Source organism: Dicentrarchus labrax, unplaced genomic scaffold (genome assembly GCF_905237075.1).
Source record: "Dicentrarchus labrax unplaced genomic scaffold, dlabrax2021, whole genome shotgun sequence".
Lineage (NCBI taxonomy): Eukaryota > Metazoa > Chordata > Actinopteri > Moronidae > Dicentrarchus > Dicentrarchus labrax.
In genome coordinates, this window is record NW_026136718.1 from 26,689,645 (window position 1) to 26,826,972 (window position 137,328).

Genomic DNA, 137,328 nt, shown 5'->3' on the forward strand with positions numbered 1-137,328 from the left:
TGCAGTCATGGGTATTACACCTTTACCTTTCATTGATTTGTCTGGTAACACAATATATCAATTCACATGGTAAGTGCCTTTTAGGCTGCCTTGCAGAGAGGCTCTGTGTCAGAATACAGTTTTACTGGTTAAACCAGAACTTACGAGTTCTGTTACAGAAGTAAGAAAAAAAATCAAAAAGTAAAACTACACTTTTTTTTAAAAAGTATGTTGTGTGGCTCACAATAAAAAAAATATATCATATAGTTATTTATTCAATATTAATGTTTTTAGCACCCTTTAATCAACACCATTTCCCATAAGCCCCAGAACTTCGAGAGGTGGAGGGAGTTGCGCCTAGCTCAGACAGTAATAACAGCAGAGATGATTACTGATGAAAGATTATTGTTTTTTTCATGGGAGCTGTAGTTTTATAGTCTTAGGTTTTCATTTCTTATAGCAGCTGCTGAGGTGGAGCTGATGTGTCTTGGAATATGGAAAGTAAACTTGAAAAACTAAAACTGATGGGGGCCCACAGCTCGTTTTTGCAACTGGGCCCCCTAGTGGGTTAATCCGGCCCTGGTTGTCACTCAAAGGGCAGACAACAACAGGCTGTATTGGAAGAGTTGGGAACGGCAGTACATACTTTCTGCTGGAGCTACATCAACTGAAAAATAACTCTTTTTGATGTGTTAAACCATGACGAGGAGGAGGAGGAGTTTTGTCTGGATTTTAGATTTGTAAAATGCTTTATTGCTGTTTTGCAAAGAGATAAAAATTCATTTTTTGGCAAGGGCACAAAAGCAAACATCAGACCCCTCACTCACACTGATGTGAGGGAAGAAATCAAAGCAGTGGATAGTAACAGGAAAAAAAACTCTTCTATCTTCTTTGACCTCCTCGTACAGCGGAGCCTTCTCATCACTGGAGTTTCATATCAATCATCCTCAACCAGACCACAATGCATGTGGCACATACAGTGGGGCTCAGGGCTCACATTATATCAATGACAATAACAAGGCTCATAAAGAGGCTGGCCTCATGCACAACGCATAATGTACATCAGTTATGTCAACGCCTGCCAGCATGAAACACACACACACACACACACACACACAACACACCACAGTTGCACACATGTGCCTGAGGGAAGGGCTACTGAAGCAGACGACGCAAGGTCTGAGGTCTGAGGGTACGACATAGGCTTCGTCTCAAGGAAAACCCTCTGCGTTAATATGATGAAACAAGTCTTCTCCTCCACTGATAGATCTCACGTTGCTCATAAAATAACTCCAAAGAATAAGGCTCTGCAGGAATAGGGTCAAGTAATTAGTGACTGTGGGTGTGTTCCAGTCAGTGTTTCAGATTTCAGATTTGGAAAGAGTTCAGTTTGGCAAAGACTTGCTGCTGGAAAGCCTCGGTCTCGTATTGCCTATGCCACCCACAGATCTCTAATGAATTCCTCTGATCCCAACTTTCATAAAGCAGGCATTTGGAGAAGATTTCACAGATCAGCGTGCGTCATCATTGCCTTTCAAGTTATTTCAACCGTAGAACATTTGAATTAGAATCTGCAGTATATTTAAGTGTTTGGGGTGTGGGAGTTTAAGGCTGTAAACTCTTTCTTTATAGTTGCCTAAAGCTTCCATAATGAGCAAGATATGGACCTTATCATGTTCTTCAATTATAGTGGGTGGGGGGGGCTCTTTAAAACTGTGCCAGGAGATGCTCTTATTAAAGAAGCGAGAAAGTTATCTCTCCAAAACATGAATCACAAAAAAGACAAAAAAAATAGTCTGCACTGATGATGGAGGACGTCACAACTGACAACGACAGTGGGATCTCTTGTGCCCATTCTCAGTGAGCTAATTTGCTTTGAGTTTGCGTCTGTGTTTTCATCTTCTTAAATGTTTTCCCTGCATTTCTGGACATGAAGTCATATGACACATTTGGTCACCGCAGTGTGTCGCTTTAGAGGGAAATCCTGTCTTTTCATAAGATAGCAATGCTGATTATGTTGTCAAGAAGGATTTATGTCAGGTGAAAAAAAAAAAAACGACCCAGTTCCCCCTGCTCTGTGTACCCTGCTATATGCTGTATATTGTAATTTAGGAGGCAGCTGTCATATTGAGTTTTCCCATTATCCGGTATGTACGGTGTGCCTCAGACTCAGACTGAACGCACTGGATGTGACTACACCAGCTCTCTCATCCCAAACACACACAAAAACAACCTTGATTTATGAATTCCAATTAATATTCAAATTAATAGTCAAAACAGAGGGCGGTTTAAGGAATTTGTTTTCTCGGGCCTCCAAACAGTGAAACACTGCTGACCTCTTGAGGGGTCTTTCAAAGGCAGGGAGCACTGAGGACAGAACCAGGAGTGGGGGTGGGGGAAAAGATTTGATAAAGGGTTTGAAAGTCTGAAGGCTGTTAGTCAACGGATATTAATTATACGTTGTAGACTAAAACCTTTATTTTATGTCTTTTTAAGCAGATTACATAACATAAAACCTGTAGAAAAAACATTTAGACACTGCACTCTAAAAGGTCAGAACATGCATGCAATACTAAATAGGCCTATAAATGACTAAATAAATGAAATTCATAAATTAGTCTTTAATTAAAGACATGTGATTTAAAGGATCAGTGTGTGGGATTTAGTTGCATCTAGTCGTGAGGTTGCAGGTTATAACCTCCTCGACACACCCTCCTGTTCCAAGTGTGTAGGAGAAACTACGCTGGCTGGGAAATTCGCAAAAGACATGATAGGTCCTATCTACAGCCAGTGTTTGGTTTGTCCGTTCTGGGCTTCTGTAGAAACATGGCGGTTCAACATGGCGGAGTCTGTAGAAGAGAACCCGCTCCTACTGTAGATAAAAAACATCTCATTCTAAGGTCATTGCTAAGCTCACTAGCTGTTAGCATGACTAGTTCATGTAGTGTTGATTTTTTTCTTTTAAGCACGGTCTTATTCGTGTCAAACTTAATTACTTAAATAGTTTTTTAGTTCAGGAAACAGGGAAAAGTGTGTAAATTAGCTTAAGCTAAGCTATCTCACCAGCTAGCCTTGACTAGCAGGAGCGCAGTCGCTGGCTGTTAGCTGTTTTTTAGTTCTCGTAATGTAACGTTTTCAGGCTGTTTTTTGTTTATATATTATGGTATGAAACGTTCTATGATAAACATGTCGAAAAGTAACCTACCTAACTCACTTTGACCAAATATGTAGTTACTGTGTTGTGGTTGTGTTGTGCAGAATGAATGGATAGTATTCAGATCCAGATGCAACATGCTAGTTTTATGACGAGGAGCAGATTAATATTATAATTGCATAATACAGAAGAGACATCGCTGGCAAGAGGCTCAGATGTGACAGCAGTGTTAGTGTATGTGCTCTACAGGGAGTACAATTTAAATCATTGCCTGCATCTCTGCTCGTACAGGTCTTAAGTCAGAAAATCCGTGTTTGCTTTGTCGCGTAGGTCATTCGTATTTATCACAAGGCACAGGAAATCCAACAGAACATGAAAAGAACATGTGAAGCATGTCCAACTAACCTGTAACTTTTCCACCTTCGCTTTTTAACTCTCAGTTGTAAATCTGTCATTAAAGTAGCAACTAGTAGTGTAAAATGACACTTAAAATTTCACACTAATCATAAGCTGGGGCAAAACTATACCAGTGATTGAAAGTATTAAATATTGATATTATGTTTTTTTTGTACCCTAACTAAAAAACACACGTATCAAAAATCGTGTCATTGCAGCTTTAAACCACTCAGACAGTACCGGTCTACAGTGTTTTCTTATAATATTCCAGAGGTTGTGTGATATGGGCAGCTGGTGTTTGTACTGGAGTGTGCATTATTCACCATCACATGGTCAATTTGGGCCCTAATGTGTAATTCCTTTAATAAAAGGTGCTTTGGGGGGGTTCTAGATTTTCAGCGAAGGCTACTGTAAGGTGCCTGAAGCGTATAGGTTACAGCTCTAGCAACAGCAAAGCTTTAACTCTGCTCTGCTTTTTAAGAATGAAATTGTATTGTACTTGAGAGAATACATTTTTATTAAATATCATCAATCCATCACGGATCATTGTAATTTACAACTGACCCGTCTAGTAGAAGAGGTGCAATGAAATTAGGGTAACATCCTCAAGAGGGTGATCACTTCATTGGGAAAAACACTGAACAACATGACATCATATTGGCATGTTGGAGGCCATTTACTGCAAATCTGCTTCACATTTCTGCTGGTCACATAAAGGTATACAGTAGTTTTTCCTATTTTGAAATGGTTTTTCAGGGCAGAAACTAGTTCCAATTCTTTATATGTTGTGAGAATCTCAATAATTTCATTATTGTTCTATTACCACAGCAAGGGAGAGAGACTGCAGAATGATGGATCTGATGGATTCTGATGGATCTCAGTCAAATCTCAAGTCTCTCAAATTCACTTTCGGTGTTTGGTGTGTATTGAAATGAATGGAACCCTTTAGCTAACTGTGAAGCAGGAAAAACAGAAATTGTAAATCAAAGAATTAAACGTTGAAAATGGTAAACTGTAATATGGTTTGTAGCAAAAACTGCATAATCCTTTAACTTTGTGTGATAGTTTGTCAGAAAACTCAGTTCAGCCTTTCTTTAATCTGAGCTTTGCAGGATGTTGCCTGTTGGGTCTTTGTTTATAATTTAAAGCTCATCTGTGGACTCCAGTGTGACCTTGTGCAGCTTTGAGCTGTCTCAGCAGAGCGTCTGACCACGGTGGCTGACACAGCGAGACGTCTGCCTGTTTGGGGACAGAGGGTGTATGTAGGTCAGCCATGGGCCTGCATGCTGTGACAGCAGCACGGTCACTGTGCTGTGCAGCGGGACAGGGATTGGAGTGGACAGAGAGAGCCGGCGTGGAGAGAGGCCCCCCTCACACGTCAGCACCGATACTTCCTCATTTGCCCCCTTAAACACTTTGACATTATCAGGCCACACAGACCAACGTCCACCCTCATTATTCTCACCTTTGGTACTGCAGCAAAATGGGCAAAGAGAAGAAACAGGCAGAAATACTGAACAGACATCAGATCATGGTGCATGTCTCAACTGTTGGATGGTCATTTGATGGGTACTGTCCCGTCCATGTCAGGACACTAACACTAGTGATGTTCAATTACAACAAGGTCAAAGCTCTGACAGTACAGAGCGAGCGGTGTAGACGGTGGATTGTAGACAAAAGCACGTATGGCACAACAGACAAACCACTAACAGTTTACTTACTTACAATTAAATATACATGTTGGAAATTTGCTGAATTATTATTTCCCTCAAGTACACAAACAGAATCTTCATTGTATTAATATTGGAGAGTATATGATTTAAATACAGTTTCCGAAATATTAATTACTCAACCACGCAGTCGTTTAACACATCTTTTATTGAAAAACAGTCACAGTACGGTTCCAAATACACTGTTATGATCCCGTAGATGGTGACATACTGCCATCTAGTGGCCCAAACACTGAGGCCCAGGTGTTGTATCAAAAATGAAATATGTACCCCGATGATTGCAAATATTAAGATTGTGTTGGACATCATTTTATAGAACAATAAGCATGTCAGTGAAACAGTTAAAGAAAGAGTCATAACTTCGTAGAAGTTGGTCCAGTCCATGAAAATAATGGCTTTATACTGTAAGTGGTTATTGTAAATGTTGTCACCGCCTTATGAGAGTCTCTGAAGTGTAACAAATGCTGGATGAAGAATTAAGAAAGATGGAGCTCATCGGTTGTAAGGATGCATTGAACCGGACGCAGATTTGATGTTTGTCTTGATGCTGCTTGGCATTTTTCCTGAGAAAGAAAAAAAAATGGAGAAATAAATAACTAAATACACATACAGACGATCTTTCCAAGCTGTTTAGATAAACAGCAGCACGTACAATGCGTTACTGAAATGTAAAGAAAATGGTTGTATAGTTCAAAATGGTGCTCATCTAACTATATATAATAAAAGCTGTATGTCTACTCAATAAAAGCTGCATGTCTACTCAGAAATCCAGAGCTCAGCACATAAAGGGTCATTTTTTTAACACTCTGCATGCAAATAAGAAAAGTGTAGGTGTCACGATTGGATTTTTGATTAAAACATTTTCAGCACTGACGGCTAAACCACTGTTGAGTCTTGATTTGTAAAGTTAAACAGATCATTTGTTTTACGTTCTGACAACTGTCATTTACATTTTTTAATTCTTCTTTATAAAGATAAGGCGAATGGTATTAACCTTATATATAGGAATGGATTTAGAATGTATCACACTAAAGCCACATGGTCAAATTTACATCATTTATCTAAACCATTTATTTATCCACCAGCATTCTTTTACCAGTAAGCTATGTTATACTGCGTTGTCTTACATGTCTTGTGTGTAAGCAGGCTGGGGGGGAAAGAGATCAAATACACACTTTTGCTTTTGATTATTGATCAGTTTTTGATTTAGAATAAAATTCATGACACTCCTACTTAAAATAGTAGGCTCTTGTAAAATGAATTTCTGCCTCTCCTGGAAGTGGATGAATCAAATATTAAATGTTGGATCGATCTTAATTGTTTATATTCAGTTGCATATATTGATTAACCTTCATACTGTATTTATTTGATTATTTTACAAATAAAGACCCTGTCCATCTCCAATTCATTTACACCCTAAAACAGAGACATTTAAAACATCGATTAATAGTACAAATATAATACAAATGAATTACACCCATGCACAGGAAGATGAAGAGCAGCAAGAACGTAACATCAGTACACAAAATAAAATGCAAAACGAAGAAAAAGTAGTCAGGGGAAATACTAACCCAGCTCTCCAGGTCTCCTACCTGGCTGCCCTTGCTGCTGTGGTGCCACAGGTCCACCCATACCTGCTTGCTGGCCTGAACCGCCACCAATAGTGACCTGCTGTAAAGTTGGACCCCCAGTCATCATGGGCCCTTGTCCTGAATGTCCAGGGGCCACTGGACCTGGAGGCCTACATTTGGAGAGCCCCTTTCCAAACGCAACAGCTCCAACCAGTGCATTAGTGTCGGCAGGGTTGAAAGACGGTTTGTTCTGTCGTATAGCTGAAAAACAAGAACTCATAAAAGTTAACTTCCTTAAATTTAGAAATCAGTTTGAGGTAAATGACCTGGACAGTGAGAGAAACACATACCTGCACTGTCTGCATCTCTGTCCTCACGAGGATTGTTAAGTTTCTCTAGCAGGCTGGAACACAGTTTATTCAACGTCTGGATCTGTTTCTGTTGATAAAAATATAACCAGGGAGGTTTGAACGATGTGCGATACACTACACCTGCACGCAAAGTAAGGTGGTACTAGGGATGAGGCCGATCCGATCCAGTATCGGTATCGGGACCGATACCAGCGTAATTCACGTATAGGAATTTCCCGATCCAACCTGCGCAGATTTCCGATATCTGCGCTTTAACGTTGTCTGCTGAAATGACTCCACAGGTGATTCCTGCCGGCCAGTCTGCTAGCTGGCTGCAAACTGTGGAATGGATTTCCTGAACGGAGGCGCGGCTCAATGAGACACAGAGTTATGAGACACGCCCCCGCTCAGGAAATCCATTCCGCAGTTTGCAGCCAGCTAGCAGGATAGCATTGAGCAGCATTGTGGCTAGCCAACATGTCCGCTGTGTGGAAATACTTTACACTGGAAACACCGCAGAGCAAGACAGCAAAATGCAATGTTTGCAAAGCCGTAATTCAGAGAAGCGGAAGCTCCCTCACGTCGTACAACACTACGAACGCAATCAAACATTTAAAAAAAGCACCACACGAAACAGCACGAGGATTTTTTAGCCGAGCTGTCAGGAATCACTTCTGGAGTCATTCCAAAAACAAAGTAAACTCCAGGTTGACAAAGTGATTTGTTGATGCTACAAGAGCCAGTGTACTTGATCTGTGTGTGTGTAAGATGTTTACACTTATTGCACTTTTCTTATATTTCAAGACTCAAATATTTGACATTTTGGGAATTTAATAAATATTGACATGACAATCAATTTGAAACCCTTACAGTTGCATATTTGTTTTCAGAATGGGATTTTTCCTGTTAACAGGATTTCCTGTTTTTCCGACTTCCTTTTCTGACCTTATACTTGCCTCAAGTTGTCGTTTGGGACACACATGCATACATACGTACATATCATACTTGTCTGTTTATTCATATTATCTCATATAAAATCAACAATAATGATAATAATAATATTAAAGCAAACACAGCTCGGCATAGTATCGGTATCGGCCGATATCCAAATTCAGGTATCGGGATCGGCTCAGAAGTGAAAAAATGTGGATCGGTGCATTCCTACGGTGGTACATTTCTGCACAGCAAAACTGCTTCCATACAACAACCAACTGACCTGTGCCACCTCTGGGCCAATCCGTGCTGCCTCTGCACTCAGCTGTTTCTCCTGCTCCTCCACCTCTGGGTCAGGCTTGGTGCGCAAGTAGTCCGGTACGATCTCATGGCTGAACACCGGCACACGCTGCTCTGTGAGTTTCTGTGGGGGAACAAGCAGAGGGAACTGCTTAAAAACACCTCTGAGAGGCAGACATGTCGGCCAGTGGCTTTGATACTCACCGCTAAATCCTCATCTCGGTCCGGAGACAGAAGCAGTGGGATTATAACCTGGTTGCGAAAGGACGGTGTCTTCTCGTTCTTGAGCAGTTTATTGATAGTGTTCAGCTGACCAGATAGAAGAGCAAAGTTGTCCAACACAGAGGGCCTGAATGACACAAACACATCACAGCATCTGAGAAATCTCCACATTCTGATGACAAAATAACAGAGCATCTGGTGGTTCACTGCTGTGACGTTGTTTCACCCCATTGTTTCCACATATTCAGTGAAGGCTGGTCCACAACATGGCACCAGTGTAAAACACTGGAGTTCTACTGAGCTGTACTGGCAGCAGTAGAACCTTTCTGAATTCATCACTACCAATGTTTGTTCGAGGGGACACATTTAATAAATACCAAGTCATATTATTTTTCTTCACCTGCAGTTTGTTCTAATGGAAATGACACTATCAATGATAACACGAGAGGTTTCTTAACAGAAAAGTCTAAAAGCCTTGTTAAGCCTTAAGTTAGCTGGCAATATTTTATCAGCAGTAAATTCACAGAAGAGTGACTGATCCAATATTATTAATAAATATGAGACTGATATTTACAGAATGTGAGGAATGGCTCTTTGGACACTGTAGCTGGGGTAAGGGGACAATCAGAAGCCCTACGTTCAAATACAACTATAGTTAGAAACATATATGTCCAATAACATGGCCAAAGCCTCCACACTTATTACATATCAACCATCTCATAAAAAGGCAGCATGAAGTCTTGATGTGTAGTTCTACCGCCTGGAAATAGCAGCGGATACAGACTACTGAAGATCAACCGCACAGACTGAAAACCTTCCCCTCTGGTAAAATGCCTAACTCACCACGTTAATCGCTCGTATTCATTCTCCAGTTTATAAATGAAACTGTGGAGAGCGTTTTTGACGTGTGCGACCCGAGAGGCGAGAGACTCCACCGACGCCTCTAACTGCTTCTCCTCTCGTTGCTGAGGGGAAAAATATAAAAACAAAGTTATCTGATAACACACCAAACACTGCTAACCACACCATATATTAGTTCAACTTTACATTAAAGTTCACTTCATTGTTATGTTAAACTAGATAACGCCATCTAGCTAACCTAGCTAAGCAAGCTGTTAGCAATACCTAATGTAGCTAAGCGGCTATTGCTAACCCTATAAATAAGTTCAGCAGAAGCACCTTATACAAGTACAACTTCAGTTAAAATACCAGTGGCTAATATAACAAAGTATCATACTGCAATTTATAATATGTGGGCGTTAAAACATTACCTGCATTGTTGCACTGCAAACTAATAATCCAATACACAAAATCAAGGCAAAAGCACTTCCGGTTCACGTCGTCAAAATAAAAGCATGTGTTCTGCTCTTATGAAGAACCCAGTCCTCCGTTAACACGTTGTTTCTTTTCCCTACACGAAAACATACAAATACTGCATCCAAAACAATAACCTCCGTATATTGAATTACACGTATGTTCATCAGTCTTGCTGCCAGCATTGAGAGCTTGCAGAGATACAAGGCTTGAACAAAAGGGGATGTAATGCTACAGCAAGATAGGACTCTGGCTGCACACTGCTCTTCATCATTTATAGTAAATATATATTGCATCCGATACTGTGGTTCAAGAGGTGTACATATCGTAGCCATCTTATGAATAATGGGCAGTAATGTCAATATATTGCTCAATGTTAGCTGATATTAGGATCAATACTAGTGCTATTGTTCCATGTGGCCATGTGGTGGTATTGACATGACACATATTATATGACATATTTGACATATAGGTATTGTCAAAAATGAATACTATGATTATCAGCTGTTGGATATCAGGAAACGTGAATAATAAACATGCTTAGTACTTGTGTTTGTCACAAACAACCAGGAACAGAGACTTTGTATCTAAAACATTTTATTTTGACAGAAAGGAGTCAGGTGTCCAGTAGTGTTTCAGTACAAAAGTCTGTTTTTTTCTCTAATGCTAATTCACAGTTCACACACAGGAGTTCTAATTAAGGCTCTTGGTTCTACTTCCACACACACACGCGCACACACACACACACACACGCACGCACGCACCCACGCATGTGTTAGTTAGTTTAGCATCAGGGATTGTGCAGTACTGGCACAGCAGTGCAAACACTGTGAGAGGAGTTTAGAAGAGGCTCTCGACGTCGCCCATTTCCACAACCACAGTCTTCAGCTGGGAGTAGTACTCGATTGTCACCTGGCCGTTCTCTCTGCCAAAGCCTGGGAAAGCACAGTAAAGATCATGTAAACAATGTTTCTTTTAGTTATTTCAGAGAGTTCAGTCATTCAATACCATCAATGTTTCCTCTGCATTTGCAATAATAAAAGTGTAATTCTGACAATTTCAACCTTAAACACGTTACCTGAATTCTTGTATCCTCCAAATGGCACTTCCACAGGGCTGATGTTGTAGTTGTTGATGAAGCAGGTCCCTGCCTCCAGGTCTGCAGCCACACGATGGGCTCGAGAAATGTCCCTGCAGGCAGAGGAAAGGAACACATTTTAGATAAGCCCAAGAAAGAGTCAATCCTCCTGCTGCTTCTGCCCTCCAGCCAAAGAGACTGCTATTGCACAATGAATTCCACTTGGTAATGAATAAACCTTTATTGGCTGCTTTGTGGAAACCCTGAACCGCAGCCAGTGGTATGCAATAACCTCATTCTCTTCAAGAGCAAAGCGCCAGCTTTGTGAATCAGTGCTTGCAACAGACTGCTGACTAATGACAAACTCATGCGTGCCCCATGTGTCCTGTGCTGACCTGGTGAAGACTCCAGAGGCCAGTCCGAAGGTGGTGTTGTTGGCCCTGCGGATCACTTCTTCCTCTGTGTCAAAGGGCAGTACAGACATGACTGGGCCAAAAATCTCCTCCTTCACACAGGTCATGTCATCTCTGCAGTTATCTGTGCAGGGAGAAAGGACTGCATGTAACATACACTGCATACTGGCATGCAAAACATGCAAACTGACTCAGATTATGAGTGTTACAAAAAAATAACAACACACTGGAGAGACTTACCAAGCACACAGGGTGACATGAAGTAGCCCCCTTTCAATTTGGGGTCACTGGGGACAAAAGGCTCTCCTCCACACAGCACTCTGGCTCCCTGGAAAAACAGACATATCAGTCCAACAGCTATGAAAGCCAAGATAAGTATAGTCAAACTGCTTGGAGGTGTTATCACAGCTGATAAATTCTCTGATAAATTCCTCTCTAGAGTTGCTCAATCCTCCTGCAGGAACCATTAAAAGGTTCCTCTAATCTAAATAAACATACCTCTTTCTTGGCCTGATTGACAAATCCCAGCACTTTCTCCAGCTGTGGCTTGCTGATCAGCGCTCCCATTCGGGTGCCGTCCAGCATGGGGTCACCCAAAGGGATGACCTTAGTCCTCTTCACCACCTCTTCCAGGAACTGGGGCATGATCTCTCTTTGCACAAACACTCTGGTCCCATTGCAGCAAACCTATACAAGGACATTTTAACCTGTCAGAGCTGAATGCACTGGGTCGGGTCGAGCTTGACATCATACAACACAATGCATAAATGTGCCTCACCTGTCCCTGTGTCAGGAAGTTTGCCATGAGTGCGCCCTTCACTGCGTTCTCCAGCTCGCAGTCTTTGAAGATGAGGAGGGGAGATTTCCCTCCAAGCTCCAGAGTCACCTGCTTCACCCCCTTTGCAGACATTTCCATGACCTGAGTGCAAGGAGGACACACAAGGCATTAGCAACAGGGACAACTGAAGCCTTGTAGAGCAGTCAAAAGAAAGTGTTTTGCATATTTCAAAAGAGTTATGACACTTATTACTGCAATAATTTTTCCAACAGCACTATTTTTTTTTATACTTTAAACAGGTTTTTCCCAAGCATCCACAAGCAATTTTGTTTGTGTAAGCTCATTTTGTTTAGGGATCACTGTGGCTGTAGAGGTGGTCGTCTGGGCTTGTATGACACCCTTTGTTCTCTTCCAGTACAGTTTAATGACTTTATGTTCAAACTCAGAAGACTGTACTGGTCTCTGTACCTTTTTGCCCGTTGGAACGCTGCCAGTGAAGGAGACTTTGGCAACCATCGGGTGATGGCAGAGCAAGGTGCCGGTCTCAGCTCCACCTTGCACCACACAGAAGAGCCCGTCAGGTACCCCTGCCTCTTTGTAAATCTCAGCCAGAATGACAGCAGTTACAGGAGTCATTGGTGAGGGCTTGAACACCATGGCATTACCTAAACACAGACACTGAACGTTATGGTCTACACAGCTTTTTTTTTTTCAATCAAGAGACACGTGACACACATTTACAAACTCACCACATGCCAGAGCAGGAGCAGACTTCCATGACGCGATCTGGAAGGGGTAATTCCAAGCCCCGATTCCCACACACACACCAAGGGGCTCCCTCCTGGTGTAAGCAAATGCTCCGCCAGGAAGCTGGACGTGCTGGCCTTAAACAATGAAACACAATGCATTTTTTTTTAAAACACACAACACTAAGTTTTGAAACTTTTGGGAAATCCTTTTGTGTTCGTGCAACCCACCTGCGAGCGTTCCAGCCATGCCAGCGTAGTACTCAATGCACTGCCAGGCAATATCGATATCCACCAGGGCTTCAGTGATGGTCTTGCCATTGTTGATGACTTCCAGCTTTGCAATCTTCTCCCTTCTTTCCTGTTTTTTTGGGAATAACAGAAAAAGTTGCAAATGAAAAACTTTGACAGAAGTATTTAAAATGATTCACTGTGGTACGTTTAGTGTCTTTACATGTATACAACTTTATTTCATATAGATTATGCAATGACGGTGACAGATTGAGGTTAAAATCTCCCACCCTGTGTGACATCAGAGGCAACACTGACACACAAAAGGCTTATTTTGCACAAATGTAGGCCAGCAGTGAGGGGAGGGAGAGGAGGCAAGCTTGTGCTTTTAATGAGTAACTAGTGTCTCACTGCATAATTGCAACAGTCTGTTGTTGTGCAACACTGAAATCAGACTGGCTAGTTTCCAGTAATGCAGATGGTATTGACCCACACTCACCCTGATAATGCGGGCGGCCTCGAGCATCACCCGTGCCCTCTCCATGCCTGCCATCTTTCTCCATTTTAGATAGGCACCGTGGGCGCTCTTTATGGCCTCGTCCACCTCCTCCGACCCACATGGCACCATCTGACACAAGACACGGCCTGCACAAACAGGAGCAACAGGTTACAGACTGACCGAGCTCCGGGCACTTGTGGCATTAGAGTTCTGGCACAATTGCAACTTTGAATTGCTTCTCACAGGGGTCCCCAAACTTTTGTCAAGGTATGTTAAGGTACACACAGTAGATCTACAGATTAGACTACGGACCCCCAGGTATTTTGATAATAAAGATAATAAGGTCCTAATGCAGTCAATCAACAATCAAACTAGGATCACAATAAATTACAATCAATCAAGCAGCATTTAATAAACACAGATATGCGTCTGCACAAACACAATGACGCAGCAGGCTAAAAGGCACACAGTCAGTCTGTGACATGTGTCTGTCAAAGCTGCCTACGTCCTCACAGCGTCCCTGTTGGCGGGATCTGGTCAGTCATATTGTATAATATTGGACTACTATGCCGCTAACTACTAATAACAGCACATTGCAGCGGGGGTATACAGAAGTTAGTAGCAGGTCTGGCCTCACAGCATCGGGAGCAGGGTTCAGACAGACGTCCTCACGCTGACCCCGCTGCGCTGATGTGCCACTACTAACCTATAAACCATCACACTGGGGTCTACCGGGTTTACCACACATGTCAGAATACAGCATTAAACAGTGAAGCAGACTGTACAGTGCTGGATTTACCAGTCGCAGGTTCGAACACGGGCTCTGTGTTTTTCTCCTGCCTGGGTTGGACCCGCTTCCCACCCCAGAAATTCAGATGATCCGTGACCACCACGGTGCCCGTGGAGGCTCCGGGCATTGTGTCGAGAATAGACTGCGCCATTGTCAGAGGAAGAGGACCTGAAAGGACACAGGGAATGACAGCAATGAGGCTGAAATATGCAGGACAGTATTTAAGACTGTGAATGACACTGCACGCGCTCAATGTTACTGTTCACACCACTCACGTGAAGCGCCTAACAGTTAGCTAAACGAGCACGAGCAAACGCAGCACAGGAGAGGCAGCAGGTGATTTTAAATAACGTTACTACAGTCCGTTATATAAAGAGAAGACATGCTGTTACCTTACCGTTAACGCTTCTGCAGACGGACTGGACGCCAGGTCACAGATGAAGAACATTTCACGCCCCTAAATCCAGACAGGACACACCTTCATGTGGTCTTTGAACGCGTCTCGGTCTCATTCCTCGACCGAGAGAGAGACTACAACGAGAGGCAAAGGCGATGTGTTCGTTTTTACTTTATTCTTAAAAGAGCCGAGTAAATGGCTTCTGTATAACACAAAGACATATAACGTTATGTCCACTCATCCATTCGTTACCTATACTTGTTGTGTATCATGTTAAGGGCTACTAAACTATATTTTATAGCTGTTGTTGGCCAGAGTGCGAACGAGGAAGAAGTAACTTCTTCATATAATTTTTTTGCTATAATGTGTCCTTCTGTGGTCAACAAGATGGATTTATTTGAAAAATGATGACACATTCTGGATTACACAGCAGATTCAGTGCGTGAACGTCTCAGCAGAGCCACCACTAACAGGTTTTAGGAGGAGTTCGGTCTAGACCTGCTCTCAGGGGAATATATATTAGACAGGGTCAATTTTCACAAAATCAGAACCCCGAAGGCATTTTGTGATTATTTATATTATACAACATTTCTAGGGGTATTAAGGGGTGCTGAATCCAAATCTGCTGTATATGAAGCTCAAAAATGTCCCAAAATGCCTCAAAATTGAGAAATTCAAAATGGCCGCCACCGCCAGGCTGAAATCAATTTTTCAGTATATCTTTTTGACTAAACAAGGTACAAACATGAATTAAATGTGCTTTTGTAAGTTTTCCTACATGGGCAATTCAATGCCATATTCAGATTTGAGATGTAATGTGAAGAAACTGCTTAGATATTGCAAAAATAGTTGCTTTTAACTATGAACTATTATTAACTAATTAATATTTAAGTTATTATTATTAATATTATTACTATTATTGTTGATATTATCAGGCTACATTTACTTTTTTTGTATTTTGTTTTGAGGTCAAATGTACAAACAAATACAAAAAGATACAAACTTTAATTAAATGTTCACAGGTTTTCACACATGGGGAATTTAACATCCTGTCCTGATTTAGATCAAGTGTCAATAATCAGCTTGAAAATCACACATGTATAGAGAAAAAGGTGGTCATTAGTGATAAAGAAGTTGTCAATCAAATAAGATCCAAAAGCAGGAAGATCCATGGCTCATGGTGATATTCATTGAACTATATCCCAGTAGAGGTTACAGTGACAGCTTATTCACAGTCCTCTTCAATGTTCTGGCAAGTGTTGTCAAGTTTCCTGCAGTTGCATGCGTCTATACATTCCATGCGACTCTTTCTGAATAGAACAGATTAAATAGAATAGAAAGATTACAACCAGTACAAGTACAGGTACATTGGAATACTCTACCAGTCTATCATATTTGTACATTCTTGTACACAATGATCAACATCAGCTAATTCCCTATACACATACCTGCAGCTGCAGCGTTGGCTGAGGCATCCCTTGGTACACCCACATGAAGTGAACTCCCTGCAGGCTTTAGGCATAGGTGGCAGAGACATTAGCCGTGGCACTAATTGACCTTCCTTGTGTATCCATCCCATTTCATCCACTGGAGGAAGATCAGGATGTGGCAGGTGAGCTTGGTTCCAGATTGTCGCTTGATAGTGTGAACGCATGATATGAAACTTCACTGCATCTGAGGTTGGAGGCAGAGTCTCTTGTGGACAACCTTTGCAAAACAACTTCACTCTTGCTTTGTTGCATGTATCAACCTCAGGCACACCATACATCTTACAGATGAATTTCTCTGTTGAATTCACAATATCTTCTGTGAGAGGGCCCTTCCCATGGCCAGTAAGATCAGTGTGATGTTGCTCGAACACCTGCCAGGCTGTTTTCTTTCCGTGACCGCTGAACTGAGACACACTATCACAGCCAGTGATGGCATGGAAGGCAAGCAGTGTGTCCACTTGATCATCAGAGAGTAACTTGCGAATGTCATGTACTGGAAAATACTCTGGATACTTTGATGTCCCGGCTTTCATGTAGAGATGGGTACATCCAATTCTGTCATGATGTGCTAGAAGTAGAAGAAGCACGTCTGTGTCACGCGCTGACACAACTATTGTGTCCATAGGAGCCTGGATGCAGTGCAAAATCAGTCGTGTATCAGCCTCCTCATGGTCAGCACTCAGAGAGGAGATTTCAAGTTCTGGATCTGATGACTTGACAGTGGTCGCTTCAGCAAACCCACCTGATACTACAACGACTGGCTCATATTCTGGGCTGTGTTCTATCAGATGGTTTGAGAGTAGTCGAGCGAGATCTGCTTTGTTTTCTTCCAGTGCCATGAAGCTCGACCAGTCTGCTGGAAGTGGAACAGAGTCATTCACGATCTCTCTGCGTACTGGTCGGTGGCGCTGTTTACGCTTCTTTCTTGTGCCTGTTTTGATGGATTCGTCATGGTACCTGTCGAAGACTACATCAACCCTCTGGTACTTCTCTGCCATCTTCAACACTGTGTCAGCAAACTTGTTGGCATAGTTGCCGAATGTTGTGATGTCAGGCGGCTTCCCAAGTGCCATTACAAGTGCTTGGCCATCAATAAGAAAGCAGCTGGGTTCCTGAAGGGGCACATCTGCAGGGGTTTGGATATGTTTTGTCAGTATATTTACTAAAACAGATTTGTTGGTGGAATGTAGACTGCCGTTAGTTGCGGCCAGAGATGGCGGGATGGGCATGAGTTCATGCTGGAGAATATTTTCCAGGTCTACCTTGCGACCTGCTCTGTTAGCTGTGATGAGCCTTTGTAGAATCTGCCTGTCCACTTTGATGATGTTTTGCTTGTTCTTGGAAAGTTGCACAACTTCATACAAAGAGGCAAATGTTTTGGCTTTGTTCTTTCGAATGGGTGACTTCAGATCCTAGTGCTGGTCACTATCTGGAGGTTCACACAGACGTTTGTCCACAAACACTTTCATTTGTGCCTGTCCAAGCTGTTCTGCACCAAGCAGAGATTGTTGAATCTGGGGTGTGACCACGTCCTTGTTGATTATGTTCTTGAGTGTGTCCCCACCATCTTGAAACACACCGTGCTCTTTTAATGATAGACATATTCTGCTTTCATCCACATCATCTCTTTCCATTCTACTCTTTGTGCACTCTGTGTGTGTGTACTCATTGTCTTCATCATCTGTTGTCAGTCTCAGCATCGCTGTTGTCTGAGAAGCTATGACTGTTCTCAGATTATACGACAGTGTCAATCTACTGAGGGATGTTGGTATCCTGGTGATACCTACTAGGCCTCCACTCTTATTTCCTGTAGCATTTAGCCACTCTGTACTTTGATCCGCTGAAACCTGATTGAAGCGTCGATCACTGAGTTTTACCACGAAGTTGCCTTTCTGAAACTCAAGGAGGATTTCTGGTGGGAGAGCAGACATCTCAGCCAGGTACACAGTACCCCATCTGGCGTAGTTTATATGATCGTACCTGAAGAAGAAGGGCAGCATACGTTTGAAAGCATACAGGTGGAGATCCCACAATCCATCACGTTGCGCTCTTGTGAAACAGAGTAGGATGCTGACCATAGTCATATAGTTCCACCAGAATGCAGCATTCGGGTCATCAACTGCAAGTGATGCAGAAAACTCTTTCATGGGCTGCTGGAATCGGTCTTTGGTCAGTTTGTCGACCAGTTGTGCGATGTGATCAGCATCTATGGACTGGCAGAGTCCATAGAGTTCAGCTCTCAGTGTAACATCAACCTCATCCAGATATGTGTAAAGCTGTGGGAGTAGTAGTTGCCAAAGAGCCTGCAGGGTAAGCTTGTGGGTCCTCATAGCACGTGCATACCCCTTTCCTGCCATGACATGCTGAGCAGCATTTGCTCCCAGAAGATCACACTTGACCCATAGCTCCCTCAGGCCAGAATCAACCATGTGTTGTCCTATCACACCCAGGAAGTTCATGGCAATGTGAAGGCTTCCAAGGCAAGGTATAAGCACGTCCTTGTATTCTTCTACTGACCACTTCAGTTCTAGCAACTTTGGATAAAGTGCCTCATCCACTGTCAGAATGACATGTTGTTGTTCCATTGATTTGCAGACATGGAGCACTCGCTTGACGACTGTGTTCAGTGTATCGAGTTCAGATGCAGGAGCCTGGATGATAGGTAGGTACCCTACTGTAGTTTTCTCTGGGTTGACTGTGCTTGCCTTTTGATTATACAATGTCCAGGAAGGCTTTGGTTTTTGAGATGTGCTGGACATGAAGAAGGCCATGTCTGTAGCTTGTGCTTTCTGTGCTGCGGGACATTGTTCAGATGACTGTGTGAAACAGTCTGCTGCTAATACACCACTGACTGGCCGCTCTGTGATTCCTCTCTTTGGTGCAGGTATGATATCAGTCATTGCCTTGGGGATGTTGAGGGTGTCTGACCTGGAGTAAAGATCAACTCCTTCAAGGAGATCACCTTCAGGTGGACCACGTTGCCAGGCAGCCACTTGAGTGGCATGGAATGTCCCTTTTCCGTCCAGAGTGTATTCGTTGATGTCAACATTGTCCGCTGAGAAATGAACAAAGCGTCCCGTTACCAGATTTTGTGGAATAACGGCACCATCATCCCCAATGGTCTCCAAGGTCGTCTTAGCCAGTTCAGTGTCAAGTTTGATTACCTCACGGTAACTCATAACATGACCTGCCTGGTGAAACATGTTCACCAACTCCTTTGAACGTGTAGCTTGATGAAGGGTACTGGCCAGTCCTATGTGCTTCGGAGTGAGGAACTTGTCTCCACTAGCTGTGTACATAAGATCCTGTGCAATGCTGAGGACTCTAAGCTGTCGTTTGGCTGTGTTCTTATCATAATCTTCAACGTCATCCTCCAGCAGGCGCTGACCACCTAGTAACAAGTTGAGGAACATGTACAGGCTGTTGGGTATGCTGTCTATTGCTCTGTTTTCACTGATGTCTATCCCCTCTTGTTTTGGATGTGAGATCATATCTCTTCGGATCTGCAATGCCACATGGACCATGTTCAGGAACATATCTTGATCCTTATGTTTGAATGTAGGAATAACTCTATGAATATTGGAGGTGTCGTCTTTCAACATTGTTGATACTGGAATATGCCGGTATTTGGATGGAACCAAGACAGTACGAGGTTTATTTCGAGGCTGATCATGCAGTACAACAAAGTCGTATATGCCCTCAAGACGATCAGCTATTTGTTCCTTGAAGGAGTTCCTTCGGCTTAGAAATCTAGATGGTATATCTAATTGAGCCTCATTAGCTAGTGTAGAGTACCGGTCCCACACATGTACAAGATCCAGAATATCCGCTTGATTTGCTGATTGTTCAAGTTCTTGGCAGATCCACTCTAATGGCATGTCTGTGCTCGGAAGTGACTCCATGCGTTTGATCCTACGTTCAAACCTGGTCTTGCAAGTCATGTGATAACTTCCTTCTGCAGCTATAAGATCATTTACACAAGCTAGTCGCACTCTTAAGAATGAATCACACTTTGCTGCTTGTAGGATTCTGCTGCTGAATTTCATTTCTTGTATGAAATGTAGTTTTTCTTTCTGATCTTGTTGGCAAAAGATACACTGCTTCCAATCTATTGGAGGTATTTTGCTCCGTAGAGTAACATTTTGCGGAGTTGGGGTGGATGCAGATGAACTTGGTTTGGTATCTTTTTTCAATTCTGCCTTCAATTTCCTTTCTATTTCACGTTTATTCATGTATTTTGCTCGGCAGTCCTTATGCCATAAGAATTGCTGAGGCAAGTCTCCTTGAAGTATCTCAGTAAGTTGACTGGTTGCATCTCGGAAGTTGTCATGGTTTAATTTCATCCGGAGCTGTGTTACAGTGTCAGCTGACTGGAAGCCATCCTTACTAACTGTCATGAGATTTTTCTTATTGTCTTCCTGGCATATGATGCATAACTGTGGCTCAGATGACATTAAGCTTTCTTGGGTATAGTCTATTTCTTCAGCCATGGTTTTTGTCGCCAATTGACTAATTCAGACCTACAAGAAAGAGTGAGTTTTCTTAGAATACGAATGCAAAGTCTAAGACAGTGGTTCCCAACCTGTGGGCCGCCGAGGTATTGCAGGTGGGCTGTGGGAGGCCTTTCAATAGACAAAAAAAAAAATCATGAAGGATTACTAAAAAGGGATTGAATGGTTCAAGTAGAACAATACCCGAAGAGATTTACATTCAAATAAATTAAATGAAATACATTTAAACAGTCTTTCCACCAATCAGTCAGTGTAAAAGCAAGTGTGTTAAGTTTACTGACTTTGATGCTATCTAGCCAATCGCGTTAGCATGCTAATCGCGCTAATCGCGCTAGCGTGCTAATTGCACTGACCCACTTTTGCACCAAAAAGTTTGGGTGGGCTGTGGAAGATTTTCAGAATTTAATTTGGGCCTCAGCAGTCAAAAGGTTGGGAACCTCTGCACATCGATATGTATTGCTCATTGAGCCAGTAATGTTAGCTAGCCACTAACATTATCTAATCCTAGCAACTAAAATGAGCTATTTAGGCTTCTTTTAGTGATCAAAAATGCTAAAATATATACTGCATTGAATTGCCCATGTAGGAAAACTTACAAAAGCACATTTAGTTCATGTTTGTACCTTGTTTAGTCAAAAAGATATACTGAAAAATAGATTTCAGCCTGGCGGTGGCGGCCATTTTGAATTTCTCAATTTTGAGGCATTTTGGGACATTTTTGAGCTTCATATACAGCAGATTTGGATTCAGCACCCCTTAATACCCCTAGAAATGTTGTATAATATAAATAATCACAAAAGTGCACTTTAAATAAGCACATTTTCAGAAATTCTGCCTAGACTATATGGGATACCTCAGTGTCATGGAGGTATCAGAAGTCTTAACAACGATAAAGACAGCAGTACAGAGGGAATCCAGCTCGCCAAACTGTGAGGAAAAGGGAGAACACCTGAAATAAATCATTAAAAAATGAAAACTAAAGTTTAATCATAAAACTTTATTAATATGTAAGAAATGAGGATACAGACAATGACATACAATAATACTGACAAATGGATCAGATGTTACTGTGCCAATTAATCATTAAAATCCCAAAACAATGTATGGCCTGTGCTGAATACAAGGTAGACGTTTGCATCCTTTGGTAATCAACTAATTAAGAACAACTTTTCTTCCTCTAATTTCTAAGTGAGACAATCAAAGTTAAATAAACAAAACATGTATGAAAAATCCAACAGAAGGTAGTGTAGCTGCAACAGATAATACGTGTTTGCTCCAGCACTGATGTGATTGTAGGAACAGCACTGTTGAACTCGTCTGATCACTAGGAAAACTTGGCTGCCTGAGGAGGAGGTCCCAGGAAGCCTCCAGCCTGTTTTGTTGCAGCTCTGGATGGTGCGAGGCCGAGCATCTTCTGGATGTTCTGGAGAAAAGACACAGAATGAAACACTCGGGATGCAAAATGAGGCCTGGACAGTCGAAACACACATTCAACCCCAACCTTAGGAAGGGCATTCTTTTGTGTGTCTACAAAGCAATGTTTTCAGTTTAACGAAGTACTCAATTTGATATTCTTTATTTTATTTATTGTACTCAAATCCCAAGAAAAGACTAAACCAACAATCAAATTTATCCTGCTCAAAAATATGTGTTTCCAAATGTGTGCGTTTCTGGATTCCAGCTGTCGGTTTTACTTTACTATGAACTAAGTTAGCATAGCCTGATTAATCCGAACTCCATTCAGAAAACAAGCATTTTAAAACTTGTTTGCTCGTCGTCTTGTGCACAGACCCGACAAAGTATGAATTCAGATTTTTTACAAATCACCATTATGATGTAGTTATTTCGGCCTCATTTTGATCTGTTTAATGACATAAAATCACAGCAAAACATTTTAGGCTCATACCACCGTCGTAAGACAGATTAAAGGGCAAATATTCGCCTCGCGTTACTCGTGTCAGAAACAAGTAAATACAAATGATCCTGCGAGTAAGGCGAGGCGAATATTCACTTCACTTTTGGTGGGAACCCTGAAACACAGCTCCTTCAAGAAATGAATTTGTCTTTTAAACAAAATGGAACTATATATTGGTCACCATTTTTTGAACATTCACACTGTCAGTAGGAATCAGTGGTTCGATTTTGTCTAGCAAAAATGTTGAAATTATTTTTTTTAAATGATAATATATATAACTGTTTATGCTGTTTTATTGTTTATTAGGTCAGATGCTCTTTAAATGAAGCACCCCTAATTATTTTTTATAATGTAAGCATGGAGGGCAGAGTTAAGCTCTGCACAAGAATTAAGGACACTTAAAATTAAACATCTCAACAATATAATACAATAGGTGTTTGCTTTTGGCCCGTGGCCTACCATAAAGTTACAGTTTTGTCCCAAAACAGAGAATGGTTGTATATTAATGGGAGTTTGATAAGGTTAATGGCTAATATGAGTGTCTCAATTTCTGAGATTGCCAAAGTCACTTTCCAATCTGTGTTTTCCAATGGTGGTAAAATTTATATATTTTTATGAATTAATTTCTTAAAAAACAAGCCTTAATTAAATCTATAGCCACACTAATGGCCCGTCAGGCTGTTAATGCCCATTACTCATCAGAAAACAAATTTGCTGGCTATGAGAAAAGATGGCAACTTTGCTATTATAAATGACGTTCTGGGGTAAAAGATGTTTGGCCTCAGGGTGGCACCAGAGGAAGCGGCATGTTGCTACTTAAATTAAATCAAATCAAATCAAATCAAATCAAATCAAATCAATGGCACTTAGACCCCCCTGGGAAACTACATAATCAGGGTTCCCACTCCTTAAAAAAAATCATTTTCCAGGACCTTTCCAGGAGTTTTCCTGACAATACAGAACAGCATTTGCTCACAAAGTCTTATAATGTGCCAGTAGGCCTAGTATTGACACACTTTTATTACTCCTTTTTTTTGATGCAGGGTTGATGATAAAGTGTCTCAGGCTCATAGGAAGTAGCTGGTCAGTGTTTATGAAACACTCTGCGTTCATTTGTTACTTTCCTAGGACAAAATAGATTATTAAAATTTCTATCGCTTGCTGCTCATGAACTGTTTCCCCTCAATACAAGACAACCTGTGAAATGCATACCATTAAAACGCATGAATCCACCCTGTGTCTATTTTTGTTGCCACTATAGAAGTTACCTGTCTGATGGACATGGTGCAGAGGATGTAGAGGAAGATGAAGGAGCAGTCGGTGTAATCTTCGCCCAGCAGGTTGCGATGTGACAGTCCCTGGATGTAGGACAGCGGCACGAATGGCAGTTTGGCCACAACTCTCCCATCGAAGCTGAACAAGAAAAGACAGCGGTGAGAGCTCTCAGTGACCAACAAAGGCTTACAATCATCACTATTGGAACTTTTCTCTGATTTTCTTTTACTTAATTAGACTTTTTAAATCAAAGGAGGAAAATATTACATGAACTTACATGGAGTTGAACATTCCCATCAAAGCTGTAAAGCAGAAGCCTATGGCGAACATGGACTTCATGCGAACCTAGAAACAAACACGTAGGATTAATAATGTGATTTTCAATCAGATTACATTTGACTAGAGTTTGGCAGTACTCACTCATTCAAATATCTCAGTATTGTTTAATGTCGATGATGTGACAGTAAGCCTTACAATATGTGGATGGATTAGCTCTAAACTTAAGCATTCATTGTAAACAAAGTGTCTCTCACCATAGACAGGTCTCTGTTGTTGTTTTTCAGTTTCTCTTCTTGTCTTTCTGTAATACAATCAGAAGCACAGATCACTTATCAAAGGAACACTGGCAGTGTGAGGAGAGTGTGTCCAGGTCCTGTTCAATTCATCAATTTTTGCTTAGACGCAACTTATTACTTTGCCAATTTGTTTACTGGGTTCTTACCGATTTTCTTCTTCTGTTGACGTCCTGCAGATTCTGTGATGGTTTCCTTTTTCTTCTCAACTATTGTCAAACAAGCAACAGAGAATGCATTAAACAGTCAAAAGAAAACAATCAAATGTAATGACAGTAGTACACAGAGTCCACTCACGTTTTTTGCTTTGTTTTTCCACTTCAGCCTTTAGCCTCTTGTACTTTTCAGTCCGGTACACTAAAACCCAGGTAATCCCTGAGGAGTGGATTGGAAGAAGAGGATGGTTTGTAAAAAAAAAAAAGAATACAGCTTTTTTCAGACCACTGCCACTATGTAACATGGGATTGTGCAACATATACTGTGAGACAATATATACATTTGTCAGATATTTTATCAGCCAACAGTAGATTTTTTTTTTTTTTAGATTTCCCAGAAAATGTACTCATTAATACATACTGATATCATGACATACTATTACACTGTTATAGAGAATTTTACACACGTGCAACAATAACAATGACAATAGTGCAACAAAACAAGCACATACAATTAAGGATGTCCATTTGTCTCAGGGACAATAAAAATATTAACTGGGACACAAAGATACAGTGTCTCGGACAATTCTGGGACAGCAGAGACATTTATCATTACAAATAAATTGATTACCTTTATGTATCACACCAGGGAAGAGGTTTTACAGGTTGCATTTGCACAGCAGTTTGCAGTAATGCATTTATTGATCAAAGAGTTCAAAATAAACAGTAAGTCAACCAATGACTAAAAGAATAATGAACACTGATTGTGGCCAAACACCTAGGGTTCTTTCTTTTTTTAAATTCAGATATAACTGCTGAGAACAACGAGCAGAACGTCCATGGCCGACCAGAGAGTGGGTCAATTAAGTCAATGAAGAGTGAGTTACTGAATCAAAGTTAGTAGACTGTATTCACTATGTAGATTTTCTTTTTAAAAGAAACTGAATTTGAAACAAAGGTTATTAAGTCTGGGACAGTTCAGTTGAAAGTAGAATTTGGGGCAGTTGTAGGACACTGAGGTAAACAGCCTATGAAAGTCATATTAAGCTGCACTGAATTCACAATATATGCTCTTTCCAGCTGGCTTTAAAGTGTTGTAGTTTCCCACTGCACCCGAAGAGCCTAAATAATTTACAATGGAGCTATTTTGATTGAGCTACAAAACAACTTTAACACAAATGTATGAATAAAAGGGTGGCAAACCTCACTTTGTAGACTACAAACAACGGTAAGAACAGTATAGATACCCACTCTCTAAGTCATATTAACTTGTTAGAACAATAAAACTTAAATAACTCTTTTAATTTTAAAGACTTTTGTCCTTTTCATTTCTGGTTCTTTTGTGTCAAATGCAGAAGGGAGGAAGGAAATGAAGCGAATAAAACATAATCCCTGCCTACTTTACAACAACAGTTTAAATACACTTCTCCTAAAGTTTAACCGGAAGTTGTATTCCTGGCTCTGTCCGACTCGTTAATGTCAAGCATTAGCATGGCTAGCTAATTTCGCTGGCTAGCTATCACACCGCTGGTCCTCAAGAGCACCTAAATTAGCGGGTTTTCAATACATATAACGTTGCCACTGTTTCCCCGCTATGTGAAGCACAATGGTGTAAAAGTATAACGTTTTAATGCGTGTTTGGGACGATAGTAAAACCGTCCGGCTCCAAGCTGCCGGGCTGTCAGGAGCTCACTCACCTTCGGCTAACAGCGCTGTACAAACAGAGATAAACACGATCAGTATGGTGTCTGCAAACATGGTGCTCATGGTGGATGTGTCCCGTCTATCCGACCGCAGACAGTACGATGAGAGATACTTTTCTTTAGTAGAGATTACACCGTGAGCACATTACACGGATCACTGTCAGCTTCAGAGAGCTGTGTCAGCATCGGTGAGGAAACCAGGCGAGTGAAAAGTACTTCCGGTTCACCGGCCTGACCAGAAACATTCAATATTCATACAAAACTAAAACAATACAACTGTTGTACAATAAAAACGACTTTTTAAAAATGTAATACATTGTGAGGTTTGACCTTGTATTGTATGGCAAGGTTTTTCTCTTTTTTTGTCCTTCTACGTAAAATAAAAGGAGGATATATATTTTTTATAAAAAATAATTTTAAACATTAATTTTGTTAAAGCAACAACAAAAAAAAATACATAATATGTAGTTAATGTCCGACTATCCTATGAAGAATAGTACTACCCTGAGGTGCACCCATAAACACATAAACAAATAAAAAAATAAATCTTTTTTATCTTAAATGTGGTCATGGAAACAAATAAAGTAGCCGCTGATATTTATTAGAGTAAGAAAGCTAATAACTAAATGAATAACTAAGTTGAGTCGTGAGAACAAAATGAGAAGATTTAAGCGCAGAGGTGAATCTCCAGTCTTGATGGTTTTACAGTAAGTGACTCACATGTTTAATGGGACGCAGCTCGTTTCATCATCACCGACACCATCAGCAAATGGGAGGAGCGCACGAGGAGCGCAGACACCGCCAGTGTGTCAGAGGGTCGCGCGCATCGCGCTGCAGATGAAGCATGCCAGGCGACAGCGAGACAAAGCCAGGTGACCAAGCCGAAAATGAGAGCTATAATCGGCAGCCTTTCCTCATTGGCGTGGCTGGAGGCACAGCCAGCGGCAAGGTTGGTTCTTACATCACAGTGCAGGGTTTTTATTTCTTGGTATTTATCAGGTGTTAGTCTGTGTGAACCGACACAGATGGATTCATGTCATTAGTTTTTAGGACATTTAGAGATGACGCGCATTTTTTCCCCTTGTGAAGCATCTTATATCTTATTTCTCTGCTGGATCAGTTAGACTGTCTGTGTTGCTTGATCAGCACTGAGGTAGTGTAGGCCGCCCTATACTGCAAGCCAAAACAGGATGACATGTGCGTTACCAGAACAAGCCTTTTCTTAGATGGTTAATGAAGTAGTGTGCTATATATACATTAGATTGAAAGACTCCCATATGTCGATTATGCTCTCACAGTTCTCAAGGGGATATAAATGATGGCAAGTGAGATTACAGTTCATTTGCATCAGCTGCGCAGGGTCTGCCGGCTATAAACTCCTGAAAATCAGAGACAAATATGAAACACATTTCTAGCTCAGTAAGCTCAATGAACTCTCCAGTTTTGCCTAACCAAGCAGATTTTGGCTCTTTTGTCAAGGTGTGAACCTGCTGCAGGCCGTCCATTAATGAACAGCACATATCCAGTGTAAGATGTGTGCATTTTTTCCTCTTTGTGACACTGCTGTAACCTGCTTGTGTCTCAAGCTCCTTCTTCATTTTCAATTCACAGGCCGCCTCATTGGCATTACTGCGATGTCTCCATCGCCACGAGAGACTAAATATCTGCATTATCATTCTGTGTTCTGCATCCAACATCATGCAGTGTTTCAAAGGTTGTGTTCTCACCTTTGAAGATCAGATACGGGTGTGTTTTAGTTTTAGATTTTGTTGCACAATTGCTCTGCAGAGTAGATCATCATGCAGGATACACACCCAGTGGCACAATCTTCTTAATGTGTGACAAATTTAGTTATTGAAATGTCAGAGAGGCAGTGAAGCAGATGCCTCCGGGCTGCGGTATGGGACATTTTGAACGCAGTGTAAACCAGGTAGACAAATCTATTTCCATATATTTGTCATTTAAGCAGCCTATTCCTTGACATTAGTTGTGCAGGTTGATTTTAGAGGTGATTAACTCAACAGAACTTAGTTTGTGGTTTAGCAGTCAGTTGTTTGTGGGTTTGACTTCCTGGTACTATGCTCTTTCTTTCCCATAGGAGTAACTGCTCACAGAACCACCTGTTCTCTCACACTTGTTATCTGAATGGGGAGTAGACTTTTGTTTTGTGTACGGTTCAGATATGAGGTGGAGAATTTCGAGAAGTTTGTAGCTTTTAAAGAGATACTGATTTCCAACGATAGATTGAGTGACGTTTCCCAGCCACAAAGACCTGAGTTAACTAAACACCACGTTTTTAAATGAAAGTGCTCCAAAAACAGAAGGATGTGGTCAGTCATAACAAATATTTTCTCAAACTGCTTGTTTTCTCTTTCGTGTGTGGCTAGTCGTCGGTATGCAGCAAGATCATGGAGCTGCTGGGGCAGAACGAGATTGACCACCACCAGCGGCAAGTGGCCATCCTCAGCCAGGACTGCTTCTACAGGGTCCTCACCCCAGAGCAGAAGGCCAAGGCACTCAAGGGCCAGTTCAACTTCGACCACCCAGGTACGAAACGCCTGCAGGCCTGACACAGCTGTGGGCCTCCAGCTAGGAAACCTTTGCTTTGTTATTCAGAGGTATTCCAGTGTGTGTGATTCAGGATCTTGGTGTAAGGTTTGCGTGGTGATATTTCATCCTGCTGGAAAAGTGATTTGAGCTGCTTTGTGCTTTTTCCTTCTGTGTAGATGCATTCGACAACGACCTCATAATCGCGACTCTGTGGGACATCAAGGAGGGGAAAACTGTACACATCCCTGTTTATGACTTTGTTTCCCATTCCAGGTGAGTATTATCAAGTCCATACAGAGACAACATTAAAGGAGTGTATTTGTTTGAGCCCATGCACTCTATAAGCCGTCTCCAATGCATCATAATGCAGCAGTAACATTAGCTTTAAAAGCAGATGTAATGTTCGCTGTGTTGGATTAATTACTCTACCTTTTATGCTAATTGATTTTCATAGCCTGGTGAAATGAATGGAAACCAATAGCTGCCTAAAGGAAGGAAGACAGTCATCAGTAATGTAAAGTATAATGTAAATTGTAGTAAATAGACTAAAATAGGGGCAGGCAACCTGCAGCTCCGGCTGTGGGTTATTTTTCAACATTTTAACTTGTTGTCGGACTACAGTGATTATTACATTCTCCAAATGTAATAAATGTAATAATGTGTAGCCATGGAGCACCCTGGATCCTTACCGCAGCGGTCTGGGTTCAGTTCCAACTGAGGCCCATCCCCTCTGTCCTTCCTCACTTATTGCCTCTCTTCAGCTGCTTTTACATTTTCTTTAAAAATGTTTTAACAACTAAAATGTGTGTCATACATTACATCTTGGCCTGGCGCCTTTCCTCTATCCTTATTTATGTCTGCTGTGACAGAATATATTGCTCCTCAGGGACAAATAAAGGTCTTGAACTTTAACTGTTTTTTTGCTGAACCTGAATAACGGCGGCTACTAGTCTTGAGTTTCACTAGCTAGGTTAGCTTTGGACTCCATGTCCCAAAAAAAATGAATAGTGCGTAGACAGATTGTTCACTTCCACCTCAAACACTGCAGGCTTATGCTTGATCTGCGGTAAGAAATTAAAGCTACAGTAGGTGATTTTAAAAAAAGTTATAATTTATAAGGTTGAAACTTTCACTATATCCTGACAGTAGCACATGAGAGAGGTAATCCGTGAACCGGTTCCTCTGGTTCCTCCCAGTGCTCCTAATGACATTGGCAAGAATCCACCGGCCTGAACGAAAACAACCAATATGAGAAAGCTGAGAAAGCTAGAACGACGCTTTGGATTGGAGGCTTAAAGAGAGTTGATTGTTGAGGTCCCAGTGCGTCAAATACAGATGCTGTGGGACCTCAACAGTCAACTATCTTTAAGCCTCCAATCCCATTTGAATTGGATAAATAAATAAATGTTACACACTGGAGCTTTTTAAGGTGGCTCATGTTAGCTAAACCTTCTGCAGAGAAAAGCTGTAAAACTGCAATACTCAGTCACTGCGTATTAACATTTACTATTTCTGTCACTGTGGTGACTATTCAGGAAATCTTTAAATGTCTTTATTTTGAATTTCTTTGTGTGGCAGGAAGGAAGAGACAGTGACAGTGTACCCCGCTGATGTGGTGCTGTTTGAGGGAATCCTGATGTTCTATTCTCAGGAGATCCGAGACCTTTTCCAAATGAAGCTGTTTGTGGACACAGACGCAGATACACGTCTGTCACGAAGAGGTGAGGCACACGAAGCCTTTACATTTTTAAACAGAAGAGGAAAGACACAGACGTAGTTTAACGATTTGAGAAATTCATTATACATAAGAATAAGATGAGAAGATTGATACCACTCATGTCTGTAAATTAAATGTAAAGCTACTGCCAGCAGGTGGCTGGGTTAGGTTAGCTTAGCTTAGCGCAAGGATTGGAAGCAGGTGAAAACAGCTAGACTGGCTATGCAATAAATCCCCCTACCAGAACCTCTTAAACTCCCTAATTAACACGTCCTATCTTGTTTATTTAATCTGTACAAAACACTATGGTTTTATGTGGGGTTATCTATTGGAATATCCCTCGTCTGCGCCCAGTAATTTCCTGGAATGTTTGATTAAACAAACTGGCAGTAGCTTCATATATTCTGTACAGTATCAATCGTCTCATCTACAGTAACTCAGCACACAAGCAAACAAGCCTTTTTCCCAAAATGTGGAACCACATAACTTGTCCCTGGTCTCATTTCCCCCAGTGCTGCGTGATATAAGTGAACGTGGACGGGACTTGGAGAGCGTCCTAGCACAGTACATCACTTTTGTCAAGCCGGCTTTTGAGGAGTTTTGTCTGCCAGTAAGTGCTATTCTACATTTACACAACTCTGTTTGCATGGTTGTGTCCCTCATGGTCTAACCTTTTTCCTTTTTATTGATGCTATTTAGACAAAGAAATATGCAGATGTGATCATACCAAGAGGAGCTGACAACCTTGGTGAGTATTTTTGCAGTTGTAGCTTGGAGATTCTTCAAGAACATTGGAGGTGATATTAAAGAAATTGAAAACACTAGTCTAAACAGTGTTATCATGAAGGACACAGCTGTGTTTATTGTTGACCTCTGAGCTGGGAATTGTGTTCCCAAAACTAAGGAAGCAAAAGCCTCTGCTGCTGGGAGAACAAAACAGCTTTGTCTGTTGATTTGATAAGAGCTTTAAACAATCCAAAACAAGTTGTAAAAGAAAACCATACTGTGGATCAGTGGGTTTCAAACCTTTTGTTGTCCAAGGCACACCAAAGAGTGAGCCGAAATCTCAAGGCACAAAATGCAATCTTTGAACAAGACTGAGGTGAGGCAGTACTCGGCACCATCAACATATGAAAGATAGATGTTACTTCTCCTCTTCCTCATATTGTACAAAGATGAAGCCAAAATATATGTACAGCTGCTGCCAACTTTCACCATTCACAGCGAGTTGCAGTGACCGCGGTTGTCACCGAGGTATCAAGAACCCGCCCATATACCCAGCTGACGAAGTCGCGACCATCTATAGCTTTAAATAACAAATTAAAACCGAACATATCAGAAAAAAACATTTGAACATACATCAGTGTGATAAGAACTACCTGAAATGACAGAAACCATCTGCTTACATGGCGGCAGCAGGCTTTATGACCTATACTGCAGTCAGCCACCAGGGGGCGATCAAGATGTTTTGGCTTTACTATTGGGAAGCTGTCATGTCGTCCATCTTTAAATATGTCCACGTTAGGCACAGTGATGCTTTGAGCTGAATGCTAACTTCAGCATGCTAACATGCTCACAATGTTTATATCAGTGTCTACTTTGCAAACTACCAATCACGCCATTCTGGAAGAAGTTGAACTACAGCTACTGCAATATGTGGTTAAACTACTAGTTCTATTACATGTAGTAACATTTTTCAATTCAGTTTTATTTGTATAGCGCCAATTCATAACAGAAGTTATCTCAGGACACTTTTCAAATAGAGCAGGTCTAGACCGAACTCTTTATAACATTATTTACAGAGACCCAACAGTTCCACCATGAGCAAGATCTTGGTGACAGGGGCAAGGAAAAACTTCCTTTTAAGAGGCAGAAACCTCGAGCAGATCCCGGCTCTAGGTTCCTTCTGCATCGACCGGTTCACTGCTGCTCATCATATTATTTTAGCATGTTAGCATGCTAACATTAGCTAATTAGCACAAAACACTACTGAGGCAGATCTGAATAAATTTTGCAGGTATTTTGTCATAAAACAAAAATATATTAGATATTTTATATTGGAGTCTTTGGAAATCTCTTCAGAATAACCTCCTGGGTTTTTCCAAGATCACTGGGTTCGGTTTTTGTTTGGGAATATCTGAGATGATGCTTTGCTACTGAGCCTAACCCTGACCACGCACTCTCTTTGTCTCTCAATACAGTTGCTATCAATCTCATAGTTCAACACATCCAGGATATTCTCAATGGTGGTCTGACCAAACGGCTGAGCGGGTGGTTTAATGGTTATGGAACAACAAAGAAGCAGCCAAACATGGAGTCCAGCAGTCGGCCTCACTGAGCGCAGCGCTCTCCGAAGAGAGGACGGAGGGTTCACCTCTACGCGCCGAATGTGCTCTACAGTGTGGCTAACAAGGCAAGAGTAATTGCCAGGAAGGCCTCCTTTTGATCTGTTCCTGCTTGGACTGAGGGGATTAATAAAAGGGCAGAGCATTTGTTTGTGGAGCTGGTTTAGAGCAGTTGTATATTCAGTTATGTTTTTCTCTTTAGCTTGTGTACTGTATGAGATTGAAAGGGGAGAAATGCAAAGAGGCTCACTTGTAATTTCATTTCAAACTGCTGCTTGCCTTTACCACAGCACTGAAACGGACAAAGTAACTAAAAAAGCAGTTATGGCGTCTGACAAAAGATTTCCGAACAGCCTTTAACCATACAATAAATGCAGTGTAGCAACACGCTGTTTAATGGCAGGGCCTTACTGTATCCCACCACAGTTACAGGTGCACCGTCTGACCTGACTAATAACCTTTATCAATGCAACTTCACGTCTTTTTTCAAGCTCTCTGTAAAGCCTTTTTTCACTTATACAAATCGATTTTGAAATCATGTACCAATGGATTGAGGTTTGTGATGTTGGTGTCATGTGCCCCCGAGCTGCACTTGCTTCGTCTCGTGTGAATCTAACAAACTGAATTAGTCAAATTCAACAACCGATTCCCACCTCAAATTATCTGATGTATGACATCATCACCAAAGATCATTTCCTGTACTGTCTCTGTGGGCTAATTGTGTAAAAGAAATGTGAAAATTTAAATGTGATGCTGACATTACTGTAACTCATTTAGATGTCGGTAACATAAAGAGCAAATAATTATGTTATGGAATTACCACAAAGTATTATTTTCCTTTTGAGTCCCATAAACTTGAATCCACAGATGCACATGTATGCAAGTTTCATTTCCAAGAAGCAAACCTACACACTAGGAGTTGTATTAATAAATGCATTGAGCTGTAAAATGTCATGCAGACACCCAATGTAAATGTGTTCTGTAAATGTTGAAGAGTTTTCTTCCTGTATACATTTTTCTTACGATAAAGTTCTCAGGTACTCTTTGTTTGCTTGAGTTGACACAAATATATATTTGTGTTTCTGGTTTAGTTGAGATCTAATCATTGTTCTGTACATATTATTAGAGAACAGAAAAATGCCACTTGCTGCTTGGTGCCATATTGCAGATACCCAGAAAAGGTTGAGCATTTGACTTGCTTTACAAACACTGTGGAGTAATGTAGAGGCAATCAGGGCTGTGGCTGCCTTTGAGGTCATATCCTCTGTATTTGTTTCTGGGGATTTGGAGATTTTAATAAAGTTTACATTCAGCAATTCAAAACTTTCAGATGTTGGCTATTTTATAGGCTAATAGGCCTTTTGCATAGAAGACATTTTGGCATGTCCCAGTAGGGAATGTTTAAATGTCGTGGCATTGTGCATGCTGGCTCACTGTCATGGCTGACTGGGACTAGAGCTTTGATTGGGCCCTAAAAAAATCAGACCCAACCAGACTTGAAAACTTCTGTGCAACCCTGAACCCGAACCGTGGAAGCAGTTTAATAAATGCTGCTCTGTGCCTCTGTTATCGTTAGAGCAAAGTAAGTTTGTTACCAAAACTAATGACAAATTTACTCATTAATTAAAGTTGTTAATAAAATATTATTCTTATTATTATTTTATCTCAATTAGTCCGTGGCCGACCTAAGGCAGCAGTTTTGGGCCCGAACCTGGTGGGCCGTATCGGGTCCATTTAGGTTCGAGCAGAAAATCAAAGCTCTAACTGGGACACTTGAACAGAGCAGATTCTTAGTTAACGCTGTATTCAGCAGAACGGGAAGAACAGTGTATAGCTCCTTTCATTTATCCGAATCCATTGTACAGTGTTAATATTGGATTTTATATCAATGTAAGTAGTGGTGGTGCATTTGCAGCCATTCTGTCAACAGTTTGTTGAGGGATTCTGTTCTCTGCTGCTCATAATCACATTTTGAATATGACGTAAACGCAGCATATGACAAATCAAAATGTCCTATCCAGTATTTAAATTTGACTACTTTTTGGCCAGCAAAATAATACGTTTCATTGTTTTCCCTCCAGATTTTTTATTCCTGGCAGTGTGCTCAAACATTTAGACCTTTGTGTTGAGAATGAAAGGAATTTACAGAAAAAAATAGAAGAATAATTAAATATAAAAATCTAAATATTAAGAATAGTTTAGAGTTGTAGGGTATCCCCAGCAAGTATTCTCACTCATCATTTTTTGCAAGTTGGAACAATATGTAATAAATTTATAGCGACCATCGGTTGATTATTGATGAATACCTCATTATCTTCAAACCTAGAAATAACCAAATACTCAAAGGGGATTTCTTAAGACAGAATCATGTCAGCTTGGGGGGGGGTCTTTAATCTACTGTGCATCTGTTATAAAAGACCCACTCTGACGTTATGGGAACTTGGGTTCATGAACTCAGTCCTGGCTATAGACCGTGCAACGCCTGTAATATCATAACTCTACAGTTGTGTCTTTAACCAGTACTACAGTACATGCTTAATGTTAGCAGGTTTTCACTTTGTGACAAATAACCATACATTCAGTACGCATACAAAAAACCCACCCTGACTGGGGGTCTGAAACTGCCAGACCATTTGTATTGATTTAAACTACCCCTCCATATGCAATTAAAATAAAAAATGTATTTCACTTGGTACAAAATAATGTCTCACAACAAAGATTATGTAACATTTTGATATAAAATATAAAAAAACTATTTCTCTGCACTTTCTTGTAGTTTTTGAACATTGCAGAGGACCTCCTGTGAGATAACAGTACCAGCAGTGGCCACAGGCCAATTTGAGTTTATGACCTCTGCCCTTGATTTTTTAAATATGCTGCTAATGCAAACTATTCTCCCACAATGCAATGCACAAAGGAAATGATGGAGCTGCTCTAAAACTTTGTGTCTCTCTGTATAGTTTAATTAGTAGGTCAATTCTTATATAAAGTACTGTCTCATTCCATGTGTGACATTTGTTGATTTTTTTTGTATACTTACTGCTTAACCCAGACACTGTATACAGTTAGTATGTTGTGTGGAATTGGACACACCATTTATGTTAGGACAGTTCACTATTTTAAAAAAGGCCAAGCAATTTGAAGTAGGCACTTTACTTGAATCATATGAGACTCTGTGACAAGATGAACATACAGTGTTTTCTGTACATAAACAACATATACTGAAAATGCTACTCAGTACTTAATAAGAACTGGACGTGCCCTGTAAGTCCATATCCTGTAAAGTCAGAGCACCATGGCTGTCGGCCCTCTGAAGAGCCTCTTCTGACCCGGAGCAGGCCCAGTCTCTGTCCCAGCTTGGCATCACTCCTGGCTAAGTGAAAAAGGGCACTTCTTTGTTTGTAATCAGGCTCGGTGAGTACTACCTCCTTCCTCACTCCCTGGCTGCGGAGTTCTGGCCAAAGAGGCCACGGTACAGTTCGCTGCGTGCCTCGTCGCCCATGGAGCTGTGGTCAATAGGAGCCATAAAGTTCACCAGCTTACTGTGGATGTGGAACCTGACTTTACGGCCCTTGCTGGCTTTGGTGTCCACCTTCTTCTTGATCTTGCTGCGCAACTTCTGGATGGCCAGCCACTGCCTGCCCATCGCCACCTGGTCATTGGGGTCCGCTGCGCTCGTCTTGCGCTCGATCAGCTCCCTCAGTAGCTGGTGGTAGAAATCATCATCGTCAAATATATCCTCGTCCAGGTCCTTCAGATGCGTGTTGGCTTTCAGCTGCTGCTCCGCCTCCTCTCCCTCTGTGAAGGTGGTCTCAGAGGTGAGAGCAGAGGCCTCTTTTTTCCCCAGGATCCTGTACTCTGAGCGTCGGGTCTGGGTGCGCCGCACCAGCCTCTCATTGTCCGTCAGCACCTGCTCCACCTGTGTCAATATGTTTCTGTCGAACGCCCCGAAGCCCTTGCTGCTTTTGCCCATAGTCAGTCTGGTTTTGTCGTGCCACTTCTGCAGAGTGGCGTTTCGGTACGGCTGGAAGGCAGCAAACCGTTTGGCCATGAAGTCCGGGTACTCTGCCATCTCCAGTTTTCGTTTAGGCGCTCCACCCTCCTGCACCGACCCCTCCTCATCCTCATCACTGTTTATCTCCTCGTCTTCACCCTGAGCGATGGCCCTCGTGTCCGCGCTCTGGCACAGCAGCTGGTCGTGCAGCTCCAGCAGGGATCGCTGGAGGGCTTTCAGAGCTTTGTGGGTATTCTTCAGCTCCCCCGCGAGCTCGGCTCCACCCCTCCTCTTGAACTCGGGGAGGGTCTGCGGCTGCGGGAGCTGGTTGGCCGTCACCAGAGCCTTCTGGATTTTGATTCGGCCCTCGAGCAGTTGGTCCCACAGGGCCAGCTGGTTCTTCACAGCCTTCCCCTTCTCCACCTCCTCGTCCACTTTCTGTTTAGAAAATGTGCGAACAGTTCCCTCATCTTCATCATCCTCCTCTTCCATGTCATCATCATCATCATCAGAGCCGTCATCTTCATCGCTGCTGCCATCATCATCATCTTCACTCACTCCCAGGTCGTCCATGCCCTCTGTCAGTTCATGGAAGTCCACCCCCTGAGGAAGACTCATGTCTGCAGTCTTTCTCTTAGATGCCAGTTTAGCATTCAGTTGTGCATCACTGCCAACCAACTCCTCCTCCTCATCCTCATCCTCTTCATCATCCTCTTCATCATCCCCCATGGAATCCTCTTCTTCATTGCTGCCCTCCTCCTCCTCCTCTTCCTCTTCATCATCGTCCTCGTCCTCCTCGGATCCCTCAATGTCCATCAGCAGCTGTTGACGAGAGACGGTCTTCCCCACGTACCGTGTGTCAGTCTCCTGGAGCAGGGATGAGCTGTGCTTCCGCAGAGCGCTGGGGCCGACCCCATCTTCATCAGCGTCCTCGTTGAATCCTTCTATCACTTTGGCTTTGGTGGCCTCGTCTTCGTCATCCTCCGGATCGGCAAATTTAGGCAAAGGATTCAACAAATCCTCGAGCTCCTGGGAGAACGAGCCCGCCATGGGTAAACGTTTACAACAACCGCACGTGCGCTCTCAGGTCACGACGGCTCCTCGGTGCGGATAGTGATGACGTTGGTAATATGCGACGACGCTTAGAGTTGTGGGATAGTCAATCCCTGGGTGAGGTCTTTCAGACAGAACCTGTTCATAGGTTGCGGATAAAACTCAAACCCCCGAATGAAACAATAACCTGAGCAAAACCAGAGTCCGTACATTTACAACTGAGAGATATGAAGTTAAACAGTCCTTTTTTGTAAATCTTGTGAATGTGATGCTTTCCCAAGAGCTCAAACTGTCCATGTGACTGTTATTTATTATACAAACATTACTCTGTAATAGGGAACAAGACATTTAACTCAAAACAAAGCAAAACAAAATAAATAGCGATTCATTGACTGAATATTATTTTGCAAAGAATCGAAAGGGGAATAAGAGGTGTATGGAGTGTGTGTGGCACAGTGTGTGTGTGGCACAGTGTGTGTGTGGCACAGTGATGAACTGCAGGATCAACTTCCTGAAAGACAAACTTCAGGGAACGGATGTCACAAACCAAGTGACCTTTCACGCATGCGTACATGAGCGGCGAGGCTCCAGGCTGCTGTTGCTAAGTTTTGTTCCGCAGACTTCACCAGAAAGAGTACTTTCTGGAGAGCAAATATGTCAACAAGCGACTTCTATTTGAGATATTATGTCGGGCACAAGGGAAAGTTTGGACACGAGTTCCTGGAGTTTGAATTCAGACCTGACGGTAAGTTGAGTTTGGCGGTAATACAGACGTGTTAGCTTTCCTGCGTCTGTGCTAACGTCGCTAGCCACCCGGCACTAGCTAGGCCGCAGCGGACTCAAGTTACTCGAGTTGCGAGCGCCAAAATGTCTGTTTGGTTTCCACTGTATCTTAAACTATACTAGTTCATGTTTATGCTGAGTTAATGTCGCAAATTGTAGTTATTATAAATGAAGGGCTGTTTTAGGTAATATCGTACACGCGTTTAGGCGCCATGTGGCCTGTAGGGACGGTAACAAACTCGTATGCGTTCTGTTAAAAGTGATCCATTGTCTCTCATTCGTGCTGCTGAATATTCTCTTGCAGGTAAACTGAGGTACGCGAACAACAGCAACTACAAGAATGACGTCATGATCAGGAAAGAGGTAACCGGTCGTTAAAATCACGTTATTGTCGTTATCTGTAGTCTTAAACGGAACCATGGGCACTGCATGCTGTTGGGTAATCTCGGTTCAGCTTTAAGTGTGTTCTCACTATTGTTGCATATCTCAGACTAAACCCCAAATTATTAATGATAGGACCATGGCAATGCTTTGACTGTTGACCTGAAGTACTGTCTGTAAACTAGGACTGTGTATTCTGGGGTTCAGGGGTTACGGTTCTGTATGTTGTGATATATTGCACTTAAGAAAAAAGAACCTAAGGACTACTATCATGGTATAAAAAAACAAACCACCATTATGCATAAAAACTGAGCTTACCTTTTGTAATGAAACCAGAACAGTGGGATCCTCCTTTGTGTTCAGCACAGTACCTGTAACATCATTACAACATCATAGCTCTCAGTTTACAACACTGCTATCTAACAGTTGGGGGGGTTTAAGCACCAAAATATACATAGCGATATTTCCTTACACCCCTTATGTACACTAAGGGTGGATGTTGTAGTCAGGCTAGAAAGTGGTGGTCAGACAAGTAGAGGGATTCCTTCTTAATTACAGCACAGTACATAACATCACGTTCATATTATGATCAGGGATGCGTGATAATTATCAGGGCAGATAAATTATCGGCCAATAATGGGTAATTAATATTATAATGAATTATCAGGATAATTAAATCACGTGCGATTGATAGGCTTTATGTCGTTTGTCCGTTTGTGAAGTTTTTTGATGAACGTTGCCATTAAAAAATGAACATTTGAAGAGTCAGAAGTCTTGTTTGTTAACAGTGATGTCAGTTAGATTTGGTTAGATCAGAGCTATGGAATATTAAATCATCCGTCTTTGCTCACTACATGTCAGCCTATCTTACCCTCAGGTTTGTAAACTACAGGCTGTGAACTTAACTTTACAATACAAAAATGTGTAATTATCTGTTATTTTATCGGTATCAGCCATGAGAAGCAGGTAGTTATTGGTTCGGCTGGAAGAAATCCATAAAGTGCAGCCCTACTTAATATCAAAATTAGGGATGCTCGATATGGATTATTTTGACTGATATTAAGATTGCAGTATGATTCCCCATTATTGGCAATGATTGTTTTTGTGTCATCATTTTTATTTTTATTGAAAAATACTACTGAGGATGATGGGACATTTATTGGGGTCTGTACCAAACAAACATGTTTTCTTCCATCTGGAAAACAATATTTGTAGGTCAGTGCACCTCTGCAGCTCTACAGTACTTCATTATAATGCTGTTTGTCACACAGTTTACCTTTATCAAACAATGCAGCTTCTGCAATTTGGATATTTCACTTGGCCTTATTACAAATTGTATTATTTTTCAGTTAATTGTGCAGCCCTAATATTAAGATGAGCAACATCTGAGATCTACAGGTCCTCACATAGTATCGTTATATTTATAGTTATAAATATGTCACAGCTCTAAACATTTACAAAGTTTAACCTGGTCCGTCTGTCTTGTGTGCACCAACCCAGGCATACGTACACAAAAGCGTGATGGAGGAGCTGAAAAGGATCATTGATGACAGTGAGATCACCAAGGAAGATGATGCACTGTGGCCGCCTCCTGACAGAGTTGGCAGACAGGTTTGTGGCTCCAGTTCTGATTGCTTTGGTCGACATCTTTTCCATTGTTGATCACATGGAGTCTGACACGTCACAGATATTGCCATTGTCTCTGGCACTGTGGTAAATCAACTCTGCATCGATGACCGTAAACATTTTTGAATCCCTAAAAATATCTTACTTATTTTTGTCCTCGTTTTCACAGGAACTGGAGATCGTCATTGGAGACGAGCACATTTCATTCACAACTTCCAAAATTGGCTCCTTGATTGATGTCAACCAGTCAAAGTGAGTACTTTTCCCAGGAATTGGGAAGGTAGACGCTGTATATTTGTCACTGACAAAAGGACTTAACTTTTAAAATTGCACTATTTCAGGGACCCTGAAGGTCTTCGCGTGTTCTACTACCTGGTGCAGGATCTGAAATGTCTCGTCTTCAGTCTGATCGGCCTACACTTCAAGATCAAGCCTATCTAAATGTGGATTTTGCTCGTTTTAATTGATTTAGCTAATGTTTCTGTTGTTGTACTACCGCATTTGTACATTTGCTTTTTGGTGGAACTGTTTTTTATTTTAAATAAAGGGTGAGAAACTTTTGTCCGTGCCCGTGTAAAGTTCTTTCCTGGTGTCAACACTAAGTTGATTTATATTAATTTAATTTATAGCCTGTTCTATATTATATTCCAGGGTATAGAAATGGGAAGATGTTCCTGCTACACACAGGAAATTATGGAAAATTAATGCAATTAAATTAAGTTTTATTTCAAAAGGCTTTTGAACACATCAATAAGGCTGTAAATGACAAACTGATCATTATTAGTGAAGTTATAACAGTGACAATCAGCAAATGTTCAGTAAAATTCACATTTTGGTAAGGCACAGAATCTCTGGAGTCTCACAGAGGACTCCATACTCTGTCTTTAATCTGTACTGCATAAATAATATGACCAGCACTCCCAATCATAGCTGTCCCTGTATTATGTAATTCTAAAACCACTGCTTAAACTTCTACAGCAAACTGTACAATGGACATGGCTGTAAAACAGACTGTCTTGCAAAGTCAGTGGACTGAATCAGATAAAGTGGAACACTAAACATATTTCTATATCTGATGTCCGATGTGGTTTTCATTATACAATAAATGTTATGACTTTAGTCTGCAGTCAAACAGACAACAATATCCAAACCCATATTCCTAACCATTTAATTCCGAAAAATAATTATATCTAATCCCTGTGATTCTCCATGTTTCTTTTGAGGGCTATAAAATATATTATTCATCTCACTTTCTGCATGTTTGCCCAGAACAGTTTGGGAGCTGAGAATGATGACCACACCTTCACCGTTATGCAGTCAGTTTTTTCCTCTTTGGTAATCACAGACACTTGTTTCTTAGCTGAGTGGCTTTCCTTCCAGGACAGTAAAAATGTCCTCTAAAGACTTGTGGACACACTGCAGGAATTCGTGGACGTTGCGAGCCGGGTAGCTGGACACGTTGCAGCCGATCCAGTCGTCGTGGACGCCGTAGCCGACACCGAACCCATCGGGCACAACTGGGGCAAAGCCACCCAGGCTCACGGCTGGACTGGTGAGGGTGCTGGTGGAGAGGATGTTGTGGTTGATGGCAGTGTAAGCTGGGTCTGTGTACAGGCTGTGCAGAGCCTGGCCCTTTGAATTGGCCAGGTATCGCAGGGCAAACAGGTGACGGTCAAAACCTTGGCCTGGAGAAAGAAATGAAAGTTGTTAGTACAAAGACCAATGGGTATCATGTGTGTTTGAGCCCAGTTATGTCTGAAATCACACTTCACACTGTGACAGTAGTTTGAATATTTCATGGTATCACTAATTGGAATTATATCAAAGACATGTAGAAATGTCTCATACACACCCATAGCTGCTTCCTTGGTGAGCTGCCCGTGATATTTAGAGCATTCACTGAGCATGGCCTTCAGTTGCTCCACACTGTGTTGGCCGGGCTGGCAGACAAAGGCGTGTGAACATCGTTTTGTGTGTATGGTGGCAGGGCGGATGGTCTCCGTCCGGCCATGCTTGAACGCCGCAGTGCTGCAGGACTCGTACGTGGCCACCGTCTGTCCATACTGCCTCAGGAAGCCCATTTGAAAAGCCAGCTGGGCTATCGCATCTGGACTCAACCTACTCTTCTTCAACTGTTCTTTCCCACCTTTCTTGAATTCCATGGCATCAATGGTGAGTTTCGACACGGCTGAATCAAAGTTCTCCTTGGCCTTTTGGATGCCAGTCTCCAGCTCGCCATCCAGGTTGAACTGCAGCCTGCGCACAGCAGAGGCTGAATCCACAGCAGCAGCAGCGGAGCCCGGGTGTACCAGCGGCTGCTCCGTTGTGTCTTTGAAGATCTCATTCTGGAAGCGAAGCACAGCCACGCCGTCACCCCAGGAGTGCTCAAAATTGATGGCCGCCTGTCCATCTTTGGCCAGAATGACGCTGAAGGACTTGTCGTACCACCGGTTGCAGCCGTCGCCGTGCAGCATGTTGTGGGAGATGTGAATATGGTCCTTCATGCTTTCATCGTCCAGGCAGAGGCAGAAAAGGGCGCTGTCAACAACCCGTAAATCCTCTGCGTTTCCAGCAGCTATCAGCTTGTCCCTCAGCCCGGCCCACACGTCTCTGTTCTCACTGGTCAGGACCCCGAGAGGAAAGGCAGGCGCAGGTGTCGGATCGGACAAAATGTACTTCAGGTGGGACTGGATCTCTGCAGGCTTCACCAAATTCCCATCCCTGTCTACAATGTCAAACACATACATGTTGCCTTTCCTCATAACCAGCAAGTGTCGCCCTTTCTCATCAGTGAAGAGCTCGTCTCGCCCACGCTTGGGAATCCGAGTTGAGTTGAAGAGGCGAAAGTACTGAGACATGTCCAGGGGGTACGCATTCACCATGTAAGCCCCATACCAAGACAGGGAGGACGGGACCCAGCGGATGAACTTCTTGAAGCCGTCTGTGTCGCTCTTTGCCGGGTTGAGGTGGAAGACCTCTGGCTCAAGTATTCCAGCTCGCAGTGTTTTCATGAAGCGCACTGCTGAACACACCACATTGGTCGCCCGCACCAGCTGGTCATTGTACTCGGTCTTTGGGTCAGGATTGAAGGACATGAAGGGGTTGAAGTTCAGCACCACAGAGTCGCGTGCAGACAGATACATGTCAAACCATGGTCCTGGAAGAAAAGCGGTTATTCAGCCGGATTCAGCAGTGACTGTATGCATCTGAGAGGCTCAATTTCAGGTTGGTAATGGTCAGAAGGGCACATTCACCTGAGATGTAGCTTGTGTGCTTGTTGTTTTTGTCCTGAGCCACCAGTTCCTCATGCAGCTGTTTCCCCACACCATTCTGGAAATCCTGCGCGAGTTTCTCTGTTGTTCTAAGGACACACAATAAAGATTTTAGCAGGTAACATTTGAATAGTTGGTATTGATAATTAACTACCACAGTTGATTTTAAAGCATTTAAGAAAATTACATGAAAATATACACAGCAGGCCTGTATCTCAGCATTTGGTTCACTTCTGTGAAGAAGAAGAAATGTAAACTGTCTAATAGAACAAAGGCCAAGCATCAGGGACAAGAAAACACTGAACGTAGCCTATTAAATACTGAAAAAACATAATACAGACAGAATTGTATAAAAAAAAGCTCTGTAAACAGGAAATAATCTGATGAAAATTCATCCATTGTACAGTTTTTAATATGATGTATTATGTCAGTCAGGGGTTGATAGAAAAGGGGAAAAGGTTGGGAGCCACTGAACTAGCTCATAATGAAATAAAAGATTGTTTTCATTGTCAACCCTTACCTGAACTGCTCATCGTCCAACAGAGGCTTCTGGGCAGCTAAATACCTCCTGACAGTATCCTCCAGTTGAGGTACTGGTAGCCTAAAACAAATCAAAAAGCAATAATCAAAGAGACAGTTTAGCCTCTCAACAGTCCAGGAAACGTTAGACGCCAGACACCGTACATGTCACCGCCCCCTAGTGGTCATCGATCTCAAATCAATTGTGCACTTTCACCTACATTCATCAGAGCTTAGTAGGTCACCTTCTCTAACTTAGAACACCTTGCTGCACCCTCCTGCTATTCGCAGGGTACGTTCGATTCATATGAACCCGAAGTTATATTCAATTAAAACCATTATGTTCGTGTAAAGTGAGAAACTGTGCATGACCAATTTCACCTTCATCTCCTTACCTGGGTAAACTCTTCTGGTAATGCATCGACGGTACAACACTGAGGTGCAGATACTCAGCAGAGCCTCTGTTGCTGCTGTAGTTTCTCCTCTCGACGCCCACAGCTGCGGTCCTGAAGAGGATTCGGTTTCCAGCTTTCCTCAGAGAGGAGACGCATTGTGCTGAGAGCAGACTGGCCATGGTGCGAGCAGACCTGCTGGGGTTTCCTCGGGGTGAAGCTCGCCGGTTCTAGCTGATGGAAGAAAAGTAAAACCTAAAGTCACATCCGTGTCACAGCTGTCACCCTCGGTACATACGGTAGCTAGCTAACGTTAGCAACAACTAACAACCAGCTGGTTATGCTTCCACTAACGTTAGCTGACGGGTTTGTTTCCGAGTCAGTTTGACTCTTGTGGTTCGTTTAGCCAGCGAAAATATGTGCCTGGCATGAAGATGCACCCCCGACCTGTTGTAAAAAAAACAGTTAAAGGATAGGTTTCAGCAAAAACAAACAATTAACAACTGAATTGACAACAGGAAGTTTAACCGGCAAAACCTGTCACGTGACTTAAACGACTTCTTCCGTAGTTAGCCGAGCAGCGAGTACAGTCCACAGCAGATAATTATATATATATATATATATATATAATAATATGTCTTTACATCATGACATTACAGTATTATCTAGTTTTATACATCCTCACTTCACAGATCATTGTATAGAATTATTTGTAAGATGAAGAAAAGTAAACGTAAATAAACAAATAAATACAATACAATAAAATAAAATAGAGCCCAATCCATGAATCAGCCAGGCTGATATATTGGCCAATATTACCTTATGACTAATATATTAATATTATAAGAAGTAGTGTGGAGTATGGAAATGCCAAATATATGTTTGAGGTTATTTAGAAGCATTGTCACAATTACATAGATGGTCCACCAGAGAGCACTTATATGTAATTGACTATATATCATATTATTCATTACATATCTTATATTTCAAGAGATCCTTATCCAAAATAGGGGTTTATATTATGTGTTCATATTAAAACATTCAATACATGCATTTTTTTTATTACATAGGCTACTTATTATCAACTGACAAACTGTTATTTGATTTTTGAACATCTCAAATGTTCATGATAATAAAGAAACAACACAATTTTAAGCATTTCAAACTTTAGAGTCTAACCTTAGTGTAAGCATTACCATCATTATATATAGCACGTGTAAAGTCTAACATTAAAAAAGCACATTTACATCCTCAAACCTTACATTTGAGCACATCTGTTGGTGCACTGTGCAGAAAAAGTAAACTCTAGGTCCGCTTTCTGTGAACCATCCATTCCAACATGTTATGTGGTTTCCTGGCCAGCAGAGTGCAGTGTTTTCCTGATTGAATGCTGCTTAGGCCTTCAGTTTATCATTGTGCTCTGAGCTAAAACCCCACGCAGAAAAACAAGACCAGGCAGAATCTTATAACAGCCTGTCTTCCAATGGCCTGGCATTGGAAGCCTATCATTTGTAATGGATGACAGAGTGATCAGGCCAGCTCAGTCAGTTGGGTGCTTGGCCTGGAGCCCTCCCCCACTCACCAACCTCTGGCACTCACCCACCAGCCTCCCTGCTCTACAAAAGCATTGAGGGTGATAGTTCACTGCTTCCATTAGACTGATGAGATTTTCTGATGTTTGCTTCCGCTTATGCTGTGTTTATAAGATGCAGTGTCATCTGCTGACCTGCCCTCTTTGCATAGCCCCCAGTATATATCCAACAGCATTCTGCTGCTTTAAATGGTCTTCTATCTGGCTGTCTGATTGTATGATATCCAGCAGTTACTCCCAACAATGCACATGTCACTATGTAACGTTAAACTAGTACTGAGTGGCTGAATGCACATGTTGACATGTGTGCATATGTCGTTCTCTAACACCAACATATTTCTCAGTGAGTACATATCACTTTTGAATGAAAGGTACAGCAGCCGAGACTTTGGCAAGACATTCAGTCTGTGTGTGTGTTTCAAATAGAATGACACCTCTAAGGCAACCAAATCAATCTTCTTCTCACAGTTGTAGCTGACAATGATGATTCTCCTCCGCTCCCTGGTAAAACAGGCTTTTATTCGGCATCATTCATAATGATTCTACAGAACATAATAGGAACATTGTGGTAATAATTGATGTGATAAGACAGGCCTGCATCAAACCTGCTCAAATGATGGATAAAAACCCTATATTACAGCACTCTCTAAAAGGTAGAAAAAACAGTACCTTTAAATATCTTTGGACAGGGCCTAGCTATACCATATAGCAGTGGGTAAAATAGCATATATACTAGAGTGAATAGGAAGCATTTTATGCTTAATTTCCACAAAAAGAATTCACCTGTTTGGCAGTGAAATGAGAAAAGACATTAAATCAGCAACTCTCCTGCCTCTTTAAGGACAATAACAGTGTGTTTGCAGGTTTAAGCTCCTTCAGTACAATTGTTGAATGTATGCTTTTTAGATGAATTTATTCTACAGATACAGACTAATGGTTTCATTTCATTTCTGCACAGTATGAAAATCAGACTCTTAAAACTTACTTCGAGTACAGTATGTAATGCCTCACAGTCAACATCAGGTCGAAGTTATTATTTATCGGGGTTACATTATAATTGTATGGTAATGCAGTTTAAAGCTGCAGCAGGTAACTTTTATAAAATATTTTTGTCATATTTGTTCAGATTTTCACAATAACCTGACTGTAGTACAGATAATCTGTGAGTTCCTCTGGTTCCTCTGGTTCCTCTGGTTCCTCCTAGTGCTCCTAATCATAAAAATCTACTGGGCCTGAACAAGAACAACCAATCAGAGCTGAAAAAGATAGTTGATTGTTGAGTCTCATTCCCTATTTAACTATTTAAAAACGATTTTACAAAAATTAAAAATAAAAATACAGCACTGTAGTGTTGGTGTTTACCAGGTTTACTCATTGATTTTACAGATACCATACAGAGATAAATGGAAACCTATATATATATATATATATATATATATATATGTATATATATATATTTGTTTTTTGTTTTTTTTGTTTGTTGTTGTTTTAAACATAGAAAACCATAGTAATATTGATTTTTGTGGTAATGATATAGTAACTCTTTACAAATATACATATACAGTTATATATATATATAGTGTTTTTGTGAATTGTGTAATAAATGTGAGTGGTAGTGAATGGGCTATAACAAACAAAACGACCCTTTAAAAGGAGAACTTGGAGTTTCCTTACTAGTGCTAATAGTGAGTATTTTTGTCCACTCTCGGCTATCTGACATCGACACGTCGAGTCTGAAGATCCGGGAAGAAACCAGGAAGTGCAGTTAGCTAACATCAGGCGAAGCTCCAGCTGAATCAGTGCGTCTGTTTGTTCTGTTCACTGAACGGTAACGGGAACGGGAACGGTACTGCACAATGCCTCAAATCCAGACACCGAGGTAAGAATACTAAGCACTGTACGGTAGAGTGGTGACACGTTAGCTAGTGAAGTGACATGTTTCTGAATAAGTCATTGAGGTCACCGTCGGAGCTCCCGGTTAACGTTTCCAGCTCGTTAGCAGCGAGGTGTCACACAAACAGCTACCTTACGGTAACGTACGTTGAAGCCGCTTCACTCGAGCCTCACACGGCTTCAGCCAGCGCTCACCCTCCCTCGGTTAGCTCTCAATGAGCACTCAGCTGGTTATGTATGTTTAACTGTTTCTGTTAAACTGTTGATAGTACAGTCTTGGAAATGAAGTGCTATGCTCACCAGCGGGTTGTATCGGTGTTGTGCCACTGTGTTGTGCTTAAAGATGGAGACGTCCTGGATGTAGCTGGAAGTCATTGTTCTGATGTTCACAAAGAGGCAGTGAAGCTGTTAAATGTGGAGGCCACAGTGGTGATGATCCACAGTGGTGATGATGATCCACAGTGGTGATGATCCACAGTGGTGATGATGATCCACAGTGGTGGTGATGATCCACAGTGGTGATGATCCACAGTGGTGATGATGATCCACAGTGGTGATGATGATCCACAGTGTGTTTGTGAAAGTGGTGATGGAGGTGGAGGCTTTAGTGGCTGGTATTGATGTTCTATTATTGAACTGATGAGAGCGGACACACACTGGTGAGATCTGTGCAAAAGAGCTGTGTACTTTTCTGCGCTCTCAACACTTTCTTTTATCACTGACCTTTCTTGTTCTCATGCCTTCGCCATCTCAAGGATCCAAGCCGTGCACACCAGTGCGAGTGATGGATTGGAGGGGTTCAAGGCACATGCTGTGTTCCAGGAAATCAACAAGAAGCTTCAGGAGGTGATTACATGACTCACAATAGGGGACAGGGTTGCTTATTTCAGACCTGTGACGTTTTACTCTCAGTTTTTACTTTCTTTCTTTCTTCTGCATTCTCTGAGCCTTCTATTCCAGTGGTTCTTTAAAAATCCAGCTCATATACAGTGTTTCTGCGTCTGTGCCATACCGCTATTTGAGCCTCACTTTTGGATCATTTCATAGCCCAGAATTCATTTCAAGCTTATGTTGACTCATTTAGACTAATGGTTTCCCCCAAAACTAAAGTGTTTTTTCAAGCAGTTACCTTTTATGTGACCTCAATCATACCAGATTCCTCTCAAGCTCGCCACCAGTGCTGTCTATGTAATGACTGGGATTTGTCATCAATGAGAAAATGGCAACAGGAGAGACGTGGTTTAGTATAATATCACAGGCGACTGATCAGACAAACAGATTTAAAATTTTGTATGCAGAGCTTATCTTTAGGAAGAGAGTCTGTTGTCCCACTTTTGTATTCCCATATTAGTTCAGTATTGAGAGGGAATTGGGTTTTTCTGTTCAGATGCCAGTTTTTTTTAGGCAGATTTAGGGTCATATTCCTTGCCTTTTGTTATTTGATGTATTTTCAGCTGTAGAGTGATCTCCGTAAACACTTGTCAATGTAGCCTGAGGAAGAGCGTTTTAAAGGTGGGGTGGGTAGTTGGCTCTCACTCTTATAAAGGCTGGAGACCCCTGGTTTACACTGTATGTAAAATCTCTGTGTCCTTTGAACAGGAAGGGGAGCAGTTTGTGAAAAAGATCGGGGGAGTGTTTGCCTTCAAAGTCAAGGATGGCCCAAATGGACAGGAGGCAACATGGTTTGTGGATGTGAAGAATGGCAGTGGCTGTGTTCACAATGACACGGGTAAGACTGCTGTATACAGCCATGTAAATGGTAAATGGTAAATGGACCTGTACTTGTATAGCGCCTTTCTAGGCGCCTTTCTAGTCTTCCGACTCAAAGCGCTTTTACACTACGTGCCACATTCACCCTTTCACACACATTCACTCAGTGATGGCAAAGTCCATCGAACAGAAACTAACATTCATACACATTCACACACCGATGCTCGGCATCGGGAGCAATTCGGGGTTCAGTATCTTGCTCAAGGATACTTCGACATGTGGCACCAGGAGCCGGGGTTTGAACCCACAACCTTTTGATTAAGGAACGACCCGCTCTGCCTCTAAGTCACAGTCGCCCATATACAGTGTATACAGTGCTATATAGACAGTGGAAACCTATAGTGACATGTAATCATGTTAATATTCAACTATGGTTGAAAATGCAGTTTAAAGTTCAAGGACTGCACACACTGCATTTCTGCCTCATCTGTGTGTGACGTAGTTAGGTCATTTTTCTTTGCCTTAGTACCTTCAAATACCTGTAAGTCACTGAATAAATGGAGTTGTTTGTTCCTGTTTCTGAAATAAGCTCAGCTCCTGTATCTCTGCCCTGCAGCTAAGAAAGCAGATTGCACAATTTCCATGTCGGATACAGACTTGTTGGCCTTGATGACGGGGAAGATGAACCCACAGACTGTGAGTATTCGATCTATTGATAGTGACAGTGATTCTGTATCAGAGAATCTTTCCTTTTTTCTCCAGTCAAAAGTCTGTGGGAGTATTTGAGTTAGGCCTGTCTTACCCTCAGTGTCTGCTGCCATTCTAGCTAGAGTGCCAGTGTCCTGTGATTGCACAGCCTGAATGTCTTGCTTGCAGCTCTTTACTTCTCTCTGTTATCTTTACACACCACATCTGTTACTGCCAGAGCAGCTTGTGCATGTACAATATTGATGCATTTTGTGTTTTACTCACTTTGCCTTTAAGGATAGGTTTGCTGCATTGGAACAGTTTCTGGTTGCTGTAATTGTTCCTCCTCTCCTTACTCAGAGCCACCCAAAAGAGGGGAAAAAGGGCCCCTAGTTTACAAAGTGCTTTGACAGACAAGCAAGAATAATAGCTGTGATACACCCAATATAATTAAACATAAAAGTAATAAGTATCAAAATACAACAATAAGAGCAGAATAAAAGCCATGAAAATAGAAAATCAAATTAAAAAATTAAAAAAATTAAAATAGGTATAACAAAGTAAAAAGACGACATAATGTCAAGCCAAGGCAAGTCAGTAAAAAGGAGTTTCAGTAAGTGATTTTAGTCAGTGTGTGTGTGTGTGTGTGTGTGTGTGTGTGTGTGTGTGTGTGTGTGTGTGTGTGTGTGTGTGTGTGTGTGTGTGTGTGTGTGTGTGTTTCGCTGTTCATCCGATCAACTTCACACTTGTTAGTGTATTTCTGGGGACCCAAGGAAGTGTGGTGTTAAATTTATAATCTCTGAATAAGTAAGCAAACTGTGTGCTGTGCCGCAGCGGGGGCAGCACGGAGCGTCCCTCCTCTCCCGCCGGCTGCTGATAGCACTGTCAGCTGAAGAATCAGAACAATTAGGAGACGTAGCCGCTGGTAGCCTCGTTGCGCAGTGTGCCGTTTCCATCAGAATCATTCTCTGTTTTCAACCCTCTCACACGTGTTTAGGTCGTCATCACAGTTATGTATTTAGATCTTTCATTGCTGTTTAAGTGTTGGCTATTATAGGCCTATGATTGTTCTAAATGGACGAAATCCTGCAATATTTACGTCTTATGTCTTTTTTTAGGTACTTTCCTTACATAGGGAGCTACATTATGCAATCACAGTGTTGTTAAAAAGCACTTTTTAACAGAATATTTGACCCTCCTCTTGCTCATCTAGAAGAGGGTTTTAGTACCAACCTACAAAAGCTTCTGGTCCTATTTTAACTTATGTGGTCAAACAGTCATTCACTGCAGTTGAAAGATGCCAAGGCTGCCACCAAAAAGAACTATCATTTAGATTTTTTTCAAACTAAAATTACCTTTTTAGAATGCAGCTAGTATAAACTCTTAACAGTGAAATTATTAAGCACAAACAAATAATATTAGAAGCAGTTCATATTTTACGTACTTACTTTACTTGTACAGAACACTGCCAATATTTAAAGAGCAGGGCTGCTGATGGCCGTTATATAATGCCGATATCAAAACAAAGAAAAGTCCCGCATAATTCTGTTCTGTCCTGTAGGAAACTCACACATATATTTACAACAGGATGTATGAGAGTTACAGTACAGGGCTCAAAACCAAGGGGGGGCTACCATCGCCTGTTAGATGTTACATTGATTGTTTAACGGCCTCGTGAGCACAGACATAGGCTGGTGTTGATTATCTCAAAATGCTAAATAATTGGCCCGATTAATCAGCCGAATACTTATCACCACATGATGCTATACATTTAAACGTGCACTTTTTCAGCTCTAATAATCCCACAGTTGTTTATATGCTATTCAGTTCTGCTAGCTACAGTACTTTAGCTCAACAGGTAGCAATGGCTTCTCTCTCTCTCAGTCAATTAAATATGTTTCCTTTTGTAGTTTTAAATATATAGTCGAATTTAGAATACTTGTTGAGAGCCGTAGTGTTGGGCAGGTAGCCAGAGATTGATTAGACTAAAATATATAAAGATAAAGGTAAAGGTAAACTTGCACTCATACAGATACAGCTCTGTGTGTGGCTCGTATCTGATTATCATTTTTAAACTGAAATATTTGGCATTCAATGTTAAATATAATGTACAGTCATATAATATATTTGAATTGTAAGCTGAAAATGCAAAAAGTATGATTACACAGACTTGTCATAAGGATTGACCCTCATATAGAAAGTGTAAACTGAAAACCAGTGTTTGAATGTGTGAGTTTGAACTCACATTCTCTGACACAAATGGAAAATTAAGTCCGCAGTTTCACTGCCATGATGGATAAAACCCAGCTTCAGAAGGCTCATGAAGATTTTGAGAAGTGCACGGCCAGACTCCAGTCCAGTGTTGTGGATGAGGAAGCTGAACAAGAGCAGCACGAGAAGGTCTGGACTTTGCAAAAGGGCACCATAGAACTCGGTGTGAAACTGCAGCGGGAACAAGTGACTTTGATGAGGAAGGCTATCAAGCCACTGAAGATTGACACTGACAGGCAACATGTTCACCATGACACAACCTAAACCACAGCCTGTTGTTGGTTCTTGGGAGCAGCTTGGAGCTTAACAGCACTTCCAGGTTTTTGGTCAGCAGTGGGTAAAGAGTAAACAAACACAACTCACATTTGGAATGTTTTAACCCACCATCCCATGGTCAGAACAGCACATTCACGAGGTGGCTTGTTAATGACGTCGCCGATCAGAAACAAAACTGTTGATTTGCCTGCTTATAAAACATCCACCAGATAATGCCTCTCTCTCTGTTTCTCTGCAAAATATTAAAATGAGCCCTTGACTGTACCCTGACACTACCGGTGGCACACCCAAGTAAATCTGTTTGTGTCAAAGACTGAATAACTTCATCATGGAATAAAATACATGCTTCAGCTGATCGGTTCTTCTGATCAGCATTTACAGAGATTCAGAGCTGCAGGTCAGACAAGATCAACAGGACATGAAATGGGCAAAACACAGTCAGGGGTGAACAATGAAGCAGCAGCAGCCCAGAAGAAAGCAGAGGAGCAGCTACAGGTCCATCTGAAACTGTGGCAGGACGAGAGGACCACTCACCAGAAAGCCATTGAAAGGCTCCAGAAAATGATGAAGGAGAAGCAGATGGAGTGGTCTGAGAGGGAGAGCAACATGGAGAAAAAGCCAAAAAAGAAGAAACGCTGGCTGGCCAGGCTCTTCACATACTCCAAATGATTCCAAATCAGCTCCTCCTCTTTAGCGGAGGGGGAACTTGCCTTTAAAATCTTTTTACTGACTTTACTGTTGATATTGTAAATTACAAGTTAAATCATATAGCCATTCCTGTATTGTTGATTCATTTCTGTTGAACATGTTCACTATTGTTAAACCATCATTTTTACCCATGACTGCAACATATTGGGCTGCATTTATGACCAAGGTTGTTTAATGAAATTCATTCTGAGTTTATCAAAGCTAGTGTATATCTTCCTAAGTTTTTAGTTCCCTCTGTGTTACTCTGGACAGTTGTTTTCTTGCTGAGCTGCAGTGGAAGGGGCGTAACGTAACAAGGAAGAAATGCACAAAAGAGATTAAGTTTGGAAGATAATGTACACGTAAACTGTTGTAGGAGTTGAGTATAGTGTGCTGGACTGAACCGGAGGAGGGAATAGTATATTTCTTATGATTGTCGGAAAGATAAGAAAAAGCAGGATCTACAAGCGCACGACAGATTGAAATACAGATTTATGATATTTTTACACTGAAAGAAGACTCTGGACACTCTCACCATCTCAATTCTCAGAACAATTATGGAGACCAGAAATAGCTTCAACCTTCATGTGGGCATTTGAGTGTGTTTTAGGACATAGAAAATGTGAACCTATCATTTAAAGGCATCTAGCAGTGTAATTGCAGATCTAGGGCTACTGTAGAAACATGGCAGTTCAACATGGCTGACTCCATGGAGAGGGGTGGGCTGGTGGTGGTGGTGTGGGGGAGTTGCTGGGTTACACTGGTGCATTTAGGCCCTCATTCATCAACATTTCGTACTGATTAATCACTTAAAGATTTCCTGTATGCTTTCATCAAATAATAAAAGGTATATTATTTTTTATTTTTTATATATGGAATGTTGTTGACATTTTGATGATGTCATTAGTGTTTTACATTTTCTGTTTTTTTTTTTCTGTTTTATGTTCCATACCTATTATGTGTGGTCATAGTTGAGGACAAATATCTAACACTGAGGGAAAAAAAAATCTAGTGCACTGTAAATTAATTATTTTGATTACTGTATAAAAATTTCTGTATACTATAGTTTATTGCACGGCATCATTATAGTTAAGTTTTTGACATTGCGATAGGAAGTCAAGTTTCTGTAAATTAAGACAGTAGTACATGAGACAGATAATCATAATCGTAGTGGAATTTGCAAGAATGCACCGGCCTGAACAATCACAACCAATCAGAGCGGAGAAAGCTAGAAAGACACTTTGGATTTGACAGCTGAAGATAGACAGGAAAGGTGGGTAGAGAGAGAGGGGATGACACGCAGTAAAGGGCTCTAACCCATGGCCGCTGCAGCAAGGATCTAGCTCTTCACATGGGGCTCTAGCTCCACCTCTCTGAGAATGTCACTCAACAATCAACTGTCTTTCTCGGCTCTGATTCGTTCTTTTCGCCCATTTGATGCTTGCATATGCCATTAGGAACACTAGAATGAATCAGAGGGACCTGGTTATTTCACAGATTATCTGTCTCATGTACTACTGTCAGGGTATAGTGAAAGGTTCAGTGAATATGACAAAACATATTTTTTATAAAAATTACTTTAAAATTCATATGTATATACAGTGTGACTTTAAAACCATGTATAAGGCCTAGGCCTTTACTAACATACCTGCTATTGTTCTTTCTTGTGTTTTTACACCACCGTTCAAAAGTTTGGGGTCACCCAGACAATTTCATGTTTTCCATGAAAACTCACACTTTTAGTCATCAAATGAGTTGCAAAATGAATAGAAAATATAGTCAAGACATTGACGAGGTTAGAAATAATGATTTTTATTTGAAATAATAATTTGAAGAAATTTCGCCCCACGCTTCCTGAAGCACCTCCCACAAGTTGGGTTGGCTTGATGGGCACTTCTTACGCACCATACGGTCAAGCTGCTCCCACAACAGCTCAATAGGGTTGAGATCTGGTGACTGCGCTGGCCACTCTTCTTCCCTAAATAGTTCTTGCATAGTTTGGAGGTGTGCTTTGGGTCATTGTCCTGTTGTAGGAGGAAATTGGCTCCAATCAAGCGCTGTCCACAGGGTATGGCATAGTGTTGCAAAATGGAGTGATAGCCTTCCTTATTCAAAATCCCTTTTACCTTGTACAAATCTCCCACTGTACCAGCACCAAAGCAGCCCCAGACCATCACATTACCTCCACCATGCTTGACAGATGGCGTCAGGCACTCCTTCAGCATCTGTTCACTTGTTCTGCGTCTCACAAATGTTCTTCTGTGTGATCCAAACACCTCAAACTTAGATTTGTCTGTCCATAACACTTTTTTCCAATCTTCCTCTGTCCAATGTCTGTGTTCTTTTGCCCATCTTAATCTTTTCCTTTTATTGGCCAGTCTCAGATATGGCTTTTTCTTTGCCACTCTGCCTAGAAGGCCAGCATCCCGGAGTCGCCTCTTCACTGTGGACGTTGAGACTGGCATTTTGTGGGTACCATTTAATGAAGCTGCCAGTTGAGGACCTGTGAGGCGTCTATTTCTCAAACTAGAGACTCTAATGTACTTGTCCTCTTGCTTAGTTGTGCACCGGGGCCTCCCACTTCTCTTTCTATTCTGGTTAGAGCCCGTTTGTGCTGTTCTCTGAAGGGAGTAGTACACACCGTTGTAGGAAACCTTCAGTGTCTTGGCAATTTCTCGCATGGAATAGCCTTCATTTCTCAGAACAAGAATAGACTGTCGAGTTTTGAGAGTATACTCGAACCCACAAATGCTGATGCTCCAGATACTCAACAAGCTCAAAGGAAGGCCAGTTTTATAACTTCTCTAATCAGCACAACAGTTTTCAGCTGTGCTAACATAATTGCAGAAGGGTTTTGTAATCATCAATTAGCCTTTTAACACGATTAGCTAACACAATGTACCATTAGAACACAGGAGTGATGGTTGCTGGAAATGGGCCTCTGTACACCTATGTAGATATTCCATTAAAAATCAGCCGTTTCCAGCTAGAATAGTCATTTACCACATTAACAATGTCTAGACTGTATTTCTGATTAATTTAATGTTATCTTCATTGAAAAAAACAATGCTTTTCTTTCAAAAATAAGGACATTTCTAAGTGACCCCAAACTTTTGAACGGTAGTGTATATGGCTTAAGTATAACATTAGCGTACTGAGTTGTGTAGTGGCATGTGTATTTCACCCTGGCTCAGCCTGTGTGCCCTGTCCAAAGCTTCTCCTAAAATGTTTTCCTTGCCAATTGGACGTGGTGCTAACTGGATATTTTTGTTAGCGCCTGGGTGAAACTAAGAGGAAACCCTACACTGCCTCATTATTTGCTGATTGTGCCAATTCACCGCCCTCAGACAAGACGCCATAAAGTCGCTGTGTAGGGTGAAAACATAACGCAGTTTTCCTGTATGCACTGAAACAGGAGAGAGACATAACAATTAAGTGAGGGAGATTTATTTCATGCCTGACTTTGGAACACAAAATGTGATCTGTGTGTAAAAAAGGAATTGTTGTTTTGGACACTAGCCATTTCTTTAGAGATGAGTATCAAATATGTAGGGCGAGGGTCAATATAATTTTAATTGGAGTGATAAACTTATATCAAATATTTATTTTGCAGTAATTGCACAATTCTTCTGTGAGGAACTAAAATAAAATGTTTTTATTTTTAGTCTTCATATATCTGGTCAAATTTGTCAAGCATGAGGAGGCATTGGTGCATATGTTTATTAAGACGTGATGTCACTCTGTCTGTATTGTAATACCTATACTTTCTAATTATACTATACTATACTGACTAATACCCCTCCCGTCATATTTTAATTTTAAAAAAGAAAACTGATACTGAAACTAATAAAACTTACACTAAAACTAAACATTTTTAAACAATAATAACTAAAACAAGCAAACCCACTGTTGAAACCAACTGAACCTAAACTGAATTGAAACCAAAAATAAAAAACATGATATACAAGGAAAATATTTATATATTATATATAAAACTAATGAAAAATACTGAAGTATAATAACCTCAACATAAAAATGAGGTTATGGACAAAAGCAGCAAACGAGACCCACCAAGGTCATTTGTACCGCCACCAGCCCATGGCCATTAACAGTGAGGACACAGATGAGGAATCCCCAGAAAATTGTCACTGTGCTGTGAAGGATAGCTGTGCATGCTCCAAGAACAAAGTCAGGAGTTTTTCCGCTGCTTTATCCCCCATCATTGAAAAATTTGGACCGGTTGACTTTTTGCATGATGTTTTTAATACAAAGGCAAAACTGATCATTTCAGTCCTTCCATTTTTGTCCTAAACCCACACGAGAAAGCTTTTATTCTCCTTCTGAGAACTGAGCGAGTATTCTCAGAATCCCTGCTCACTCAAAGGGGGCAAATTACTACCTCCTTGTCTCATTTTACCTATTAATTTCTGTTTTGTTTGGTTTTTTTTTGCACTCCAGTCAGCAAACATTCATTTCTCCAACTCTACCCCCTCTGTGTCTGTGTGCCATGCAGTTTCCTGACATTTATAAGCTGTTGTTGCCAATGCCCCACTTTCCCTGGGATGAGTTAATCTCTCACGGTAACTCTTAAAACCAGCAGCATGTAGTTCTCTCCGACACATGCCGGACCCGTACTTCAGATTCAGAACTGTCTGGATGACGTTTTTTTTCACCCTTTCTGATTCACAGGCATTTTTCCAGGGCAAGCTGAAGATCACAGGAAACATGGGACTGGCCATGAAGCTCCAAAGCCTGCAGCTGCAGCCGGGCAAAGCCAAGCTGTAGACGAGACGTCGAGCCAGCTGTAACTACACCTCTGAACACTGAATAGAGTTAACCACGATGAATTTAACAGCAAGTCCGGTTTGAGATAAATGTTAAAGGTCTGTGAACCTACTCATCACCGGACTGAACCACCTCCTAATGAACTCACTGACCAAGCAGGAGATTAGTCAGCAGCCCTGCCAATATAATTGGAGAATAAGAATAAATGGACAGATAATTAATTCTCTAATTAAGTCCCTCTCATGATAATGCTGGCAGTACACTGGAGTAGAGACAGGTGCTCCCTACTAATTCAGTTTTCTGTCCAGTTTTCAGTAACTTTCCTGTTGCTAATGAAATTTTTTTTGAGTGTATTACGTCTGGAAATGTTTTTGAGTAGAGCAGATTGATGTCATTTTCCACAATCATGGACACAACAGTTTAAGTGCCTCCTCGTCTCAGACTCGCAAGGTTTTTAGCCAGCAGTACAGAAATGTTTTTCACTGTGGCCACCCAATGTTTTAATGGAGGGGGTTGTCATTTTCTGCAGTGCTATCATTACTGTATTAAGATTTCTACTTAATAAATTTGTCTTTGCTGCACCGTCCATCGGGTGGTCTTGGTCTTTTTTTCTTAAGCACTAATTACATTTTGCACACACCCATGAGTAATTCCACTGACTTAATGTTTCTACAACTGTTTATCTGAGAAATGGCACATAAAACTAGCCATAACATGCTTAAAAAAAATTTAAGATGACTGTTATGATGAAATAGTTTATGGATGTTAAAATGGAAATGTTAGCCAGATGTCCTAACATAAGCTTCAGTTGTTAATTCAGTGTGAAGGGTAGACGTTAAACTCACATGATGACACTCCTGGCTCCACAAGCTATTAACAAATGGCTCCTCCTGCAAAATTCAGGGGCTCTGTTTGAGGTTATATTACTGTGACCTTCCACAATAATGGCCCTCTGTTCAGACGCAACAGTACTTGGATGTCAGTGTCGCTGTCTGGGCTTGCCTATGTTCCCCCTTTAGAGGACTTTGCACTTTTCCAGCACTGCAGCGACCTGGTTCCAGACTGCCACGCTGTAGTTTTTCCTTTGTAAATGGAGGAGCGTGGCTGAAAGACAAATCTGTTAACTAGCTCTGACCCAGATTCCACTGCAGCTTTGGCTCTGCTCTTGTAGTTCTCTGGGTCTTACTATGTTGTCGCAGTGGGGTTATTTCATTGGTCACCAATGACTGGTATTATGTATGTAAGAGATTTCATAGGTTTAACATCTTATGCATTATGCTTAGCATCAGATGTTATTCAAAACATGCTTACTGTGAAATTCATATATAGTGAATTTAAAAACGGCTGAAAGGAATATATTTTTTTCTTAATTATTACTTTTTTTCTCAAAAATTAGTACTTAAAGGGGAGAGCCAACAATTTCCACTTAAAGGATTAGCATATGGGATTTAGTGGCATCTACCTGTGTAGCTGATTGAAATGCCCTCATCTCACCCTCTGGTTCCAAGCGTTTAGGAGAAACTATGGTGACTGTGAAAAAAAGGCGAAAGGCCCTGTCTAGAGCCAGTGTTTGGTTTGTCCCTTCTGGGCTACTGTAAAAAAAATGCCATTTCCACATGGTGGGCTTTATGGAAGTTGACCAGTGACGTCTGTAGATAAAAAGAGCTCATTCTGAGGTAACAAATGCATAATGATTCTTATATTCAGGTGATTATACACTAATGAAAACATAGCTATGAATATTCTAATTATATTTCTGCCAATAGATCCTCCTTAATGTTACACACTAGACATTTAAATGTTCACTGTGTGGTATTTAGTGGCATTTGTAAGCAGTTATTGCTGATAGCAACCCCCTCGCATCATTACAAGCACAAAGGACAAACTACAGTGGCTGCAAAAAACACAGATGGCCCTATCTAGAGCCAGTGTTTGGTTTGTGTCATCAGGGTTATATTGTCTTTCATATTATAACACAGGTGTGGGTGTTAACCAGAAAGGGAGGGTATGGCAAAAGATGCTGTTACAATCAGTTGCATTATGGGAAATGTAGGATCTAGTGTTTTTTGGAGCTTGATGCCTAAACAGGACTAAAAGTCAGGATTTCTTGGTCACCTTTGACCATCCCTTTTCAAATGTTTTATTTGTAAGTCTTGCAATAAGGAATCTGCGGAGTGCCCCTTTAAGATGGAAAGTAGCATTTAATGTGCTGTAGTACTCATGCATAAAGGCCTTAAATTATCTTCCATGATGTCTTTACTTGCTCAGTTGTCAGCATGACCTCGACCCGCATAAAATGTTTGCTACTTTCCACTAGTTATGAAGTGATTCAGCCTGTGTACAGCTCATTACTGTGCTGGGAAATGATGATCTGACGTGTTGTATACTCCCAAAAACTCGAAGAAGAGGTTTGTTTGGAACGAGCAGAAGATGAGCTGGGTAGTTTGGAGCAGCGATCACCACCAAATAAACATCTCTCCATAAATGCAACACAGCAGGGAAAAACAGGCTCTCCCAGCTTATGATATATGAGACAGACCTACAGAGTGCGTGCATGTAATAAAAGTCACACTTTATTGGACACTTTTTACATTACAAGCACACTCTGGGTGGAACATGAAGTCTTGTTTCGTGGTTCACTTAAGACAAGGGAGCTGCCCTTTAAAGAGCAGCGCTCAATGGAAAATAGTTTGTTCAAGTAAAAGATGAAAAGTATTAGTTTATAAAAATGCAGACAGCTGTGTGGAAAGAAGGCAGCCAATATCCCAGCTGTAACTGATAGAAACTGTAAACAATACATTTCCATGCTGGGGCTGTTTGAGTCTGTGGCCATGCTTTAACAGCAGGGGCAGTAGTGCAGGTATGTGCTCGAGAGAGATCAGAGGTCACATGATTCCGTCCTGGTCTGAGCAATGCCCTGGAGAATGACATGGAACATAAGAACCTGTAACCTGTTCAAAGTTGTTGTAAAATGAATGTGCTGGAAGGACCATTGTTTTGAGAAAGCTGTCCGAACATGTTCCACTAAAACAGTGGAAAAACATGTAGCAGTGACCGTAGCTCCTCTGAGGGGAAAACAGCCTGCCAAAAAATATGATGAGTAATAACGAGAGAATGGATATGGAGTGTGTTTTCTCCCCATTTCATGATTCAAGGCTATCAGGCGAGGTGTGTCTCTCTTCCAGCCTGAAAACAGCAGCTTAGCAGCCATATGATTAGTTATTATCAAGGGACCCAGCATCTTCCTCCCCAGTCCAAACATTCATCACTGCCATCATTCTTGTCTGCACTGGTTGCAGTTCCAGCACAAATAGCTTTAAGAGGGAGGTTTATGTTCACAAAAAAATACTAGAGGCCACTTCTAAAAGGTTCACTGAGATTGTTCAGTACTGAGTGCAGATACATTTGATAAACACCTTCAAATAAAAAAAAACTAGACAGATAACCATAGGAATAACTAGTGAAGGGACAAACTGTGTAGATAGTGATCACAGTGAATTACTTCGTATTTGTACACTGTGTGATATTAAGTCTCTAAAAGTGAGCATCCAGAGGCCTCTATTATATAAATATATTGCTTTTTACTTATCTCAGCTGTAGCAAATGAATGGATTCCTGGAAACATGAGAACTATAAACAGTTAAATACCAGCTGCTTTCTAGGAATATATTATTAAAACATACAAGAATGTAGACTCTAGGACCTACATCTAGTTACTTTTTTTCTCAAAAATTAGTACTTAAAGGGGAGAACCACCAATTTCCACTTAAAGGATTAGCATATGGGATTTAGTGGTTTCTACCTGTGTAGCTGATTGAAATGCCCTCGTCTCACCCTCTGGTTCCAAGCGTTTAGGAGAAACTATGGTGACTGTGAATAAAAGGCGAAAGGCCCTGTCTCGAGCCAGTCTGTATGTAGACTCTAGGACCTACATCTAGTTACACTGGCTGTATAAATTGTGTAACAGATTTATAATACCTTCATTTTAAGCCTTTTTAGGCTTATTATTTTACCCATACTAAATGCCTTAAAATAGGCTAGACCCTCTGCTATCTGCCTTCGGAAGATCTTCACAATAAGAGGGGACAATGCAGTATCTACAACAAAAGTGTGTTCTTTCAGCTTTAACTGGTTTGTTTGTTGGGGTTCTCTTGATTAGATTTATTTCATTTTTTCATTTTCATCATTTACAGTTAACGTCTAGGGAAGAATCAATCAGTAAGTAGTTAGCTAAGGCTAACAGTGGCTGGGTGACTAGTTAGCTTTCACTCGAAATAGTTCTCTTGCTTTATTGTTAGCTGTGCAGTTGATTGTGGGAGAGTAAGTGAGTAGAACCTTACAGGCGGTTTTCATGTAAATTAAAGGCTTAGACAAAAAAGGTTTATTCGCAGAGACTGAGCTGAGAAGATTGATATCGCTTTCATGTCTGTCCAGTAACGTCAAGTATTACAGCCAGCGGCTGGTTAGCTTAGCTTAAATTAAAGACTGGAATCAGGGGAAAACAGCATGCTGGTGACACCGTGAGGTTGCCCCCCCCCCCGTAAAACCACAATCTGCTGGGTACAGAATTAAATAAAAACATATAGCGTATTAATACTTAAGATTTAGAGGTTATAGTAGGCCAAATTTGTTAACTTTCAACAGAGCCAGACTATCTGTTCCTGCCTGTTTCCAGGCTTAGTGCTAAGATAAGCTAACCGTCTCCAGACTGGCTTAATTTTTTGTGTATGTTCATAAAAGTGGTATCGATCTCATTATCTAACTTTCTGCCATGGTACAGACATCAAAAAGTCAGATTACGTCAGTTCCCTTTCCTTGTAGTCAATGGGTTCTCTGAATTTGTTTTTGGTTAGATGCCCAATATAAGGTCTGTGGTTAACATAACCATTTATCTTGATGAACAAAAGTATCAAAACCTTTTGCCACAGAGCTTATTTTCTACATATAACCCCAAATTCCCATTGACTTTTTCTCCAAGGAACCAGGGAGATGCTAACTTCCGAATTGGCCTACTAGAATACGTCATCCCTGCAGCACTCCATAGCTAATATATTTGGGTTTTGAAAGGCAGTGTTTTTAGGCCATTTTATTTCAATGCCTTCCACACAAGAAACATTATCAACTGCGCTAGTGGAGATGAGGAAACCATAATGGTTACTCAAACACATTGTTGAAATTGTTCAGAGGCAGAAGGTCAGAAATGAGGTGTCTAAGTAAAACAAACTACAGAAAAAAATAACTTTTTTTCTTATTAAAGCATCAGCCCAGAACTCCATATAAATCTGAAGTTCAGTGAACTGTGCTAATGCATCGTAATGGCAGCAGATGTTCACACACTGTCTAGCGGGAGGTGGACTTGTTGAAAAAGAGGCCTAATCCAGAAACACGTGGGACATTAGATCATATCCTGTCTTCCCTTTTTGGCAGGCTCGTCTTCCACTTTTTAATTTATTACTGGGATATTTAGGACAACTCATCTGTCTCTTCAACAAATGAAAACTATCTCTGAACATATTAACCAATAGAGGCACAGATTGTTTTTTTCAGCTTGATAACATAGTTTATCAATAATCTGCTGCACTTGTGAGGTTTGAGATTGAGTGTATGTTGGAGAATAAGACTATGTTTTATCCAAGATATACCCACCATATCTATCTGAAGTGATCAGGCCTCTTTATCCCAAGTCTATGATGGTAATCTCACTTGAATCATGTGGCATTGGAAATATTTTGTTGAATCCAGAGGAAAATGTACCAAACTCCATCAACTCCATCAACATCAACTTATTACGTTAAAACTGGAAAGACCTGCTACATAGAGGGGGAAAAGTCAAATCTTGGGGAAAAAATATGAGAAAAAAGGAAAGAATTTGTGTTTTTGGCTTGCATTCAAGTCAGAGCTGTCTCTCTTACTCACTCCCTTCCTTTTCACTCTCGCCTGTTCCCCTTCCTTTCTTTCTCTTAACTTTCCCTCTCCCACTCCCACTCTCTCACACATCTGGAGGGTATCTGGTGTGGCTTGTGTGTCTCCTCGCCTGCTATGGGACAGCCTGTGTTGGGACTGGACGCCAGACTTGAGTGCGTTTCAGCAAACGTTGGTCGGAAGAGGTAAAGTAGTGGACGCGAACGTTGCTTTTGCAGACTTTACTGCTGCATGTTTTATGGCTGGCTGTTACGTTATATGGAGCTTAGACTGAGCTTTAAGTGTCAGCGTCATTCATCCATGCATGGCAGTCTTGGTATGTGTGTTTCAGACGATCTGGACTGCTTAACAGCTGATGATAATGACTAAAAGTGCTCAGCACCTCTGCTAATAAAGACTATTCTCGCTTCAAGCCACTTTAAATTACAGGGTAACATGAGAGTGCTGTTGACTTTGTGGCAGCTTTAAACTCCTCTCTGACCCCTAGATGATGTTTTTATTCTAGTCAGGGTCGACATACTTACAATAAGTGCACAGGCTTTTATTTTTCATTTGTTGTAGGTGTATGCATGTATGCTGCTGTGAGGATTTTCAGTGTGTGTGTGTGTGTATGTGTGTGTGTGTGTGTGTGTGTGTGTGTGTGTGTGTGTGTGTGTGTGTGTGTGTGTGTGTGTGTGTGTGTGTATGCCTCTGGTCTCTCTGGTAGTTATTGTAGTGTGACAAACAGAAAAGGCTCTTCTGACTGATGGCTTTCAGAAGTTTGGCTTGAGTGCCCGCATTTTGTAATATTTCTTCCACATTGATGGAGATTATGAGAGGGCTTCTTTTCTTGCTTTACCAAAACACGAGCCTCACATAAGCACTGCTGTCTTTGTGCTTGTCATACTATTGCAAAAGGCTATAGATTCATATTATTTTATTGAATCAATACCTGAAGGCTTGACTTTCTTTAAAATGGTTGATTTGTTTTATGAGTGCTTGTGTGTGAAATTAACTGGGAAAAAAAGAGACACTGTTGTCAAGGGTGATGCATGTGTTCTCTTTTCAAATTAGCCCTTGCAGTTGGTGAGGACTGAAGCTTCAGACACAGCAGAGAGAGGGGACAGAGAGCCGGCTGTTGGCCCGGTGCGTAATCAATCCAAACCCTCCATCAGTTACAGATACAGAAATGGCCCTGCAGTGCTGGTGGGGTGGAAAGATTTGAATTGAAATAATGCAGTACATAATAATACTATACATTAAGTAGTGTATTTGTATTTCTATAAAGGACCAGTGTGTGGGATTTAGTAGCATCTACCTTTACCTATAACCACATGGATTAAATTATGGTGGCTGCAAAATCTGCAAAGACAGCCCTATCTACTGTTGACCTTTTTAAAGGTTTTCATTAGTGTATAATGAATATAAAATAAAGACTCCTTGTGTTTTCGTTACCTTAGAATGAGCCACGTTGAACCACTATGTCAATCCCAAAATGGACAAAACAAACACTGGCTCTAGGCGGCTTCGGGTTTTTTGTTATTTTCACGGCTACCGTAGTTTCTTCTACACGTGTGGGTGGTCAACAGTGTTCAGTTGGTTGCATTCTGCAATTTCACCACTATGGCTGTATCCTTCACACTGGTCCTTTAAAGGGGTACTCCAGTGAATTTAGTATTGCACTTACATAAGGTGGGTTGAGAACTTGAGAGATAAAGAATGCCACTCAAGGGCGTTTATCATTAAATATTCTCTGCTTGGTTTTAAAAACAAACTCCTCGTACACTGTTTGTAACACAGGCTTACAAAGTACTGGACAATACCCCTAATATTTTTGAAAAGTCAGGGATCGACAAAGTCAGTCAGATTTATCCTCTCATAACAATTCATCCAATAGTTCTTGAGACATTTCATTCTGGACTAAAGTTGGGGCCCCCCCCTTACCATCCCTTGAGGAACGCTGCTAGCATGGCTAAAGAGGCTGGGGGCTTACAGTGTAAAGGTATTGTCATTTGTTTTTTATACCCACTGAATGAAAGCATGGCTTCAGTGTCTGAAAAATAGAATACTGTAACACCTGTCTTCTCCTCTATCCTGTGACTAGTCATAGAAAGAAGCAAGAAAAGCACAGGTGTTACTAATACAATTAATGATGGCTCCATTCTATTTAAGTGTCCGTCCTATCAAGCCAGGACAGTGAGCCAGCATGCACAATACCAGGACCCCGAAACTGAAGCAGATCAATGGAATCCAGCCATCATTCATTTGATCATTTCCCTACTGTGACATGTCAGAAGCATAGACTGTATAATAAATAGTGGACGGAACTTCTGGTTCTGTGAAATGAGGCCAATGCCGAAAACCGGCATTCTTTCTAATGGCCACTATTCTATTAAATGTAATGTAATAGAAAATGACACGACTTTGGTCTCAGTCTATAGTTTCAATGCTTCTTCCATACAGCATAATGTTTATTTAGTAAATTATGGTTCCATTTAGGGTAAAATAGATGATAAAGCAGAAAATGCTTAGGGCGTTTAGGGCTACCTTGTGATTGACAGGTCATTCTCAGTGAGTCCATCCAGCTCAACTCGAAGTACGTCAGAGCTGCTGGTTGCAAAAAACCAACATGGCAGCAGGCAGCCATTATGCCAAACTCAAGGCTTCAAAGCGATACTCCACAAACCAATGGGTGACGTCATGACCGGTTCACACCTCAAAATGTATTTCATGAAAAAGGCCTGTTGTGTGACAATCAGCCAGTCAGAACTATAAAACAAAAAGCAGAAAGGGAGTCTGAAGAATTTTGAAGAAATTCAGAATTTCCCTAAACTGTGATCCATGCACACAGATCTCCATGCCAATATTTTTCACCCCCGGTGGTCCCTGTCTCCCTCAGAGCAAGGAAGACATTATTCAGCTGTTTTCACAGACTAAGTAGTACTCCCTGTGTCTTATAAATTGATTTTGAAAATCTTTGCAGCTTTTTGCCTTGAAACAGGATTTGTTTTCTCACCCTCCAGGCTGTCATTTACGATGAGGTACCCTCCCGCCAAAACACTTCAAAACCTCTCGTCACAACAAGCTCTGAGACCATTTGGACACAGGGAATATACAAGACAAGAAGCAATATGTTCAGCTTTTTTGACAAAATACCTTTCTTCTGCTCAAAAGATGACCTTTGTCTCTAGCTTTCTGCTGGTGTTTTGAATCCCAGCTGTGAACTAAGCTGAGTTTTAAAATGTCAAAAGTGAGCTGGGAGGAACAATTGGAATTTTATGTTTATTTAACCTTCTGAACAGAATCAGGGAGTGTGTTTTAAAGCACATCAGTTGCAGAACTTCATAGCTGAGTTGCTGACCTGGGTTTGACCTTGATGAATCTCTTGAGCCTTGACAGAAAGAACTGGCTTTCTTATACAAGTTTGATTTGGTTTTGACTTTTTTGGTTCACTCTCACCGCTCTTGTCAGTGACATTTTTGGCCACAGCAGGTGTTTTCAAGGAAAAAGCTCTAAACTGTCACTGTACACCTGCTCTGTACCAAGCAGCAACAAGGCCATTAAAAAACACCTGCTTCATTGGCCAAAAAGTAGCAGATTATAGCCTTAAGGACGTCCTCTTTCCAGGAACAAAATACTGTGACCTGATGTTTTTTTGCTTTACCGCCCATGTGCTTGTGCAACAGGAGAGCTCAGCAGTGGACATGGCCTTTCCCAAGCATTCCATCCTGCAGGGCCTGAGTGTGCTGCTCTTGGCCTGGGTATTGGTGCATTGCCAGGCCCCTCTTAAAGCAGAGGAAGAGGAGGAGGAAGAGACAAACATCGCAACGGCGGGACCGAAATCCGAGCTAATCGAATGTCCGGCAGAGTGCAGCTGTACGGCAGAGGGGGCAGTGGACTGCGCCGGAGTTGACCTCACAGAGTTCCCCGCTGAGCTGTCTGACAAAACCCGCCAGCTCTCTCTACAGGTCCTTCACACAACTGCACACACACGTACATTAACAATACACTTCCACATTTTGTAATTCTGCTTAGACTAGTGCAAAACCCTTATCTGACATTGTTCTTTCTGTCTGTGTTTGCTCCCCTGATGCCAGAACAACAAAATCGAGGAGATAACAGTGAAGCACATTTCCCATCTGCATCAGCTCGAGACTCTCAACCTGCAGAACAACTGGCTTACCACGGATGGTAAACACTGTAAAACAATCTAAACACCTTGCAGGAACCCAGTGTACAGCAGGGGAGCAGATTACAGACATGTCTATAAGGTTGTTTTGTGGGAAAAAATGTGGTTTGTCTGTGTTGACGTGCCTCATCAGGTCAATTTCGAGCAATTTTAGTTTGTGAAGTAATTATGCCTATTGGATGTTTATTAAAAGAAGAGTTGTTGTTTGGTGTGTGTCAATATTGAGTTAGTTACTTATTTTTATAGAAACAAAATCTTTTCAAATAAAAACAATAGTGGCAGAGCAAAGGCAGTTTGTTTTGCTTACTGTAAACTCTTGCCCAATTCATGCTCTGCTTTTAAAAAAGTGTTGCTCTAGATCCAGTTCAGCAAAGCAATCTGCCCTCCTGTTCCTGCTGGCATTGGTTAAGCCTTTGTTTGTCTTTAAAAAAAATGTCAAGCCCCAGTTGCGCATCTAGTGTTCACAAAAGCATTCAAAATAAATGTTAAATTACAAAGCAGACGTCAGACCTTTTCTAACAACTGTGTTGTTTCTAGAGGTGTGGCTGAATGCCAGTTGGCCATTATCATTCTGGCTAACAGTGCTGCCAAGAGGAACAGATAGCTTGGTGGGTTATTGTTTTCCCGGCCAGCTGTGGTTCACCGCTGACTGATGTTTCTCAAGCTCTAACTGCAGTTTCACAGATCATTGTGAATTGAGCATTTTGTTGTAATGCTACCCCTAACAGACCAACATGAGGCCATAATCCTGCATTGGAAAAGAGTTTGTGTGAGAACTCCATATGGTGAGATTGTGTACCTGGCTACAATGTAGCACAGTACAGGCCCATGGATATGTTTGAAAAGTGCTTCCTGTCATTCACAGATACGACTGTAGAGTGTCAGGGTCTGCACCACGTTTGGCTAGGATTTAATATTACTTTATCTACAGATGCTGCAGGTTGCCTTCCATGGCAATATTGTTACAGTAGACAAACCAAACACTGGCCCTAAATAGGGCTGTATACGATTTTTGTGCGTTTCGCAGCTACCGTAGTTTTTCTTTGCACTTGAAAGGGCAGGGTGAAACAAGAGAGTTGCAATCTGCAACATAACCACTAGATGCCACCAAAACACACTGGACCTTTAACACTGAGTCATCAGGCTGAACCGAGTATACAAGAATCATCAGTGTCACTGACTGGAGTAGAAAGTTAATCAATAATGATGCAATATTTATTTTGCAAATATGTGGTTGCTGAGCTATTAGCCTTATAAACAATGTTTATATAACCCTGGTTTTGAACAAAATAAACCCATGAATTGCCATTATTTGCACTGAACTGAAGACCTTCTGAAGCAGGGAATTTACATCTCTGGTGTGCATTTGGATAGTGAAACCATTTCTCAGCTCAGAGTAAAAACAAGCAATGTGGCATTCCACTGCTCAGTCTAGCTTTAAAGAACTAAAGGAGATGATCAGTCCTGATGAAGAAACAGCCTCTGATGTGTTCAGTCAATTTTACTTAAAATATCTTCTTGTAATTTGAGATTATTTTCATATGTATCCTTGATGACAACCACACAGTATTTAATATGTTATTAAATATTGGCTCATGATGGCATGTTTTTTCTCTTTATAGGCCTTGAAGATGAAGGTTTTGAGATGCTTGAACAGCTGGCTTATTTATACTTGGCAAATAACAAGGTGAGTCATACACCAGACTTTCAAATGTTTGTTCTTAAATGTTGACCTCAAATCTGCTCACGTAATGCAAGAGCAAGTTTATCTTTCTTGTGTCCATCTCACAATCATTTTAGACAATTTTTTTCTATTCCCAATACACTGAGATAGTGCCAGCTGGCAGAAAGGGGTGGCAGTCTCCTCTCATACACTCTGTGTGAGCTTATGCTTGTAATCACTTCCAGTATGGCTGTGCCAGCTGGTCAGAGCTAAAATGTTACTGACCCTTTTGGACAGAACGAGAGAGAAAGGATGGACAGATTTGTTTGTGCCTTCACAGGGATGAATAGGCAAATGGGATACAGGAAGAATGGGGGATTTTTAAGTGCTCACTAAGCCTCAAAGACACCCATGCTGCTTTAATCCATAAACCATGTTATAAAGGAGAGAGCTCTAAATGAACATCTAATCTCACCAGTGCTTCCCAGATTTCTATATTCCCTACTATTTTGTACGATGTAGCACTGGTCCTGGTAGGAGTAACAAAAATGGGGGAAAACCCTGCTTTTATGAAATTGTGCACATCTAGCCACACAGCATTTCTGGTTTGTAACGAACTGAAAATATCTGGTTCTTTGGAGAGTAGTATGTATCGAAGCAAATACTAAAACCACAAAATAGTTTGTAAAATTGTTTGTCTTTCAAAACAATCCAAAATCCAAATTACAAAAAATGCTTAAGGTTTTAGTTAAATGTAGTAATCATGCATGGTTAAAAACAACACTACAAGTCTACCGCCACCCTATCAGCTCTATAAGAGTATACATAGGGCAATGCTTTGAGCTAGATGCTAATAATATGCTAAGAACATTAGTATGCTGGCATGCTCATAATGACAATATAAACTTGTTGTTGTTTAATGGTATAATGTTTACTATGGTCAACATCTTTGTTTTCTATGTTAGCTAGTCACTATTTAGCACTAAACACAAAGTACAGCTGAGGATTGGAATGTCGTTAGTTTTGGAGGAATTTGGTCAAAATATTATTCAAATTGAAGTTTTACCTGATGATGATGTTGCAAGATGAAAAGTCAACAAAATTATGACAATTTACGCTGCAGGAAACATGAATGTCTGCTAAATCTATTGGGGATTCCATTTGATACATTTCACTGTGAAACAATAATGTCAACCTTCTGGTGGCGCTAAGTGAAAAGTCAGGGGATCACTAGTCATACTTACAGTGTCTGCAAGTACACAAAGGGTCTGCAAGGGTCTGAGTCACGTAAATGTCATCTTTAGAGGGTGTGTGTGTAGGCTCTGTGCGAACATCTGTCTGCAAATGTCTGTCTGCATGTCTGCAACTGTCCAAGTACCTGTCCTGATGCTAGCGTGTCTACAAAGACTTGATTAAAAAAAAAAATAATAATAATATAGGGAAAATGGTAGTCATGATTACAAGAGAGAAACACTGGCTTGTGGCAGGAGGCAGGATGTAAACTATGTACATTCATTATTTGCTCATTAGAGCTCATTTTAATGCTATTATTGAAGAGAGTCTCAAGAAAATCCCCTCCTCCTTACGTCAATGTAATCATATATTTGTACAGCAATGTCCTGTCATGCTTCTTTTTTTATGTTTGCAGCTCACCTCAGCACCAAGAGTCTTACCGCCCTCTCTGGTCAGTGCAGATTTTGCTGCTAATCAACTTACAAGGATCTACCCATATACGTTTGGCCATAAACCAAAACTGAAGTAAGAATGTGTGTGTTTGTGTAAATGTACCTCTAGTTCTTGGAATTATGTTCATTTATTAACACATGGCAATGTCCCTTGATCATGGTTTCCAGATCTGTGTATCTCCATAACAACAAGCTGACTGACGCAGGGCTTCCTGATCACATGTTCAATGGTTCTGACAACCTGGATATCATCACCATGTCTAGCAACTTCCTGCGGGTTGTCCCGAAGAATCTGCCCCCCACCCTTTACCGTCTTCATCTTAAGGTCCAGCACCTGTTAAGTTTGCACGTAGATGTTACGTGGATGACCTACATCTTGTTTCTTCTCATTCATGAATACAGTGACAATGATAACATAAGGACTGCTCCTGTTGTTACAGAGTAACAAGCTGGAGAAAATCCCAGCAGGGGCCTTTGACAATTTGCGCAACCTCAGAGAACTGTATCTCCAAAACAACCTCCTCAGCAATGAGGGCATGGACAACGAGACATTCAGGTGGATAAAAATCCTCAAACACAAACTCCCAGGCGTTAGCGACATTTTGATGTCATTGTGTAAAAAAGATTGTAATTGCATTTATATGTTTTCAAGTGTGAACCAGACAAAAGCATATACTCCACAGTGACGATGTGAATTATCCTGTTGCAGCATCAAAGAGAAAGCATAAAGTACAGGATCTAAGAACTGATTTGATGACTTCCTCTCCTTCTCCCCTGGCAGCCAACTAAGCAGCCTGGAGTTTCTGGACTTGTCAAATAACAACCTGAGCGTGGTCCCCAAAGGTTTGCCTCGCAATCTAGTGCTGCTACATCTTGAGAAGAACTCCATCCGCAGCATCCCTGGAGATGCTCTCACTTCTGTCCGAAACCTTGAGTACCTGCTACTCCACAATAACAAGCTCCGCTCACGTTCCATCCACCCGGCTGCCTTCCAGGTACATTTCTTTTTCATTGCCATTCTATTTTTTACAGGATAACTGAGCTTTTCATTTTGTATTTTCAATTGTAAGAAGAGACCAGAAGAGATGATATGCTCAGCTGTTTTGCTGTGAGCATCTGACAAATTAAGACATATGGACATTTTACATTTGCATTTTTATTAGGGCTTGAAGAAGCTGCACACTCTCCACATGTACAACAACTTGCTGGAGCGGGTTCCCAGGGGGCTGCCTCGCCGGGCCAAGACACTGATGATACTCCACAACTTAATTGCTGAAATTGGTCGCAATGACTTGGCCCTGCTGTACACCCTGACTGAGCTCAACCTCAGCTACAACAAGCTGACCAGCCCCAGGCTGCACCGCGAGGCCTTCAGGAAGCTGCGTCTGCTGGAGACCCTGGATCTGTCAGGGAACAGCCTTCACTCAATGCCCCTAGGTCTTCCCCGCAGTCTGCAGGTGCTCGAAATCAAGAACAACCAGCTAAACTCCATACCGGACGGTGCACTGACGGGCATGGAGAAGCTACGGAAGCTCATCCTGAGCAACAACCAACTGAAACTAAATTCAGTGTACCAGGGAGCCTGGATGGAGCTCAGTGCACTCACGGTGAGTGTGGGCTGGGGGAGGAATAAACAGATCAGATATTAGTGCAAGATGTTTTATAGCCCTTGTCCACTGCAGGAACTTAAGATGTGTTTTGCTTCAATCTTCTTCGGTATTCTTCGGCATAAGGGCAGAAGTTTTATCTGCTATTTCCTGCTAATAGTACGTACCAGTGTAGACCTGGTAAATTCTGAACTCTCAGTATAATATGTGTATTAAGTATCAAAGTGCCCAAATTTATAGGACTTTTCCACTGGCACTTTTGGCCGTGCTGGATCAAACCATGGCATGCTGATTTGGATTTCCATTACTAGTAACTAGTAACTAAGCGCACCAGTGACATGCACTTGAAAACAAGCACAATATTGATCCTTCTTCGTGTTTCTGTTTCTTTAAACACTGAATAGTAGTTTCTTCCTTCAGAGGATGGCAAGCAAAATTGTAACAACAGCCTGAAAATTCATGAGTAGCTGGCTACCAATAACCGTAGCACAGCGCTACAGAGGGTGCTGCTGCTGAACATCATCGACTCAAGACAAGTGCATCTTCAGTTAAAAACACACCTTCAAGGGGGTAGCCCTGTTGCAGTGGAGAAGTAAATCCCTGCCACGCTTGGCTGAAGCGAGTTAACCTGCATCAAGCCAGCCAGCACGTGTATAAAAAAGAGCTATTATTTCAGGATACTGAAATTACTACTGAAATATATATATATGAAAGTATTATATTATTATGCATCTTGTTACTTTAGACTCTAGACCTGTCTGGCAACCAGCTGTCACACATCCCCTCTGACCTGCCTGAGTCGCTGGAATACCTTTACCTGCAAAGTAACCGCATCTCCAGCATTCCTGCCTCTGCATTCGAAGGCACTCCAAACATCAAAGGCATCTTTCTTCGGTAAGGGACACACAATCCATTTCTTACAAACCAGGAGATTATAGTTATCATCTCAGTACCTTGATTTTCTTCATGCATCCTTCTTGAGTGTTTGCGCAAGCTGTTTTACTTCAAAGTAGCTGCGCAACACAGACAGGAGGGTATATGTCTTAAAATGACACTCAGCACCATCCTCAGGGCTTTGTAGAAGACTGGTGCCTGGTGGTTCTTTTCCATTTGGATTGATCTCCACTCAGGAAATGATTATGCAAGAGTGGCCGAAGAATGGCTGTGAGGAAATTGTTGCTTTTGTTTATACTGCTCCACAAGAGCAGCTGCCAGTCGGGTAAATGTCCACCAGTGCTCAGAGCCTCTTTTTTAAAACATATTTTTCCAATCAGCCCAGAGTGAATTTATAGGCATTTTCTGCACTCTTTACTCTTATTAAAGCATCTGAGAAAAGATCACATTCACAGAGCATAAGACAAAAGTGAAGGTTGAATGTCTGTTGAATATATGAAGTTGTGTCGGACTGCAAATTGTATTCAGAAACTCTAAAGGTATAGTCTGACATTTTGGGATATGTGCTTATTTGTCTGTATGGTATATGATCCTACTGCCAGCAGCTGGTTAGCATAGCTTAACAAAAAAACTGGAAACTGGGAAACATCTTGCATGGCTCTGTCCAAAGGTAACAAAATTATCTTAGCAGCAAACAACAGTATTTCTTGGCCAGGCGCAGCGACTTCCTAGCCTGCTGCTGACCGCAGCTTTATAATTACCATACACACAGGAGAGTGTGATCAGTCTTCTTATCAAACTTGTGCCAATAAAGTGTTTATTCAAAATGTCAAACTCTTCATTTACAGTTTTGTAACACAATGAGTACAAACCTGATATTATAAATGTTGAAATGTTAGTTTGAAACTTTCAAACCCTACTTTTAACTTTTCACAACATAGTTTAAACTGTCAAAACATAATTTTAATCTTAAGAATTATAGTCTACACTGCGTTATGTGAATAAGGTTTTACCTCATAATGATAACCTTGTGATAAACTTATATATATATATATATATATATATATATATATATATATATTATATATATAAATATGCTTTGTGTCCGGTTACTAATCAAGTAAATGAGTGTTGGACAGTCCAACTGAGCTTCATTTTGCAGAGTACTGCAGTGTGGTATCTAATCTCTCCATCTCCTCTAACTTGTGTGCATTCAGCAAATTTTCCACTTTGGTTTATTCCACATAGTGCAGGCTTATACCCACAAGCACTGCAGCTGAAAGCAGCGGTCAGCCAGCCGACTAAAGAGGTTTCGGACAAGCATTTTCAAAGCTTTTGTCCCGTTTGGTTTTCAGTCTGACCTCAACCTTGCTGCTTTATTGCTCCTGTTTACAGGCGTTGACCCCTTCCAGGCTGTTGTGCTCTTCATGTTGTTCATATCAGCTGCTGCCACTATTTTTTCCTCGACCAAAATCCCTCTACAGATGGGAGCCTTTGGCCTGAGCCAATTTTGAGCCGCTGGAATGCTTGCATCAGTGGGGGATATAGAACGAGGATTTAATAATTGCATTTGCATTGCATGTGGGCTAGTTATTAAAATTCATGGGCAACATCTGCAAGCATTTTCAATGATAGCGGAGATGCAGTAGATTCAAGGTATATATTGAGTAAAACACCTGCGACTGTGTTTGATCGACTCAACGCGTTAGTGTAGGTGTAGTTCAGTGTGGCATAGGTGCTCCACAAACGAGTCCCACTGCACTGACCCCTGAGTGGAGAGAAGCTGTCAGACGCCTGATCCTCTTGACAGATGTGATTTGTAAATGTCACCTGCTGTCTGTTAACCATCTCATTTTTGATTTTAGCCTCTCAAACCCGAGTAATCAAAAGGATCAAATTCTGATCAACTGTCAACTGTCACCCTACAAACGTTCCTCTTTTTTTTCCTTTTAAGGTTCAACCGCCTGTCTGTGGACTCCGTGGAAGAGAGCTCCTTTGCTCACCTGTCCAACTTGCAAGTGCTGGACATCAGCACAGGAAACGTCGACCTCCCATTTAAAAAAGAGGAGGTGGAAGGTGATAAAATGATGGAGGAGGAGCAGGAAACATAAGACAGGATCAACTAAACTGACATTGGACTGCAATGTGTCAAGGACAGAAAAGGCTTTGCGAACGGGAATGAACCTGTGAATGTCAGTTTTCAGGTCCATTATTGTGTTGGGCTCAGTTACATATTTCTGGTGCAGGATACCGGATGTTACTTTAGTTTCCATTTTTTGGGCTGGTTAGTGTTACATATCTTTATATCTGAGCTAATATTTGTTTTTGACTGTTGACATGCAACATCTATCATCTAATTGTGTTTTTGTGCTTTATTATTAAAAATGAACAAGAGGTCAATGTGAAATTTTCCCATGTAAATGTCAGAGAACCAGTACCAAAGATATAAGCAGAGTGAAAAAGGTCAGATGTTGTTGCGTCTCTCTCTGCCACTTTGACAACGGTTACATTGTTTCCCTGGCTCAAAAAAGTGATTTTACTTGAAATACTGTGAAAATTCATGTTTTAACACCAAGAATGGCAAGATACAACAGTCTGACTTCCACTGTAACCAATGGCGCCTGTTGAAAGAAACACTGCAACAAGTAATCGAGAATAGGGCAGCAATTCAGTTTCATTATCAATTAATCTATCTTTTTCAAGTAATTGATGATGCCCATCAGAACCCTGAAGGGATTTTTCAAATTGCTTATTTTGCTGGATCAACAATCCAAAAACCTCAAGCATTCAATTCCTAAAGATATAGAAAAAACATTTGAGAGGCTTTAAAGTTACAATCCTTAAAATGTTATCAACATATTCTATATATAATAGAGTTATGGCCCGCATTTTTTACCATACGCCATTCACCATGTTTGCTTTCTGCAATAGTGTTACTATGTACATTGTATTATTGTTACTGGCAGTCTGCTTTTAGTTAATTACAAAATAAATTAACAGTAAACACATAAGGGAGTCATAACAAAACGACATATACATACTGAACTTGATGCACATATTTCCTGTACTGCGAAACATTTGATCATGTTTTAGCTCAAGATTTTGTTGGCCCTGTTTTAAAAGACACACATGTTTGCTGCTTGCAGTAGTCGTTGTGTATCATTTTGACAAGTTCTCACTCCCAGGTCATCAAATACTGGTACTTGGTCAGTGGCCCTCTGCTTCAAAATATGACGTAGGTCTGTAAGTATTCAAGTCAAGTTAGCAACAATAAATACGTAGTGTCCAGTTAGACTTTTAACGTTATGAACCAGTCGCAGTTTGGTAAGGGTTAGGCACAAAAACATTAGTAGTTACATGAGGTACCTGACCAAAACGTCCAAAATTGTTTACTTTTGATTTCACCCTGGACTAGGGCCGTTTACAGAGCTTCTGAAATCTGATTGGCCATCCCAAATGGCACCCCATTAAGAAGAAGATATACTTTATTAATCCCCTAGGGGAAATTGTTCTTTTCATACACACACAGGCTGAAATACACACTTCATGCACTGCACTGCACTGCAACAGGGAGAGAGATGGTAGAGTGATGGGACCCCACTTTCTGGGGGGCAAGGGCATCGGCAGCAGGGACGGCACCAGCATCAGTCCACATTCCATATGTCTGTGGGACGAACCACACCCGGTTCCCAAGCCAAGTCCCACACCGGGCACGCCGCCTCATTATCCATAATTCCTACATTCTGAACCATATTTCAGAGGCTGTAGCGGGCTCCATTGTAAAGCTAGCAAAGAGAGAGATGTCCAATTTATGCTAAAACTGTGCATGTGATATAAAGTTGTAATTTACGCCTAGTGCATTTGAATATTTCTGCATACTGCGGTCCTCAACAGTACTGGAATTGCATAAATTGGAAAGCTGAGACATACTTCATGCCACCCCAGCATAAGTCAGTCCCCCACTTGTGCCACCCCAATCAAAAAAGTCTGGAAACCCCCCTGCAGGGGCAGAAACAGTGGCCTCCTGTGTTAAAGTCCTGTGTTTGTTTGAGGGCCCATCCAGAAATGATGCTAGAGGGATACCTACAGCGTCATATTTTGAAGCAGAGTTTTTGAACTTATTTCATTAAATTGCACCAAATTACCACCAGTAAACACATCTTAAGGACTGTAACTTAAGCCTGTAAATTCTAAGTAGTTTACCGTAATAAATTATTTAAATAATGAATCATAATTAAAATGATCTTAGATTACCTTTCTTTCAAAAGCAAATTAAATTAAATTAAGAGTACTGTTGCAGCGCTACTCTCAAATCATGCAGGTGTTGAAAAGTGACAGATACACAGCCAGTGAGGAACTGGAATGACAGCAATTATTTTGGAAAGCAGTAATACAGCTACAGTGTGGGTGATTGTGGATATCATCATTTTTATGTTATCCTTTTGCCATGCACTTGTGAATGAAATATTCCAAACATAAAAGCAATTTCAACATATCTGAAGCTTCAGTCCATGCTGCTGCTGCTACTTCAGTCCATTCATTTTTAAAAGATAGCAAATATTTTTATATGACATTAAAAATACTCATCCTATTACACTCACTATATTGCTATGAATACAGTGTCACTTTCACATACAGCAGTATTGTCACATATACAGTCATTGAATACAGCAATAAATTATTTGAAAAGGCTGACGAAGACTGTGCGTTTCCTAACATTCACCACAACATCTGATAAATATTTCAGCAGGTTCTCCCACACAGGGCATTTGTCTCTGATATGCAGCTAGTGCAGATATTTCAAATACAAGTACTGTAGCAAGAAAAAAACACATCTCAGATTACAATCTATTATCTTCCCATGAGAAAAATGTTGGCAGCCTGTTGCACATCAGAACGCAGAACCAGTGAGAAGCACTCTGAAATGGTTGATAGTGGCAAAATACATGAAAACTACTGTTGGACCCCAGTAAGTCTTTAAGTGAGATGCATCATAAAGAAATTGCACACGTCTAAAGTGTATCTTAATATAATACTCACATGCAATAATAATTCCTCCTCATCATACTGGCCAAAAAGCAGTCAGTGCTTAGAAAAATCAATGGAAAGATGCAAGTGAGTGCAATTGCAACCACATTTTCCAGCAAAGATAATTATGAATCTGCATCAGGAAAAGGGAGAGAGATTGGATTTCTCACTGAAGCCAGAGATAGATTGCTTTTTGAACGTGTGTTTGTGAACGCTGCTTCCTAATGGCTTGGACATGTGAGCAGTGCGTGACAGCTGACAGGAGGTGTTGAATCTTTTCTTTTCACTTCAAACACTAAAACTGTAGGATTGCAAAAAGATATACTATGAGTGATGCTGCATCAGGATTTCAGGATTATATCTATATAGTTGGAGAACAATTTACTTGTAATTCTCAACAGGGTGCGAGTTACAGGGAAGTCAGCCATCACCATCAAAGTGTACTAGTGCTATATCATAAACTTCTACTTTTATTTTTACTTTAAAGTAAAAGTGAGCTCTTCCAGGAGCAATGTTATAGTTTACACACAGACTCCCAACAGCTCGCCAAATTCCTCCCAAACCTTTCTGTGGATATCCTCTCAACCTCATAAATTAGTCTCTAAAATAGAAAGCACACTTCTCCCACATATCCATGTTGACTTGACTAGTCTCACATACTTTGGCAGGTTTGAGGTGGAGAAGTGCATGAAGCTTTGCCTGTCCGCTGTTGCACTCAGCAGGTTTGGACATCTTCATTGAGACAAAGTGAAACAATCTGATGTTCGTGCATTCACATTGCTTCCAGCAACCATCATGCGTGCATTAAAACCCCTTCTCCGGCCTGAAACTGACATGCATGTGGTCAGTGCATAGGTTGCTAGCTTGCTACAGCTTATGTACAGCTGGTTCTTAGCTGTATGAGGTGAATAAGGCTATTCAAAGGGTTCAGGGATCAAATTCAGGCAAACTATGTTAGGCAAATGTGTTTGAAGTCTTGAGTACACCTTGAGTAGGAAGTTGTTTCTGACAACAATTTGGATTTTTTGGATATAAAGTTTACTGCACTAAATTTACTGCCGGCCATTTTATCTAAGTGCTAGAATGAAAAAAGTACTGCCAATGTGTCCTCTAGCAATTCCACAATGCAATGCTGTGCATTTTATTGAGAGGAAATGTTATATGATGTTGCAATGAATATAAAGCTGAATATGGCCTTGCTATCATTTTCCCCAAGTACAAAAAGCATTTTCCAAATAGACTTCCATTATAAAACTGTGTAAAACTTTACCAAAGCCAAGAAAACCTAGCTCTTATTTGCCAATATAAAGTCTATGGACCGAGCAGGAAACACTAATGCAACCTAAAATGCAACTGTAAGCTTGATGAGTAATTTTCATTCAATTGAGTGGGTGCCATCTTTGAATCCGGTATCCAGTTCTTATCCATTACTGTGACACTGCACCTGCCAGTGATGACGCATGATGATGATGATGATGATTCATAAGTATCTTTAATTTTCTGCTCACTATAGAGCAAACTGTTCTGTTATATGACTGTGGAGTGAATGAATGAGCAAAGGAGTAGATTTTGTCCAGTATTACTTACAATGTGCCAGTATGAACAGGAGGAATATTTATAGCAAGAGTAGTATTAAGTCAGACTTGGAAAGATCCAAGTCTAAACCTTTAACTAAATGGCTTCAGTGCATAATGATGAAATATACTAATACAATACTAATACAGTAGCAAAGCTCCAAAGTTAGTTCATCTGTTATAGATATATATAATGTTCAGATCTTCTTTGATATATTGCAACTAGTAGCAAAAGAAACTCATCCAATAAACAAGGACCACATGGTTTTAAATGTTGAATTAGTGATTGTTTTTAGGCTGTTCAAGTGCCAGGAAAGTTTAATTAAATTAAGTGCTCCTGGGGCTATTACTTGAAACCATACAAATCTATATTTTGCCCATGTATTAAAGTTATAACATGAAGGGAATGTAACGTTTCTGATCTTCTTCTTCAGTCCTCTCTTACCTGTCATCACCATAAGCCTAGCACCTCCAGCTTTGTTAAGGCAAAATTAAACAGTTAGGGCATTTCACTTTGCCTCCTGCATCATTTAGCTCAAACCACTTGCAATCCTGACTTGTCTCTTATATGACACAAACAACTGGTTGCTTGCAGTGGTATAAAATATAATAAACACTTGTCTTATTAATATGTTGCACACAGACAAAAAAAAATATTATAAATTATATAAAATGCAGATATCAAATAGAAATCAGTTTATCAATGCAAGTACTCACGCCTGTATTCAGAGTCTCAGAGTTTAGGTGTGAGCTCATGCTGCACGTCCACACCCAGGACGAATGTATATGAATAAAATCACACTGTTGTCCTTTTGGGGTCATAAATTCCACTGTATTCAGTCTTACAGGAAGCATTTCACTGTTATAATGACCATAAACCAACAGTTGCCCCACTGTGAGACTTTCTTCTTAGTTTTACAGAATAAGCTGAAAGATGAAGATGAGCCTGACCGTGCTGTTCTCCCACCGGTAGAGGTATCAAGGTTCTGATCAGCACATCTACACAGACTCAGAAAGGGGGCTATACGTTGGTCTCAAGGCCATTCATGTCAATAGTGCAGTGTTCTTTGCCCTTCTTCAGGTGCCTCGGGGGAATCGGAGGCTTCTTCCTCTCCGACGGCGGCCGAACGCCCTCCTCCAGCTGCATCAGCCGGGCCACATCTGAAGGGATCAACTCTTGTTTGACCCCTGAGGAAGGGAGCCGGTAGTTGCCATTGTTGTTGTGACAGTTCAACAGGGGTGGGTTGTTTATCGCTGGTTTGGTCTCGCAGATCAAAGGCACCTGGGGCCCGACAGGGTCACAGGAAAGGAAGCAGCAAGTGGAAGAAAAAATTAAAGCTTGTCAGGAAATAGACAGTTGAAAAAGAGCTGAATGTTATATCCTTTCACCCAGATTTAAATATTTTTACATTATAGTTTGAAGACTCAAAGTGTTTTTCTCCTGTTGTCTCTGACTTGTTGTTGGTATTTGCACTCATACTTGACCATTGGTCTGGCCAAATATTCTAATTGGTCTGGACCAAGTCTAGCAATATATGGGTTTTTTCTGTAGTAAAGTTTCTTCAAACACACAACCATTGATAAGGCGCACTCTTCTTCTGTCTCTTTTGGACGACACAAACCTTTTTGGACTCTGGTCTTGACTCTGTCTCCACTAGTCATGGACTGTTTCTTCCTAAATGTCTGCTATTTTGGCATGTTTAGCAAAAGCCTTGACAGTTAAAGAAAGACAAATAGTAACATGACGCAGTGGTCTTCAGTTTCAGGAAGTCGTATTGACAGCACACTGGGAGACCAACTTTTGATCAGCTTGATCGCGCCAGCCTACTACATTTTGAAGTACCCTTTTAAAGACGTGTAATTCTGTTACAACTGTAATAGAGAAGGACTGTTTCAGGACTGAAGCCACAATTAAAACTCACCCCATCTCCCTCTTTCATGAAGTCTTTCCTGCAGATGTGTGCCATGATCCCTGTGGCCAAAGCATCCCCCATTACATTTACCATAGTGCGGAATCTGTCCCTGTCGAAGAGGAGGACATTTCAGAGAGAACATGAGTTGAAATTAGATCTGAAATATTTCTGGATGTTTTGGCCAAGTGAAGACGAGATGACGAAGATGTGGCTCATCTGTTCTTGCTGGACTATGATTAGTTTGGATCTGTTAGACAAAAGTGATTGATGTGAACACACATGCTACTTACAATGCCCAATCTACTGCGATGATGAGAGTGATGTCATCTGTTGGCAACCCGACAGATGTTAGCACTATCACCATGGTGACCAGCCCGGCTTGTGGTATCCCTGCTGCACCGATACTGGCTGCAGTGGCTGTGATACTGGAGATTTAGGAGGTCAGTATGGTTACAGAGAGAAACATGATGTCACTTTATGAACATACACATCAACAAAGAACTCTATGTAATGTATCAACTGATGGCTGTAGACCTTTAACAGTAGTTCCTGTGGGATGTCATGAGAGGCCAATATACAACTAAAAGTCACAAGGACAAGACAAAAGGAACATCTCCCCTCCTTCACAAAATTTAAAAGAATTCATAATCACATATTAAATTCATCACACATAAGAGGAAATTCCTACAACATAATCCTCGTATCTTTCTGGGTTTTGTGCGTAGGCTACTGGGGATTCTTAATTGGTCTCAAACATAATTTGAATGCAGAGCAACAGACAACAGGTACATTGTTATTATGATAATTTGAGGGGAAGGGCCGCACATACACTCTAGGTTCAATTAATGAAGTGTCTTATGAGCGTGCAACAATAGTGGCTGTGTAGAGAGTGAACTGCATGTTGATGTACGTCGGATATCTGGTGCAGGTCCAGAGGTTGCGGATAGGATGATCCCACCACTCACAGCAGGGTGGTGAGAGATGGTGGAGGGTGGGGGATGGGTGGGTCCAGCATTGGCGTGACAGGGATATAATGGTTTATCAAGGCCACATGCCTCTTTTCTGAGAGATAAGCAGATAGTTTCAATCTACAGTCGCTGTATGGAATTATATAAAATGGTTTCCTTTGTTTTCTGTAAATAGGTGATGACAAAGTGGCAATATCAACATTTTAGTTTAGCATTACTATGTTATGACACTGTTCTTTACAGGTAAATATATAATTTGTGGATATCACAACACAACAGTAAAAGATTGGCATGTCAGAAACTGAATGCCCGATGCCAGCCAGGCACTGAGGGAGCCTCAGAGATTCACCGTAGTGGTGTGGTTTTCCTGGTATGACGCTCAGAGAGAAGAGACACTGGACTACGTTTGGGATTCATTCAGCAGTTTTAAAATTTTGCACATACAGGACATCTGCACAATATTTTTGTAATCCAGGACAGGGTGGAGGTATCATTGTTTGCTTTACAGTTAAAGCAAAATGGTTTTCCACTGTTTGAGGTTTGACTGGGGTGGATGGGAACGCACATTAATTGTTGTTGTTTTTTGTCGATCTTCGAGTGTTGCAGTTCGTTCATTTTTTGTTTGAAGCATACTGAACCCTTAAGACAAGGTTTAAGTAACTGGAGTATTATCCTGGATATTCCCTCCTATTCCAGCTCTGTCTACTTAAAGCCTTAACTACTGTATATTAACTTTTGGTTTTGGTGGCTCTTTTTGGAAGTTTTCCAGCTACAATTCATTGGCCTGAAATGTTGAAACACTGGGTTTAGCTGCATCGATATGTTTACTGTGATTTCTTGGATTGCTTGATGAAAGGCAGGACTTTGCTAGCAATTAGCGACTTCTCTGGAGGCTGTGCGAGCTCACACTTGTTTGATGTATTACTGTTTTCTAATGACATATTGTAGGAATTATTAAAGTAATTATTGATGCTCATATAACAGTTTTATAACATGAGGAAACCTTACATCCATCAGCAGTCTTTATTTCCTCACTGGGTTTATGCATCATGTTTTAAACAAGCATTTTAAACTGTCTATAACAATCTGTACTGTAACTAATCAGGTCAGAAAATCACGAAAAAAAACCCCCCAGAGATATACATATGGCACAGTGCATTTCTGCTATGCATTGTAAAGGATTTATCGCTGTTGATATCATTGCTTTAAAATCCCAATGATATCTTTACCATGTTAATGAGCTTAGAAGCACAGATGGTTGATAGCACGGTCCACTGACCTGATGGTGATGATCTGGCCAAAGTCCAGCTCATAATTATTTACTTGTGCAATGAATATTGCAGCCACAGCCTCATAGAGAGCGGTGCCATCCATATTGATGGTGGCCCCCACAGGGAGCACAAAGCGGATGATGCGGCGGTCAATGTGGTTGTTCTCTAAGAGGCACTTGAAGGTTATAGGCAATGTGGCAGAGCTGAGGAAGACAAGACAAGACAAATAGGTCAGGGAAACAACTGGTTTGTTGTGGTCAGAGACATTCAGCCTTTCAATCATGCAGCAGATGCTTTTTGCTGATCTGAGCTCACAACACACATGTAATGATGGATGCAGCAGGCTTTTACTCTGGCCTGAACAAACCACTAAATACTGTGGTCACCAGCACCACACACTGAATACACACTCCCTTCTCCAGGATGTTCGACAAGGATTGCTTTGTAAAGATGTAAAGATCTTAAAATTCAATAGACTATACCAAAGTTTTTGTGTGCTTTCACCAAACCACCAAACTTTACATTGCTGAGCAGCATTTTCCAAAGCATGATGCTGTGTTTTAGATTTTTAGTTTTTGGCTTTTCCTACCTTCTAGGCCACCACTGGTTCTCATTCATTTCTGCGTGGGGTTGACAATTAAACCAGTTGGAAATCTACCACAGTGAACATGTCTGCTAATGTAAATATATAAATAAAGATAAAACATGCAAAAACACTGTCACTGTCGTCTCAACTGAGCTATAACCCAAACTACAAAAACATGTGCATGTGCAGCGCATGTGCAGAACTGAAGCACACACACAGACACACACACACACACACACACACACACACACACACACACACACACACACACACACACACACACACACACACAAATGGAGAAGTGCCAGTCTAATCAGACACATGGAATGCTCCTTTATATTTCTATCTCTTCCCACACACACCAGATGTTTTCTGATCTCCCAACATCCCTTTGAGGCTTTTCAGGGTAATGTTCCAGTAAATGGACAGGAAAGGATATGTGGTATTAGGACTCAGGCATATATAATTTTGATCTACACATGATAAAGTGTGTTCATCCTGTAGTCATTTCCTTCACCTGGAAGAGGTTGCCAGGGCGATGAGCAGGGCTTGCAGAATTCCCCGTATGTAAACGATGGGGCTCTTTTTGGTGATGAAGAAGTACATGGCGGGTAGGATGAACAAGCCATGCAACACCAGACCAAACACCACGGTGACAGCATAGAAACCCAGCTTTTTCCCCATTGCTGATGGATCGCTCATCTCCAGGATCTTACCGGCCACCAGGAACACGATGCCGAACGGGAAGTACCTGGCAGGACGAGGAGTAGCTCAAAGTCAGTCTTACATGTAGTAGTTAGACAGCTGTTAGATCTGTTGACCTATAGACAAGTTTCCAAGCAAATTTAAGCATCACAAAAGTAGTATCCCAAGAAGAAAACCTCCCTTCAACTTAGAGCAATCTCGTCAGAGACCTGATTATGATGCTGGAGAGTTTTAAACAGACACTGCTGAGGAAATGATATCAGTTTTAAAGGTCCAGTATGAAATATTTCGTTTCAACCAACTGCTATTGGCTGACATATAACAAGTATAATAAGTATGTTTTCATTAGTGTATAATCACCTGAATTGTTGAAGAATTGTTGTGTTTTCGTAACCTTAGAGTGAATTTATCTACAGAGGGAGCTGTTCTACGGAGGGCGTCAAGTTTAACCGCCATGTTTCTACAGTAGCCTAGAACGGATAAACCAAACACTGGCCTAACTAGGGCATTTTGCGTTTTTTGGGCGATATTTCCCCCACTAATAGAACCTTTGCTCAGCTGATTTTCCGGTCCACTCTGAGACTGAGGGGAAAAGACACAAAGTTGAAGTCAAAAACCTAAAAGATTTGAGGCTTGAGAGAAAACATTTGGGGCTGGAGCCCTAGAAGCCACACCCACAGCTCTACACAATGCTTGGTGCCCCTTCTAACTTTTGTAGCAAGCAAACAGCAGGAACTTCATATGCTAAGATTATTTATAAACGGAAAACCCATCTATAGCTTCCTAAAGTAAAATAGTATGTTTAAAGAAATCATTACCATATGACAATGGCAACGATTCTCAGGACGGCCTCATTCAGGCTCTGGCAGAAGTTTACCAAGGCGCTGCCATTTGGCCCCATCCTTCCCAGCATAATTCCTGTGAAAACATAGAGCACAATCATAAAAATAATAAAAGTGTGAAAGCATTTTCAAGGATAAGTTCAAACGATAAACCATAATGGTCTTTACCCATAGTGGCGGAAAAAATAACAATTCCAAGAACATTCATTCCATCGCTTGTTCCTTCCTTCGTGCGTATCAGTACATCAGGAGGTGGAGTCAGATCAAGGGCAAAGTTCTGGATGTCAGTTCCATTATCATCCTGGATACCGTAGATGAGCGCTCGCCGCGTGGTGGACTCTGATTGGGCCTGACTCACCGTCGGTTTGGGCTTCACAATGTACTGGCTACTTGTTCGATACTGTTGCCAGGGGATGGGAACAGAAGCAGAAAAAGGGCTGCATTAACAGTCCGGACTTGTAACGAAAAGCTGAGCCTATGTGGTTGAAAGTACTCTGTAACCTCATAGGTATTACCTGCTGAAATGTGGCCTGGACCAGGTTGGATGGGAACATGTTGCTGAAAGGCAAAGATGTACACTTAATAATAATAACATTTTTCTAACAAAAGTCAGCTGAAGGTCAGTCCAATAACTTATTTGCATAACAAACTTGAAACATACTCATTCCCCTTTTCCCCTTATTTTCCCGCTTCATACAGGGCTGTGAATGGGGATCACCATCCTGACTAAGAGGCAATCTGTGACTGCTGTTTTGAGAATAAACTGCCACCCTTTTTGTAACAAAATAAATCAATAAATTAAAACCCATTAATAGAAAAATGTGAGTGGTGTAGGCAGTTTTTTTCTTTAAGCATATTCAATTATCAAGCATTAATTACCTACGTTTGATTGACTTTGCCAACTTCAATACACTAAAGGTGAGGAGATATACCTCACTATAGTGAGTGGCCCAGCCCTTCGTATATCTTTCCGTATGTGGCCCTCAGTGAAAAAAGTTTGGACACCCCTGAATTAGATACTATATGCTTTGGGGGTAAAAAGACCCATCAGTTTCATAAGTGTTTGTATCAGTATACTGGGTTTTGTCTCCTGTCAACAGGCATGGGAAGTAACAGATTACATGTACTGTAATCCATTACAGTTACAGAAGTAACAATTTTCTTTTCTAAGGTCACATTGTTCTGTTGCCTGGGTTGAGGTAATCCAACCTACGTTACTTTAATATTGTGATACTTGGATTAGGTTACTAACAAAATTTTTAAACAAGTACTTTAGAAATTGTATTGGATTACATTTTTAACCCCAACCCTGCCTACAGGTATTACATCCTTCTTTACGACAAAGCTGAACAGATGTTTTAGAGGTTCTTGCGTTGGTGTAAATAAAATAGCAGTGAGTCATAGTCAGCAGGTTCCATGTGTAACTTCCCAATGCTCACAGAATACAGAGCAGCAGAGGTGGTGTCAGGAGACCTAATTATTCACATTTATGTGAAAAAACATAATGAAAACAAACAAGAAAAACAAAATGAGATTATTCTAGTGTGGCTCCAGGGTTAAAAAATCTCCTGTTCTGTAATATGATACAATCCAGTGACATTTAGGCTCCTGCCTAAACAAACCGAATCATGCTGAAATAAACTGTATGCTTGCTGCTCTGTTTGACTGCAGAACTGAAGTTGTGCAATAACTTAGAAGTGCCCACTGGACAGGCTTTACCTCCTGGTTATTTAGAAGAATACTTTCTTCTGAGAATGTTGTTCTGGTCTGACATTTGGTTCTGGTCTGATGAGTTTTGCTAAACTGTTCTGTACATGTGACATCTATTAACCCTCTGTTTCGTTTTGTCTCCAAGCTGTGTGAGTTTCTCTTGCTCTGTCTTTCTAGTTCTCTCTCTCTCTTTTCTTTCTTTGTGTGGCTTGTCCTCCTCCACATCTCCATGGCAGAGAGGAGGTTGTATCCAACGTGATAAAATGGGATTGTGTTAAAAGCTGCAAAAAAGGAATCTCCGGAAAGTAAAATAGCCTTGTTTCTAGGAAATTACTCTTATTTTTGGTCTAACAATATTGATCTTGTCAAGCATGTTTTGCATTAGAAAAGTAATCTGGTTTTAAGAAAATATATCTAATGTTGTCTTGATAAGATATTACAGCTAATATTGAGTTTGCATAATATCCCAGCAGAGAAACAAGATTATTTCCTTTATTTTAAGAGTTAAGACCACGTGCACAACGCCAGTTTAAGAGGCTGCCCAGTGTAAATTAAGCAGCTGTTAAGTTTTCATTTTTAAATTAAAAATAAAAAAAATAAGAACAAAAAATAGGTACAAATTCTTAAATTCAACTCAATAAGGTGAGCAAAATACAAAATAGTTTTAAGGCCCATTACAGTCTTTCAGTGGCTAGATTTTAGTCAGCCAGAGTTGGCTTACCTCATTGGCAGTTTTTTGTGCTCAATACAAGAAAATTGGATTATATTGAAGAATATTTGGCTGTTTCTGCACTGTATATATACATATATATTGTTTGGGGCTTTTATTAATTAATAGAAACAGCTGAAGATGAAAAGAAAGAAAAGGAAAGAAGAAAAGGAGAGAGAGAGAGAGCGTGAGGATAACATGCAGCAAAGGGCCACAGGCTGGAATCAAACCTAGGCCCTTCATTGTCATGGTAACAATAGTCAGGTGATTATGTGAAATGGTCGCAGGTTGGTTAGGTTGAGGAAAACTTAATTAAAACATCACATTAAAATAAGTACTTACCTCACTTAAGTTAAATACGTTACATAATAAAGCTAAAAAAAACATTGACTTCTGGTTTCGCATGAACATGACGAGTGCTCTACTGGGTGAAAGGATGTCTGACCCACTAACCCTGCACAAACTCCTCCATCTGCAGACTCAGTCGCTCTTTATGCTACATTATCTGACATTCTTCTCTCTATGACATTCGAGCCTATAATGACACAATATAAGTCAGTAGAAATGGTGTAAAATGACACATGAAAAGAGGGCTCAGGTCTCAGTTGGCGACACCTGAAGTTGCTCAATGTCCTCCTGGATCCACATTGTTCACATATTTTTTATAATCAACATGAAATTCTGTTACAGTAATTTATTTGTGATTTTGTTGGTCTGCTCTGTATCTGTGACAGCTATTACATGTCTGTCCGTACTGAGAGAGGGTTTCTTCTCTGTGCCTCCTCCTGAAGTCTCTTCCAGTTTTTCCCTGTTAAAAGGTTTTTTGGAGTCTTTCCTTACCAGAATCAAGGGTCTAAGGACAGAGGGTGTAACTGTAGATTGTAAAGCCCTTTTAGGCAAATTGTGATTGGTGATTTTGGGCTATATGAATATAATTTGACTTGAATGGACTTTATTTAACTGCTCTAACCTTATCCAAATACCTTTATCCTGCTTACTTATGGAGTGAAAAGTCATTTCATAGACCATCCACTGCACTTCTCCCACCAACAGCATGCTGTTTGGAGAGAGGGAAATGTATAAAATATGATACGGTCTGACGGTAATGGCACAAACATACCTTTTCATCTCTACTCCTGACTTTATTAAAATTAGCACCAACTGTACAGCTATGCAATATATGCAAAATAAACCTAAATCTAATTGCACACAAAGGTGTGATAACTCGAAAATGAAATGTGGATCATCTACAAAAAGTCCTCTTACAGACTCTAAACTGTCTGCAGGAGGACTATCTAAATAAAATCCCTGTTGAAGACTTGTATCCTTGCTGAAGAATCTGTATAAAACCATGACTAACTATGAAAACATCAGGACACCAAAACAGCTCAACCTCTAATGCAAGACAGACATTCTTTTCAAATCTTTAAACCAAAGGCAAATTTTATGTGCACTCAATGACTCAGTGTATTAAGTGCTCAGAAAACAGTGAAGGTCTTTTAAAACTGTAATTGTAATATGATCTAGCTCATCAGATCAGGTGAAATCCAATGAGTTGACTCTCTGTGGTGTCATGCCCCATGTTTTAAACACTGTGACACTGTGATGTTGAAAGCCTGCCATCATGGCAATTTAAATGATATTTGTGTTTTGCTTCATGTGGTGCCTTCCAGGCTCACAGTACAGCCAGATCGACCTAAGATCAAAGTTAAACGTTCTGTAGACTCAGTGCCACCCCTGCACATAGCACAAGAGATGTAAAATTATTCCAAATCCTAAATTAGACCTTGTTTAATTTTCCTGCCTTCATGACAGAAAGATTTCACACCTGGTGACATTTAAATGTCAAGTCAGGAGAGGCACAGAGATCCATGTCAAAACAATTTGAAACCACCCCAAACCTTTGACACACATAAAACCCCAAATATTCATGACTATTCATTCATTATTATTACCGGTATTATTATTATTAGTCATGTTATGGTAAATGGTAAATGGACCTGTACTTGTATAGAGCCTTTGTAGTGTTCCGACCACTCAAAGTACTTTTACACTACATGCCAGATTCGCCCTATCACACACATTCACACACTGATGACACAGCATCAGGAGCAATTAGGGGTTCAGTATCTTGTTCAAGGACTTTGTAATGCAGCAGGACTGAACCAACAACCTTCCGATTAGTGGACAACCCACTCTACCACAGCCGATGTCATCATCATCATCATCATCATCATCATCATCATCATCAGTCATTTCTACTAGTATTGGTGTTGCTGTATATCTTTGTCTTTGTCTTTCACTCTTTACCCCCCACCCCCTCTACCCACTTCTCTCTCTCTCTCTCTTACCCTAACTGGTTGAGGCAGATGGCCACCCACCTAGAGTCGGTTTCTGCTCGAGGTTTCTGCCTCTTAAAAGTAAGTTTTTCCTTGGCGCTGTTGCCAAGCGCTTGCTCACGGTGGGAACTGTCTCTGTAAATAATTTAATAAGTACAGTCTAGACTTGCTCTATTTGAAAAGTGTCCTGAGATAACTTTTGTTAAAAATAAATAAATAAATTGGTGATATACAAATAAAACTGAAATGGAACTCAATTGAAATTTAGCTTCTAGTTAGTTCTAACAGTTATGTAGGAATACTGAAGGCATACAGTAAATAAATGTGTAATAATGATGTAGTTATATTATGAATCCAGAAATTATGAGAACATTGGTCCTGTGCACTGAATGACATAATTTGTCAAAAAAATACAATTGGGGGGGGGGTTATTGCCTTTTTCATATGATAAGATTTGAACCCTGGGCCGCTGCAGTGGGACTCAGCCTCGGTACATGGGACGCCAGCTCTACCAACTGAGCTAACTGGGCACCCACCATTTGTCAATTTAATAGGAAAGTTGTATGAAACAGAGAACAGCTACTATTAGTCCTATTCAAATTCAACTGTTCTTCCTTATGACTCAATTGTGACTCAACAGAATAAAATAGAATTAGAGCTGCACTAATCAGTATCTTCATACATGAAACAGAAATCACAGAGCTATTTGCTGGGAGCTGTATTCCGATGAATACTGATTAATGGAAGTCCTTTAATTAATGGAAGATAATTTCTAATATCCTTAGAGTGTCTTGTAGAATATGAATGAATGAAATAATTTAAGTCCATCAAGACGCAACATTTAATTCAGAACGCTGCAGCACGAGTACTGACAGGAACTAGGAGAAGAGATCACATCTCTCCTGTACTAGCTTCTCTGCAATGGCTTCCTGTAAAATTTAGAATAGAATTTAAAATCCTCCTCCTCACCTATAAAGCTCTTCATGGTCAGGCCCCTTCATATCTCTATTATCATGAGAGTAGATTGGAGAAGATAAAATTAAGAAGATAAAATATTTGGAGAACAAAACGTTCAGAGAGCTCAAAACCAATTCATTGTGCACTGATACGCAATTTTCAAAACCACTGACCTCTGCAGCTGCTGCTCCAAGCCTGGTTATGCCACGCAGAAATCTTAACCCTATAATGCCTGAACCATGAAATAATCACCAGAAATTCAATTTTTTTTTATGTTTATCAAACCAAATTATAAAGAAATAAATTAAATATCAATTTGCTACATCTGGTACTTTTGTGCAATGTATTGCTCACAGTTTGTATAGCTTAAACAAAAACAAACAAAAACATATAAAACACGACACTTTTAACCCATTCAACTTTGATTTTCTTTTAAAATTTTCCATATTGCACAATAACATCATACATATTCTGTTTCTGCTGAAATTAAGCTGTCACGCAGCAGTGACAAACCCACCAGTGGAACCCGGCATGGGGAAGAGGAACTTTTCACTGAGTTTAGTTCATTTTTTGGTTCACAACCTCTTTATTTTGCTTTGTGGTAGGTTATTGTCTTTGTTCAGGCAAAGATGGACCTTGCATTACATGTTTTTCTTACCTTAACTGTTTCAAAATTGGCAAAAAATATCCTTGAAAAACCATTTGTGAGTCACCGATTGAAGGCAGCCATTTTGGATGTCTGAATTGAAGGCCCTCTGGTGCATGTTTGTGTCTGATTGTATACATCAAGTTTTTCAGGAAAAAATATCACACTTATGCTGTAGAGGGCTCAAAAACACATGTATCAAATATGATGACTTGACATTATAGTGATATAATTGGTTTAATTTATTAGACTGATAGGGAGGCCATCTTTACACCTGTTAAAAACAGATATGAGAAATTCATCATCAGCAGATTTGTCAGAATGATCAAGCCCAATCGTGCAATGCCCATAAAGGGCACTCACATGATGTTTAGTTTACTAGTCATGAGGAGTAATGCTCAGTCCGTGAGTACAGTTATTGTCTTCTGTGACAAACTGACTGGAGTTAGAGAAAATTTGACCAGTCATTGTAGTTTCCCATGCCAAACATCACCTATAAACTATACATCACCATATTACTAGCATTTTTATTTTCACTGGAACAAATTGATTTAGATTTCTAATGAATTAAAATTGCAACTATTGCACCGATTTTTATGCTTCGAACACATCAACTTCAGCACAAAATATTCACCTGCTGCCTAATATACAGGTGCCATGATAACCAGATAATCAGTGTTGTTCACTTCACCTGTCACTGCTCAGAATGTTATGGCTGATCAGTGTACATCTGAGTTATTTTTCAAATTTTAAAGACTTTTGCCTCATAATATTACAATTTATTTTATAACTTGCTTCTTAAAAAATAAATCTCGTCCTCTTTTGGTCCCCTCCTGTATGTCCTTCTCTTCAGAATTTAGCTCCATACATCACCCTTACGCTGACAACACAAATATCCTGCAGCACAAAATAGTTTCTGCAGCTTTCAGTGGGAGTTATTTCTGAGGACGGTGGCTCACTGCAGCCCCTCCAAGCCCAGGTTGTTCACTTCAATCATCCTCTCCCTGATGTGAATGAATTACAGACCACCGAACAGAGTTCACTGATTAATGGATTACTGCTGCCACATGTGATGAGATTTCCTAAAGGCAAGACAATAAAACAGTATGTGCTCCACTTGCGCCGTTTCAGTCAAATTGACAGTGTTAGTAATTGCAATCATCTGATGTCTCACACATATGTTAAAATCAGGAAATCATTGTTTATGGTGTGTACACCATGTACAGTCAGATGGATGCTATGCTAGTCTTACCGGATGAGGTCCAGCAGAGCATCAGCAGAACTCATGATAGGCTTGCCGCTGTCCTCAGAGTCCTCTTTCTGTGCTGCACCGCCTGGGTGGATGATAGAGACCATGATAATCCCCACTATCACAGCTACAAAGGTGGTCCACAGGTAATAAGACACTGTGATCAGACCGAGCCGACTGGAACACTTGGCGTCGAGGGCTGCCAGTCCTGACATCAAACTGAAAGAGGAAAGGACACTGGAGTTAGACTGATATTGGTGCTTTGACAATTTAGGAATGGTTTCATTAGTTCCATAATGCATGTCGAACCATGTTACAACAAATGGGTCAGTGCAATCCATAATGTCAACTGTTCAGCAGCTCTGTAACAACATGAATTCTGGGTGAAGCCGATGCATTTAGGGTTTTATGAGGCTAAGGCCTTGGACAAGCTATACAGGAGTATAGGAGTGTAATCCTGAAACTTAAAACTTGACAAAACAATATCCTTACAAGGTCCATTTTGTAGCTCTTCTGGAGATGTACAAAGACCTCAGACCTTGTGGTTGAGATTGTTTGAAGAAGAAGAAGAAAAATATATACTTTACTGATCCCCTAGGGGAAATTGTTCTTTTCACTCTTTTTTTTTATATACACACACACACACACAGGCTGAAATGCACACTTCATAAACTTGTGGACTTGCAAAGGGGAGAGAGATGTTAGAGTGATGGGGCTGCAATGTTACCGGTGCCCCATGAGCAGGTTTTGGGGTTAGATTGCCTTGCTCAAGGGCACCTTGGCAGTGCACAGGAGGTGAAACTGGCACCTCTCCAGCTGCCAGTCCACACTCCATATTTTGTGGTCCATGGGACTTAAACCGACAACCCTCGGGTTCCCAAGCCAAGTCTCTAAACACTGAGCTACTGCCGCCCCAAACTTTTGTTTCACATTACCATGACAACTGAGCTCTGGGAAGTTCATCTGCTGAGAAAGATCATGTGATATGATCGAAAGCTCTAGAAAAAAACACTACTGTGGCAAGATTGTTTGTCAACTGCTGTGCCAGGTCAGAAGTGAAACCTCAGTTGGACAATCATGGTTAATACAACGCAACAAGTCGTCTAAATTAAGCAACAAAATACGTTGTTTGTCCATTAGAACGACACGAGAATCACTTTCTGATCTGACCAATCAATAGGACGTGTCAGTGCATTCCAAAAATTTTACAAATCCCACGTGAAAATAAATCAGTTGACCCTTCCTATGTCCCGCCCCTTTTCTCTCTGTGCTCCAATAACAGTTGAGGGAGATTGGTAGCCAAAATTGTACTTAGATATGCTATGTCCAAGGCTTGTCTATCTGAAAAAGACAACTAATCAAAAAGTCCCATCTTTAGTTAGCTAATGATAGCAATTCATTAGCTAACGGGATAACTAATAATTGATGTTAATTAACTAGCTATTTAACTACCGTTTTGTTAACACTAGTTAGCTAACTTCAAATGTAAAAATAGGATCTTTTCAACATAGATGAGGCTAGCACATATCTAACTACAGGAAAGGAGAAAATTGACTCAGGTTCTGCCCAAGGTTTGCTCAACAAGTCTATGTATGTGTATATGTTTAGATGTTGCTGTTAACTGTAATTTGTGTTGCTCCAAGACTTAGTTTATCACAATGAACAGAAAGAGAAAAGATCTTTGGTAAATGTTACATGAACTGCCCAAGAATGGTCTTAAAATTGCCCATATAAACATATGTAGTATCAGAAATAAATTAACTGAAGTAGCAGACGCAGTTAGAGTCTACATTTGAGGATCACTGAGGATACATGGATATATGATATATTTAGAAAAGACAGGAATGCAGGTGGAGGAGGGGTTTCTTTCTATGTTCAGAGTCATATACCTGTTACAGTAAGGCAGGATTTAATGTCTTCAGATATTGAAGTACTCTGGCTGCAAGTTTGTTTGAAACACCTAAAGCTGATATTAATAGGTTGTTGTTACAGTCCCCCAAGCGCTAACATGTTGGATCATCTCTAGCACAAGTCTTGAAATATGATTTGGGACACTTAAACATAGACTGGAATTATTTTTGTTGTTCAATGAAAATGAAATTAATGTGTGCATCTGCAGCTTGTGGATTATTACTGGTCATTAATAGACCGACAAGAATATGTTTAAAGAGTGATGGCATGCAAGTAGCTACTTGTATTGATCATCTTTTTATAAAACACTGTTTGTCTAAAGAGTGTGTCAGTTTTAATTATTTTATTTACAGTATATATGCATTAATATGTGTTGTGTCAGTCTATTGTGATGAATAATGTGAGTGTGTATATTTGTATAGTATTGTCACTATGTAAACTTTGTACCCTAGGAAGAATAGCGACTTTTATGCAGAAGCTAATGGGGATCTTAATAAACAAACAAACAAACAAACTGTTATTAGAGCACACAGCAAAAAGGGGTGGGACTTAGAGAGGATCAGTTTTATGATGTGACGACGCTATAATTTGGTTAGGTTTAGCCACATAAACGGCTTGGTTAGGTTTGGCGAAAGATCATGGTTTGGGTTTAAATAGCTACTTTCTAAGGACAAGGAACAATCATGGTCATGCTTGTCAAAAAATTTCAGTGTTGACTTGTTGAATAACAGTTGGAAACAGGAAATGAACAGCAGTCTCCCGTGCTGAAGTCCTAACCCTAAACTCCTCCATCTGTGAACTTTGTCACCTGACCTTCTCCTTTGTTTCCATAACCAGAGGGCTTTGTTACTTGACCATAAACACATTTGGGGTTGTTTAGCACATAGACATTCTCCATTAAGAGGAGATATTCAGTCATTGTCAGAAAGAAAAGAAAGGTTAAATAAGTTGATATTCTGCTATGTGGAGTCATCTGTTCAAAGCCAACTACTGTATGTAATTATTCTTAATTATTCAACTATTCAACACCACAGACAAAACTTCAGTCAGCCTACACTGATCATTTTCTTTAGGCACAAACTGTCGGCTTGGTGTTATTAAATAACAGTCTATATGTATATTTTCTATTCTATTATTTGGCTCATTCAGTGCAACTCTCCATCAGTTCCCACTCTTTGTCTGCTGTCACCTAGATTTCCATTAAATACTGAGGTCATTTCAACTTTCATACAAATACATAGCATACTTCATCAGACGGCTAATAGAGTGCTTAGTCCTTGGAGATCGGCATACAAAGTTGAACAAAGTTCAATATCAAGTAGGCATGTCTGCAGTTTTAACAAATATGTGCCAACACATTTCAAAGGACTGTCTCTTTCTTCAGCACATTGTTTTATGTGCCCACAGTAGGGCTATTTTCACATGGTCTTTAGAGGGAAAGAATGCAGACAGGTCTAAACTGCTGCTGCTGCTCCTTCTAATCTGTTCATTAATCCATATTCACGTTGCATGAAATGAGTTGGAGATGAAGTAGAATGTTTTGGGAAGCATTAAACTCAGTAACCAGTAACCACAAGAGGATCTACCAGTAACCACACAGACGGCATTTTAATCACAGCCAAGCTGGCATCACATCAGTGTTAGTGGATTGTTGGATTTCTCTTGTGAATGTAAGGATCAATGCTTAATCCCTCACTGCTTCCATTCAGGAGCAGAATGCAACACACACACACACACACACACACACACACACACACACACACACACACGCGCACACACACACACACACACACACACACACACACACACACACACACAGTGATAAATACAGTACATACTTCAAGCAGTAAAGCTGTGCTGATAAATGAGAGTTAGAGATCTAACACAACATACATAGTTAAAGCATTAAAGGGAGAGAACCATATCAGATAGCAGATCTGAGTTACATGACATTTATTTAGCTGACGCTTTAATCCAAAGTGACGTACAATAAGTGCATTCATCCATGATCAACCAAAAATCATTCAAGTACATCAACTTCATTAGAAAAGCCAAAGTGCTTCAAGTGCTACATTTAGTAACAATAAGAGATAGATAAAGTCTTTTTCTTTTTTTTATTGGCCAAATTGTCACCTGTGATGTAAAATGTGAGAGTTTCTGCTGCCCTGATGTTGATTGGGAGCTCGTTCCACTATTGTGGAGCCAGGACATCAAACAGCCTGGCTTTTGTTGAGCAGTAGCTGAGTTAGGGTTAGCAGAGTACCTCCTATGAATATTGATCATTGATGAGTTTTCCTGATATTTTTAGCAACTTTTTGTACAATTATCTGTCTGTATTATGTATGTATATATACTTTTTAATAATTATACATATTTAATTAGCTTCCTGACAATTGTAGTGTTTTTTTCTCCCTGATGCTTGGCCATTGTTCTATTAGCTCTTTGTTTGTTTTAACTGCATACTTTTCTAATGCAGGATGAGGTGTGCATAGGTTAGATCTTAAATAATCTAAACTTTAAAAATAACAATTTCATGAAGTTTTCTTCACAGAAATGAACCAAATGTTGAGATATAGGCCTCCTGTGAATATTTATATGTTTTCTTACACGCCTTAAAATCAATAAGATCTCGCGACCCTGTGTTAAGCTTTCACAAACCCCAGGTTGGAGACCAGTGTGTTAAGATTATCACTGTATCAGTAATAATAGATTCAGAAATTCTGTCCATGACTGAATGAATTAAAACAAACAATGGCATCCAAAGCGGTCTGACCTTTCATCTGTTTCACACTTCCAGCTTGCAGCACCAACATCATTTCTTTTTGTTTCACTATGTTTACAGTTGTATCCTGAAGCTCTGTGCTCCCATTGGTCAAAGTCAAGGAACGTGTCATGGAATTTGTCATACCAGGCAAAAACACAAACAAAAAAACATCCCAGATGTGGTGTAAGTTTTAGTATGAAATAATACACTGTACAAAACAATGAATTGTCGACACCCATTTTAGGTCCCAACGCCTGACGATATATGTAGTCTTATTAGAGGACAGTCGATATATCCAGCATATGAACATTCTGTCTTTATTACTTGTTATTTTTGTTTGTATTACTTTATAACCACTTCTACAAAACAAAAAGAAGAATGAATACTCTTGACTTTTAGACTTAGATGAGAGACATTTTACACTAGGTTCAACATGTCGATTATAGAGGTGAGAAGTAGCATGCAGAACATCAAGGCTTTCTTGTTTTAATGTGCAAATGAAATTTCCTCAATGCAGCAAATCTGATGAAGATTGTTTTGCATCAGAAGCGGGACAATGTCAAAAGGAATTTGCTCATACAAATCTGGGCAGCCTTTTAAGTATAAACTAAAGCAGCAGCACAAATTGAAAATCATTCGGTATTTTATCAAACACGTTATTGTGAACTACAGCTGAGCAGCACCCCTCCTCCTCAGGTGCAGTTACATAAACAAGGTCAGTGTCAGTTACTGCGACTTCAGTGTCCGTAAATACTGTTTAGTGTTTTAGACAATTTCAGGAAAATGTAGGGAATTAAAACAAATGGACTATTCATGTTCTCCACTGGGAACTCTCACTGACTTTAACACTGTAGTAGACAGTAATAATAGTTCAGATATTACTGTGCTAGTGCTAGCTCACAGGACAAGGTATTAGTATTAGTGTGCTAATTAAAATAAATGTGTCATAGTGTAAACCTCAAAAAATAATACTTTACTTAGTACCTTTGGCAAGACTCACTGCTGCAGCTTGGTTGATAGCAAGATAACTTTAAGAGCTTGTGAGTATTAATCATTTGTGTGTCAAGGTTTTTACTATTGATTTTTTTCCCAATAAACATAATACACAAGTACCACATACACAACTATCATTGTAAGTTAAGGAAAACACTTCTTTTGAACATGAATCATTTTGGGAGGATAATGAAGAATAAATTGCTTTACTTCCACAATATACCCGCACATCCTGTTAGTGCACCTGCACTCATGAGCAGGGGTGTTTCCAGAGGGGGGCTCTGGCCACTCCTGAAATCTTACTGGCCACTTGAAATCCAATCACATTATCCTTACCTCTTCCACTCCACACTGTCTTTCAGAAGCAGTGTTTTAAAGCTAGAGTCAAGATAATGGTATCATATGAAACTAGGAGGCCTAACAAATCCACTGGTAAAAAAACATGTCATGCTAGGATGTCGGGAAGGAGGAAAAAGTCAAGATATCTGAATAAAAATGGGTTCTATGGGCACCCATAATTCTCCTCTTTGCAGACATGTCCACTTTATGCTAATCCCAGGCAGCTTTGGGCAAAAACCATGCAGTTTTTGGCACGTGGTATAAAAGTGGTATAAACATTTTCACCAAGTATATTTGAATGTTTCCGCATACTGGGCTACATAAACTGTATTGGAATTACATGAATTGGGAATCACGCATAGGCCTACTTAAGACCACCCCTGCATAATTCAGTGCCCCTCTTGCCTTCTACACAGTTTAAGATAGAGTTATGGTAAAATATATTTAAACAAATTATGTTTTAGGTAGAATTTGTTGAAAAAATAAATACTTAATGTACTTAATTTTTGAAAAGGTGACAGGATTAAATTGAACTACTTGATGAGCTCTGCTTTAGATCTGCATTCTTTTACCCCATTATGTGCTTTATTCTCACCCATTAAATTGGCATTTTTGATACTTACAAATTGCAGTGTGGAAATTAACAATAAAAGGTTTTGTGTTTTTATTGCAATTCTTGCTTGTGTGACTTACAAGTTTCCCTATACATATTTCCACTCCTGCTGTGAACCTACAGTATATGAATATACACTATTCACTAATTCACAGAATACATCACTGAAAACTCTGAACGTGTTAAGTCACTGGGTGAAGCGGTGAGGGTGACAATGAAGTACAGGAGACAGACGTCAGTACCTGGACACGACGAGCGGGAGAATCAACATCTTCAACATCCTCATCAGCAGCTCTCCAGGAAACTGGAAGTACTTCACTTCCTGTCAGGAAGAGAGAAGAGAAGATGGTGATAGATAATCTAAATAAGACCAATAGACAGATAATGAAACAGAACTTGAGTTTATTACAAAAATAATGAAGAGGAATGAAGCATTGTCAAGATGTCTGGTGCACATCGACTCTAGTGAAGCATCGATGCAGACGCATGTGAGTCGTGCTGACTCTAGCCGCTCTAATTTGTTACCATGGGCGCCAAAATAAAAATCAAGACGTTCCACCATACACGTGTGTAATAGTCACTCTCCTCCCTGAAGGAAACATCTGGCTCTAGTTGCTGAATGCTGCGCTATATATACCAGCTAGTCGCTGACATGGTCAGCCATTTGGTGCTAGGCAGGTAACAATGGTGAAAACAGCTGTCCGTTGCTAGAAACTGGCTGATGAAAATGATGATGAAGATGTGATAATGTGATAATTGTCTCTGTGGGTTCGTCACTACGAGTGAGTTCCTACAGTTTTAAAATAAAAATACTTATTAGCTTCAGTGGTTATATGTAAATAGATAGTTTCCCATTATTACTTTATATTACAGCGTGACAGAATGTAAACACTGTTACTTCATACAATATAACACAATACAACCTGATAATGTACGATATGTCTATGTAGTGGAGCTATCAACAGGTGTAATCCGACTGTTTTGTAATATTTAATTAAGCATTTATTTATTTTGTTGCTGTTTTGTTTTGAATAATATGGCTTAAATTGTTTGATAACGACTTTAGTATTTAGTTAATTTAAGTACTTGTTAATGCTTTGGTTTTGAAGGCACTGGGCAGGTATAGGACTGGCAGGCAGTGGGAAGGGTTGATGGGGTTTTACCAGGGCAAGAGAGGCTGCAAGCCCCATTGTTATTTATCTGTTTGAAATGGTAAAATCGACTTATTTTCCCTGTGTAAGACTGGTTTGTGCACATTAAGTCATTTTCTTGTTTTACTCCTGTTCAAATGTACGTACTGCCCTATAGCTTTGTAGGCACCGCTGTCGGTTTTTCATACTGGATGTGAAGTGTGTGGTTCAGTTGCTTAAAAAACTTTTATAGAATAAAACAGTACCAGTACAGCTCCACCTGCAAAGTCTCTGAAATATTGTGCTTTAATAAAAGATTTACCCTGAATAATATGCAAATCCAAGAATGCAAAGCAAAAAATCAACTATTACTGTGTGACATATAGTGTTGATTAGTTGACTACTCAATAGGCTGTGTGCTGTGCCAGACCTGTATAGGTGCAAGCAAACTTGTAGCAAAGTTTTGGAAAGTGCTCATTTGTACTTGCCAGAGGAGGTAGAAGAAGGTTATAGATCGAAGACGGGTGAATCTTGGAGAGCAGCCATAAAATATTACAGGCAAAACTCCAGTGACATGTTTCCAAAGCCCAAGAGTTTGGCAGATGTCTGCAGATTTCACAGGGTTTTTGTGTATTTGTTTCAGTGGCTTAAACTGGCCTCCATCCAGCAGCAGCAGTGGACAGCTGTTCTCTATCAGCTGTTCAATCCCCTGCAGCCAGAGACCTCCCATCTCCACTCTGTCAAACAGAGAGTTTGACAAATCCTCTTTCTTCCCAAGGTGCCTCTGTGGTAGCAGTGTGGTTTAGGTTATCAGTGTTTGATCATCCTTTAGTTGTTCTTCACACTCATTTCAACAGTTCATGGGGAGAAGAAGATAAGGTTGATAGTTTACATACTGAGTTACTGAGTGTGTACAAATTGTGTGTTTACTATTCTAACAAGGTAATACTGTGTGTGGGTTAATTTGTGTCTGCCCTCTATTGATGAAGATTGAGATATGGGTGTTATCATACCTTCATTAACAATGACTAAAATTTCCAAATCTTTTCTTTACCAATTTGAGCCTTGTGATTCAGGTGTTATTTGGGAATTTTCAATTGTATGAATGGAAGTTAAAAAAGATCATCATGATTCTTCAGTTAATAAGTGAGGGACAGAAGCACAGAAAGACTTTCTGTTTAATCCTTCGGTGTCTTTATACACTCAGCTGCAGCTTTTTTTGACCATGAAACATTACTTAGTGACATAATGGGCACACATTACGCTCATTGTGCAGCATCTGTGCACCATGATTGAACAGGGACATGTGATTGAACACTGAAGTTCATCAGTGCACTAGTTGTCATAGCCCTCTTATCACATTTGTGATTGCATGACCTAGCTCTGACTACGCTCGATAATTGCAACTTCTGTGAGAAACGTGATGACCCTCAAATGATCAACTCTTGCCATACAATATCTGCTTTCTTGATTAATATTTTTATGGTTATGCTTTTGCACACCTAATCCACCCTGACCACCTAAACTGTCTGTAGTTGAATAGGGTTGGCCTACTCTACTGTATTTTAACATCAGTCACCATGGAGGGACTTGGAGAGCCTGATATTTTCTGATCTGGTACGCATTGTAAAAAGTTTGAGAAACACTGGATTAGACATAACTGTATATACACCGATCAGCCATAACATTGTGAGCACTGACTGGTGAAGTGAATAACACTGATTATCTAGTTATCATGGCTCCTGTCAGTGGGTGGGATATATTAGGCAGCAAGTGAACATTTTGTCCTCTTGATGTGTTAAAACTTTTTATTTTGATGCATAGATTTTTTACATTTACTAGCTTCACTAGCTTTCCATAAAATGAGAAGCAACCTGTTATGTAGAGCATGTTTTTAGAAAATGATTTGACCCGTAGACATTTTTTGTAGTATTAAGTTACATAATTCTGTTCAGTAAGACCTCTGAACCAATAATATGTCAAATAATATGTTTACCATTGAAGATTCTACCTAATATAAGGAGTGACTTTTTAATTGCCTCAAAATGTGCTCTTGCACACAGTTGAGCAGAACGTTAAAGGACATAGAGAACAATAAATGGAGCCACATTCAAGTTTTACAGATCTAAGAGGAAACTGATGTTTCAACAGGTCAGTGACCCAAAGCAAACAGCTAAAGTGACTCTGTACTGGCTTTAAAAATGGTCAGTGTCAGCATGTCCCCGCCAAAGTCCAAACTTAATTCCAGTGAAAATTGGTACGATCATATGAGGACAACACTTAACAGGCATTACCCACCCAAGTAAGCACATTTTAAGCAATATGTGCTTAGATAAGAGCCTTAAAGATATCAGATTTCTGTCATAAATTGTTACATTGCCTTTGCAGTGGGACAAAGTCTTGCTAGTTGCAAGTCAGTCTCAAGTCTTACCAAGTCAAGACCAAAAAGTTCTGAGGCAAGATCTAACTTTCCTTCTTCATTGTTTGTTGACCACAACTCCAGTCTTTATATCTAAATGACTAAATCAATCTGGGCTATCATCTTTTGTCGGACTGGAAGACTGCAACTGACACCAAGGCTATTATAATATGACATTATGGCTATCTTATTATCATAAAAGCTTGGATTAAGTAAGACTTTCCTGTCTAAACCTAGAGTAGGAAATCTTTGTCATTAATTACTACCGAGGTGGGGTGAGCAAGAGGCAACCGCCATGGCTGATAGGCCGAGACCCCAGTACGGTATCTATCTGCTGATTAATAAACATATACAAGCTGTGTATTGTATACAGCTGACAGAACTGAGAGTGAGGTTAGGGATGGTGGGTGCGTAATGACAGCTAAAGAGCTTTTCTGTTGGGCATTAAGCAGAAAGAGCTTAGTTTGCTGTATAAGAGCAGGATCAGCACTCGAATACAGCGAGCAGAGGTTTGTCTCTGCTCTGCTCATCTTGTACTCATGTGTATGTGTGTGTGTGTGTGTGTGTGTGTGTTGTTTGCGGTACATGGGGGAAGTGCAGCTGTTTTCAAAGGACCAGTCAACAGGGCAGCCGCAGTTTGACAGGTTTTTACCGGCCAACTGTGACACAAAATGGATCACCAGAATGTAACAAAACAGCATGATTTATACAAAATATACAATTTTTAATCCAAGCATTAATTATCCATCTTCGGAAATACAAACATTTTAAAAGGCAGTTCTTATTTATTTTGACTTTCTTTTTAGCTGTTACTGTGGCAGATGGGTGACAGGCCACTTGGTCTGACATAGACAGACAGACAGACAAGTCAGACACTGCAACTTGTAAAAGAACTAATGCACATTCTTCCTTGTGCAAATGAAAAATTATAATTATAAGCAACTCACCCTTGCTGAATTTATTACACTGATGCTACAGCCTTTTTTTAGTCTGGTTTGATAGTTAGCTTATGGTGCTAATGTTAGGTAATGTTCACAACATACTGAATCAGATCGATAACTTTACTGCCTCTGCTATACTATGTCTCCATCATCCCATAATTGTCACTCTGGTCACAGTGTCCACTGTTACATAAAAGTTGCAAGCTAATTTTTTTTCTCTTATTATATAAACCTGAAAATCTGACACATGCCCCTTAAAGTGAGCCTTCACCTTTTGCTGAAGAGCAGCCATTGTGGCCACATGTGCCAAGATCATGGTGGTGAATGTTCAGGCAGTGTAGGTCACAAGGTCAGACTCAGTATTGTTAATTACAAGGCAATATCTACTGGTCATACCAGACCAACTGCGGCAGTAGCAGTGAAAACCTCTGGGTGTACTGACTTGAGCAGTGGTGCCTTTTATTGCTTACAGATTCATTTTTTCATTTGTAAGAGGAAGAATGTGTTATTTTTAACTTTAAACATTAATATTAACTTTGGTTGTTTTCAGTGGTAAGACAGTGGTGGGCTAGCATAAGTCAAACTGCTAATACTGCTGCTGCTGTCTATGTAATCTGTGTTATAAATCTCTGACAGACTGCATACGTCCCATGCAGCAGCACAACGAAAGATAAATGTTTCAGGTTTTTAGTTTCATTTGACTTTTGAGTCAATACAACTCTCAAACACAGATACCATTGTGTTTCAGGTGGAGGGTTTAACAGGCTGTACTTTCCTCTGATCTCAATTGCCCTTGCCAACAGAAAACAGCAACTACAAACTACTGCCCTCCTCCATTGTTGCAATTCTAATCTATTTCCAACAGTTGAAAATCTATTTCAAGTACCATAATGCACAACAATAACAATATAAAAATCACTTTAGTCTAATAATAATAATTATGTTGAGCATTCTGATAGGACTGATATATGGGGTCCAAGTTCAGACAGAATACACAACAATCAACTCGGGAAAACTGAAAACTTAAGTCTGTAGGCAGAATAACAGAGAACCTGCACAGCTCACATCCTAACAAAAATCTAACACACTGAATGCCTTCAAAAAGTTAACCTTGTGAGGCAGCCGGATCATTAAATCATGAGATCACACGAGAATCTGCCTGTCTTCAATCTATGCGTTTTTTTAAAACTACGTGCTACCGGACCAATCAGCGTCCTTGAGGAAGTACTGGCAGCTAGATAAACAACAATGATGGCTCCCAGAGAGGTTAGTGTAGGTGCTGCTACCATGAGTTCTATCAGAACTGAAGAGTATTTCTTCACTGAAAGAAGAGCAAAGGCTTTTCCTAGCGGAAAAGAGGTTTTCGTTCTTCTCCCGACTCAATTCAGTAACAGTAGTGTAACTATGTGATATGGTTCGTTGATCGGATTGATCGCCTGTGATAGATGGCGATAGACAGATGGTTCATCCAGTAATCTGGTGAGAACCTCTCGAAAGTGCCTGCCCTTTTCCAAACTGTTCCCAACAACGACTTCCTAGATGGTTCTATGTAACTAAGTATTTGCAGAGGTGTGCATTTTCAAGGCTGGATACCAGGGTCCTTCCTATGGCTGCTGGATGGCTGACAGAGCTGCTGAATGCACCAATAGCTCATTTCAGGTGGTCTCAGCCTCTCATCTTGATGCCTTGACGAGGTTACTTGTTTCAGAAACAATGTTCTTTTATCTCCCCACTATAGTACAAAAGCAGTTGTGGCTGTGGCTCAGGAGGTAGAATGGGTCGGCCACTAATCAGAAGGTCGGTGGTTCCATCCCACTGCATGTCAGAGTGTCCTTGAGCAAGATACTGAGCCCCAAATTGATTGGTTTGTGAATGAATTAGCTGCTGTTTGTGATGTCCTTTACCATTTATCTCGCCTGAAGTGAACGACATGAATTGCCGAATAAAGGAAAACAAAGACAGGATTTTGTGCGCTGAAAGTCAATTTCCAAGGACCACAATAACATGAGCATATTTGACAGGATAAAGAAAGATAGATAGTGGGAGGAATTATGGTTACTTTACTTGAAACACCTCAAGAAGTCAGATTCTAACAGTAAAATACTATACCAATGCAACCAATAGACAGCCTGCAGGTGGAGGCTGGTCATGCTAAGCTGAATTAATTTAGACAATTGGTAGGTGTTGCAGGTCTACAACTCAGTTCACAGTAATTGCACGTCATTAAAGTTTCTCCACAGATCACAGCAGGACCCCAGGTGGACAAACTAGGTTCAGCCGTGGTTAGCAGGATGCTGTTGTGCACCAGGAGCACCAATGTTCAAGCTCCCATGATCTTAAGAAAGAGATTCTCTCCTTCCGGACTAATGAGAATTTAGATTCAAGGTACGACTGCTCTGCATGCAAGCAAGGACACAAACAGTGCCTTCAATAACAATTTCTCACCTAGCTTGCCTTGGTTTAACAGCGACAGCTTGAGCAAAAGTATTCCACTGTAAATTTCCCCTGTGCTGCTGTGTCAACTTGAATGTTTCCCATGGAGGATCAATCAAAAGGAACATCTTCGCTTATCTTAAACTGGATAAAACTTTATTTAGAAACATCAGACCTATAATAATTCAACATTATTACAGCTTTTAGAGCAAATGCTGCCAGGGTTGTATTGTTTGCTAATGCCTGCCTGTCTCACACAGCCTACGTTCAAATGAGTGGTTTGGGTGGTAGGACACGCAGCACAAATGATTCCCCCCCTTTTTTTTTATGGAAAACGTTTTCCATTGTCTTATTTGGGTTATCAAGTTTTCACTTAAAATGTAGTTTTTTAGGTTGTAGCTGCTGAAAAATAATAATATAGATCTACTTTCAGAAAATAATACATAGATTGAATAGTCTTCCAGCTACCATTATTCAAGCACTGTATGAGCTTGAAAAATATTTTGTCAAAGGAAAACTCTGTCATTATGTTGTATTGGAGGTTACAAATCTATAAAAGACAGTCTGCTTTACAAACTGGGGGCATATGGTTTGAGACACGTGGGTGTTGGAGCGTCTAAGAAAGAGATGTCACTGGTTGCATTATGGGGAATAGTATAAAGCATTTTTGGATTTTAGGGTTTAATAGCATTTAGCAGTGTAGTTGGAGATTACAACCCCCTCACCTCTCCATCCCATTCCAAGCCAGTGTAGGAGAAACTGGAGTGGCTATGAAACTTGCAAAAAACATGAAAGGTCCTATCTTTTTCTAACGAAATTCTTATTTTCAGTTGACCATACACTAATGAAAACATACCTACAAATATTATATTCCATATCAGTAATAGACACATCATTGAATTTACACATTTAGGCACTATCAATAAAAACAGAACATTAGAAACTTTGTAAAGATAGAATTCATGGCAGAGCTTCACTGTGCTCAATACTGTCTGTGCAGAGTTTGACACTAGAAGGATGTTTTCACATTCATCTGCTGAAAGTAGAAAGTTTCTCTGTGCTCATTGAACATCTGATTTTAGGGGGCGGGGCCTACCAGCATGATTTGTGACATCACAAATAGTTTGGAGGTCAGTCCTGGTCCAGTATGCAACTTGTACAGTGTGATGTAGAAACTTGAAGCCACTGGTGCACATCCACTGAGAATGGACTTTACAGTGAAGTAGGAGACATCTTGTGTCCAGCAGGGAAACTTTAAAAATGAAATAAAGTAGCATATTCATAGATTATAGAATTAAATGTGGTAGAGTAGATGACTTTAAGGTTTAAGGAAGATTTTAATGAGGAAATTATACTTTTTTTGTGGAAAAAACACATCAGTCACTCATTATTGTTCCAAGCAGACTATGTGTAGTGTGACTGTAGGAGATCTTTAACTTTGTTCAAATATCTATGCTTATATTGTTTATATTGTAACTATAATGTGTGTGCCATCCTTCACACAATATACTATTGTTTAATTATTGAACAATAAATGTATAAATGTCTACGTCACTTTTTATACATGCATGGGTTTATGTAGACAACATTATGTAAAAAAAAATTTCTATCACATCAGTATAAGTATAAATATTTCCTAATCTTTCACTTCCTTTGTCCTTCTGACTGGCAGCTGATGGTGTGATTCTGCAGCCCTAATACTATAATCCAGATTTATGTCATAGATTCATCATCCATTCATTTCTACTCAGCGTGTTCTTGTGTGGAAGTTCTCTAGGGCTTTTAAATAAGTTCCATAGTTTTTAATGAATGTTCTTTTTTCTAATTTGTGCTAATTCTTTAGCTTTCTGCTGCTGCGACTTGTAACTTCTCCTCAGAAATAAGACATTTTTCATCTCATCTCACTTTGCTAATGCCGGGCAGGCGCGTGCCCACACAACACACAAACAGATCTCCCACACTTCCCCTCTCGACCCTCAAGCCTCTATAAATTGTCTGGAAACATAAGGTCTGTGCCTCCTGTGTGTCACACTGACAGGCACTCTTATTTGATGTACAATTAGAGAAAGCATTTGTTTGATTGGATTGTAATCCCCTATTGTGAGAGTGAAATAGCCACAAGCTATTTTTAGGCCATTTTGAGAATATGACAGAGCTTTAGTCAGAGGGGTGATGGGAAAGAAAAGGCTGCACTTTGTTTATGGAGCCCCTCCATAAAGCTGTTTGGTGGCTGCGTTCAGAACAATGCCTCAAGCTGTGACATCAGTGTGTTTGCTGTAAGCTTGATTAAAGACTAAAAAGACTGCAACTAAATTAGAAGCTGCTCACTTGATTTGTCTAACTCGCTCTTCACATTGTCCCAGTTATCAGCCTGATGTATTTAGTAACTGTGGAAATGTTAACTAGAATTTAAAATAATGTTACGAGTTATATTATTCCAATACAGTTTTAGACTTCTAAATTGTTAAGCTTCCACTTGGTATGAAAGTCAGCTGTCATGTTACAGTGCAACCATACCATACTGATATCTATTGAAAATAAAGCCAATGTGATGTTAATTAATATTTCCTATTCCAAGAAAATGTTAAGCCTATAATTTAATTTTCATAGCGTAATGACAGTAACAGAACCCAAAGGCTGCCTGGAAGGCGTGAAAAAAGTACTCATTCTGTAATATGGACCTTTCAAAGGGTCACCAGGTAAATCTGAGGACTTGCGAGATGATTAATGGAGTAAGAAGGAAGAGAAAAACAAGACTTTCTTATTTATATGGAACCATGTGAGAAATTTAGAGGGGAAATGTGGAACATCCAGCAACTCATAGACATATAAAATGGAACAAGGGGTCCTAACAAGACACAAGTGGCTCCCAACGCATAGATAGACCTGATTTTGGTGGACCTTTTCCACCAAATTAGTTCTGGTTCCTGAACAGGTTTGCTCCAGGATTCTTTGAATCTTGGTGCTATCTAGCAAACCAGTCTGAATTTCCACCAGTTTAGAGGTGAAATAATTGTAATTGGATACATCATCAACAGAGTGCACTGCACAATGCACACCGACCTGTAGAATATGACTCACCCACTTCGGTTCCCAGGGAAAACTTTCTGGCTGGAAATACATTTTTCAGGTTCTAAACCAATTTGGTCGAAAGTACTAAGACAAAGAGAAGCCTCGCTTGTTTTTACAATGAAATACGCCGTTCCCCCCCCCCGAACATATAGTGGAACAAAATACGGTTGGCAGATGCCCGGTGGCCCCCTACCCACCTGTGCTATATGTGGCACCAAGCCTCTATGGTGAAAGAGGGCATGTACAACATACATTCACAGCACTGACATCAGTGTGAGTCCATCAACGTGATGATACTTTGAGACAGGCATCAGGTATACGGCAATTCTATTCATTTTCAGTTTAAATTGATTAGTTTTGATTAGATATATTTTGAGATCCTTTTAACAGTGAAAAAAGTTAGCAAGTAGTCATTCCAGGCATATATATTTAATTAAATACTTGGAATCATGAATTTGGGCCCCTGACCCCTGCAAAAGCTGTTAAATAAAAACATAGTATCATAAAAAAGTGTACAGTGACTAAAGTACTTAAATTAATTACTTTCTGCCACTGCAGAAATATAATCCAGAAGCACAATGATATGATTTTAGAAAATAAACAGTTTACATGAACTCTTGAAAAAGGGCTAAAACATGCAAATAATGATCAAACGATCACCACTTTTCGCAGTGTGAAATTGTGGTAAAAAAAAAAACACAGTAAAAGAGGAGAATAAATGAGAAGAAGCACTCAGTGTGATGCTCCAGGTTTTACAGGCACAGGGCAAAGATTCTCTCTCAAACCCCATCTTCTGCCTGCATGACGTCACACTGGGTCAGGGGGAGGAGACAGACTGACCTGCTCTGTGAGGCGCCGTGTCCTTAGGAAGAATCCCAAAAGACATCCAATGACCACAGCCAGCACCGACATGATGAGGAGCCCATTCTGTTTGCAGACGTTCTTCACCCTCACCCACACTGCGTCCAAAGCCACGGCCATCGTGAGTCACCTGTCCTGCGTCCTACCAGCAACCCATAAATGTACCCAACCAAAAGCCTAAAATCCAGGTGAGAGGAGGAAGACAGAAGCAAAAAAAAAGAGTGAATGAAGAAAAACTCCAGGATACAGATGGGACGCTGTGTGAAATATCCAATCCTCCGTGATGTTTTAAAGCACCGGTGGGCTCAGCATCCCTCTCGTCCTGTCGCTGCGGCAATCTGCTCTAAGCTAAGAAGATCCTCTCAATTTTCAGGCATCCCCTCCCACCACACTCCACCCATCAGTGGCCCTGTATGTGATGACCCACCACCAGGGGGGTGGAACAGCTGGCAGCCATGTCCCTGGGGGTTAACATCACCAATCCTGTTAGTGTGCTACTGTATTAAACCGGTCTGTGGCTGGATTAAAGATCCATGAACAATCTGATAAAGGTTAGCAGAGTGGAGAAACCGCACCTCACCAGCCTTCTGAAGAGACAACAGACGACATTATGGTTTATGAACAGCTTTTTTAGCATCATTGAGCTTCATTACACAGCAATATGACATATAACCAGATTGAATAATCATTACTGTATGTAATACAGGCTAACTTAAAAGTCCAGTGTGTAACATGAACGCTGATACATGAACCAGAATTCTGTTACTGTGTTGCATATTTTTCACCTAAAATCGTTTCAGGAACATATTTTAGTGTACTGTTTATCTGGAATATGAGATTGTGTGTGACCAAGCGAGCCACCATTGTTTCCTGCTACGGACAAGTCGAAACTGCACAGCCAATGAGTGCAGGTCAACTCGCAGTACATCACGTCTGGCTCCTCATGGCGATGACCATAACACCAGACTGGAGGCTTCAAAATGGTACTCCACAAACCAATGGGTGATGTCACGATAGGTTCACACTTGGTTTAAACACAATGCAAATTAGTCAACACTGAGCATAAATCATCGTTTAAATATGCCGGGAATTCCAGTGAGGTTGCATTGCACTTACAACTTCCTCTAAACAGATTACAAACAGTCCACATCGGTGCAGCATAGCCCGACATATCCTGCCTTTTAGTCCCTACTACAAATCAAGCTCCGAAAAAACTGGATCCTACATTTCCCACAATGCAGCTCGATGGTATGTTGAGAATGAATGCTTAAATCTTTTTAACTGCATGTCCCCAGATTCCTCCAGACAAAGCACAAAAGACACTGTACAACTGTTTTTACAGGATCAGTAGGATAAGTAGTATGTAAAATCAGAACACACAGAGGAAAACGTTGCATAAGAAAAACAGATAAAATACACACACAGTACAATAAACATTATTGCCATTATTGATCAGTTACATAGTTCTGAATATTATTACAGTCATTATTATTGCGCTATAATTGTATAGGAATTATGCTCAGTACTATGCGTAACTACCACATTTTTATATTATTGCATTGGAGTGGTCCAATCACTTGATAAAAGAAGTTTGGTGCTGATTTCATTCTAAACATCTAATCAGAGGCAGTTAGAGCTGAAATGCCAAATTGATGCTAATGTGAAGTAAAAGAGAAACACTGATTGGTCCTCCGGGCTCTTATTGGAGCCTAAGCAACGCAATTCTCTGCAGTTCATTAGGATGACAGCTGTGATCTGACTTCTTAAACTCCCCTTAATGAAAATTTTATAGGTACCCCATAAGGGCCAAAACCCATCCACTCAGTATTTGAAATGTGTAATTCTGGGTATAATTATGGCAGTTTGTATTTAATTCAACCCTCCCTAGATAGGTTATTTTACAGAAAAATGTGATACAAATGTGAATGTAGTACAATTACGAGCATCGACTTTGGCCATATCTGCTTTCCTTGAAGATGGATGAAAATCTGAAGAACTGTGTTTTTGTTTCTTGGCTCGCTTCATTGCTCAATGCTCATTCAAAATTCCAAACGCAACATCAAAATCAGAGACTGTGATGAATATGAAACTAGTGAAGATGTCCACCAGAGAGGGGCACCAAGGAAAAGACGTGCCTTTGCATCTCTCTCTGTGCCTCTTAAACATGAAATTGTTCTAGTCTATGCCTGACCTGGATTTGTTTTTGAACATTTCTGCATGTTTTTAAAAGTCTATGAATATATAATTTAGCCTATATAATGTTTTAACATGATGAGAGGTTGAGTTTTCACATTCATCTGTTGAAGGTGTCAAGTTTCTCTGTTGTTACTTTAAGTCTCAGTTTAACATGTGGACATACCAGCAGGATTTTGTGACATCACAAGTAGGAAGCCAGTGGTCTGTGGAGGGCCACTGACCAAGTGGCAGTATTAGTTGAGTTGGGAGTAAGAACGTGTTGTATTCTTGGCAGGGTAATTTAACTCTTTTGGTCAATTGGCGAGAATGCTGACTATCTGCCTGGGGGGCCATTGTTCCGATCCCAGTAGTTAAAACAAAAGTCCCATTGGACCAAAAGCAAGGTCATTGCTTCCCAAATACTAAATTCAGTATCACGCCAAAGCATGACACTGACACTATCCTTTTTTGTGTCAAGGACCCCCCAATTCATGCCATGGAGTTTAGTTTAGGAACCAAGTTAAGGAAAAGATCATAGTTTGGATTAGCGAAACCATGTAATACACACACTGGTTCACCATGTAGCTTTCAAGCAGTGCAACTGCATTGAGAGTGTGTTTTTTATGAGCAATGGGCCTTCTGGGCAATGGCCATTTTGTTCTTTGGTAGACTAACAAGCCAGTCTCTAAACCCCTGCGTGTCCTTGAAGTAAAGGGCCTTAAGTTTGCTAGTGGCTGTTCTCGCCATTGTCCAACGAGCATGTGCTGAGATCTCCAATCATCTGGTGTCACAAGACTTTTCAGGATAACAGGCTGTCAGAGAAATGGGCCTTCTGGTCAGTGGGACATTTTTCTGACTATTGGGGTTTTGGAACAATGGTCCATCGGAACAATGGCATGACACCCCAGGCAGATAGTATCCCAGCATCCACCCACACTTCGTCAGCTAACGTTGGCTGGGGATAAAACAGTGTACGCTAAACCTAAACCCTGATAGCATCCAGGACCAGCTTCCATACAGGGGATGTGCTAGTCATGAACGGGGCTTTTTTAACATAACCTGTAACCCCATAAACATACTGGCCTTGGTTACGACTGTGGTTAATAAGCTAGTTAGCTGGAGATGCTAATAATTGCATCTGCTTTAAAGCAGATGAACACATTAGAGCACTTTTTATAATCTATTCCTTACAGTTTTACTTTTGTTTTTGGAGAGGCTGCAAATAGGGGTTTAGTGGTCAATAAGAGCAATTTACGATTTTAAATGTGTTATTTCTATTTTGACTCACAAAAGCTTTCCCACAATGTATCATTTAATGAACTGCTCTACTACACAGATGCCGTCTGACCCTTGCTCATTAACTTCCTCTCTTTCCCTCCTGGCACATTACTAATAATTCAGCCATGTTAAATTCAGAAAAATATCAGTGATGGAAGTAAATCTCGATCCTTATGTATGAAATGAAAAATTCAACTTTAAGGTGAATTCATTTTCTATAGTACAGTATAGTGATAGTTAGATCTTAACCACTTCACTTACACAGATGGAAGTGACTCATTTCAATTCATATTCATTTGTTTTACCTGTTTGAGGACAGTAGGAAAACGGGGACATACACCTGGTATCAGCCTACAAGATTAGAGTATGACTTTGCAGAGTTAGTTTCTTCCAGATGAAAATGAATTTGCTGCCATTAGTATGATTCTGACAACCAATCATCATGCTGCTGCCAACATATGTAACCGTGATTATCTTTGTTAGGTATTATTTAATTGAGGCTCATTTTGCATCCCATCCCAATCAAGAGAATATTTATCAAATTCATGATAGAGGTGTATCTTATATATGGGTAAATTATATATTCCTCTGTATTTTGTATTGCGTAATATTCTTATCTTAAATGAATGTGCTCTGGGTGAAATGATAGTGAAGTATGTAGTAAAAGCTATGCACAAAGCTTCCAAAAATATCCCAAACATGTAAAGGATCACCTACTAATGCATGTCGGACAGAACAGATAAAAGGCCAGTTATCACATCACATTCATCAGATTTAATAAACATTATATATCCATTAAGCCTTCTCTGTATGAGCAGCCTCAACCAGCTGCTAATGAAGCCCACTTACCTAGGAACATGGAGAAAATTAGCTTCAACAAAATAGGTCAAACACAAAATCTCTTCAGTCCTTACGCAAGTCTATTTTCTGTATGTGCAGAGTGTCCTAGAGTTAAGCTATAGATTTGTTAATTACGTTAATTAATTTGTTACTGAACTTTCCACAAAGCATGCAGGAAAGCAGTGTCTCCATCCAATCAGTGATGTCAAGTGTTGAAGTGGCTAAACTATCCTGATGCCCAGTATTTTTGTTACCTTAAAATTGTGTGACTGTTTATCCAAAATGCGCAGCAGCTGCATCCAATAAGGATAACTGACCGTGTCCAATGACAATCTGTATTTAAAGGCTCACCTTCCTTTGCTGCGTGGTAGGGAAGTGGCATGCATGAGGGCTTTACAGTTCAGATGGATTTCATTTAATAATGTATGTAAAAATGCCTTTTGAGAATAGCCAGGGGATTAGCACAAATGCATTTGACTGGACCTTCGTGTACAGTAGCTGTCGTTTCCTGCCCTGTCACGTGATATCCATGACAATTTTTCTCATGTTATTGTTGGCACAGCTGTCATCCACTTTTGGTCTGTAGCAGCAGGATGCAGTGCTGTTGATTTTAAGATTAAATTCAAAGAGAGGCTTAAACGCTTTTTGATGCATTGAAAACAAACCTATAACACTCATCACAGTCAACATTACCTATTTCGCAATTCCAACCTTCAGTTCAGGCCTGGTCACACCAGGCACAGAAAAAGCTGCACATCTTTGCAAAAATATTTCGTTCTAGTAGTTTGGTGTGGAATTAAGTAAGGGCTAACAGAATAGAACTAGTCAGTTACAATAGTTCCAGTATTGCCAATTTCAGGTATTTTAACCAGATTTGATGACCTTTTAAGAGCTTAGCGACAAATCTGGGCAGACATGCTCTCATGTGGCTGAGGCTCCCCAGAGTGTCTTTTCAGTGAGTGGGGCAGAGCATCATCAGCCAGACAGAAATGTGGATGAGCTGTGAAAGTTTATAAAATTAAAAGGTATTTAGATGCATATTAATGTGAGGATATTGGTTTGAAAAACCACCTTGTGTGAGACTCTACAGTAATGGTATGTAAACTAACGTGTGACATAATCTAGCCACATCTAGCGACTTTTCAGGCAGGCTTTAGCTACTTCGCATAAGTTAGTATTAATAGCTACATGGACTTTTCTTTGTACTGTTCCTTTAACTCTGCCTTGGTATTTTGTTCTTAGGATTTTACATCATTTCCCTCAATAAAGAGTTACTAAAGGGGGGGAAATGCTCTAACTACTTGCTAACTTGTGAATTCACTTGTCAAAGTTGCAAAGTGTAACTTGTGTAAGATTCCAATTTACTTTGCCCCAATGAGCGAATCCATGGATCATGGGGATTACATGAAATGTAACGGAAATTACATGGAATTAACTGATTTTAAATATGACCAGACCTTAATGACGTGGTTAGTCACATAAAGACTAGAAGCAAGGTGAAAGCTGCTTCTGTCAGAAGTTCAAAAATATACCTTTTAGCACTGTGGGCATGAACCTGCCACCATGAACATCCAAATGTCCTCACAATGCCACAAGATAACTATTGACCGTGTCAACATATGAAAATGGGCACTACATGGTCAAAGGAAAAATTGCAAAGTAGAGAAGGCTGGCTGTAACTCCAAAGTTAACAGACAGTGGCATCAATCTTTTCATGTAACTCTTGGTGAGAGAGTCTATTAGCGTATTTCCCAAAATGTAAAACAGTTCCTTTAATCTCTTTGTTGACAGTCTAAAGGGAGCGTAGAGTTGAGTCTGTGTGCTATGGTTAAGACACAGTCCTGCTGTATGTTTGCAAGTCAAGCCCTGAACCATTCAGTCTGGTGCACAGATTTTATTTTATTTATTTATTTCACCCAGAGAGGAGTTTTAATCTTTCGTTTGCCCAAAGCTCAAGTGATTCAGGTCGCTTTGTCCTTCACAGTCTGTCCTCAGGAAGAGAACATGTGTGCAGCAGTCAGGACACACACATTGAGTTTGTCTATTTGACTCCCACCCCTTTTTAACAGTGGATCCCTCACAATGGGCTGGGTTTTGGACTTGGATTGAGGGACGTCTATGGGAACACTCACACCCCCCTTAGTAACACACATACGCACACCGGGCTCTCATTTTCTTGCATTACATACGGTAGAATCATGAATGGAGGCGATTGCTGTGGCGTGTTGTCTGCGTGTGCCAGGGGAGAGCTGCATATGTGTGAGTAAAGTATGTGCTCGTGCTGCGATCACATGTTTTGCCAGACTCCATGGTCACTAATCCCTCTCTTTTGCCAATATTTCCACTCTATCTGGTTTCATCAGGCAGGGATTACACAGGATTAGACAACCTCCCAGAAGCTGACATGCATTCATTCATTAAAAACCTAAATTCAGATGCTCACACGTCTCCAATTCAGTCAAAATGCACCAACTAGGCTCTGGAGCAAGGACATATATGAACCACATGTTAGAATGCCTTTAATAGATTTATTTATAGTTATTTCAGTGATTCATGACTGTTTTGCCAAGATTGTTGTCTTCTGTGCTCTGTGATTATGTAATATAGTGGTGATGACAGCATGGCCTGGATGTCATCAGGGTGGGAGTGCTATTGAGGTTGTAGTTTAGCAACCTTAGCCTGCCCTTTACCTCGGAGCAGCAGGCAATCAGTCTGTAGAGCGTGATCCTCCAGCTACCCCCTTCTCTGTGCAGATAGAAGGAGGTGAGGCTGGCAAGCAAAGCCTTTTCATAAAGATTACAACCAGCTCTTGAGCACACGGTTTGTACTAGTGTACTGACAGACTCCACAATATGTATAGTTTTAAAATATTCTGAATATTGGTAGACGAGATAACAAAAAGACTTTACAGTCACAAAAAGTTGCATTCTGATCTCACAGGAGTTTTTTTGACCTATTATGGAAATTAAAATCTTGATGTCCTGCCTGAAATATATATCCTATACTATGAGACTGAAGCAGTTTCGATGCAACCTGGACTCAACCAGGTTGTTTTCTTTTTTCTCACAGAGTCGGGTTCTCATTGTGCTCTGCTAAGGCTCATTAAGCATCTGCTTTGGACAGATGTCATTTCAAGTAAGCTGCACACTACATGATTGACAAGTCTCTCCTTCAGTGGACATCAACATAAAACCCACTGACGGCTGATTGTATAAACGCACCACTCACTGGGCTGGCATTTAAAAATAAAAATGGAGGTTGTTCTGGAAAATTTTGACAAATTTGTCTTTAAACAACAACCAAAATCAGATCCTGACAAATCAGACTTTATTTTGCCAAATTACTCAAAATGTAGGTTAAAATTTGTGATACATTAGGATAGAAACGCGGCTATTGTGTCTTAGCAATCATGTAACACTGCCCACCCACTCAAAGACTAAAAATTAATAATTTGATGTATTTCCTAAGACATTTTATTCTTTCTTCAATATTACCATTTTTTAAATTATTATCATTTTAAAATTTACCAGAGTAATTGTAGATCCCAAATGTCGCTTTATCCTCCAGTTCCAAGTGGGAAGGAGAAACTACGGTGGCTGCAAAGAACACGAATACCCCTATCTAAAGCCAGTGTTTGGTTTGTCCCTTGTGGACAACTGTAGAAACATGGCGGTCCAACATGGCACATTCCATGGAAGGCGACCCACAGCGTCTGTAGATAAAAAAGGAAAGGTGAGACACACAAGCCGGTCAGGAGTTATTCGTAGATAAGTGCACCCATTCATTGTTAATGGAGCGATCATTGTTAAAAAAAGACTATGTGTCAAGCCCAGTGTGGACAGTGTGGACAGTGTGTCTAGGAGCAGGTTTCAGGTGATTTTGAGTGGATTAGAGCAGGTTTGTAGTTTGACTTTTTTCTTTCATCTTAACCCATACATGCATACGTTAGCAATTCATATCAGCGTTTTGTAATGGCTTATCACCAGATAACCTGCAACAAAATTTGAAGTTTTTGAAACACCTTGCCTGTTTCAGCTCTTTAAACCATTAGCTATCACACTGATCTGTCACAAGAAAGGACAACATCAGCACTTCGCTTGTCAGACTGATCAAAGGTAACACTTTGCTTTGGGCAGCAGTTAAGTCAAGGTGGCTGAGCAGAAAGAAAACATCTTTTAACAGTTTCCAGTCAACAGTGTGCCTCAGCGCACAGGATGTTCGGAAGGTTTGAGACCTGAAATCTCAGAAGCATCTTTTTTTCATTTAAGGATGGTGTTTGTGATGTCCATGTCACTGTATTTAATGCTCTATTAAACTCTATTGTATGGGAGCTGTATAAGTAGAGGGTGTATACCACTTCAATGACAGCAAGCCAGAGAGGAAAAGTTTAGAACAGAATAACAATTAATGTTGAGCTTGACATTGACATGCTGTTAAATTTGTTCACACAATAGGACAAGGCGAAGTTACCTATGCACATAATACATTTATATTCATGTTAATTGTAGAAAACAGAAGTTATACCTGAATAAGGTTATTAAAACATCATCCTACCAGTGACAATGAAAGAATATAACCTACCTACGCTATCCTAAGTCATGTTGAATGACACCCAGAGTCCCACACAATGGACTAAGGAGACAGTCTGTCTGTCAGATTGTTCTTAACCTTGGTCTTCTATAACAAAGTGCAACAACATTTTGTTGGGTGCTCAGTGTTCAAACGTATCAGCTGCTCTGCAGGAGGACAAATGAACAGAGAAGAGGCTCAGGCTGTGACCTGTGACCTCCTTTAGGTTTGTAGACAACTGCACAGTGGCCAGGGGAATGCTTTACCATTGCTGTCTAATTCTTAGTATTATCATTTATTTATTATTTTTGTAAATGTTGGCCTTTATGTGTATATGTATACTGTACAGTGTTGGGCAGTACCTCATTACTAGTGTTATTACTATGTTCTCCAGTAACAGTAAGTAGTATAAATAATTATGAATACATTTCAGTAACATTATGCCCCAAAAATACTAGCTGGAGGTAACTAGCTTGGAAGATGGAAGTGCTTATATTCAGCAGCTGGACATATTCACATTACTTTGAAATTGTAAGTCTGAATTTTGGGTAAATTAGGAACAATTACCAATTTTGTGGTGTGACAGTGCCTAATATGCTGAAGTGTGGATGAGGTGGACAAGTTATTGTTTTCCCTGTGTGTCCCTGAAGGTACCATCAGCAGCCAGCCAGATTTGGAGCACCTGGGTCAGACGCTCTCTCTCACCTGGCTCCGTCCCCGCCTGCAGCAGCACATTCTCAGCTTTTCTTTGATTTAAATTACAGCTCATACTGCTCACACATACACATTTACACTCCTGATGTTACTGACCAACACACTCCACATTTGTAGGTATTATCTCAGTTGTTTAACTTACTGTAATAAAGCAGTACCTTATCACCATCTACTGTGTCCTCCTCCATCTTTGTCATGGCCTAGGAGCTGGACTGTGACAGTGGGGAGTAGCAAAGGAGTAATGTGTGTAACTAATTACTGTTGGCCCGGAGCAATTAAAGTAATAATTGAAAGAGTAAAAGAGTAATAAACTACCTTTTTTGAGTAGCTAGCCCAACATTGATACTGTATATGTACAGTATACATCAACTTGCTTTATTGATGATGTACATTTGGGTGGAAATAATAACATAATAAAAAAATGACTGGCAAGATTTTTGCCCAATTTAGGGATAGACAAATAAAGTGTTCATTATGTCAGTGACCTATAGGTGAATGGTTCTGTCTCTAGCTTGTAGCTATATCCTCTTTTCGCCTTTGTAAAGGGTATAGCTTATATTATTCTTATTGTAAACAAAGCCCATAAAAAAATGAAAACCAACAATGTGATCGTTCTTCTCCCGCACTGTACCATTTAAATAAATAAAACAAACAGCACATTTAAAACAAAAAGAAAAGAAAATGAACCAAAATGTTGGGAGGGTTTCTTTCAAAATGTAATCCCATTCAGTTACTAATTACCTGTTAAATGTCATCAGTAACCTAATTAAACTATTACAATATCAAAGTAATGTAACTTGATTACTTTCCATTACTTTTGGACTACCTCATCACCAAATATGAAACGCCAATGAAAATAACAGAAAAGAAATATCAATAAGATGACATTTAAGTATTTTATAAGACAACAGAACAATGTAACCATAGAAAAGAAGCGAAGATTATAGCAAAAATGTCCTTTGCTCAGTGTATTTTTAAAGAAAAACTTTTCATTAAATTCAGGCAGCAGCCTATAGACTATTTTCACAGTTGAAAGACGCAACTGTAATGGATTATAGTTACCCTTTTTTGTATCCTATTTTTTGTAACTCTTACTCCCCAAGTCTGTGTATTAATTAACACAACAGTGTATAACATGGTTGAAATCACATCCACTATGACTAAATGCTGCTTACACATAAATGTATCAATGAATCCAGTCATATTTTATACTGTATAATATTAATTTCAATTCAATTCAATTTTATTTGTATAGCGCCAATTCGTAACAGAAGTTATCTCAGGAAACTTTTTAAATAGAGCAGGTCTAGACCGAACTCCTTATAACACTCACAGGGGCTATTTTTCTGCATGAGTACTTTTCTTTTCTTACTTCTTTTGCTACTTTCCCCCTTACTTCCAAAACAGGTCTCAAAGAAATAAAAAGTAAATATATATATTTGATATATATATATATAATTATTTCCTAAAACAGCTGGGCACTATAGTTTTTATCAAGTTTGACCAATCATTGTAGTTTCTTGTGCAAAACACTGAGCCATATGTCACCAAACTCTTGTTTCTATGTTTCTAGTTGTGAAGATGCAGACAAATGCAGCACAAAACGTTTCTCATTTACTCTGTCCAAACTGTGCGTTTTTGGTCTCACTGGAACAGGTTACCTTCAGTAAGAATAAAGAAATTACTATCAACTATTTTAGCAATTTTTTAGGCTGCAACAATCCCCGAAAAAGCCCCCCAAAAAAAAAAGCAAAACGTAATAGTGTATTTGTTGTTATTTTTTGGTGCTCTAGTGAGTGTTTATGGCAACAGGACGGTGTATGTATTGGGGCAAAATAAACTACAGTGTGTGTTCAGGGTGATGAGGGAACATGTGACCAAGTAACAGTGTGTCACTAACTATACCCTAACACAATTGAGTCTTTGGTTCACGATCCTTGGTAACAATGTCTGCTCCCATCCTCTTCTGTCATGGACTATGTTAACAAGTGTCTGACATTTGAATTATTTCACACTGGCAATGCTGAATGCAGTAATCACCTGGTATTTGGACTAGTAATGTGAGATTATATCAATTTCTTTCTTAAAATGACTACACCTAAAGACATCCACACTGAGATCCACTATGCAGCCCCTCAATTAGATCCAGTGCATTGTATGAGCAGCAAGGACAATGTATCCAATGACACACTGTGGTACAGCAGAGGAAAGGCAAAGGAAAGATACAGCAAGTACAAGTGAGGCCCTTGATGAATGATGATAAATGAATGATATAGGCTCTGAGCCTACATGAAGTTATTGGCTTTTAAATTTATTAAACATCAACACATCAGGTATTATCACTCAGTCCCCTCTGATGTTGTCAAAGCCCGACCAGTGATGTGGAGATTTTGCTCTTTAGGTATGGCACCCCCATCAGGCTGATCATTGTTACTGCTGAAATACAACAATACATTAGCCCTCCACTATGCAACTTGTACAGTGTGATGTAGAACATCATCATGTAGTACATCCACTGAGAACGGACTTTACAGTTAAATAAACAACATTTGCATATTCATAGATTATGGGATGTTTTAAATGAGGTAGGAGTAGATTACTTTTTAAGGATTTTAATATTATATTTATGCGTAAGCAGCATTTCAGTGTTCTGGCTGGTCATGGTAAGAGCTCATTTTAACCACTTCACATGCTGTTGGGTTAAATGAATGCATAATGTTGTGTAAGCTCATCGTTAGTGTTGAATGTCTTATCTCAATATGCAGAGACATCGCTAGCTATAGTCATGGAGTGGAAAGTGCAATATGACCCTTGAAGATGGAGCATTAGTATAAGAGAGCCAACATGTCCACCGGGAAGGATTTTAGAAAATATGAGAAAAAGCTATTTTTACTTACTGCAGCTTTCAGACTGGGATAATGGTGTGTATTTAAATGCACCCAATGTGTTGGATAAGATATCCCAACTGGAGACCGGATCCCACATTTGCCATAAAGTCTTTTGTTAGACTCTTGAAGTCTTTTAGATGGCCGCAGCTTGTAAAACAGTCTTTGCTATACATTTGCACGTTGAATAACTCTGATGACATCTTTACAGCTATTTTCTCAGACTTTATAATCCTCCTCTGTAGAGCTGCAGAAGACATTATACAATGTTTTCACAGGCTGCGGTGTACTTCTCATGAACCTCTCCTGTTAAGTCACTTTCATCAGATATTATGACTGCTTTTTTTCAGTATCAGAAATGGATAACTTTTCCATGAATGAAAAGCGATTTACTTTAATGATTGTTCCTCACTAGGGAAGGTTCAGTCCATCCAGTTGTGGTATGCATAGCGACTTTTGTTAAAGCCAGCACACTATTGAGGATGATACAGTTCCCAATGCCGCTCAGTCATGTGGTAATTGATATATCACAGTTGGGATATTACATTTAAGTTAATAATTTTGACCTTTAATATCAGCTCCCTCTTTGGGTTATTCAACATAATTGTATTAAGTACTGCAACACAAACACAGATCAGTGTCTTAGATATCACCTAAGCCCGATCACCACAGCTTCATTCAACAGACATAAAGGAAAACTCCATCTTCTTATACGTATATATAGTATATGATAAATAACATATATATTCAGAATCTGGCTCTATAAACAACATGTTGAAGTTAAAGGTGGACAACAGGTTATCACCACTTCCCACTGATAAGATATTTTCTATTTGCTGTACATATACATATATAAATCACTGTACTCTGTAATTGAGTGCATCAGTGAGTATCGGGTGACATGTTTGATTCATGAAAGCCCATCATCCCCCCTTTTGATTACAGAGTACATGTACATGTAGTGGCATGTAAAAAAAAACTTAAATACCACAAATAACATAATAATCTATACTGTATGTCAACATTACATTTGTAAAGATTTAAGTTAGTGGTAACTACGTGGTATTTAATAAATCCTTTACTAACGCTTTACAGACGGCTATACGGAAGTCTAACCCTAACTCATTCATATGAGAATAAAAAAGTTTGCCCTGTTTCTCTGAAAAACATGATAATTTTCTCAGAATTATGGGAAAAGTTGGTGGGGAAGGTTGGTGGGGCCCATACCCACAGCCGAGTCCTCCCATGTCCACACATCCCTCGATGTGAAGGTGTGGAGTACCAGTAGGATAGAGCCCCACTGGAGCTTGCTGGTAGTTGTCTCAGGGCTGGAGACCCAGTGTTGGGGGCTTTGGAGCAGGCTTAGAGGGCTGGTGGGCCACTGGAACATGCTAGAGGCTGTTTATGGGATTTGGGTTATGTTCTGTGGGTCTGAGAGCTAGAGGTATATTTCTATACATTAAAGGAATAGAACAGATTTTTTTAGATAATCTTTTTAACTCATAAAAACAGAAGAACAATTTATGTTTATGTTTTTGTCAGTGCATTACGCTTACAACTGAGAGTGGGCATGCATCACGGGAGTAGAAAACAGGTTGCCACAATGTCATCTCATTGCATTGTCAAGCAATGTTAGCATTAAAAAATCCCCCCCATGAAGTGCAGATGGCTCTCAATCCACTACCCGAAAAAAGAGCTTTACGAGACCCTCATGCTGTTCTGAGGCACCCTATCCTATTATAAGAGTCTAGAAAAAAGGTGGTGATCTGCAGCCGAATGTGGTTGCTAAAGGGAATAATCCTAGTGAAGTAGGTAGGGGAGAGTGGGGTAAGATGAGCCAGTGGGTAAATTTAAATCTGCATATTTGTTGTCATGTGATCATAAATTCTGGAAGCATCCATCATTTATGTATGGCTGTGTTGGAGAGGAGCACATTGGAGAAGTGGGAAGTACTTTAAAAAAAGTAACAAATAAACACATTTATTTTTTTTTTTCTTGTCAAAGCAAATTGATCCAGGTCTGAAAAAGTGTATTACAAATGTTGGTGATATGCCAACGTATAAAACCATGAGAATCGTTTAGCTAAAGATTCACCTGAAATGCTAAGCTAGGGAAATTTTTTCCAAAATAGTGGCTATGGGGCAAAGTGATGTCAACCTACCTCCCTATTAGGCAGTGCGGTGAAGTGACATCTCTGAAGCACAAAATTGTATTTCAGTGTAGTATTACAAAAGTGGGTTGGTTTATCAAAAATATGGCAGAAAAGCAATCATTCCAAGAACCTAAAAGAGAAGAACCAACAGGGCGCAACACCCCTTGAAGAAATGGAGAAAGCAGCCATTAATGTCAAGAGTGGAAAATCCATCAGATCAGATGTGTGGCAAAGGACAGAGATATTGACAGTTCAACCCAGCGAAGGTACATATTATAGAAAAAGGTAAAGGGAATAAAATGATTAATAGTCGTTTTTGATCCAGTGGTCTTGAAGCTCTAACTGGTGTTTTGTTCTCACAAGTTTAAAACTGTAAAAATGTTTTACAAAATATAAAATTAGAAGAGAGACTACTGGAGGGAACAACTTATTTTTTTACATATTCTGTTTTATTATATGTGACTGGGTGCCAGCAGATTTGAACTCTTTCTTTATCAACATAATTTTGACCTTTTACTCTGGAATACCTCAGACCCTCATGGAAAAGAAATATTTAAAATTGTTTCACTAATGGCAAACATTAAAGGTCTAGTGTGTCAAATCAGATGTCAGAAATGGAATATACTATTCATTGGTATGTTGTCATTAGTGTACAATCACCTGAATATAATAATTGTTGTATTTTCTTTACCTTAGAATGAGCTGTTTTTATCTACAGAAGGAGTTGGTCCTCTTCTACAGAGGTCACCATGTTGAAGCACCATGTTTCTACAGAAGCCCAGAGCAGACAAACCAAACACTGGCTGTAGAAAGGGCCTTTCTTGGAAGGCTGAGCTGTATTGAAAGGGTTGCAATCTGCAACTTCCCCACTAGATACATCCTACACACTGGTTGATTAAGTAAGAAAATAAATAAGGGATTTTCTTTTATTATGCTCAGGTGTGAACCATTTTTTCTTTGCCTAGAAGATAACGCAAGTAAAAAGGCTCATCTTACCCCATTCTCCCCTGGGGTAAGATGTTTTTCACATTGAAAGGGGCATTCCAGTTATTCAGTTTTGCACTGTAAGTCCAGGTGGCAACAAGAGACACATTAAAGTAAGATTGGTCAAAATATAAGTAGAACAGTCCAAGATTTCTTGACTTTTAGTCCCTAAATGGGTCAATCTCTGAAAACATTGGATATTACAATTGCCATAATGCAGCACATAACATCTTTCACGATACCCCCTGCATCCTTGTGACAAGTAAAGTGAACTGAGTAAAAGTGGAGTGCCCCTTTTAAAGACTGTAATGGATGTTGACAAAACAATCTCACCACAAGGTCTATTTAGTAGCTGTGCTGGAGCTTTCTATCATGTCACAAGATCTTCCTGGCAGATTGTCTTGGATGTTCACAAGTCAGATTATTCATGTATGTATGTGACATCACTTGTTTAATTGTGTGATAATATAATGGCCTCCCATATTGAACAGGAACCTTACTTGTTGGGAGAAACTAGGACATCCAGGAACCATGCTTCTACACAAAGAAACCTTGATGTCCACTTTAAAAATGTGTTTCACAGGGTAGAAATGCAACATGACCACAACTATTGTCAAATCACAGGCATTATGTAACACTTAATTATTTTCAGCCCCTGCTGCTGAAAGATAAACCCCAGTAGATGGAGGCAGACTGCATCAGAGCCAGTGACACAAACAATCTGATCAGGAAGGCTGGCTCTGTGCGGAGGGCTTCGTGGTGCCTCTACAGTCAGTTGTGGAGAAGACGCTGCACAAACTGCACTTATCACAGGTAATGCCTCTCATCCACCCCATGACCTGCAGGTCAAACAGTGGAGCGAGAGACTGTTTCAGCAAAGAATGATACAGGAAGAGGACAGGGGGACTCCTCTGGCAGTGAAGACTTGGCTCGCTTCCTCATGTAACAGACATCCTGCCCTGGAATTATTTAGTTTGATTTGATTCTTCTGCTGTTACCCAGTGAACATTTTTCAGCTGAAAAGGCATTCACTGTATACAGGTATTTCACTGTGGTCACCAGTGAAAAGACGAACCAAATTGGTTCAAAAATAAAAACTTTTTTTTACCCACTATGAGATAAAGATGTTGATTGAATTTTCACATTCAGACGATCTTAAACTGCAATAATGACACTTTTAGATCCTCTACAATGTACAAGTAATAGCCTATTGTCACTTTTGAGCCTAAAACATCCAAATTCCTCAGTTAAAAGCCAGTAAAAAATCAGAAATACGTCACACAGGACTCCACAAAGCCCTACAGGAAGGTCCTATGCTTAATCCACTCATCCACAGCATCTTCCTGCTATAATGGACTTCTATACTATATACTTGGACTACTCACAATATTGCCTGTCCCGATGCATATACCTTGTATGTTCAAAAGTACTTTCAAACACAGTTCCTTGTTTTACATTTATAACAGTGCAATATGAGTTTGGAGAAATACCTTCACACCAGTCAACATTGTCTCTCTTTCAACCTACAACTGAACAAACAATGAGAATGATTAAACTCATTTGTTTTTGTTTTTTATCATGGTTTATTTGATAGGGACAGATGCAGTAAATGTAAACAGGCTGAAAACAGCTTTCTACTGAAAATATGGCAGAAATATATGCTGATTTAATCGCCAACAATCACATATAATCAATATTTGCTTGGGAAATCCCCCAAATGAAGATATTTGAACTATAAACATTACATTGTTGTGTACATTAGTAAAGCACTGAATAGAAATACCTAAAGGTGGCATTAGAAATCAATACTTTTTAATTCTTCTGATAAATTATACAGAAGATATATATATCATTATAATAATTATTGTATTCAGCGTACAATTAATTTTGCTTTTAATATGCAAGGATACTTCTCCACTTACTGTACAACTTTCAGCAACTTGACTTGCACTAATGTCCATTTTATTTTCCAGTGTATTATTATCATTGTGTGTTTTTTAAAATGATATTGTGTTTTACATTTTGTTTCATCTACTTCAGTTACTGTATATAAATTGGCTTTTTAATTGTTCTTCTTTTCTCACCTTTGTTTGTTTTTCATTCATTTGTTTCGAGGCTCCAGTGAAAATAAATACTGTTTTGCCCATTTTGCCTCTAAAGATGGATTTATACTTTTAGTGTTATGCTGTACCTGTGGTTGCTAAATGTGTAGGCTCTGATGCTATGCTCTAGCTGACCTGTGCATCCTCAAAAATGTAACTAACTGGACTACAATGATGGAGACAAACATTGTCTTTGATGGTTTTCCCCTACAAGTTTGTTATGACAATGGAGATTGTTGAGAGTGAAGACAACTAATGAAGTGAGTTGAAGAAAGACTTTCAGTAGCCTTCTCCTTTTCAGTAACACACATTTAGCAAAGCCATTGCAATGCAGACCTTCTAATCACCACTCTGTATGAATGCATAAACCGTAAATGGAATGAGGTAAACACTGCTGCTGTGGGGAAGATGATTAAAGCACAATACGTCTTGATCACGCACAATGCGTGTCTAATGATGTGGTGATACCAACTCCAATGCTCAACCATCAAAACCTATACCGTAGGCGTCTACCACGGGACTCCTGCTAACCCCTTGAGTCACATAGAAATCCAGTTTAAGTACAAATCACAGAAACCAACCAGCTCTAGTTTGTGGTAATTTGATAAACCGCTTAGGAAAATACATTGTGAGCACAACGTGAAGAGAAATAATAAAGATGATAGAAGCAGATTCTGACACAGGGCCAATCTACAAGACGACGAGATTACGCATTAATGTGGGTCTCAGTTGATATTTGTGGTTCAAATTCAGTATGCACAGTGAACCTGGGGCTCTAGGGGAAGTTCCCTGCTTTGCCCTGAGCTCATGATGCTGCACACTAATAAACGAGTAATTTCATGCTTAATAAAAACAAATAATTAATTAATAAAAACAGTGAGTTCTAAACCTGTTGCTCATAAGAAGTACTGCTCACTACATACATTAATTAATGCTTCATTATTAACTAATGCTTACTGATGTTTTCAGATGCAAACATGAAATATCAGTGTGTAACACCTAAACACACACTGCCTGCAGGGGACTGGAATCATGATTAGTGCAGCCACCAACAAGAAGAATCTGATATCTGAATATTATTCAAGCAACATTGCATTATAAAGGTCATATTAGAACATACACATGGTCCTGTTATTTATGTAATGCAGCGATAGAAATACATTTATGTAACTACATGGTATTATCTTATATTCCTTACATCCATGTTTTTCCACCATATACACTTTACAGTTTGTACCATCATAAATGGCAAATATGGATTATTCTAAATTTAAGGATATTTACATTTTATAAGATTTCTGTGTTTCTTGCCTCTAGAGTGGTGAAAACAACTCTTGAACCTGATTGTTGGATCCATTCTTCCTCTTTTCACAATTCCCTCAGGCTCCCTGTTCTCACTCTCAGCCTGAAACAACCTGACTCAATCAGGTTCTGTTCACCACTTAAGATCATAAAATGTCCCTGTGTCTTTAACTACCAGAGAGGGTCAATAGATAGCAATTTTGACGAGGGCCATGATCATAACATAGCCAACAATCCATCATTAGACATGGTAACTAACAAGTAGTCTACTATAACTGCATTATGTTGCCTCGAGGCAGAAAGATGAAAACAGAGTATCTTTAAACCATCAGCAACATTGTACTTCTGTAGACATTGATGCAAATTGCAGATACTTTTATTTAGAACCATGTTTAGTACAGACATACATAGTCCCCAAAGGATGACATCAATAATGTCAGGGTCGGTGCCAATCAAGGGCAGAGTAGGGAGGGATAAGGGAAGTACAACAGCACTGAAAATGTCCTTGTTAAAATGGATAAAAACGCCAAAAGTATTAGGATTAGCTGTATGTCATAGGCTACTTACGGTTGTGCTGAATTAGGGTTAGGGTTAGGGTTAGGGTTAGGGTTAGGGGTTAGGGTTAGGGGTTAGGGTTAGGGTTATTTTGGTCTAGTTAAGACATTTGCTGTAACTTACTTTGTGTTTAGTGCTAATTAGCAAATGTTAGCATGCCAACACGCTATACAAAGATGGTGTGTGGCAGTGCTTTATCAAGCTCTCTTAATACAGCCCTGATGTTAGCATGCTTCCGTTAGCATTTAGCATAACGCACTCCTGCACCAAAGTACAGCCTCGCAGAGCAGCTAGCTTGGCTTGGTTCACACTGTCCTTGGCGGTGTCTCATTCCGCATACTTCCGTCAGTACACTGCTAATGTGCACTGACCACGTACTGCCGTAGTGCCCACTTGATGGTTGTATTGTCCAAAGGAAACTATGTTGACCGAAAAAGAGGAGGAGGAGGGGGGGGAAAAAAGGGACCCCCGGGAACGCGATTTTCCACAAAAATATATGCCGGCTTTTGTTTACAAACATTTTTCTGCACGTTCATTTACCGCTCAGTTCACAGCACAATAGTAGCTAGGTAGCATTAACATGTAATTACGCTAATAACCCAAATGATTATGTCTGGCTCAGTCAGTGTCAGTGAGGACATGTAAGTAATGCATTAGATGACAGTAAACGTTTCGTTACCGCTGTTACTTACATTTATACTATAGAGTTCACATTTATAACGTGCTCGTCCCAATGGTCCCTCCCCTTCCGCTTTGTAGTGAAGATGGCGTCCGTTTAGTGCGAGTAGGGTCCATCATTCCACACTGAATGTTTTGACCGTTTTTAGGGGGTCATCCAGGTACTTTCAGTGCACTGACTTTTGTGTTATCTACACTATATACTTAAAACTAAGTGTGCATGTAAGCGAAATGTTCTGATTTACTGCTCAGATCAGACTTTTTGTTTTTTGTCAGATTCCAGTGTGAACAGATCACACTCCTGAACTGACCTGCATGCACAAAAGAACAATAAAGATGTCACACACGCCTTTGTATAGAAACATAGAGGCCAATGTGTACAGTGTCATTTATAAGTTGATGTGCAGTGAAAGCCAATAAGGATGAGGAGAAAGGGAGATCATTTTTTTAATTAGGGTTTTTTTTTTCTGTATGGAGATGTGTGTGAATGCGTAGTAAGAGAAACTTGCTTCACAGAAACGAAATTCATCCAAAATTTCAGGATGGCAAAGGCTTTGGGCTCTCCTAATACAGTAACACCTCTATCGAATTTAAGACCACATTTGATCTCCGTGCCACACTATCAGTTTGATGCCCCAGAACTCAGGACAATGTGCAACTGTATTAGAGTGACTCTCAAACAGGGATAAAGGGGCACTGCCTCTTTGACTTTTTACTCATTCAAGCCTTCACATACTGGTGTATTGGTGTTGCTGTGAGTCCAACTATGGATGCTAAATAAACAGAAAGACAAGATCATACTTTAAATGCTTTATTTAACAAATTGCTGCCACAGGCCATTTTTGCCTGCGGTCAAAAAATATTTTTCTAGGTGCAGCTTCCTTAACACGTTAGACTCCCTCAGGCTTTGTGTGAACATCAGAATGTGAAGGTGTCAGGGTAAAATATAGGGCTCATTATTTGTATTTTTAGGATTCAGGTAATATAATCACCACTTGGTAATTAGCATCATCAGTATATGATGTATGCAGGGTGCCAACTATACCATAGCTTTTGGGAGAACTCAGTGAAGTGAGTGAAACTTCAATGGTAAGAATAGCATGCATACCAGTACCTCCTTTAAATCATCTCTGTTGAATCCCGCTCATGCACAAATCAGTAATAGCTTAAGTTTACACATGATTCATGAGGATATCGAAAAATAGAAATGTATGGCAAAAAATAAGTTGTTGTCAATATTTTAGAGACCCCCTAAAAATGATTTAATAGTCTTCGGGGAAGATCATGTCTTATTAACTAACCCTAACCCTCCCTCTGGCTCCCCTGTAGTTCACACCCTGGATGTTTATATATATTATATATCCATAGGTAGTGTGTGACCAAGAGAACCAACCAAGAGAATCAACAGAGCAACAATACATGATCTCCTACTTTAGCAAATAATTTTAGATCAAGTTTAGTGGTGACTTTTGTCTAACTGATAAGAAAACCACCTGCCAATTGTTAGCTACCAACTGCTGTGTAATGTCAGACCTAAACCAGGAGAAAGCTGGACAGCAAAAGGAGGAAGAAAGCAACAAAAAAAAACTACAGAACCTTCCTGAGAGGCACGAACCTTTTCAAGAAAAACTGGATCTCTAGTACATCCTTTAAAAAAAATAAACTGAAGCTGAATACATCTAAAATTATGATCTCCCAAAAGAAGCCCAGATCTCAGGACCAAAGTCATCAGTTAAAATTAGAAAACATCCATCTTACATTTTAAAATGAGCCCCCAAGACACACTGAGATTTCAGGCACTACAAACCCAAGAACTGATCCCCCAAAATAGTCCCTGTCAGCTGGTCTTGAGACTTACTGATCAAATAACACCCAGTAATGTTCAACCTCAGTCTAGCACTGCTTTCCACTAATAAGACTAAACCAAATCCTGGCTACCAACAGAGGAAAGAATCTGAGGTCACTCCACAACAGGTGAGGTTGAGACAGAGATGCACTCTCTTAAAATGTGAAAAATAGGACATCAGATGGGAATACTTTAATACATTTAATAGAGATAGAGATAGCATACCCCGCGAACTGCTTGCAGCGCGAGAGCCAAGAAAAAAAACAATGAAGCTATCAGAATCAGAATCAGATTTATTGCCAGGTAGGTTTTTACACATACAAGGAATTCGTCTTGGTGCATTGGTGCATAAAATAATACAATCACACAAAAATATACAAATCCCACAACAATCACACACAAAAAAATAGAGTACTTTTAAAATATAAATAGATAAAGATAAACTGTACAGAAAACGGGAGTGCATTAATGTATTGCATTTATACAGGGTGGGTATAAGAGTCAGTGTCAGTGGGGGGTCCGGGTCTTATTAATGAGGCCAGCTGCAGACGGAAAGAAACTGTTTTTGTGGCGTGATGTTTTGGTCCTAATGGACCGCAGCCTCCTGCCAGAGGGAAGTGTTCTTGCCTGCATGCCTCAGGGTCCTGGAGGCGTACAGGTCCTGGAGGGATGGCAGATTGCAGAAGATCACCTTCTCAGTGGATCGAATGATACGCTGCAGTCTGCCCTTGTCCTTGGCAGTGGCAGCAGTGTACCAGATGGTGATAGATGAGGTGAGGATGGACTCGATGATGGCCATGTAGAAGTGCACCATCATTGTCTTTGGCAGGTTGAACTTCCCCAGCGGCCGCAGGAAGTACATCCTCTGCTGGGCTTTCTTGGTGAGGGAGCTGATGTTCAGCTCCCACTTGAGGTCCTGGGTAATGATGGTACTCAGGAAGCGGAAGGACTCCACAGAGTCAACTGGAGAGTCACACAGGTGGGGCCGGGTTCTTTCTGAAGTCCACAACCATCTCCACTGTTTTCAGAGCGTTTAGCTCCAGGTTGTTCTGGCTGCACCAGGTCACCAGATGGTCAATCTCCCATCTGTAAGCGGACTCATCTCCACCAGAGATGAGCCCAATGAGGGAGGTGTCATCCGCGAACTTCAGGAGCCCGACGGACTGGTGACTGGAGGTGCAGCTGTTGGTGTACAGGGAGAAGAGCAGAGGAGAAAGAACGCAGCCCTGGGGGCATCCGGTGCTGATGTACTGAGAGAGAGAGACATTTTACCCCAGCTTCACGTGCTGTTTCCTGTCGGACAGGAAGTCTTTGATCCTGTAACAGAGCTGGGATTATGGTGTTGAAAGCAGAGCCACATACAGGATCCTGGCATAGGTTCCTGGGGAGTCCAGATGCTCTTATCCAATGCAGAACAGTTGCTGACTATATCTTTTGTAACAACAAAAAGATTAAAAAACAACAACCTCTTTAATACAGACAACATCAGCACATGGAAGCAGGTTATCTGTAACAATTATACATGCCAAAAAAGGCATTGGTTGTGGTGGATGCTTAACTGTGTGCCAGGATGAAACCCTTGACACAGACAACCCTCTGCTCACTGACAAGCTCAACACACTGTTTAACAGACTACTGCAAAAATATGTATGGCTACCAGATACATTAGACACGCACGCACACGCACACACACATACACACACACACACACACACACACACATACACTAGATTAGTCCACATGTATTAACTAAACTAAATTGGTTGCATCAGATTGGTGTTTTATCTGTTTCGTTTTCTTCATGTTTTAGTTGAATTTCTTTTTTCCCCTCACAAATGAAATCTTTTACAATAAGCTTTTGGAATATTCAGGGTTTGTACTTTTGGTCTTAAGAGCACCAAGATTTCTTAAATAACATAAATAATACTGTATTGCTATTTACTATATACAATATTTTCATTCTATTTGAAACATGGTGTCAATCTGATGCAGTTACTCAATGTCACTCAGGCTACAGTGAAACCACAGTGACTGAGTGAGTGAATATATGTTTATTTCCTGTGTGGTCTATACAGTCACTCTTGACCCCTGCACCTACAGCCAGAAGAAACAACCCTGACAAAACAATAAACAGAAATGGGAAAGAGTGCATCTCTGCAGAGCCTCAGACCAGTCTATACAGTAGTTGATGCCATTGCAGACATGGACTCGTCACTCGTCCAGATCACAGCCAGATTAATATCTACTTGAGAAAACACATTAGAGACGCTATTAAGAAACAGCCCAGTAAGCTGTATGATTT

The 137,328-nt window shown here is 40.3% G+C and overlaps 11 protein-coding genes across 16 annotated transcripts; 4 read left to right on the forward strand and 7 right to left on the reverse strand.

Moving 5' to 3' along the window:
• Window positions 1-5,389: 5,389 nt before the first annotated feature.
• Window positions 5,390-10,015, reverse strand: med8 (mediator complex subunit 8). 2 transcript variants are annotated; one of them, XM_051377399.1, is made up of 7 exons: window positions 9,907-10,015; window positions 9,479-9,600; window positions 8,618-8,762; window positions 8,397-8,537; window positions 7,181-7,268; window positions 6,852-7,091; window positions 5,390-5,822 (listed from the first exon to the last, which is right to left on the reverse strand). In XM_051377399.1, exons 1-7 carry the CDS (start codon window positions 9,910-9,912, stop codon window positions 5,752-5,754), a joined length of 813 nt encoding a protein of 270 aa, XP_051233359.1. In that variant the 5' UTR covers window positions 9,913-10,015; the 3' UTR covers window positions 5,390-5,751. The 2 variants fall into 2 exon arrangements, with proteins under 2 accessions (XP_051233359.1, XP_051233358.1); XM_051377398.1 differs by having other exon boundaries at window positions 6,831-7,091.
• Window positions 10,016-10,529: 514 nt separating this feature from the next.
• LOC127350611 (4-trimethylaminobutyraldehyde dehydrogenase) lies at window positions 10,530-14,991 on the reverse strand. Of its 2 annotated transcripts, none has more exons than XM_051377400.1 (12): window positions 14,882-14,991; window positions 14,494-14,652; window positions 13,695-13,840; window positions 13,196-13,325; window positions 12,968-13,102; window positions 12,687-12,883; window positions 12,219-12,359; window positions 11,939-12,127; window positions 11,681-11,768; window positions 11,423-11,564; window positions 11,028-11,140; window positions 10,530-10,884 (listed from the first exon to the last, which is right to left on the reverse strand). In XM_051377400.1, exons 2-12 carry the CDS (start codon window positions 14,633-14,635, stop codon window positions 10,790-10,792), a joined length of 1,518 nt encoding a protein of 505 aa, XP_051233360.1. In that variant the 5' UTR covers window positions 14,636-14,652; window positions 14,882-14,991; the 3' UTR covers window positions 10,530-10,789. The 2 variants fall into 2 exon arrangements, with proteins under 2 accessions (XP_051233360.1, XP_051233361.1); XM_051377401.1 differs by lacking the exon at window positions 14,882-14,991 and adding an exon at window positions 14,760-14,859.
• Window positions 14,992-16,048: 1,057 nt separating this feature from the next.
• Window positions 16,049-17,632, reverse strand: LOC127350304 (uncharacterized). Its single transcript, XM_051376787.1, has 2 exons — window positions 16,330-17,632; window positions 16,049-16,191 (listed from the first exon to the last, which is right to left on the reverse strand). The coding sequence occupies exons 1-2, from the start codon at window positions 17,598-17,600 to the stop codon at window positions 16,107-16,109; spliced, it is 1,356 nt and encodes a 451-aa protein (XP_051232747.1). The 5' UTR covers window positions 17,601-17,632; the 3' UTR covers window positions 16,049-16,106.
• Window positions 17,633-21,864: 4,232 nt separating this feature from the next.
• Window positions 21,865-26,717, reverse strand: tmco1 (transmembrane and coiled-coil domains 1). Its single transcript, XM_051376033.1, has 7 exons — window positions 26,497-26,717; window positions 24,942-25,019; window positions 24,794-24,853; window positions 24,606-24,652; window positions 24,350-24,417; window positions 24,066-24,210; window positions 21,865-22,305 (listed from the first exon to the last, which is right to left on the reverse strand). Exons 1-7 carry the CDS (start codon window positions 26,564-26,566, stop codon window positions 22,207-22,209), a joined length of 567 nt encoding a protein of 188 aa, XP_051231993.1. The 5' UTR covers window positions 26,567-26,717; the 3' UTR covers window positions 21,865-22,206.
• Window positions 26,718-27,268: 551 nt separating this feature from the next.
• Window positions 27,269-34,437, forward strand: uck2a (uridine-cytidine kinase 2a). Its single transcript, XM_051376032.1, has 7 exons — window positions 27,269-27,451; window positions 28,890-29,049; window positions 29,229-29,325; window positions 30,631-30,773; window positions 31,282-31,379; window positions 31,469-31,517; window positions 32,971-34,437. The coding sequence occupies exons 1-7, from the start codon at window positions 27,347-27,349 to the stop codon at window positions 33,105-33,107; spliced, it is 789 nt and encodes a 262-aa protein (XP_051231992.1). The 5' UTR covers window positions 27,269-27,346; the 3' UTR covers window positions 33,108-34,437.
• Window positions 34,438-36,251: 1,814 nt separating this feature from the next.
• On the reverse strand, window positions 36,252-38,224 carry aatf (apoptosis antagonizing transcription factor). The gene has a single exon (XM_051376031.1). The coding sequence runs from the start codon at window positions 38,156-38,158 to the stop codon at window positions 36,548-36,550; it is 1,611 nt and encodes a 536-aa protein (XP_051231991.1). The 5' UTR covers window positions 38,159-38,224; the 3' UTR covers window positions 36,252-36,547.
• A 485-nt stretch (window positions 38,225-38,709) lies between these two features.
• magoh (mago homolog, exon junction complex subunit) lies at window positions 38,710-41,511 on the forward strand. Its single transcript, XM_051376034.1, has 5 exons — window positions 38,710-38,906; window positions 39,249-39,307; window positions 40,826-40,936; window positions 41,121-41,203; window positions 41,293-41,511. Exons 1-5 carry the CDS (start codon window positions 38,816-38,818, stop codon window positions 41,390-41,392), a joined length of 444 nt encoding a protein of 147 aa, XP_051231994.1. The 5' UTR covers window positions 38,710-38,815; the 3' UTR covers window positions 41,393-41,511.
• Window positions 41,512-41,656: 145 nt separating this feature from the next.
• Window positions 41,657-45,737, reverse strand: cpt2 (carnitine palmitoyltransferase 2). 2 transcript variants are annotated; one of them, XM_051376028.1, is made up of 6 exons: window positions 45,489-45,689; window positions 45,138-45,368; window positions 44,744-44,824; window positions 44,206-44,312; window positions 42,804-44,108; window positions 41,657-42,636 (listed from the first exon to the last, which is right to left on the reverse strand). In XM_051376028.1, exons 2-6 carry the CDS (start codon window positions 45,314-45,316, stop codon window positions 42,308-42,310), a joined length of 2,001 nt encoding a protein of 666 aa, XP_051231988.1. In that variant the 5' UTR covers window positions 45,317-45,368; window positions 45,489-45,689; the 3' UTR covers window positions 41,657-42,307. The 2 variants fall into 2 exon arrangements, with proteins under 2 accessions (XP_051231988.1, XP_051231990.1); XM_051376030.1 differs by having other exon boundaries at window positions 45,138-45,737.
• Window positions 45,738-48,413: 2,676 nt separating this feature from the next.
• Window positions 48,414-59,620, forward strand: scp2b (sterol carrier protein 2b). Its single transcript, XM_051376814.1, has 5 exons — window positions 48,414-48,604; window positions 49,374-49,464; window positions 50,218-50,347; window positions 50,945-51,024; window positions 58,939-59,620. Exons 1-5 carry the CDS (start codon window positions 48,582-48,584, stop codon window positions 59,032-59,034), a joined length of 420 nt encoding a protein of 139 aa, XP_051232774.1. The 5' UTR covers window positions 48,414-48,581; the 3' UTR covers window positions 59,035-59,620.
• A 5,354-nt stretch (window positions 59,621-64,974) lies between these two features.
• podn (podocan) lies at window positions 64,975-77,440 on the forward strand. 2 transcript variants are annotated; one of them, XM_051376812.1, is made up of 12 exons: window positions 64,976-65,141; window positions 66,010-66,081; window positions 68,622-68,903; window positions 69,033-69,126; window positions 70,747-70,811; window positions 72,436-72,545; window positions 72,641-72,797; window positions 72,913-73,028; window positions 73,254-73,467; window positions 73,636-74,079; window positions 74,825-74,973; window positions 76,928-77,440. In XM_051376812.1, the coding sequence occupies exons 3-12, from the start codon at window positions 68,640-68,642 to the stop codon at window positions 77,082-77,084; spliced, it is 1,770 nt and encodes a 589-aa protein (XP_051232772.1). In that variant the 5' UTR covers window positions 64,976-65,141; window positions 66,010-66,081; window positions 68,622-68,639; the 3' UTR covers window positions 77,085-77,440. The 2 variants fall into 2 exon arrangements, with proteins under 2 accessions (XP_051232773.1, XP_051232772.1); XM_051376813.1 differs by lacking the exon at window positions 66,010-66,081 and having other exon boundaries at window positions 64,975-65,141.
• A 4,344-nt stretch (window positions 77,441-81,784) lies between these two features.
• Window positions 81,785-113,273, reverse strand: slc1a7b (solute carrier family 1 member 7b). Of its 2 annotated transcripts, XM_051377496.1 has the most exons (11): window positions 112,926-113,273; window positions 102,333-102,412; window positions 95,474-95,689; window positions 88,376-88,418; window positions 88,029-88,260; window positions 87,837-87,936; window positions 86,831-87,064; window positions 85,736-85,930; window positions 83,779-83,913; window positions 83,498-83,597; window positions 81,785-82,857 (listed from the first exon to the last, which is right to left on the reverse strand). In XM_051377496.1, exons 1-11 carry the CDS (start codon window positions 113,064-113,066, stop codon window positions 82,597-82,599), a joined length of 1,737 nt encoding a protein of 578 aa, XP_051233456.1. In that variant the 5' UTR covers window positions 113,067-113,273; the 3' UTR covers window positions 81,785-82,596. The 2 variants fall into 2 exon arrangements, with proteins under 2 accessions (XP_051233456.1, XP_051233457.1); XM_051377497.1 differs by lacking the exon at window positions 85,736-85,930.
• Between the last annotated feature and the right edge of the window lie 24,055 nt (window positions 113,274-137,328).

Excerpts from the sequence above, each read along its gene's own strand:
- med8 (XM_051377398.1), bottom strand. Across the intron at positions 8,763-9,478 it reads GAATACGAGCGATTAACGTG|GCCCTCTGTGTTGGACAACT; the intron begins GTGAGTTAGGCA and ends TGTGTCATTCAG. Across the intron at positions 5,823-6,830 it reads TAGGAGACCTGGAGAGCTGG|GAAAAATGCCAAGCAGCATC; the intron begins GTTAGTATTTCC and ends TTTCTTTCTCAG.
- LOC127350611 (XM_051377400.1), bottom strand. The coding sequence starts at position 14,635 with ATGGCGCAGTCTATTCTCGACACAATGCCCGGAGCCTCCACGGGCACC. Across the intron at positions 11,769-11,938 it reads TCAATCAGGCCAAGAAAGAG|GGAGCCAGAGTGCTGTGTGG; the intron begins GTATGTTTATTT and ends CTGTTTTTCCAG. Across the intron at positions 10,885-11,027 it reads TGGAGGATACAAGAATTCAG|GCTTTGGCAGAGAGAACGGC; the intron begins GTAACGTGTTTA and ends GTGCTTTCCCAG.
- LOC127350304 (XM_051376787.1), bottom strand. The coding sequence starts at position 17,600 with ATGCCCATCCCGCCATCTCTGGCCGCAACTAACGGCAGTCTACATTCC. Across the intron at positions 16,192-16,329 it reads AGCCAACGCTGCAGCTGCAG|AAAGAGTCGCATGGAATGTA; the intron begins GTATGTGTATAG and ends TGTTCTATTCAG.
- tmco1 (XM_051376033.1), bottom strand. The coding sequence starts at position 26,566 with ATGAGCACCATGTTTGCAGACACCATACTGATCGTGTTTATCTCTGTT. Across the intron at positions 25,020-26,496 it reads TACAGCGCTGTTAGCCGAAG|GGATTACCTGGGTTTTAGTG; the intron begins GTGAGTGAGCTC and ends TCCACTCCTCAG. Across the intron at positions 24,653-24,793 it reads TCAACAGAAGAAGAAAATCG|AAAGACAAGAAGAGAAACTG; the intron begins GTAAGAACCCAG and ends ATTGTATTACAG.
- uck2a (XM_051376032.1), top strand. The coding sequence starts at position 27,347 with ATGCCAGGCGACAGCGAGACAAAGCCAGGTGACCAAGCCGAAAATGAG. Across the intron at positions 27,452-28,889 it reads GAGGCACAGCCAGCGGCAAG|TCGTCGGTATGCAGCAAGAT; the intron begins GTTGGTTCTTAC and ends GTGTGTGGCTAG. Across the intron at positions 31,380-31,468 it reads TTGAGGAGTTTTGTCTGCCA|ACAAAGAAATATGCAGATGT; the intron begins GTAAGTGCTATT and ends GATGCTATTTAG.
- aatf (XM_051376031.1), bottom strand. The coding sequence starts at position 38,158 with ATGGCGGGCTCGTTCTCCCAGGAGCTCGAGGATTTGTTGAATCCTTTG.
- magoh (XM_051376034.1), top strand. The coding sequence starts at position 38,816 with ATGTCAACAAGCGACTTCTATTTGAGATATTATGTCGGGCACAAGGGA. Across the intron at positions 38,907-39,248 it reads GTTTGAATTCAGACCTGACG|GTAAACTGAGGTACGCGAAC; the intron begins GTAAGTTGAGTT and ends ATTCTCTTGCAG. Across the intron at positions 39,308-40,825 it reads ACGTCATGATCAGGAAAGAG|GCATACGTACACAAAAGCGT; the intron begins GTAACCGGTCGT and ends GCACCAACCCAG.
- cpt2 (XM_051376030.1), bottom strand. The coding sequence starts at position 45,316 with ATGGCCAGTCTGCTCTCAGCACAATGCGTCTCCTCTCTGAGGAAAGCT. Across the intron at positions 44,109-44,205 it reads GCACACAAGCTACATCTCAG|GACCATGGTTTGACATGTAT; the intron begins GTGAATGTGCCC and ends CTTTTCTTCCAG. Across the intron at positions 42,637-42,803 it reads CACCAAGGAAGCAGCTATGG|GCCAAGGTTTTGACCGTCAC; the intron begins GTGTGTATGAGA and ends TTCTTTCTCCAG.
- scp2b (XM_051376814.1), top strand. The coding sequence starts at position 48,582 with ATGCCTCAAATCCAGACACCGAG. Across the intron at positions 48,605-49,373 it reads CCTCAAATCCAGACACCGAG|GATCCAAGCCGTGCACACCA; the intron begins GTAAGAATACTA and ends CGCCATCTCAAG. Across the intron at positions 51,025-58,938 it reads GGAAGATGAACCCACAGACT|GCATTTTTCCAGGGCAAGCT; the intron begins GTGAGTATTCGA and ends TCTGATTCACAG.
- podn (XM_051376813.1), top strand. The coding sequence starts at position 68,640 with ATGGCCTTTCCCAAGCATTCCATCCTGCAGGGCCTGAGTGTGCTGCTC. Across the intron at positions 68,904-69,032 it reads CCCGCCAGCTCTCTCTACAG|AACAACAAAATCGAGGAGAT; the intron begins GTCCTTCACACA and ends CCCTGATGCCAG. Across the intron at positions 69,127-70,746 it reads CAACTGGCTTACCACGGATG|GCCTTGAAGATGAAGGTTTT; the intron begins GTAAACACTGTA and ends TTCTCTTTATAG.
- slc1a7b (XM_051377496.1), bottom strand. The coding sequence starts at position 113,066 with ATGGCCGTGGCTTTGGACGCAGTGTGGGTGAGGGTGAAGAACGTCTGC. Across the intron at positions 88,261-88,375 it reads TCCAGGCCACATTTCAGCAG|TATCGAACAAGTAGCCAGTA; the intron begins GTAATACCTATG and ends CCCTGGCAACAG. Across the intron at positions 83,598-83,778 it reads ATCGCAGTAGATTGGGCATT|GGACAGATTCCGCACTATGG; the intron begins GTAAGTAGCATG and ends CCTCTTCGACAG.